This window comes from Choloepus didactylus, chromosome 8, assembly GCF_015220235.1.
Source record: "Choloepus didactylus isolate mChoDid1 chromosome 8, mChoDid1.pri, whole genome shotgun sequence".
Taxonomy (NCBI): Eukaryota; Metazoa; Chordata; class Mammalia; order Pilosa; family Megalonychidae; genus Choloepus; species Choloepus didactylus.
Window position 1 is genome coordinate 127,508,050 of NC_051314.1, and position 124,134 is coordinate 127,632,183.

At 41.4% G+C, this 124,134-nt stretch overlaps 2 protein-coding genes and 1 pseudogene across 2 annotated transcripts; all 3 read right to left on the reverse strand.

Moving 5' to 3' along the window:
• Positions 1-23,772: 23,772 nt before the first annotated feature.
• GALNT8 (polypeptide N-acetylgalactosaminyltransferase 8) lies at positions 23,773-51,467 on the reverse strand. The gene is made up of 11 exons (XM_037847509.1): positions 51,260-51,467; positions 48,687-48,954; positions 42,927-43,093; positions 39,237-39,420; positions 38,330-38,527; positions 37,692-37,806; positions 31,800-31,985; positions 29,977-30,114; positions 29,372-29,467; positions 28,250-28,417; positions 23,773-23,940 (listed from the first exon to the last, which is right to left on the reverse strand). Exons 1-11 carry the CDS (start codon positions 51,465-51,467, stop codon positions 23,773-23,775), a joined length of 1,896 nt encoding a protein of 631 aa, XP_037703437.1.
• A 30,824-nt stretch (positions 51,468-82,291) lies between these two features.
• NDUFA9 (NADH:ubiquinone oxidoreductase subunit A9) lies at positions 82,292-116,447 on the reverse strand. The gene is made up of 11 exons (XM_037847700.1): positions 116,352-116,447; positions 109,609-109,779; positions 109,165-109,262; positions 105,033-105,124; positions 103,829-103,970; positions 100,401-100,503; positions 99,735-99,802; positions 98,479-98,555; positions 88,570-88,665; positions 84,960-85,026; positions 82,292-82,589 (listed from the first exon to the last, which is right to left on the reverse strand). Exons 1-11 carry the CDS (start codon positions 116,398-116,400, stop codon positions 82,419-82,421), a joined length of 1,134 nt encoding a protein of 377 aa, XP_037703628.1. The 5' UTR covers positions 116,401-116,447; the 3' UTR covers positions 82,292-82,418.
• Positions 93,255-94,254, reverse strand: LOC119543068 (annotated as a pseudogene).
• Positions 116,448-124,134: the final 7,687 nt, after the last annotated feature.

Below are 124,134 nucleotides of genomic sequence, written 5' to 3' on the forward strand. Positions count from 1 at the left end.
GAAGACAAGGACCCTGCCTATCATGTCTATTTCCCCTGACCTAACACAACATCCTGTACATAACAGGTGCTCAATAAATGTTGGCTGATGAGCAATAATGAGGAATAGAAGGAGGATAAAGTCACCAAAGAGAGGAGGAGAAATGCAGACAGAGCAATGGTTACAAAGCTTGTGGATGTTCCACAAGGTCCAAAAGGATCTCTCTTCACCTAAGATAACACCATCCTCCTCTCCTACTTGCCCTAAACTCCTATCACCAGGGTGTGATGGAGTAAAAGCAAATTCTGTATGTGTGAATGTGTGTGTGAGAGAGTGAGTGTGTGTGTATGTGTTTAGGAAGGGAGGTTTGAGGTAGTAGAAGCAAGGAAAGGAGGCAAGCGCTGGACACAGAAAGCCACATCTAATTGCAGGTATTGTCCCAAATAGCAGGCGTGATGGGAAGGGGTATCAAAATTCAATACAGTAATGGTAATTACAAAAGAGCCATTACTTTTGAGTTGTGTTCTAGAAAGATGGAGAATATTTTCCTGCCTCCTTCCACCATTGATGGAGGAGGAAAGTGTATGTTCTTTGAATATGATCCCGATGGGATTGATCAGGAAACTTTGACAGTTAAAGAAACTGTCGTTTAGAAGCTTATGTCTATTGTTTATTTTGCTAAATGTGGAGTCTATGGAGTAGAAAGTTCTTTTAGATCTGAAAACAAATAAAAGGACTTTATGGTTAAGAATGATGAAGACTGAGATACAGTTTGTGACAGAGGGCTTAAGACAAAAGAAGCTAAATTGCTTTGCATCAAGTAAAATGATTTTCAGTTTTCCCCCAGGGTCAGGAATTTGGAGAAGCCCATAGTTGTGGAAGAGAAGAGATTAGAGAAGGCACTCAGCTGAGTAAGGACAGATCCCAGAAACAGAGTGGGAAGAGAAGTTCTCAACGATGTTACCTGTAAGGAAATGTTTCTATTGGAGTGTGCAGGTTGGAACAGTGATAACTATTGTCCACTTTTTGTTTCTTTCCTACTCTGGGCTCGATTTTCCTTCGAGCCTTGGGGAATGAAAGGAAGCTGCTTCCAGAGAAGGGGAGAGGGGAGTTAGGGAGGACCCTGACAAAAACAAGAGACTCCACTGGGATCGTCACTCACCTTTCCCCTTGGATGCAAACACGGGGCAAGGAGGCGAGCCTGAGGCAGGCCAGTTGCCTATTTCCATCCAAAGCATTTTTGTTACCCCTATAAGGACACTCCAGGCAAAGAGTCACTGCTCTCTTGCCGAGTCTAAGCTGTATGTAGTTGGGCCTCTAAAATGCTGTCTCCCTTCCCGAGGAGCCAAGGGTGTGATTTTAATGTTCTGGTTCTCCTGCTTTACTGATGTAATGAAATAGCTGGGGCTAAATAATGCAAAACTCCTGATCCACTGACGGTAACTCTCTTTTTTTAACTACAGCCTCTAATTCACTCAAAGGAACAAATTATGTTTTATGGCCTTTTATAAAATATTCATACCCTCCCCCAGTGCTCTCGGCGGTGCAGGAAGCCTGGAAATGGCCTGGTGGAAGGAGGATCTCATTTCCTCCCAGACACAGTCCACGGAGGCCAGCCAGGCTCCCAACGACCCAGAGGGGTGATGTTGCTGGCCCGGGGCTGGGCTTAAGGGTGCCGGTGTCCTGGTCCTAATTCCCTTTGACCTTCAGGACATTGAGAGATGGGGGGCCAGGGAAGGTGCCAGGGAGGGGAGGGCAGGAGAGTTGTGTTGTACTTCTTCTTTGGAGGCCTTTCATTTGGTCCCTTCCTCTGTACCAGAGAGACACCTTTGCCCAAGCACCCTCCACAGCACATCCTTCTCTGCATCCTCTTCACTGACATCCGTGTGCTGTTTTCAGCCACATCTGGGTCCTGGACAAGAGCTTGGAGGACAGAGGCCACAGAAGAGGAGGATGAGTTCGCGGAGGGCAGTGGGGAAGAGCTGCGGGGGAGAGGAGGGCCAGTGGCCATTGTCTGGGGAGAAGGGAGATTCTCAAATGGGCATCCATTTCCTCCCCACTTACATTTGCCATCCAACAAACAAGGCCTGCATGAACATAACATTAATTAACCTTTCTTTTTTGTGTATGGGGTCTTACAACTTACGAAGGACATTCACATCTAGAGCATTGAACACTGAAGTTCGATTCCGGAAGCCTGACTTCCAGGCCTGGCTCAGCCACCAATTAACCCTATGTCACCTCACTTCCCTGGGCCTCGGTTTCCCCATCTACACCATGAAGAGTTTGAACGAGAGGACTCTGGAGTCTAATGTGAATTCTAATCCTAGTTCTATAGCCCTCAACTTCTGCATATGTGCCCCTAATTCTAGGCTATACCAGTGCAAAGGGTTTGGGACATCTGTCCACTGATTGGTAGAAAGGCCATATTTGTCCAAAAAGCAACAGAAGCAGTGATTCTCTGATTGGAGCTTCTTCCCCCAATTCCTATCTGGCCTTATCTGGTGACATCAGGTATCACCAACCAGGCCCTTCCTGCTGGGTGAGGAGTGGGTTTTATGCAGCCTGATGCCCAGCCCAAGTCTCCCAGCAGAGCCCAGGGCCTGATTCTTGGAAGCCCCCTGTGCTTGGCTTTTCTTTCCATCTACATTCTGTAGAATGGATGGGGGTAGGGGCACAGGGAAGGGGACACAGAGGAGTACATATGTTACCAGCTACATTATATACAGCTGCAGACACATAGACAGTGGATTGGAACACACTATAGCCCAGATGCCATATCCCCTCATCTCCCCTCATTCTGGAACAAATATCCCTGTACACTTTATATTGGAAAGTGCCATTTCTAAGGATAAGATGAAAAATGGCAGAAGCTAAAGGATCTTATATTAACAGCTAAAATAGAGAGAGGTGAAAATTACAGTAGAGGACATTTTCACCTGATTTGCCATCTAAAAATCTCATAGTGCTCTGTGTCTCCCGTTTATTCCCAAAACCTATTCATCTGAAAAGCCCATTTTAATACAGGCAGTTTATATTATCCTCAGCAATGGGGTGGCTAAGAATCTGGGAGCCCTGAGCTCCTCAACCTTTATTAGCTGCAAAATGAATAGAATTCCACATCCATGTCAGGGGCTACCTGAGCAATTTTTATGCCTGTATAGAGTCATAAAGCAGGCCCCTGGAGAGAGCTACCTCCCTGACTCTCACTTGTTTTTATTGCCTCTTGTCTTTTGCCCATGCAGACTGGAGACTTGAGAGTTGTTCATTCATTCATTCATTCAGCAAACATTTAGGGAGCATCTTCTGTTTACCCGGTACGTGTGAGGTACTAGGTATGTGGGAGACAGCCCCTGCCCCCAGCCGCTGAGGTCATTGCGCTGAGGCCCCAGACATCACAGAGCAGATGGCCAACATCCCTACCACAACTTGTCTGAATTCCTGAACCATACAATTGTGAAATTTCATAATAACAAGTTGTTTTAAACCACTGGGTGGTGGATACCTTGTCACACAATGATAGATAACTGGAGCTCTCAGAGAAGTCAAAATTTGCAGAAAGTCACTCAGCTAATAAGTTACGGGGTGGAGACTCAAACCCAGTTGAGCCGCTGCAATGAGCTGAGCTGCCTCCTGGGTACTGAGTAAGCTATTAGAGCTCAGGGAGGCCTAGAGCTCAACCCACCCGTCTGCTTTCATGAATGCAGAATGAACCCTCTGCTGCTTCCTTTTCACCCACACACGCATTTTCACACACATGCACACACACATACACGTGCACATAGCATGCCTGGATCTTGTATTGCACTATCACCTCACCAGAAGTGAGTTCTTGCAGGAAAAGAAGATGCATGCAGCCTCTTAATTAGGGAGGAAGCATAAGCTTAGCTAATCAAAAAGTCAGCAGACCTGTGGAATGCCAGATCTGGCTGATGAAGGCCATGTTCTAGCCATGCTCGGCAGCACAGAGAAACCAGACATAAGGTTCCAATTTGAATTCCGTTTCCATGAAAAAAAAATCCAAGCTGATCTTTTCCCAAGCCAGGAAGGGGCCCTGCTTGAGGGAAGTGCCCCAAACTAGAAAGATACTCAGTCCTCATCAGACAGTTCTTGCTCCCTTGTCAAAAATAGGGAGACCAAGAATGAAGATGTGGGGTGCAAGTAAGAGGGCTCACCCAATGTTGTCTAGAAATTCTGCAGCTGGGATTCCCAATTCTGTGAGCCCAGGAATTGGCAAAGGAAAGGAAAAGCCATATTTGAGACATAGGAAAGGGAAGTTACAATTTTTGGCACTGTCCGTCTGCATGTCCAGATTCCATGTCCCACAGTTGCTTTGGGAAAACTCACACCATGTGGTCTTCCTGGGTTTTCTGAGAGCCATGGACAAATTAGGAGGGAGCAACTGGGCCTTGTGCCCCAAAGTTGTAAAAGGGAACATAGAGAGAAACCATGGGTAATTTACAGGGTCAGGAAAATGTCTTATTCACCCTTGCACCCCCTGTACCTAAGACAGTGCCAGGCAGATAGTAGACACTCAATGTTTGCTAGTGAAGGAAGGAATGCCCTCCATACACTGGCTTGATGTTAAGCTTCTAAAATATTTCAGGATGTGACAAGTTTGCTCCCTATCCAGAAATATGTCCATGACTATCTTAAGAAAGATGAACATGCTAGAAGGGTGGGGCTCCTTTGCCCACTGTAGAGCTCAAGCTGTTGAGAGAGAATGTGAAAAGAGCACAGGTCATGGCCCCAGATGCCACTTACCAGCTGTGTGACCCTGGGCATGTTGCTTAACCTCTCTGAGTCTCGGTGTTCTCACCTTTAAAATAAAGCTGGAAGTCCTCATCTCCCCAAATTAATATGAAAATATTAAGAACACTTTACATAAAGGAGATACCTAAAACCTGTTAATTCTCTTCCCTTCCCCTTGGGTTGCCTCGGCCCCAGGGATAAAACTTTGCAGTAAAAATCTATAAACCTAGTTCTCTCCACGTTCTTTCTTTTCCTTTCCACTTCCTTGCCCTTGCAAACTGGCATGCCCAACAGACATACTTTGGGATGTGGGGCTAGACTGGAGTACATTTGAAGAACTGATGAGAAAGAGATTCAAAGAGGCTTTGAGAAAGATTAGCAAAGGCTCTGAGATTGGGTATCCAGGATTTAAATCCCACCTCCTCCACTGAGGCAATTTACTTACCTAATAGGAGCTTCTAATGTCTCCACTAAAACGGGGAACATAATAGTATCTTCCTCGGGTTGCCACAGGGCTGCTGCATTATGAGTGAATGGGTCACCCCCTGAGTGAGGCTGAAATTGAACCAACATGTCATACACTTCACCATTGCATCCTGATGCACACTGCTCAATGCCAGAGGAAGGAGTGCCTCTCTCTAATTTGCACAAAGACACTCTGTGGGCTAACGTTGGCTCTGGGCTCTTAGAGGATTAAATGAGATAGAAGGAGACATCATCATGATAGGAGGAAGCATTCAACATATACCCAAATCTGATTGCTTCCTCTCATTACCTTTCCAACTGCTCTAGAAGTCTCTTGATTGGTCTCCACCACAGTATGCTAGAACTGCCACGTACTTACTGGCTTGAAAAACCTATTGCTAAATTTTCTGGAATTTTATAGGTCGGTTGTTAAACCGTTAGCAGTTTGAAATTGGCCTCGTTAGGAGCATTTACTCCACAGAAATTGGCAACCGTTGCAAACCAGGCCCTTTTTTCCTCCCCAGAGAGCTGGTTTGACAGCATCCACTGACTGACCCACCTGCAGATTCTCCACCCAGCAACCAGAGTGATTATTTTAAAAATGCAAATCCACATGTATTGTTCTCCTGCTTCAAAGCCTCCAACAGCTTCCCATCACACTAGGTATAAAATCCAAACCCCCAACCTTGGCCCATATCACTCTGCATATTGTGGCCTGTGCCTTCCTCCTGGACCTCGTTCCCTAACACTCCTTCTCCCTCACTCAGCCTCAGCAGCACTGACTTTCATTCAGGACACTGGAAGCTCTTGGTAGTTTCAGGACCTTTACACTTGCTGTCCCTGCAGCCTGGAACATATACCCCCCAAAATGTTTGCCTGACCTGCTCCCTCACCCCTTCTTGTCTCCTCTCTTTGGAGAGGCCCTCCCTGACCACTCAGTCCGAATAGCCTGCCCTCCCCCATCCTTTGCTGCTGCTTTATTCTTTCTCGTAGCACACATCACCACCTGATATAATAGATACTTATTTTTTATTGTAGCACTTTTATTGATATGTAATTCACATGCCGTGAATTCACCACTTAAAGGGTACAATTCAATATATTTTAGTATCTTGCACAACAGAGTTGTGCAACTATCACCACCATAGATTTTAGAACATTTTCATCCCCTTCCAAAGAAGTTCTACACACTTTGTATTAAATCTAAATCTTGACGTCCATTTCCAGACAGGATGGAGTAATATCTCCCGGCTTTACTTTTCAATGTGAAACAACTAAAAAACCACACAAAAATATAGGAAATATGTGTTACAATGTTAAAATTGATGGGTCTGGGTACTGGGGCAGGTTAAGTATGTTGTTCTCTATATGGGTTCTGTACTGTTTTTGCAAGGGTCCTGTAAGTTTGAAAGAATGTTAAAATAAAAGTTTTAAATAAAAATATATTAAAAAAAAGAAGTTCTACATCTTTTAACCATCACCCTCCAATCTCGCATCTCTCCCAACCCTAAGCCACTCGCCACTAATCTACTTTCTATCTTTACAGATTTTCCTATTTAAACATTCATATAAATGGAATCATATAATATGTGGTCTTTTGTGACTGGCTTCTTTCACTTAGCATAATGCTTCCAGTTGTTGCACATAGTATTCATGCTTATTTATGGGTGGATAATATTCCATTGCACAAGTGTACCACGTTTTGTGTATCTGTGCATCAATTGATAGGTATTTGGTTTATTTCCACTTTTTGGTTATCATAAATAATGCTGCTATGAACATTCGTGTGCAGGTTTTTGTATGCATATATGTTTTCATTTCTCTTGGGTGGATACCTAGAAGTGGAATTGCTGAGTAAAATGTTAACTATGTGTAACTTTTTGAGGAAATGCAAGACTGTTTTCCAAAGTGGCCTCACCATTTGAAATCCCCGCCAGCAATGTATGAGGATTCCAATTTCTCCACATCTTACCCAACACTTGTTACTGTCCACTTTTTTTTACTACAGCCATCCTAGTAGGTGTAAAGTGGTATTTCATTGTGGTTTTGATTTATGTGCATTTCCTAATGACCAATGAGCATCTCTTCGTGTTCTTATTGGTCATTTGTAGATCTTCCTTGGAGAAGTATCTATTCAGATCCTTTACTTATTTTATAATTGGATTTTTTGTCATTTTATTATCAAGTTGTAAGAGTTCATATATATTCTAGATCTAATGCCTTATCAGATATATAATTTGCAAATATTTTCTCCCATTCTGTGGGTTGTGTTCACTTTCTGGATCATGTTCTTTGAAACACAGAAGTTGTTACTTTTGATGGAGCCCAATTTATCCATATTTTCTATTGTTGCTTGTGCTTTTGGTGCCATATCTAGGAATTCATTGCCAAATCTAACTCACAAAGATTTATGCATATGCTTTCTTCTAAGAGTTTTATAGTCTTGACTCTTACCTTTGTCGTTAATCCATTTTGAGTTAACTTTTGTAAATGGTGTGAGATAAGAGTCCATCCTTATTCTTTTACATGTGGTTATCCAGTTGTCCCAGCATATATATTTATTTTTTAAAAAAACTTTTCTGTTTTCCCCCTTAGATGATAAGCTCCATGAGGGCATGGGTTCTTTTCTCTTTTGTTAACTGATGTATCTATCCCCAGCTCCTAAAACATTGCCTGGCACATAGTGCACTTTCAAATCTTTGTCAAATAAATGAATAGTAATTAAATAAATATATGTGATTTATTATCACTGCCTTATTTTATATTTGCAACCCCCATGGGCTTCAGTCTGTGTAGCTCAAATTTCCAAGGAGTAAACAGTCTCCTGCACCTGGAGTTTGGTTCTTCCTGATTATAACCAGGTTATAACCCTGATTCTAGTCTACACTTGCTGTCTCAGCTTCCATGAGCTTCCTCTCCCTTTCTCTGACCCCTCTCCACTTCCTCTTCTCTTTCCAGAACTTCCCTCCACCCTGAGCCATTCTAGCCTCCGACCTCCAGGGGTCGCTCATGCTGCTCAGTGGAACAGTCACCCACCTAATATTTGTCTAGATTCTTGCCATTCACAAGGTGCTCTCGATTTTAACTTAGGGATCCCCAGGAGACCCTGTAAGGCAAACCAAGCACTTATTATTATGTCTGTTTTTAAAATAAGGACCTGAGTCCTGAAAGGCTTGCTTGAGCTGCCTGCAGGTCCCACAGCTTGTTAGTGGTGACCCTAAGCTAGGACCCAGATCTTCTGACCCCAAAGACCTCCAGATTTTTATTTGCCCAAGGAAAACAGTATCATTCTGTCTGGAATGCCTCCCCAAATTTCCAGTCAGTCATCTCTTTGGTCAAAGGAAGCCTTTTTGCAGTATCAGTTCATTTTTGTCAAATGATTGCTATGTGCCAGACACTGTGCTAACTGTTTTATATACATAATTCTTTTAATCCTCACTTCTTTCTGATGCTCGGAGAGGTTAACAAACTTCCCAAAGGTCATCCTTTCAGCAAACCGTAGAGCTGGAATTCAAGCTCAGTTTGTTAACAGCCTGCATTGCAACCACCTCTCCTAAGGAGAGCCACCACAAGGAGATGCAAAACCAGCCAAAGATAGAGTTCTTCACGCCATCAGTGAAGGAGCTCGGCATTGGTCTCTCCTTTCTGAAATGGGGACCCTGCGGGACTCTATACTGGACCCCTGAGTCCTGGACTCTCTGCCCTCTTCCTCCTGGCTCCTTATCCCACCTATTTCCCCTGGGTTTTCCTCTAGCACCTAAGCCAAGCCTCAGCCTCCCCTTCCTCTCCTCCAACCCCCACCCCCATCCCATGACCAGGCCTCATTCTGAACCAGAGGAAAAACCTACAGCCCTCCCTGTCCCAAGGAGAGCAAGAATAGCTCATGGCTATATAAAAGCTTTGAGCCCTGAGATACAGTCATTATTTCACTTTAACATGTCATGTCCCTTCTTTCAAATGACCCCCAGTCACCACCCTCTGCAGCTGGCCCCGCAGTCCTCAGGCAAACGGCAGTGGTCCTCTTCCGACAACTGGTTCTTGGACATCTTCAGAGAGGGACTTGCCTTCTGCACCACCATTACAGCCCCTCCCCTCCAGCCCCCAGTCCTCCAACAATTGCGTGCTTAATGGAGATGCACCTGTCCCCTGGGATAGCTCTAAAAGCTACAGAACTCATTTAATAATTTCTTCCTGGTGTTTGTTCTGAGGTAAGGCCTGAAGTGATGAAAGGGAGAGGAAATAATCTCCTTTTTATGTCCTTAAAAAACATAAATACTTGTTCTAATAAAATCATCAACCCTGAAACACGCATTTTTCCATTCCTATGTATGATCCCATCACTTAGGTGTAGGTAGAAAACAGGGAACTCGAAGTGGCTTGGGAAGACAAAAAGGCCCTAACGTTTGGGGTAGACAGAGTCTTAGCTGATTACAAAATATTGACATTAGCACTCTCTCTACTCTCTGTTCAAGATATTTGCATACTCAATTGCACAAGCATTGGAATTAGTCTGGACCTTTCTCTCAGGCCAATTCCATTCAATTCTACTTTAGATGAACTATGTTGCCTTATTTTTTTTTCCTCTAAATTGTCTTGTCTGATTGAATCCAACCTCCCCCACCTTTCTGACTTCTGCCTTCGCACCCACTCTAATCCCTGCTGAGATATATTAGTGAGTGTGTCAGTTGGGGCTAGTGGGGCAAGGGAGATGCAATTAGTTGGAAAAGAGCAAAGGAAAATGAGGAAGGCCGAGGACACTGGCAGAGCCTGGAGGCAGCGTTTCCTCCGTCAGACGAGAATTTTCCTAGGGGTGCCAAGGGCTAATGGACTATTTCTCATAAAGTAATTTTTACTAACACTAATGGACTATTTCTTACTGAACGTTTTTTCCTGGTTCGCTCTAAAAGAAAGCATGAAGGAAGACTGCTATCACAACTTCAATTTACATTTCCATCCTGAAGCATTTGTTGTTCTCTGAGGCACTCTTTGCCAGGCAAAAATCACAACTGGAAAAAAACACACTGAACATTAGGCACTGCCGTAAGCACTACCACTTACTTATTAATGTAATTCCGGAAATAACTCTATCCTTATAATTTGATCTTTGGATAGACTGACACACAGCTAGACTACATTTCCCAGCTTCCCTTGCAATGAGGTGCAGCCATGTAACTGAGTTCTGCCCAGTAGAATTTGGGCAAACGGGGCATAGGTCATTTCCCAGCTGGGCCCATAAAACCACATGACCCTTAACACTCTTTCCCCACCGTCTGGCTGTAGGGAAAGACTCTGTGGTCTGCAGAGGGAAGGGTGAGGGGAGGGAAGACACATGACAGAGAGATCCTGAGTCCCCGTGTCACAGTTTGGAGGAGAGCTATGCATACCACCACGATGAACTGTTGTATGAGCAAGACATAAACTCTGATTGTGTTAAACCACTAAGCTTTTGGTTATAGCAGTTAGTCTACCCTGACTCCATATTATGAAATTGAGATTCAAAGAATTTATGTTACTTCCCCAAGGTCAGATGGCTGTTAAATGGCAGAGCTGAGCTTCACAACCAGTTCTTCTAACTAAATTCACTGCTTTTGCCACCCTACCACAGCTGCTTCATAATTACTTCTGCTTCTGCTTTCACAGAAGCAAAAAATCTGCTGAGACAAGCAATTGTTGCATACCAATGCATTTGCAAGGCATTGATGTTGTCCTAATTAGGGCCTTAATGAAGATGGGGAAAAGAGATGGGAAGCAGGGATGTAATCAAGGCTAGGTCCTGGGCATAATAGGGGAAGAGATGCTACAAAACTCTCTTGGAGGATCTCAAAGCAACCTTAGCCAACAGGGGCAATGAAAGGCTAGGGAAGTTGGCACCAGGGGTAGAAAATGACTATACTTAGAAAAAAGTAGGAAAAGGTAGACCAGACATGGCCCCTGGAAGGAAGGAAGCCATAAACATGCAAAGAAGAATCCTTGGAACATCATTATGCACAGCCAGCATGTCAGCCCACCATCACTCCTCCATGTGAAACCCTTCAGTTGCTCCCCAGCAGCTATAGCATCAGTTTTACTCCGTTTCACACAAGGTCCACCATGATCTTCCCATTCTTCTTCGTCCAGACTCAACTCTCTTCCTTAAGGAGGGAACAGGAAGGGTATAGGGAAAGTACCTTATAATTTTGGACTATCTTAGCTCCTGGGCTGCCCAGGGCTTTGCACGTGCTATTCCCTCTGCACGACCTCCCATTCCTAGTCCCAGCCCCCATGAAGCTCAGCTCAGCACCGTCTCTTTCTTCAGCTGGGATTTGATGCTCCTCCTCGGCACTCCCACAACTGCCTCGGCACCCCTACATTGAGTGCTTATCAGACTGCATTGCATTTATTCATGCTTGCCTCCTACCAGACTGTGTATTGTTCATCTTTAACTTCCCAGCACCTAGCATAGCTCATGGAGCATGTGTGTACATCGATGGCTCAATAGACAGCATCCTGAAGAAAAATGTGTTCACACTATAATTGGCAGAATAATGGTCCCCCAAAGCTGTGCACATTCTAATCCCTGAAACCTGTGAGTATCTTATGTCACATGGCAAGATAGAATTAAGATTGCTGATCCAATAACAGTAGATAAGGAGATTATCCTGGATTATCTGAGTGAGCCCAAGGTAATCACATTGGTCCTTCATAGATGAGAAGGAGGAGGCAAAAGAGTTGGTGCCAGAGTGATGCAATGTGAGAAAGATTTGAACAGTCATTTCTGGGTTTGAAGATGGAAGGGGGCCACTAACAAGGAAAGTGGGCAGTTTCTAGAAGCTAGAAAAGACCCCAAAATGGATTCTAGAGACTTCAGAAGGAACTCAGCCCTGTGACACCTTGATTTTAGCCTGGTGAGACCCATTTCAGACTTCTGACCTCCAGCACTGTAAGATAATAAATTTATGTTGCTTTAAGCCACTAAGTTTCCAGTAATTTGTTGCACCAGCAATAGGAAATGAATAGAGGTACTTTGAAACTGCATGCAAAGAAGTTCCAAATATAAAACTGTTATTCATCTGCATTAATTAAGCACCTTCTATGTGCAAAGCATTACCCTAGGACCTAGAGGGATAAAGAGCTGAATCAGAACAAATCTTAACTTTAAAGTCTATGCTTCCAGGGATTGGGGGATTTTTTTTTTTTTTTGGCTTTAAAACTAGCTTATTTCAACCTTTACAAACATATGAGTCTCTGCATATTATGCAAGGCACCACAATTAAATAAAATCTATATTAGAATATATTCATCTTTTAAAAAAAGGAATATATTCATCTTAGACATGATTCAAGATAAAGTTGATTTGCAAAGCAAATAGGTATTGTGCAGGCAGTATTGGCACATGTGCATTAGACAGTTATCCAAAATTAGCATATCCAGGAGAAGTATCGTGCCTCATAGTTTCTTTATCTATATAATAAATGCCAAAAGTACTTCCCTAAAGGACAAAGACTTTACCTTGGTAGTCTTGCTACCAATAACAGAATATGATTATGAAACATATTCAGTGTGGTTTTATTAAAAAAAAAATGTGTTTCACTTAAAAGCTTCATAATATCAAAGACACTAGATAAAGCATTGAAAGAGGGAGGAGGTAAAAGTAGAAAGGAAATAGAACCCGCAATGGTAGCTGAGCAGGTCTCCCTGCCAAACACAAACATGGGGAAACTTACTAACAGGGGCCTCTTGGCTTCCTTCAGAAAGGGGCTTTGGAAGGCAACTGTCCAACATGGGCTCTGGATCAGGCTGCCCATGGAAGCTGGAGCTGCCTGCATGTGGAAAATCAGGCCCTGTGGTGGCAAATCTCCATTGGAGAAGGGAAGGAGAATGATAGGATGCTAAAGCCGGACATCACTCTTGTCCAGTCCCTTCATCTTGCAGATGAAATGATCGAGGCTCAGAAAGATCAAAGCACCTTCACTTTGCAGCCTTCTCTGACCCCTGCCAGGCTCATTTATTCCTCCTCCCACAGCACTTGATTCAGGTCCTTTGCAAGCAGTCCCTACTAGTGGCTGCCTAACCCCGTTATACTGTCTATCTCCCGACGGCAGGGGCTAAATTTTAGCTATTTTTTTTTTCTTTTCTCTTACAGCGTCTAATACATGGTAATGGAAAAATAAATGTTTGTTGAATGTACCAATATATGATCCTGTCAGGGGAAGTCCGTCAAGCAGAGACTGCTCAAGTCCTGTTAACCAGAGAAAAAGGGGGAGATTAGTAGCAAATTTTTCTTCAATACAATATTTCTTGCTTTTATAGTAAAAAAGAAAGTGGTGTTTTAGCAAAAGCAATTTGAATCCATGTTTCTTGTTTATTTCAACCCTATTTTTCTCTTCTGCTACAGTCTTGGAAAACTGAGTTGCTTTTACTTTTGCCAGTTGTGTGGGCTCCGTCTCTAAGAGCCTCAGTGTCCCCAGCTGGACGGTGGGGATAGCCATACCTGTTTTGTCCGATTGGTTAGGGAGTGACATACGGCATTTGTACAGCTCCTGGTGCTCAGCACATAGTAGGGGCTGGATAACTTACTAATGAGAGCGTCCTCTCAGGTTCGGGTACTTCCCTTGGGACTCACTAGCCCCCTCATTACAGAGCAGCCCCTGCCCTCTGGGCTCCCTCCCACCACACCCAGGGAGAAGAGAGCTCTCTTCCTAACCCACCTCCTTCTACCTTCTTCCTTCGAGCAGCCACCCTCGAGGGCGGGTTCCACTCCACTCAAAACCTGCGCCTGAAAGAGACTCCAGCATCGTTGTTCTACTGCGTTGCCTTCTAAAGCCTGTGCTAGCAACTTTTGTCTTTGGGCAGATCACTCCTCTACATCTATAAATAATGAACTTGTGAATACCGTTGGATTTTGATATAAATATTAAATTAAAAAATTAAGCTACCACTTTATATAAAGGATGCTCTTAATTTTATAAGATATATAAATATATTAAGACATAGATTCAAAGAAAAAAGACTAGAAGGAAATAAAAGGAGATGTATTATTACTATCTCAAAATCAGCAAGATATGGATGCTTTTTCTTTTTTTACACCTTTTTGTGTTTTTTAAATTTTTTAAAATGTGCATGTATAACTTTTACCATGAACGATAAAGCAATAGTATTATTTATTCATTTGTTTCTCAATGTATTCTTTAGGGAGAAAGCAATAAGAGAAATGTCAGTTGACTGCTGTGTCTACTTGTAGGTCCAATACCATCTCTCTTCCAGGGCTCACCCCCATCTCTTCTTTGCCCTTTGATGCCATCCAGTCCAAATCAATTTTTTGGCTCTCTTTGCACCCAATCCCACATCTCTGTTCACTTATATCCACATCTTTGGAACATTCTCAGCCTCTGGAGCAGGGAGCACTGGCTTCTCATTCACCTCCTTGAAGTCTCACCTTTCTCCAGAAGCCTTCAAAGCCAGACCTGAGAAATGAGAGCCTTCTCCACGCCCCTGCCAGCCCTTGTAGCCCCATCCTGGGTCCCCAGCCATCCTGCTTCCCTTCCTGCCTCATCCATCTTGACTCTGCCAAGTGTGAGACAGGGAAAAATAAAAATTAGGGCTGTAGGTGGGAAGAGGAAAAGGGGTCAGGGAGAAAACAATAAAATTCAAAAGAAGCACAACTAAGTTTGCATAACTTTAGTACATCTAGGTGTGGATCCAGCAGCCACCAAGCCTCAAGTAACAGCAGAGAGGGACTCAAATGGTCCCTTTTCTCTTTTCTTTGACCTCTGTGGGAGGAGGCAGGAGAGTGAAAGAAGGAAAATAGGGTGTCCCTGACTGAGGACACTCACTGCCCAAAGAAAACACTGTATTACAAGGCTCCCTCCAGACCAGAGAGAGTAAGCTGCCTGTCCCGAGGTAAGCAAGGGCCCCCTTTCCTGTCCCCACAGCCACACCTCGGGACGGTATATTTCCCTTGGCCTTTCATATTCTCTGTCTCATGGCTTTAATTAAACTTTCTCTCCAGCCCTGTGTCTTTCAATACACTGCTTTTTAAAATCCCAATGGTGGCTTTAGAACTTCCTTGCACACCAAGTCCAGAGGCCTATTTATACTCACAAATATCAGGGGTATGATGACAAAGCGAAAGATATCACCTACCAGAATAACATTATAAAAGAATCCTTGATTCTCTAGAAAGTTTACTTTTTTAAAAAATTTGAGTCCCCTCTCCTCTTGTTGCTATTTCAGGGAAAAGAACTGCCAAATGGAGTTTTTCCACATTTGACTTAAAAGTGGGGAAGAGAGGGATAGAAGCTGATTGCTTTTACAAAACTGGTGCCAACAGGAAGCCGGGACTAAGTGCTCACAGCCAGGTTTTCAGGTCCCAGGAGCCAGAAGCCCATAATGAAAAGACTCCTACAAATTTCTCTTTCCCAGGCCTTTCGCTGAGAAGGCTAGGAAACTTTGATCTTGTCTGGAGCCAAAAGGATCTAAGGATGGAAAGGAGACAAGGGCATTGGCAAAGAACCCCACTGGGGGTGCTTATCCAAAACCTGTCTCTTGGATGGGGAGATGAAGTCTCCCCACTGCTGAATTTGCCAGACCACTCCAGCCCGGGGCCAAGGCGAACTGGATTTCAGAACAGTTGCTTGTTTATTGTACCATCACAAGACAGGGCATCACCTGCCAACTGGTCTGTTTGCCCAGAGAAGCTTTCCCTAACCACAGCCACCCTCCCCCAGTCACCTTGGCTGCTCTCTGAGAAGAACCACCTTCCTTGCCTTTTGGATAGAACTGCCCCTGGACTCCGATGCGTGGGCACCCTGGGCTGCTTTTATTTTTCCAAACTCCACTGTGCATAAACAAAATAGTTGGAAAAGCTCAAGGTGGCCAGGGGTCTGCCGTGTTGGCCAGTGGGCCTCACTTGCAGGACACGTTGGGCAAAATCAGTAGAACTGCTTCTGCCCAGGCTCTGGATGTTGCCACGGACAGCTGAATCCTGCCTCTTTCTTTCTTTTTTTTTAAGGAAACATGGGTACAGAGTGGTCAGAGATGGGTAAGGGTGAGGTAGGGAGATGACGGCATGCTTTCATGTTTAAAGGGTGTTTCTTATCAAGGTCCTAAGGTATCCTCCCTGTTCCTGAGAGGTCAAGGAAGAAAGGTGACTTCAATGGGTGGGGACTGTACTCTCTTTACAGAGCTCTTCTCGAGATCCTAAGAGCTGTGGCAGGACCCCAAAGGAGAATCCTCATGGAAAACAGCTTGTCAATGATTAATGGTCCATGAGCAAGGTCTTCTTAAGTAAAGACTCATTGCTGCCTTTTGGTTGGACAGAAAAGTATACAAGACCAGGTTTTTCTGTTGATGAATCAGTAGCCAGGGCCTGCTCTGCTGGAGCTGAGTTGATTCTAGATGCAAAGATCCTAACTTCTAAGGATGGGTAGGGGCCAGGAGACCCCCAGGCACAGGTGAGAGAGTCACTAGGGCCTGAAGAGTAAGAGTAGCAGCAGCCACAGATGAGGGACTTGTCCACTGGCTCTTTCACAACCTCCTGGCCTGTCTGACCCCCAGGCTTAACTGTAAACATTTTTGGGGTAACCCACTGCCTGCCAGGCCCAGCACCACTGGGTCCTGGAGCAGCAGATACTGGAGGTAAGTCCAGTTCCCCTGCCTGCCCACCCCTGCTATCACCCTGCAGGACATGCTTCCCTTCTGACCAGGTCCTAGGGCTTGCAGATACTGTGGTTGACACTACTGGTACCCACGGAGCCACACCTCCAGCCTCACACATCTAGCAATGCCCTCCAACCACCAAACCAGCTTTGCAGCCACCACCCTTGTTGCCCTGGCCCAAGGCTTTTCTGCCCTCTGGCTCTATCTCCCTGTTTTCCAAAGTCATGCTGGAGGACTAAGGAGGTGTGTCGCAGAGCAGGGGAGCAAAGCAAAGACTGCCAGAGAGCCAGTACCCAGGCTAGCAGCAGTAGAAGACTAGAGTGCCCACCCCTCTCCACTGAGTGTGGCCTAGAATCCTGCTCTGACTGGGGCGGAGAAGCCCACGGAGAGTGGGAGGCCCCCAAGCTTATAAGGCAGGGCATCTGTGCCTAGCACTCATGGACCAGAGAATCCGTGGCACCTACCCTACAGGCCTCCACAGGCAGGGAGGAAAGGAATGCCAGAGGAAGGGCTGGGAGTGGGGACCTTGGGAAGAAAGCAGTTCTACAGACAATGATGCTAGAGCCTCGAGTTACTGCTGGATTCCTTTTGTGCACCTCATATTCCCAGATTTACATGCATACACACACACACCCAAACTCCCCATATCAGAAGAAGTTGGGGAAGTGTGTATCACTTCACCCCATCTTCAGTGCTCCAGCAGAACTCTCCTGCCCAGAAATGAGCTCCTAAGAATTAAAAAGTCACCGGGAGCTAATTGTTGAAGATTGTTACAATCAAGAAAGCCACTGGGACCCCAGGTGTCCACTCTGCTGTCCACCCAGCCATGCCTCTCCTGCCAACCACAGCATGTATGCACTTGGACATGAGAAGACCACAAAAGAACTTCCAGGAAAGTAATTAAAAAAAAAAAAAAACATTAAAAAACTTTGGTAAAAAAAAATATATATATGTGTGTGTGTATATATATATATATATATATATATATATATATATATATATATATATGGAAAAAGCATAAAACATTTATAAAGCAAATCTTTTAGCCTGACTGTTTAATGGAGAACCTAGAGCAATAAATTTGGGGAGACCACCCAGTAGGTCTAGGCTAAAGCAACGTCAGGGCAGTGCTCCCAGATTCCTAACAGATACTATCCTTGGAATTCAGGCAGGAAAAATCAGAACTGTTGGGAATTCTAGGTAATTCCCCAAACCTTAGGTTATTCTTTAATTATTTCCAAAATTAATTATACCCTTTTTTCCTTATTATGGATAGCTAAAAAATGTTTAATAAATAAGAAATATTAAGTTGAAAGATATTTACAAAGAAACGTAGCCTATAGCAAATATTCAAACCCTGGGAAATGCCAGAAAACATCATGGGGTAGTATTTGAATAATGTAACATTCAGATCCCCTAGCAAGATTAACTGCACTACTAAGAATCACATGTTGAAATTGCCAGTTTAACAACTTACTATGCTTCCAAAACTTGTTCCTTTTTGAAACGTTCATGCTATTTGTACAAAGTACACTGTACATAAAAACTTATTAATGTTTATTCTATTTTCAACAATTATTCACTATTAGCAGCAGACAGGTCATGAACACACACTTGTAACATGCCTAATGCAATAAGCTGACTGGTTTGACCGTGACTGCTTTTTCCTACGTGCTCCTGTCCCCATTTCCGGAAATATCAACCTTAACTTTGGACCCTCTGCCAGTGTTTTCTGCTCTTGCTTTTCATTTGACTCCAATGGATTCCTTCAAACCAGTTGCACCTCTGTTACTTGCAAAGTTTTCGTCTTTCAATGGGAGAATTATAAAGCTCTTTCCTGTTTTCCCAACTTCTCAACTGATTTTGGGGATTTGGAAAAACAGAAATTTCCTAGGCAATGCTGGGAAGAAATCCCATATGGAAACACTAATCAAGATGTGCTGCAGGCCCTGAGGGGAGGGCCTACCAGTAGGCTTTATGGAAGGGGAAGTAGGGAACTTGACGGTGGGGAGGGGAATAGCTGGGATTTGGGGGCTGCAGCCAGCCACAGATCAAAGTGTCTGTGGAATCACGAAAATATCAGCCCTGTCTTCTTCAATTTTGTCTTGGCTAAAAAATGCATTGGAAGCAGAAACCACCAGCCTCATTTAGTAGTCAATGAAGAAGCTTTAAAGAATGGATGTTGACAAGGTGCTTTGAGAAGACGAGCCCTGGCCTAGCCTTTATGACTTGTTAGAAAGAGAAAAAGTTTTGGTGATGGGTGGTGGTGATGGTAGCACAACATTGTGAGTGTAATTAATGCCACTGAAGTATACAGTTAAAAATGGTTTCAGATTGTATGGCGTGTGAATACATCTCAATACAATTGCATTAAAGATTTTTAAATAGTTTAAATGGAAAATTTAAGTTACTGAAATTTAAAAAAAAAAATTTTTTTTTAATGGCCCACAAGCATAATGCTGAAGTGCTGTCCTTGTGTTTCTTTTATAGAGAAAATACGTGTATTAGATAAGCCTTATTCAGGCATGAGTTATAGTGCATTTGGCTGCGAGCTCAATGTTTATGAATCAATAATTTGTATTAAATAAGGTGCCCTTAAACAGAAACACACATGAAACAAGATTATATTGATCGGTTGATGAAAACATTGTTTCTTGGAGCACACAGGATCCTAACCCTGTATTTCTCCTAGGGGCAATGGTTCAGTATTTGCTAATTCAGTATTCACAGAGACTTACAGGACACAACTACTAAGAATAACAAGAATCAGCTAGATATAACCTCAGAGATAATGGCCCTTTCCCCTAATCCATGCAGACTGCATTTACTAAAATCAAGGACATTCTTTTACATAACCAGAATGCAGTAATCAAAATCAGGAAAATGACATTGATACTATACTATTATCTAATCAACAAACCTTACTCAAATTTCACCAATTGTCCCTTGTTGTACTTTAAAGCCCAAGGAATGAGAAAATCCCCTTGGGCCCAGGAACCAATCTGGGATCATACACAACATCTAGTTTTTATGTCTCCTTACTCCTTTAATCTAGAAGAGTTGCTCAATTTTTGTCTTTCATGATTTTGATCATTTTGAAGCATACAGCCCATTTACAATGTCCCTCAGTTCGGGTTTAATTGATGTCTTCTCAGGATTGGATTCAGGTTCTGCATTTTGCGCAGGCCTGCTATAGAAGCAGTGCTGTGTTCTCAGTCCGTCAGAACAGATGGCACCTGATAGCTGCTTGTCCCGTAACAGGTGATGTTCACCTGGTAGTGCTCCAGTCTCTCCACCAAGAACTTACTGCGTGCCTCTTTGTAGTTAATAAGTATCTTCTGGGGAGTTACTTTGATACTAGGTATATATCCTGTATCTCAGCAAATGGTTCCCCCCTAGTTTTCATGTTCATCGATGATTCCTGCCCGAAACAATTTTACTACAGCAATTGCCAAGTGGTGATTTTCTAATTCTCTAATTCTTTCTACATTTGTTAGTTGGCTTTCTATTATAAGGAAGAGCTTTCCCTTCTTCCCATTTATTTATTTATCTGTTGGTATCACTCATGAATTCTTGTTTTATTCTTTGGTTTATAATCTGACATGTTCATCCATTTATTTTGATGTTCAAATTGTCACAGTTTCGCCCAGTGGGAGGCCTTTCAACTTGGCTGCTGCATTCTTTTGACATGTTCTCATTGTTCCTTGTGTGCCTCCTTTCTTTCTAACAAAGGAAGAAGTCCCCACCCCAGCCCTGATGTCAGCTATTTCTCCAAGGATCCCTCATTCCTTTTCCTGGAGAATGACATTTAGACACCAAGATCCAGACATTGGATGCTGGGTGTGCCCACTGCTCTGTGTGTGTATGTGCGTGTACTCCATTTTGGGTTTTCTCCTCTCCCTGAAGAATTTACGTGTTTGTGTTTTCAGCATGTAAAATATAACATGGTTATACAAGTCAAAACTATAGAAAATTTAGAGAAGTACCCCCCCACACACATTTCTTCTATACCCAACACCTTCCCCCGTCCCCAATCACCATTCCCCATTGGTAATCAATATCATTAATTTCTAGTTACCCTTCTCATGTTTTGCTTTGCAGAAATGAACAAACACATGTGTAGTTTCCCCTTTTTTCTCACATAAAAGGTAGCACACTATGGATGCTATTTTGCTTTTTTCACTTAGCAATATATATTGGAAATCACTTCACATCAGTTCAAAGACATCTTCATTGCTCTGTTTTATAGAGAGCTCCTTTGTATGAACGTATTCAATCAGTCTCCAATATATAGGCATTTATGCTGTTTCCAATATTTTGCAATTACAAACAGTACAGAAAAGAATTACTTAGTGCATCTGTATTTTCTCATTTGGGGAAGTGTATTTCCTGAGTAAATTCCTAGAGGTGGAATTTTTTGGCATGAACAGAAAGTGTATATATATTATTTTTATATATTGACAAATATCCCTTCAAAAAGATTGTACCACTTTGCAACCCCACAATCAATGTATGAGAATGCCTGTTTCCCGCAGCCTTGCCAAAAGAATGTGTTAACTTTTTAATTTTTGCCAATCTAAGTGAAAAATGATATAATTTTAATATAGTTTCAGTATAGTTTTCATTTGTTTTTCTTTGAGTAAGGGGAAATCTTTTGTCTTATGTTTAAGAGTACATATACATATGAATTATCTGTTTGTGTTTAATGGGCACACACTTTTCTAAAACTTTGCTCTAAATTGTATTTACCCTTTAGTTTTCTAGGCAGAATCTAGAAGTTATACATTTGCTTAACATTTATCCTGTTCCTTAATTTTTTTGTAATAACATCTTGGCTCTGGTAATGTTTTTGTTCCTTTTTTATGCAATTTTATTGAGATATAATCCCATAACATCCAATCATTCAAAGTGAACAATCAGTTGTTCACAGTATCATCATATAGTAGTGCACTCATCACCACAATCAAGCTTTGAACATTTTCATTAGCCGAAAAATAAAATAAAGATTAAAATAAAAAAAGAACATTCAAAACATTCCACTCCCCTCCTCCCCCTTCATTGTTCATTTACTTTTTTTTAAATGCAGTTTTATTGCGATATATTCACACACCCTACAGTCATCCACAATGTACAGACAATTATTCACAGCACCATCACACATTTGTATGTTCATCATCAGAATCAATTTTTGAACATTTTCCTTCCTCCAAAATAAAAATAAAAGCAAAAAAGAACTCCTAAATCTTTCCATCCCCTCCATCACTCCTATTCTTCATCTAATTTTTGTCCTCATTTTTCCACTTATCTGTCTGCACACTGGGTAGAGGGAATACGAGCCACAAGGTTTTCACAATCACACAGTCACACTGTGCAAGCTACATAGTTATACAATTATCTTCAAGAATCAAGGTCACTGGGTTGGAGTTTGACAGCTTCAGGGATTTCCCTCTAGCCATTCCAATGCACTAAAAACTAAAAAGTGATATCTCTATAATGCATAGGAATACCCTCCAGAGTGACCTCTCAACTCCATTTGAAATATCTCAGCCACTGGAACCTTATTTTGTTTCATCTCTAATGTTTTTGTTCTTGATAACTTTGCAAAAATATTTATCAAGCTGAACACTTATGATTTATATACTTTGGAAAACTTAGTTTTAAAAATCTCACCTGATTTAATTCTAAGCTAAATGATCAGTGTCTCTTTTGGCTCGTGCCTAAAGGAAGCCTAGTGAGTTTCAGAATCATAACCAGGAATCCCTTTCATGGGCTTGAAAGGAACAAACAGCTCTCTAAGGAAGTGGCCTGGCAAATGCACATATAAAAGGTGAGTCCACAACACAACACACACAGCTCATCCTACCCCCCTCCCACCATGGTACCCTCTAAGATCTTGCCAAAAATTGGCAGCCCTAAATACGTCTTCCCAACTCACCGACTAGGGGGAAGGAGCTATTCAATGGACTGCATTAACAAACCTGGACTTAAGTTTTTGCCTTCAATCCCTTCTTCGTGCCCTAATAGTTGATGCTCTGCTGTTTGTTTTAAGCCTCATTTCCCCCATACTCCTCAGGATACATAGGAAATAAGTAAACAAGTCCATCAAAGGTTATGATCTATGTAGAGAGAGACTCAGATGGGCCTGGATTTTTCCATCATTCTCTGTGCACTGCCCCTTGAACAGTGGTGATTAGTTGAGGAGCTTTCTCTCAACTCCTCAGACTCTGGACTCTTTCTGATGTGGGAGAGATGGTGCAACCCAATTAAAACTGGTGTAAGGGGATGAACGGAGGAAACTCTTAAGTATTCAGGCATTCTAGAACAGAATGACTTCTCTGTTTGCTGGGCCTTTCAGGATAGTCAAGAAAAGAGGGGTAGAAGTGGCTCCATGCCTTCAGAGAAGGTGCTTTCAGGCCTTCAGTTGAACTGGTGTCACCTAAATAGTTCATGTCACTGGCTTGCCAAGGACCCAGCCCCTCGTGTGGAACAGCCCCAAGGCAGACCGAGCAGATGAGCTGGGGGAGGAGGTGTGGGGCAGATGGTGATAGTAGTTGTGGGGAATGAGACTAAACAGCATTGGCAGAAGCCAAAGATAAATTTCCACCCTCCTGTTTCCCTCCCCGTGTTACAGCCAGATGATGCTGGCTATTTCAAGGAGTTCCCAAGAATGGCATTTGAGATATGTCATGAACTCCCAAGGAAGGCTGAAGATGAGGCACCCTAGTTTCCCCTCCCCTCCTGGGCAGAGACACTCAACACGTGCACAGGCTTCATCTCCCACTTCCTGTGCATCCCAGGATGAAGTTGCAGTAAAAACACAGACACAGACACACACAGACACACAGACACAAACACACACACACACCACTTTCTTTCTCTCCCAGTTTGAGCAGCGTTGAGAGTAGAAGCCATTCCAGTTGCAAGAGCTGGTCTCCCAAATCAAAGCTCGCTTAGGATGGTCCCGTTATGGGACTCCCAGTTTCTGAGAGTATGCTGTATTTCCCACACTTGTGTGGTGCAGATCTGCAGCACAAGCACATAGGTCCCTGAAGTGTCCTTTGTGATCTCCAGGCACCTTTTGGTGGCTCTGTTTATGACAGCTCCCCCCTGCATGAGAAGAGAAGCAGAGTCAAGGTATTGAAATGTTCTAGTAGCAGGTCACCTCCCAAACCCTACTCTCCCTGCTGTGTTTAGGCTTGAGGGGTCCCTTCAATGCTCTGCAAGTCATCCGGGGAAAAATGAAGCCAAGTGTAGAATTAGATCCCACAGTGCTTTCTCTATAAATTTGGGGGTCATTGATGCCTGGGGGTGAGGGCTGACAAGGGCTGCTTTCACACAATCTCGTCAGCTTCTCCTGAGATTGAAGCACCAGGTGAATGATGACAGGCATGACACGATGGGGTCAGAGAGCCCTGCGCACCCTTCTCTGCTTGGCCTTCCTTCCACTTTTCACCCGTGAATCCAGGAAGCCCATCAAGATCAGAACCGGAAGCTACATTCAGGAGTCTTCACCCATTTTCTCCATCGCTCTGGGCAGCAACTTCCTTCCTCTTTACATCATGGGGCTCCACCAAAGTTTACTAGAGGGAACACGGTGGGCTTTAGAGCCAGACTCTGGTTTTGAATCTCTGCTTTATCACATACAAACCGTGCGGCCTTGGGCAAATGATTTAACCTCTCTAAATCTCAATTTCCCCATCTATGGAGTGGATTAGGGTTAATATTGTGGTTTAAATGAGGGTTAATCGTTATTAAGCATCTTATGCCTGACACATGAAAGATGGGCAATAAATGTTCATTCATCCCTCCCTCTACCTGTCCTAACAGCAGGGAGAGGGAGGAAGTCTCCTTCTCTTTGCTCCACGTGTCACCTCCAAACCCCTCAGCTCTTCCCTCCTTCTCTCCATGGCTCAGCCACTGAAGATCAGGCCATCTGTCCAATCACACCCTCACCCTTGCACTACCCCCTTTGCAGGAATCACCCCACAGCACGTGTTTCATGCCTGGGTGGAGTTCTTCTGCCTTTACCCAACCTGCTCTCCGTTACCATCCTCGAAGTTAACAGCATCCACTTGGATGCCTAGTTAGAAACCCTGATCTCACTATTTCCCTTCTGATAACCTGCCACCAAGGTTTTAAACAGCAAGCAGGGCTGCAGCTCTTCGATGTCCAATTCTCAATTCCCTCTCTAACCATAACCTTCCTGCCTCTCATCTCTTCCATTCACAAACTGCCCCCAACAACCCAGATTCCCCCAATTCACCTGCTCCTGGTCACCCTGGGCCCCCTCTGTCCCACCATCACCCTCGCCTTCCAGGTTGCTCCCATCTACAGCAACTCTCCAGCATCTTGAACTTCCCCTCCAGGTGCCCCCACCTTTCCACACTCCAGTCCCCACTTCCGGACCATGGGGCGCACCTGGACAGGGCTCACCCCCAGCAGGCCTGGCCCACGAACATGCCGACAGCAGTGTGGCCGCAGAGCTGGGCTTCCTGCCTCGGAGCAAGCCCCATCCCTCGGTCCCCACCCCTGAAGCCTCGCTTTCACTACATTTCTTTATTATCTACTTTGTCAAGACCACAAGCCCAGCCAATCCCCGCCTCACCTGCCTGCCAGGGTCGATCCTCAGACACTGCTCCTGGACCTGGTCAAGGGGCTGCCCCTCTCTGTGCCAGCCACCAGCAGCCCCCTGTGCTCTGAGCCTCGGCCTTCCTCAAAACCCGAGAAACCACACTTCCTGGTGAACATCTTTCTTTCATTTCTCTCCCTGAAGATTCCTTTTCTCCTGCCTTTCAATACATCCAAATATCAAATTATTAGGGGCAGGTGGGAACCTTAACTCTATCATCCTTCTTGACCACTCAGTTTTTTTCGCCCTTTCAGAATTGACCTTCCCAAGCAACAAGGCAACACCACAGTAGCTGAGATTCTGTATTGGAGTCTCGGTCCGACACTTTCTATGCTGTGTGACCTTGGGCAAGTTATTTGACTTCTCTGTGTCTTGGTTACTTTCATATGTAAAACAGAACTAATGATAATATTTTTCTTATTAGATTTATGTAAAAGCTACTTATTAAACAATGTTTAACCCAATGCCCAGCACAGAATACATGCTCAATAAATCTTGACTACTATAATATATTGTGACCTTCTAGCCAGTCAATGTTTTGAAGTTTTCTCTGTTTTCTACTTTGAAGTTTTTTCTATTTTCTCTCAACCTCCCTGAGACATATCCTTTGACAGTATTCCTCACATCCTCTCATTTCCTTTACCGTGTGTTCATCTGGATTTTACATGTTTTTGGTTTTGCTTTTATTCTTGGAGTGTTGCCTGGAAGGTATATTTTTAAAAGTTGGAAGTACCCATAATGTGATAATGTATGCATTGCTTTTATATCCTGATTTTTAATGATCAATCCGAATGGTTAATTTACATATGTGATTTTATGTTGAAATGTTACTGACTTCTTAAACACTTTTGAAACACTTAGAACTAAAGGATCGTTAACTTTAATGTCAAATAACTGACGTCCTTAAGGAAGGAAATTCACTGTATTAACCTTAAAAACTGTTTGTAATGTTTAAGGGAACCTAATGAATTAAATTGTAAAATCCCTTTTGAAAGAGATGGCTAAAACTTTGCTTGACTTATAGATAAAATAATAAGATTTATACACCGAACTTAAACACTTAAATAACGATTAGGGTTCTCTGATTTACAACTTTAATAAATTGAATATGAATTTTTTAAACTAAAGAAAACCTCTAATAGCCTTTTCAGTACACATCAAAAAAGCCATTAAGGACATCAAAAAGCTCATATTTGACACAGTAAGTCTCCCAGATACTCAAACACACTCTGCACTATGACTCCCATTGACAGAGAATCCACCACCTTGCTAGGCAGCCCAGCCTTTTATAGGAAACCTTAAACTCTTAGGCTATTAGAAAGTTCCTCTCCTTTGTGTTAAGTCAAAATCTGCCTCTTTAATTTCCAACCTCTGGAACTCTGGGAGAACTGACTGTGTCCTCCCAAAGACACTGAAAGAGTCTCTTCCCTCCTGTCCATGAAGTCAGCATCATCTTGTCTCTAGGGTCACCTCTCCAAGCTACTCTCTCCAGGTCTGCCAATCTTTCATCTGTTCTGCCACCATTTATCAAGCTCCTACAATGTTCCAGGCACTGTGCTAGATGCTGGAGAGAAAACAAGGAACGAAATCCAGGCCCTGCCCTCCGGTCCACAGCCGAGAGCTAAAAAGCAGCAAATGAGCAGGCAACTACGAGAGGACATGAGACAGGGCTGCAAGGGGACCCTGCGGGCACTTTGAAGAACCCCCTTCCTGATTCTGAAGGAGACAAGGTCCAAGGCCAGAAGAATACTTCATGGTTGGCAGGTGAAGAGGCGGGAGGAGAGAGAGCAACGTGCACAGAAGGTTTGCAGAGACTCGCACAGAATTATGGGTAGTTCTACATCACTGGAGCTTAGCTCAGGAGCACAGGGACTGGGAAGACTTTACCCTCCTCCCCCTTCCAGTTGACGTTGTCTGGTTCAGAAAGACTTGTAAGCAAAATGGCAAGCAAAATTTTCCACGTAGATGCATATGGATATTTTCCTGGAGAGAGAGTCTCCATCTACCGAAGCAGCAGATTCTTAAAGCCTTAAAAAGTTAGGAAATGCTGAGGTCGAGTGTCCACGTCTCTTCAAATGCCGTACTTGGCCCTAAGACGGTACCCAAGTGATCAGACGACCAGCCGAGGGCCACCACCCTCCATCAGGACCTCGCGCCCCTGCCAGCGTGACATAAGAAGGCAGCAGCTTTCAGAGCAACCCTGCCACATGCTGATTCATCAGTTACAGGGAGATTGTCAGCCTTGTCCCGCCTATCACTGTCACGTGAACAAAGCCAGATTTCCTCCACCCCGTTCTTGGTCATTTGATGTCGAAGTTAAAGTCAGAACTTTTACATCAGTCTTTAGCAGACTTCATCTTCACGATTTTAGCCAGTGCTTCTGATTATTGTTAACAATAAAACGAATCACAATGGCTAATATTTATTGATCACTTTCTATATGCCAGGCACTATGCTAAATGCTTTATATGCATTCTTTTTTAATCCTCCCAACAAACCTGTAACCTAGATATTCTATTCTTATCTCCATTTTAAAGAGGAAAGGGGGACTCAGAGAGGGTAAGAAACTTGCCAAAGGCGACTAAAGCTTAATTTTTAAGCTATAACAGACTCCAATATTTCTTCTCTGTAACCAACCCTGCCTTAGTCAAGATATGCAAGGTTTTATAACCGGTTCCATGTGCATTCTTTTTCTACATGCTGCCAATAAAAATTAGTCTTTCTAAAATGCTGAAGCCCTCACACTATATTTGAATATAGCTATTCTTTTAAAAGCATGTGACTCACCTGCCGAAAATTCCAATGTATGTGCAGTCCATTTTTGGCTGCCTTGGAACATGGCTCTAAAGTGGGCTGCTCCCCTATGCCAGGGTCCGTCAAGCAGAAATCATCAGCATCTGTCTGTGCAATCAAGGGTCCCACATAGAATTCCCCAGTTAGGAGGTAGTAGACATTCTAAAAGAGAGTAACGTGCTCTGTCAAGCGCCATGTGGGAGCACTGTCCCTTCCTGGATAACAGGAATCAACTCTGTTTCCTTTCTCCCCAATTTGCAGTTTATTCCAGGGAGAAGACCAGGTGTGGGGAGGGTGCACGAGCCTGCTTCCTTCCCTCCAAGGGCAGAACATCTTGGCTTGTGTGGCACAAAGGAGTACGTCTTTGCAGAAAAAATACTTCAGAAAGCTGACACTGTAAGCCCAGCTGGGCTGGTTGTCAGGCAGCCTTCTTTCAGTTCTGAATCTGACACACCCTTGCTCAATGAGTTTGGACAAATAGGTCATTTTTGTGTCTCCATTTTTCCATTTTTTAAATGGAAATAATATCTAGCATCTATACCCCAAAAGATTTCTGTGAAGGCAATATGCAAAGATGGTAGATGTGAATATTCTCAGGAGAAAGATGTCCCCTAACTGTGCCCTCCACTTGGCACCAGGTCTCTTGCACCCCTTGGAGGGATATCCATTCAGTCTCTCTCTTCCCTAGCCCTTTGCTTCCCTCTCTTTGGAAGAAGCCACATCTTCCAGGGCATATAAGCAGTGTATATTTCTTGCTGTGGGAAGATGGTGGGGCAGAGGAAAGAGGGGAAAAGAAATGAATTGGAGGTCATTGTCAATGTACATGTTACCATGGGAAATGAATGAGCCAGAACATAGCCAAGATGGAACCATCTTGCCATGGCTTTTTGAGTGAACTAGGAAGTGAATTAGGTGGACTAGGAAGTGAACTAGTGAATTCGGAGGGAGGCTTAGTTAAAAGTGCAAGTTTGTGTTTTCCCCCTTATTCTTAACCAAATGAGGCTCAGCTCCTGCCTCCCCATCACTTAACACCGAGTCTAAATCTGGCAAAGGTGGCCAGGGACTAAGCTGCAACACATATCACCCTGTGGAGGCAGGGAAAATTGTAGAACATACCTGCGAACCAAATTCGTGGCAAGAATACATAATGGGGGTGTGGCCTGGAACAGGTCCCCGATCTAGACAAATGGTTCCATCCAGTGAGTTTTTCATCTGGAGGGGCAAAACACAGCACGTCACTGCTGGAAAGAGGCAGAGAAAGACTTCCCAGGCCCCGCCCTTTCCCCGGGGCTCCAAGGGCACCAGAAACCACCAGCCAAAAGGGCACCGAGGGCTGGGGTCCGGCAGCTGATTCCTAAGCACTGAGGAAACAGACAAATGCTGAAGTGAGCTGCTGCTGTGAGGTCCGCTTCCTGGGGACACAAACACAAACACGGGACCAAACACCCTGGTGTTCTGAGAAACTGAGAGTGTCCGAGCAAGGGACACAGTTTGCAAAGCAAGGAATATAGAGGCAGAGGAAAGAAAGAGAGATGGGGATTGGGGAGCAAGAGACAAAACAGAAGGTCCAACAGCAAAGAGCCAAGGAAGGAGGCAAGGTTGGAAGGGAATCTTGGGCATGCCGGGCTTTGCAAAACCTCGGTGAGCATCATGTGATTTGGGTTTCACTGTCTTTGACAGTCAGGCATTTAAAACCAAAAACGCAATTGCGTAATACATACTCTTCCGTAGCCCACCATGTTGTGGATTGGCTTCAGGAGTGGATAAACATTTTTCAGATACCAGTCAAAAGTTTTACATTTCAGTTTCTCCCGGAGCGCCTTTCTGGAGGAAATGTCTCCGTAATTGATTCCAGAGTTCTGTAAACAAAGCACAGAGAGACTTGGTCTATGTAACCTTGGCCCATGTGGGCTCCCCGACTCCACCAAGGAGTCTGGGCCACTTGTGAGAGAAGAGTCTTCTCCTGGTAGCCTGTGAGGTGGCCTTGATATTTTGTAGTTTTCCAGGGAAAGTGGGAAAAGCTTTGAACCCTCGCGGTTTCAAAGCTATTTGCAATGTCTGCATCGTAGGATCACTCAGGTTAATTTTTCATCATTGACAAGCTGCCTCGGACTGCTTCTGTCAGGAGACGACATTTACATCAGCAAAGCATGTGCTTCCCATCAGGACCAGAAGAAGCTTGCAAAAGAAATACTCTGGCAGCAAGATTGAAGGAGATGTTTTGGAAGTGGTATTTTGAGAGAATCAAAGTGAAAGAAGACTATTGAGGCAAAACCAAAAAGGAAACACAGGAATCGCTTGAATCGGTTTTGCATCTGCTCTAGTCTCAAAATCTTCCTCTATGACTCATTTCAGATCCTCCCTTACAGGAGTTTAGGGTTTATGCATTTAGGGGCAATTCCCTTTACAGTGTGGGACATTCACAAATGTGACCCTGTAGAGGTAAAAAAGCAAGAGATCTTCTGGAGGGGAACTAGCTTTCCTAGACACATAGCAAGGAACAAAGAGCAGCTTCAGGCTGTTGCCAGGAGAAAACTCAATGCTCCATCAGTCTGGAAACTTAAAAGGAACTTCATGAGCTTGGAAGCCAATCCTTCCCCAGCATCCTGGGACAGCAGAATAAGTTGCTTCAAATCTCTTCAAACAGTGAGCTAACACCAGGAGACTAATGGCACCTTCAGTTATTAAGGGAAGGATTTTAATGACTTTGAAACAGGAGGAAGGCTCTGGTCTTTTTGCACATTGTAACCTTGTGCAAAAGTCACAGTGTTCCTAGCTATTTAACTGGATTCCTGGCTCCCATCTCGTTGCCCGACTCTTCCTTCTAGATTTGTTCCACAAGTTTCCCCACCGTCCCGACTTCCCTGGTGGCTGCCCCTTATGCCCCCAAACGTGGCTCAACATGCTTGAGACCAAAGCCACAGCTTCAGGAACAGAAGACAGTATGGCACATGGACCTCGGGCGGCTCAAGCAGAGCATGGCACACAGACCTCGGGCGGCTCGGGCAGAGCATGCAGCCTTATTCCAGAAGGTCACCCTCATTCATGTGCACCTAACAGGTGCACCGCACATCCCTGACTGCCGTGCTTATATCATCATGAGACAGCAACTTCCTGTCGTCCAGCCCACCCCTCCCCAAGCAAGGAATATCCAGATACAGCAGAGTGATAAAGGACATGGAATCAAGAAGCCAGACTCCCTGGGTTTGCATCTCGGCTCCACCACTCACTACCTATATTACTTTAAACAAATTCATTTCACCTATTTTTGCCTCATTTTCATCATCTGTAAAATTAAAATAAAAATAATACCTACCCCTTAGGCACATGGTGATAGTTAAATGAGTTGCTGTATAGAACAGGGCCTGGAACATAGCATTGTTCCAAAGACGTTAGGTTGTCATCATCATCCCACCGCGGGCACCTCAGCCTAATTCTTTAGGGCTGGGATGGCACTTTCGCTCCAGCCTTTTCATTCCCTTCCATTACTGCCGCTTCCCTCCCCATTCGCTCTTCCCTGCTCCTCTCCAATTCCACTACGAACCTTGACGGGGATGTTCCAGGCGGCGTAGACCATGTATTTGTACTCATCCATCCAGATTTCGGCCACTCGCAGCGCGTTGCGTTTCATGGCCGGGCTCAGGTCCTGGGCGTAGGGCTTGTGGTGCCTCTCCAGGTGAGCCACCCGTGAGCAGGGCAGGACCTCGATCTTCCCTCCACACTGCCACACCTGCAAGGGAAGGCAGAAGTCCCCCGGGCAGGCCAGGCCTCAAGGCCAACAAGTAGCACAGCAAAAGACCACATGTGGGAAAATTTTAAAGACTGTAAATTCAGCCCTTCCACTCCCACATCAATACTGCCTCCCAGGATTATTTAGATGCGTCTGAAACATCCTTCCTTAGAAGTCTACCAAACTGCTTCTCTCCTCTCATTGAAACAGCTCCTGAAATCCTACCTCCTTTGGGAAGTCCTCCTAAACTGACCCAAGCAGGAGCTGCCTTGGCTCACCTATCCCCAAGGAAAGCACCAAAGTCCTGAGAGCCCCATGCCCTGAGCCAGTCTCCCTGGACTTAGGTTCCCATGACCGCTTTCTGTCCCACCTGCCAGACACAGGGGAATGTGGTGGGCAGACTCTACGGGGCCCCCATGATCCCTACCTCCTGGTATTCTCACCCTTGCAAAATTCCCTCCCACTAAGTATGTGCAGAGCCTGTGACTTGCTTCTAACCAGCAGAGTATGACAAAGGTAGCAGGATGTGTGTGATTGCATTACAAAAGACTCTAACATCCATTTTGCTGGGGGCTCTCTCCCTTGCTGAATTTGAAGAAGGAAGTTGCCATGTTACAAACTACCCTGTGGAGAAGGCCACATGGCAAGGAATGAAATGCAGCTTCAGGCTGTTGTCACTAGAAAACTCAATGCTCCATCAGTCTGGAAACCTACAAGGAACTGCATGAGCTTGGAAGCTGATCCTTCCCCGGTCGGGCCTCAGATGAGAACCTAGCCCTGGCCAACACCTTGACAGCAGCTTTGCAGAGGACCCAGACAAGCTGTGCATGGACTCCCGACCCCCAGAAACTGTGAGATAATAAATGTGTATTATTTTAAGTCACCAACTTTGCGATAATGTTGTTACACAGCAACAGATAATTAATACAGGTAATTTTTGACTGAGAGATGCTATGACTTTTGATCCAATTATAGCTGTTCTTCCTTGCTATCTTTATGGGTATAGGCATGCTTCTCAGACCATGCATTCTGATATTTAGTTTGTAAAATATGATCTTCATCCTAATAGATGATTAGAAATATCTAATTATGTTGCATTGATTCATGTCTCCTGTGTCTTGTCTTCATGTTGCCTAAGGGAGTTGCATTTATCTCTAGATGGAGATAAGTAGCCATCTAGCAGAAGTTAGCAAACTACTGCTCTCATATCAGTGTTGCCCCTGAGATGAGGTCCTGCTGGCTCGCTTAGCACACCAAAAGAGTGCCCCCCTCAGTGAACCCTAATTAAACCGTGGACTTTAATTTATACTACAATTGTGAAAATGTGCGGTCATCAATTGCAGCAGATTTTCCACGCCAGTGCAGGGTGTTGGTGGTGGGGTGATGTAGGGGAGTGCTGTAATTTATGCATGATTGTTTTGTAAACCCACAACTTCTCTAACAATACTAATGGAAAAGAGTGCCCCCCAGAGGTAAGTCCTGTTATCTGACTTGCAATGTTTCTTCATCTCTTCCTCTACTTCTGAACCCACTGTTTCCCCATCTCCCCTGCCCCACTCCCACTGCAATTCAGAACAGCAGACTTTGAAGTAGGACTGGCCTGTGTTTAAATCCTGACCCTATCATGGCACTCCCAGAAATTAGGAGCAAAACACTCACCCTCTCAGAACTTAACTCATCTGCAAAAGGTCAGGAGGATTAAATGACATAACAAGGACTTAGTAAATGGCAGGCCCTATGATGGTTAACTTGAAGCATCTCTTTTCTTTCACTATCTTCCTCTATTTCTCCTGATTAGCCCTCAGAATGTCTCCACATTAGCCCATGTGCAAGTTACACCCAATTTATTTTCAGATTTTGTTACTTTCTCTAGTCAAGAATTTAAAATCTAAATGTAACTTTACTTCAATTGCCCTAGTTGATGCAGGTTTCCAATCCACATGAATTTAGGGGAGGAAAATTAATTACTGGCACAAGAAATCTTACATTAGAGTGAAGAGGTAAAAGTCATTTATGAGGTGATGTTAACTGTTATCTTTGACCAGCAATTTTCACATTTTATCCTCTTAATCTATTTCAACTCGCCAAACACCCCCATCTTTCTCTCCTCCTCTCTTACACACACACACACACAACATGAAGCTTCTGCTTATAATAACAATGACTTATTTGTACCACACACTATCCTAATAATTTTATGAATTTAATCCTCACCATGTAGGTATTATTATTATTATCCCTGTTTACGTAACTTGCCCATGTTTATCCAGCTAGTAAATGATAGGGCTGGCTGCGGGATTCTGAGCCCAAGCAGCCCATATGTTAAGTTCTGACAGATGCTAGGAATGCACAGCCTGACAAATGCTGTCTTTCCTTTCCTACCTATCACCCCCAACCCTCCATTGACCCACATTCGTGAGCACATCACGGCTGTGGCCACCAGATGTCAGAATACAATACTCCATACCCCTCTCAGGTTCTCCAAGATCTGTTGACAGAGAGAGATAGATCCTCCCTCACACGTGCTTGGAGATTTAAAAAGGCATTTACAGCCCCACACGCAAACCAAAGAACCTGGCTATGAGTAGAAATGTTTCACACAAGAAAGAGTGAGAATGACTCTTGCCCTGACACGTACTACATTTTCAGCATAATCTATAGAAAACCACAAAACGCTCAAAGAGAGAGGATTTCTTGTGGAAAGTGAAATGGCAGAGTCCTGCACGTGAAGTGGGAGAAGGGAAACCCAGAGCCAGCTTGGAGGCAGAATGGCAGAGCAGAGCAAAGCGTGAGGAATTTATGACAAAGGGAAATAAATAAAGAGAAATAATGAGAAGGGCTCTGGATCCTAAGTTGGGGGAATTAGAATTCCAGCCAAACTCATCCAAATGAATGGTCGGTAGGAAAACCCCAGCCATAAAGTAACAGGGGTTATCTTCAGGACTTTGCTAAATGCCAAGCACAAGTTAATATTTATGCGGTTACATTTTTGTGCCAGAGATGGCTTGCTCCCCATAATATCTGTTCTCTTCTACATCTTTGGTAACAGAAACAACACCTGGGCACATAACCAACTGAAGTCTACATCTCCCAACTCCCTCTGCCCACAGATGACCCTGTGACTAGGTGGTCTCTGGTGAAATGGGAGAGGGACCCATCCTTGTAATTTGGTAGTTCCACCATCATGCCCCTCCAGAGCTAGGAAAACTACCACACGATCTAAAGTTTTGGCTGGCTGGTAACCTCCAACTGTGGTCTTTATTTCTTGTGATGAAATGATGTGCCTTTCCTTGCCTAAATCCTTTCCTCCTAGGTATCAGCATTATTTAATGTCTTCGAATTCAGTCATTTTAAATAAATATGTATATAAACATTGAACTCTTAATAATCTTATTTATCTGCTCCATTACTGTAGCACTTGACATTTTTTATTGTAATTTAGGAATGTTTTTTTACCATAGCCTAAATCTGTCTTTAAAAAAACAAAAGAGAGAGGGAGAGAAGAGACCCCACCAAAAAAAAATAGGAAAGAGGTTGCTCTATTCTTGCCCCCACTTCTCTTCCTAATGGCTGGAATCTAGACGTGCTGCTGAGTGCAGCAGAACCACAAAGAAGGAGTTGACATATCCACCCAGAATTGCTTATGTTCATGCTGCTATGAGAGAGAGAAATTAACTTCTATCTTGTTGAAGCCTCTGCTATTTTGGCTTTTGTCACAGAAGCCAAACCAGCATCCCAATTAATACACTTACAAATAATCTTCAAATTAATTATTACATTTTAACTGTGCCAGCATCCTTACGCGGTACCTGAAACAAGGATGCTTCTCTTCATTTCACAAATGCAAAAAAAAGTAGTTTTCTTATTAACTTATTAACAAGAAAGTTACTCAAGTGACTTTCTTGTTACTTGTTAACCTACATATGCTGAGTCCTGAGTGGGTTCTGAATGTGAGATCTGACCATAGAGTTATCCGTTTCAATTGGAAAGAAATGGAAGGGAATTGGGCTGAATAAGCTTTAGACAGGAGACACTCTTTTTCCTCCAGACACCACGATAATGAGGGATCATCTGGTCTCAGTTACAGAACTTCAGAGCTAAGAGGGGAAAAGCCATTTTATAGACGCCCAGTCCACACTGAGTTAGCAAAGCCGCAGTTAGAACCCAAGTCAAGCATTTTCTACAACGTCACCCTTGCATCCTTATTATTGCTAGCTTTATCATTAACCATTTATTGAGTGGAAACCACGTGTCACTCACCACACCAGGTGCTTAAAACACTTAAAACAGCAGATATGGTTTGGAGAGTTTACAGGTTGCCCAGGATCACTCAAGCTTTCAAGGAGTACAATGGGAGTTTGACTTAGGTCTGTCTGCTTCCAATACCCGTGTAATCGCCACTATTTTATGTCATCTCTTTTAAGAGTTGGACCTTGGGCTAGAGAATGAGAGGTGAAAAAAGCTAATAAGAACAATCATAAATCCAATGGTCAGGTCCTTCTAATAAGGACATGCATATTATTCAGAAGACATAAAAGGAACAATCTGGGAGAGATTTTTGAATGCACAAGATCTGTTCTAAACTGATTGTGGTGGGTTTATTACCCCAATTCTTTGCCCCGCCCTGCCATGGCCTCATCTCAAACACAGTATACACACTTCTCTGCTCATTGTCTTTGGACTTTGCCATATGACTTGCTTTGGCTAATGGGATGGGGCAGAAGAGATATTGTACTAGCTCCAAGCCCCGGCCTCACATGGTTCCACTTGCCCTCTAGCGTGAATGAGAACAGCTTTTCCTAGATAGCTGCTGTCCCTTCAGCCCAGGCCCCATGATGAACACATGTGCAGCAGAGCCACCCCATCCAAGCCCATCCAAGGACCTACAGATCTGAAATAAATGATTGTTGCTTTAAGCCATTGAATGGAGGGTGGTGGTGGTAGTTATTCTGCAGCATTTTTTGTGGCAATAGCTAACTACTTCATTGATATAATCAATGTACTTGGAATTTGGAACTTGGAATTTCTCCAGGCATCTTGCTCCACACCCTGAACTCCTTTACAGAGCACAAAAATACTGGTTACTCATTTGACCTTAGCAAGTATGGAGTACAACCAGGGACAGAGAAGAGATAGCACTGCTGAAGGTAAAGCCACTGTTGTCCTAGACACACAGGAAGTTGGTCAGAACCAGAACTGGTTTGAGGATTTCAATGCTGTACTGTCCATTCCTATCTGTCCTACACTAGAATAAATATCAGTATAAATTTTCTCATGATGTCAGCTGCTCTAGCTTCAGGTGCCCATGTGTCTACATTCTCAGCTTCCTCTTTCCACTCCAGTTTTCAGTATCTTTGACAAAGCAGCTTGCATCATGGTCTTGTAGAGAATTGCCAAAGTCAACTTATTCCAGGTGATGCTTAGAAAATGCTTGGCATTCTTAGGGGAAATATGGACACTATCCATTCAGTCTTGCTTCTACCGCTTCCCACCATAGCTCCCAGATTACATAGGCCCATACAAGAAAACCACCCTCCAGAAGTCCTATCCCCTATTCCCCCTTGGTCTAATGACCTGGAAGCATGAGAATGTGTCCACCTCTTGATCCAAGGACATTCAGTCTTGCTCCAGGATTCTATAGATCTACTACACTCCAGTTAGCCCCTCTTCTACTTTGTCCCATGAAGAGAAGCCAAAGGTACTGACCCTCAGACTAAGTTCCACGTTCTCTCCTCCATAGACCAGCATTCCACCATCCAGGGACCCAATCTCTCCCAAGAAGAGCCTGTTGGCAGCCAGGATGCCCATGATGGAAGGACTCCTGCAGAGAACATAGCAAAAGGGTTTCCAACCACTCCATGAACAACAGGTCAGGAAGGGGGCGAGGGGTGGAAAGCCCAATGATGCTTTGGCCTTCAAATCTCTCCCCTAAGCCTCTTCTTATTCTGAAGGCCTTCCCTAGCCCCTCAGGGTGGACTAAGCATATGTAGCCCTCCCTTGCCCCCTGTGTCATCATGACCTTTCTCAAATTCATCTTGAAGTTACATCTTTTCACCTTGGTATTACTACTTCATAGACTCATAAACACTTGCAAAATTGATCTGGCCAAAAGGTTTTTTAAAACATTAAATCCTTTGCTTGATTTTGCCTGAAAGGTCCCCAAACAGCCCAAGACATCTGTGATCCCTGGTCTGTAATCATTACAGTGGTTGTCGTTCCCTATTCCCTCCCTCCACTTCTCCCATCCACACATACCCTCAACTACCACCCCAAATACATAAAACCCTGTAGTTCATTCCTGCCTTCCCTTATGCTAATTGAGATCCCTAAGCCATCAGACTTACCTTATTGGAGCCGTGGCATCATGCAGCTCAATCCAGGCCTGTGGCAAGGAATCATAGCGGCACCAGAGTTCCCAGTTAAACCCATCAACTGCCACCTCATACTTCAGCAGCTTGAAAGTGTCAAAACGAATGTTGTCAAACACAGGAGACACAATCACGGTGTTGTCTTCCTGAATCCGAGCCAAGATGGGCTCTGCCCTGGAAAAGGAATGTCTGGGAAGCCCAGCTTGGATATGACAGAAAGCATCAGGAGCAAGTAGACAAAGCCCCTACAGGTGACTTGCCCTGACATGGAGCACCTTCTCCATCTTGGCTATGCTGGGGGATGGGTGGGACTCTCCAGAGTTCAGAGACCTCCCACGGCCTCCAGGAAACCTGGGCCTACTAGCTACTGACCCATGTCAAGAGTAGATTTGAAATTAGGTCAGGATCATCACTATTCTGCCTGAATTTATGTTATCACTTTGATCTTCCTGTTTCCAAAATGATATCTCTTTATTATGGGATTCTTCACATTATCCAAAGAACAGAGTTCTCTTTATAGCTTGCAATTTCAAGGCTGGGAAAAGCCTTAGGACTCACCAAAGGGCAATCTCATCATTTTAGAGATAAGACCACAAATGTCTAGTTAGGCAAAGTGACTTGTTCAAAGTCACAAAATATTTGGCAAAATCAGAACCAGGATCCAGCCTCTTTTTATTTGCAGCCCACTGCTTTTTCTCTAGCACTGGACTACTTTCCTTAAAAATAAAAATCCCTGTGTAAAAGCATTCTTTCTTTTGTGTGTCCTTTTATTTAAGGCCTGGTGTTGACTTTCCCTATTTCCACAATATCTCACTTTGTACTCAGTAAATGTACAATACCTCCTTTCTCCTCTTTCCCAGAGAAGAAACCCACAGAGGCTTACCACCCAATGTTCACTTCAATGTGAGCATCCAAGATGGTAACCACGTCAGCCGTGGCAGCTTCCCAGCCAGTGTGGCGTGCTTGAGCAAGACCTCTTCTCTCGGTATGCCGTATTATCTTCAGCAATCCTGGATGCTTCTGGTTGTGAAGCTTAATCTGCTTATCCAAGTCTTCCTGTAGTTCTCCTGCCAACCAAACATACACCTGTAGAATTTCTGAGTGCAGTAATCAATATGGTGCAGAAATTTCATATTCTTATGTAACAGTAGTTAGACTCTCTACTGCCTAGGCTGAGCAATTCAACAGCCTAGAATGAGAGAATAGGCAGTGTTTCCCCTGTCCTCCAACGTGAGGTTTAATCTTACCATCCAAATCTCCTTTCCCTCACAGCTAGACAATAGCAATAGCTAATCATTAAATCCTGCTTACTCTGTGACAGGCACTGTTCTAAGTGCTTGACATGTATAGAGAAATTCTTATGCAAATGGGTAGGCCAGACCTGGCATAACCAAGAGGTGGTAATGGGTGGGCACTGCACAGAGACAGCCTCGTATGTCTTCTCTGCAGCTAAACTCTCAAGATTTTCTGGAGACCTAACCAACTGAAATTGTTGTGTTTTGTTTTAGATACATGAAACAAAACTAGTTGGCCTACTCAAGGACCAACTGGGACAAAATGCCCAGATTAAACTTTTTGCCAGCTTTGAGCTAAAGAGTTGACCCCCCAAATTATGCAAACAAGGTCCACTATTCCCAAACTATTTATAGGTTTTTTCTTCCCCCTCTCCCCTTTCTTTCATAAATCGTGTCTATGCCTTTGTTCTTTGACTCTGCCTACCAGTTGAACCTCTCATATATTTGCATGTAAATCACTAAACAGCATGCAAAATCACTAAATATTCATTCAGTGAATTCTCAAAGAACCCTATGAGGTAGGCACTACAGTATCCCCATTTTACAGATGAGGAAACTAAGGCCCAAGTCACATATCTAGTCACCTATCTACTCAGTGTCAAGCCCAGGAAATGAGCCCACGCTATCTTTAACCACCATGCCATGCTGCCTCAAGACTTATGTACATACCTGGTTGGATTTATCAAAGCCTCCCTCCCTCTTTTCTCCTCCCCTTTATAACCAAGGGATGAGATTTTTGCTCAATTCTCTCTCAGAAGAATAGACTTGGGAAGTCTGGAGTGGTCAGGACCTGGAATCATTCCCTACATGACTAGGGCTCTAAGAATTGCCCCATCTCAGGCCTTTTCCAGCTGCACTCAAGGTTGACTGACTCAATTACTGAAGGAGTTGAAGAGAGCCAATGGGTCTCAAGGCTTTGCTTCTAGTAGGAGTGAAACAGGGAAAGCCAAGGTGGAAAGACCCTAAACTCATCCTGGAACTACTTTTAAGAAGTAATCAGAGGGTACTGCCATAGGTCCTGGCAGCTAGACTTTAATTCAGGCTCCATCACAACCTAATCCTGTGTCACTTTCCATTCGGGAGTCTCTGTTTCCTGAACTTAGAGAGAAGGACTGGATAACCTGTCAGTACCCTTCCAACTCCAAAATTCCCTGAGCCACAGATGCTGAGTCATGCCCTCAGAAATAAGGCCTACAATCCAATATGAGAATTAAAGACCCTTCCATGGATATTCTAAAGTAAACCAATGCTCCCTTCCTTGTCCTCCCACTGATCCCCTCCCCAACCCCTTTATTCTAGGTTCATGAGCTCAAGGTGCTCCTGACTTCTGCATCTTTTCTCACACCATTCTTCTCTCCACTCCACCCCTACGTGTACCACCACCCACTGAAGTATGTCCTAGTATTCTCTGCCTTTTCCTATCCTACCAATCCTTCAAGTCCCAACTCAAGTCCCCGTCCTCCAGGAAGCCTCCCTAGATCATCTCAGCCCCCTCTCTGGGCTTTCTTATACCCACTAACAACTAACTCAAATTGACACACCATTCTTCATTCATCCTGCCCCAACAACTAAAAGGAACTTCTTCAAATCTCTGACATCCTCTTTCCTGCACAGTGCCAGGCACATGGTAGAAAATAAATAGTTGCTAATTGTGGAATATGCCAAAAATTTTGGAGGAAATATAGGATCCCATAGACATTAATATAATTTCTGAAAAGCTTGGATTAGCTCTTTGCTACTTGAAACTTTGACCTGATTGTAAATGAAACTTCACTTCTAAGGAAAAAAAGGAAAGGGATGCATCTCCAGTACCAGGTTTTGGCATTTCAAGAGAACTACAAATGACACCAAAGCAAGAACAGGTAATAACACTAGCTAATGTTTACTGGGAGCAAGCCCTGTGCAGAGGACTTTCCATGCATTATTTAATCCTTGGAATGTTCCTGTGAGGTATAAACACATTATTTCCCCCATGTTACAGATGAGGAAACTGAGGCATAGTAGTTGAGTGACTTGCCTCCAAAGTCATATGGATAGTAAGTTTCTCTCAGAACATTCACGGTAGTGACTTCCCATTATTTTCCTTCATTTAACGTAAAGCAGATTCTTGAGTTATGCTCAGTGTGGGCCCAATCTGGCTAATGTTTCAATGACAATAAGAGAGGAGCTGATTTCTGTTCCAGTGGCACCAATCAAAGCCTGACTAACAGTTCTCTCTTCTGTGCCCAGTCAAACAAATCTTTCCTAAGAAAAACAAAAATGCGTTCTGGATCCAAGTGAGAGGGATGTATGGATGGACTGTGGCACAGTTTGGAAAAATAGTGAGCTTTGTTTGACACTGTTGGTGATCCTTATCTTTTGACTTTATTGTTTTATAAGAAGAAGTCTTGAAATAACTCTTATCTACCAACCATGGAACATGGAGCCATAGAATCATTGATTTTTTTTCACAGAAATAAAAATATCCTCAGAGGTTTTCCAACTCAACCCTTGCATTTTCCTGATGAAGAAGCTGAAGCCCAGAGAGGTGAGACGACTAGACCTTAGTGGGTGCAGAGCCTACATGAGAATTTCTTTCTAATCAAACTCCTATTTCTTGCTGGCAAAGCCAAATGTGCAACTTGGTATCAGTCTTCAGGCCCAGAAATGAGTGACGTAAGTAATTCTCTTTTCTTTTGTTTCCAGTGGAATTTTGCTCTAGGAATTGTACGTGCTTTATTTTTGTGCAATTACATTGGAAGAACTAGAGAGGAAAGTATCTGAAGGACGAAGAGGAACTTTGCCAGTGTCTGGAAATCCAAAACAGCAAAGCCTTAAGAGGTCATTTTGCCTGTCTCTCTCTCTCTCTCCTCAGGGTCAAACTGCCCCTAACTTGAGGCTGTACTAACCTGCACAGAACTTAAAGATCCCCAGGAAGGTTCTCCTCTGGACTCCGCTCACCCCCTCACGTCTTGCTCCTGGTGCACAGAAAGGGGTGGCTTTGGAGTCACAGAGTCCTGGGTCTGACTCCCAGCTCTGCCACCGACTTGGCCTGTTGACTTGGGCACGCCACAGTATTGCTCCGAGCCATTTCAGTTACACATGAGATCAGGATCCTTTGTCTTGATGTTTGTGGAAATCAAATATGCCCAGAACAAACAGGTCTATAATAAATAATCCTTTCTGTTCCTGACCTGAAAAACCCAAGGTGTCCTAAACTTTGAGCCAAAACCCCTTTCCACCCTAGTGCAGTCGATAAATGGTGCTTTGTGCTATTATTCCTTGATGAAGTTGCTCACCATTTGAGCTGCAGTCATCCACCAAGATGATCTCCTTCAGCAGGCGAGCGGGGGTCCGGTTGATGATGCTGGTGAGGGCCCGCAGTATAATGGACAGAGCTTCATCCATGAATATGAGGATGACACCGAGGGATGGGAGTTGGGAAGAATATGTCTTCTGAAGACACCTATAAGAGGCCATTATTTAGAACTATATTCTTCTTATTATTTTTAATAACTTGAAGATACTGACCCAATCTCCCCCTTCTGTCAATCAATGCACCAACTCCCCAAACACATTAGAGAGGGAAACTCTCCCAGTTGTTTATCACACTAGATTATATTTACTAGTGCATGTAAGGTGCTTAGAACAATCGGTGTTAGCTGCCACTATTATCTCATTTTTCACCAAAGAGATTTAATATTTGCTTATAAAAATTATTCTGACACTGGGAAAAAAAACATTTCTCTTGATTAATCCAGTATATTCCCACCCACCCCCAAATTAACCCCCTTGACAGAGCCCTTCTTTCTGTCATTGCAGTCACTCATTCCGTGTTAGACTTTTAGTCATTTTTGACACACCCCTCTACTTCACCCCTATAGTGACAGGGTAAACTGTCCAGAGAACTGTGCTTGGCACACACTTTTTTTTCCATCAGAGCCAACTTTTATTAAATGCTTACATATCATATGCTAGGCACTGGCTACTCTTTTATTTTTTAGGAGATTCTAATACTCTCTCCCTCTCACATTACTATTTCCCAGCATTGCCCTGAATCCTGCCACTCTCCTGCCCCTGTTGGAGGAAAGGGTTGTCTTACCTCAGTCAGAGAACTCTCTATACCCCACTCAGATTTATCAGAGACTTCCATTGAGAACCCTGACCTAATATTATTTGTTGGTGGCTCTCACACCTCAAAACTGATAACTGGAGGTTATCAAGCAGTAAATGCTGTCACTAATTTAAGCTCTTCTTTAGTCCTCTACTTGAGGTGAAATCAGACCAAATGGCAGAACTTATTGCACATACTAGAGCCGGTCAATTAGTCAAAGTTAGAGAGTAAACCTATATGCAGAGAGCAGAGTAGTACATGATTTAGAGTAGTGCGTGACTTTGTGGTGCTTTGGAAACAAAGGAGGTTTCTCCCCATCTAGGAAGTAGATGACATGTAGAACTGTAACCTATAACATCCTTTGAAATTTGCTCTATAGCTGCTCATTGAATTGTGCTTTGAAAGTCTTCACCTTTCCCTATATATCCTATATTGCATAATAAGGAAAGAACTGAAACTGTGGAACGGTAACCCATAACAGTTTTTGAAATTACTTATATAACTGCTTGCTGAGCTGTACATTGAAAGTTAACAACTTTCTGTATGTATGTTATATTCTACAATAATGGAAATAGCTGAAGTTGTGGAACTGTGACCCATGACATTCTTTGAAGTTTGCTTTCTAACTGCTTGTTGGATCATATTTTGAAAGTTAACACTGTTATGCATATATGTTAAAGTTCCCAATTTAAAAAAAAGCATCTAAAAAGTCAATGATTAGCACGTGATTTTGAAAAGGAAGAATGGAAAAAATACGGTTGTACCCTTCACTCAAATAATCTCTGGAATTCTCAAGACAGCCACTTGTTAGCACCAGATAATTCAAATGGATATTAACTAAATTTCTCCATGAATCTACTTATTGTGGAATAAACAAATTGGTTACTATATTAATTCAACATTGGTGGGGAAACTTTTAAAAAGGCAGCTGAGATTATTTTCAAGTCATGTGTCACTTGACAACACATTCCTGGGAAAACGGTAAAGGTGAGACATGGGCAGAAACCAATGCCTCAAGGGCCCTTTGAACACCTTCAGATGGATTTTATCCAGGTCCCATCCTCCATGGGATTTGAATATTTTTTAGTTATTGCATGTCTATTTTCAAGATGGGTTGGAGCATTTCCTTGCTGAAAAGCTACAGCCCTCACAGTTGCTAACAAGCTACTTGATTTTATTTCCAACCAGGGGCATCCCAACTTTTATACCAAGTGATCAAAGCACACACTTAAAAGAATCATTATAAAAGAACCCTAAGGTGTGACCCCTTACTCAAAATCTACACAGTCATTACCATCTACAATCTTCTGGAAAGGCTGAAAGAACCAGTGGCATCCTTAAATTAAAATTAGCAAACGCTTGAACTCCCTTGGCCAAAGGTAGTCTCACTAGTCCTTATGGCCGTGCAGTCCGCTCCCTCAGAATGGCTATCTCTGTATACCGCAGATACATTGGTTATTTCTCTATAAATTAGAAGATTTTACTGGAAGGCCCATGCATTTAGGGATCTGACCTCTAATACTAGACTTGGACTACATGGCAAAATATTGCAAGGGACTCATTCTATACTCAGTCCTATCACCAACAAGTTGAGGTCACCTTGTTATAACATATTCCTAAACAGCCTCTTCATGATCTTCAACCAGGAGATTTCATCTATTGGAAGAGACATCAGAGAAAAAATGCTCTTGAGAACCTCGTTGGAAGGGTAGTCCTGGGAGTCAAGACTTTGGGTTCATGTTTCACAACTAAAGAAGCAATTCAGAATTGCACACAATTGGAAGGCTACTCCAATAGAGGACCTCAAACTGAGGATTCACAGACATCCTTCACAAACAGACACTCTTTGGAGGCAGTAGCCGACCCGAGACCATCGGAACATGTAGATGACAATGGCTAATGGACAGCTGTGATCCAAGAAATCATAACAAGACACCTATCTTGTTTTTTATCTGCTTGTTTATAATCATTTTCTTCTTATTTCCTGTAGACTCCTTGTTGTTATGCACACATAATGGCCTTTTTTTTTTTTCCTTTTCTTCACCCCTTATTGTAATCAGAACATACTCCTTATAACACCATTCTTAGATTAACCCAAACAGTCACCACTGTCCTCAGTCTTACAGGCAACTGGATATGCTATCATCACCAGACCCCCATTAAAAGAAAAACAAAAAGCAAAAAAACAACTCTGGGCAATTCCAGTTTTATCAAATGAGAACATAGGGAATCAGAGCCAAATGCATTTCCACTTAAACCTGCATGGACAACTGACATTTAACAATTCAAATTGTGACTGTGCTCGTCTCCCTCTTTCCCAGAAAATAAAAAGAACCAATTATTACAATCTATTGATCAGACCCTAGGTAATTCTAAATTTGAATTTAACAACCTTCATAGGGTGATGAGCCAAATATTTGCCACCTAGAAGAGACTATAATAGAGATCTAAGCACGTAATCCAGCTAATGTAAGGCCTTGGTTCAATGTCATGTCATGAACAACTCCCTTTTCCCTGGATCTTCACCGGCCCGTACTGGATACTACTTCCTTCATAACCAGGACACCCAGTCCTGCTTGCCTCAGACCAACAGCTCACACACTTTAGGAATAGCATTCTGAAACTTGTCTGTACACAGAGACAATATGGATCATCAAGGCTGGAAATTCTGACTCTGACATGAGCTCCAAAATGTGGCCACTCTTGATTATTCAGGCATACAACCTGCAGGAATTACTGACATTGTGTATGAGAATAATCAGAGCAGAGTTCCCATTCATGGGACTTATACAAATAGAAAAGACTGTGAGAAACCTATCACCAACTCTAGCAGAAGTTATTAATGATACCACCTCTGCTCTAGAAGGAATACAGATTGTTCTCAACTCACTGGCATGAGTAGTGATGGCCAATTTGCATTGCTCTTGATGTCTTGTTGGCTAGTCGTGATGGTGCCTATGCTGTTACTAATACTTCTTTTGGTATTTGGATTCACGAAACAGGCTATGCATCACCTTAAGTGAAAAGTTATTTGGCTTTCTAAGATTGATCCTCTTGGTCTATGGGATTTTTTCTCTTGTCCTGCATTGGGCAACTGGGGTCCCTGGTTCTGAAGCATCTTATAGGCACTATTCACTGTTCTTGCTTTAGTCCTAGTGGTCATGATGCTCATCTATTGCATTCTGTCTAGGGTCTTAAACACTTCTGTGCAGCCACTTGCTCAGATGAACACCATAATGATACAACAACAAACAAGTTAAGAGACTCTTGCAAAACAAGTTAAGAGACTCTTGCAATACAATTGACTATGAAGATGACTGAAGATCTGGATCTCTAGCTTTTTCTAAGTTGGTCAACCTCTCACAAGCAAAAAAATGACCAAAAAGGGAGTCTCAGAGATGAGTTATGCAAGTGCACAATGACCAGGAAACTCTGACCGACTCAGCAGAACAGTAAAGTCTGGCCCACTACCTGCAACAGTCAGTCCAGGAAACTGACCGTTATCTATAGCAAACACTCCACAAAGTCAAAGCACAATCCCTACAACAATCAATCCAAAATCACCAGAACTTGATTGCTAACTGACAGCTTCCCTAATTTGTCCCCACTTCCAACTCAGTATTAACCAGAAGAAGCCAACTTTGCAAATACGTTTCCCTAACCAATCACATGGGATGTCCCACTTCTAGTTAGCCCTCATTCTGGCTTCCCCACGCCAACAGCCTCTAACAGAACACACCTGAAGCTGTCCCTTTTCTCCACTATGAAGCTTTCCCACTTCTCTGCCTCCCTTTGAGTCTCTGCCAAATGTAAGTGATGATGGCTGACTCCCTGGCTAGCCTTTGTTCTGGGGTGTTCTTTTGTTTATTTCCACACACGGATGTTCACAGCAGAATTATATATAATAGCCAAAAAGTGGAAACATGCTAAATACCCAACAGCTGAGGAATGGATAAACAAAATGTGGTATATTCATACAACAGACTGTTATACATACATAAAAAGAATGAAGTACTTATACATACTATAGCATGAATGAACCTTGAAAACCCTACGCTAAATGAAAGAACCAGTCACTCACATACACACACACACACACACACACAAACACATACTGTATGACTCTATTTATATGAAAAGTCCAAAATAGGCAAATCTGTAAGGACAGAAAATGGATTAATGGTTGCCTAGGGCTGGGGTTGGGGAAAGAGGTGGTAATTGCATCGTGGGGAAATGGGCAGTGAATGCTAACGGCTACAGGGTTTCTTTTTCAAGTGATGAAAATATCCTAAATTGATTGTTGTGATGGTCACACAACTCCATGACTATAGAAAATGCCATCAAATTGTGCACTTTAAATGGGTGAATTGTATGGTATGTGAATTATATCTCAACAAAGCCCTTATTTAAAAAAATACATAAGGGAGAAGGGAGAGCAGAAGAAGAGAAGACAATAGAAGGGGAGAACAGAAGGGGAAAAAGCAGAAGTGCTCATTAAATTAAATTCAATAACAAAGAAAAATGCAAGCAGAGAATTTGAAGAAGACAAGGAAAGACATAAAGCTGCTAACTTTGGTGTGACTCCCACAAGCCCTGTCTTTCTCTGCCTCAGTTTCCTCACCTGTAAAATTATTATGTTAGACCCAGTGGTGTCAGATTTCCCAAGGATCTCTGCTTCTCTGACATCTCTGCTCATGTCTAAGGGGCTGCAAATATTTGGATCAAACAGTTCTCTTCTCTGAGCCACCATTATAAAATGGGTTAGAAATAAGGACTCTGCTCAGTCTGCCTTCCAGAACTTTCTATGTGCTGAACTCCTTTCCCGTCCAGTTTCCCCCTTCCTCAACTCTCTTTCTAACCCTTAACTTTCACTGCTCTTGAAGCTCTTCCCCAAAACAAACAGAGGCCCCCATGAGGTGCGAAGCTCAACCCTGGCCCATCCCACCTGGAATCTCGTGTGTCCAGGATGCTGCGATTGAGGGGTAAGCGGTCACTGAGGTAAACGTTGTAACCAAATTTCTGGAAGAGGTCCTCGGCTTCTTTCTGTTGGGCCTCGGAGAGATCTTCCCCCCACTGCTTGAAGAGCCATGAGTAGGGGAAGAGTTTCTTGTAAGGTCTGTGCTGCTTTGTCTTACTCGCCTTGGCTTCCACTGCTGTCTTTAGAGGGTTGTCAACCTTTTCTTGCTCCATCTTAGCCAATTTCATAGATTCTTCTGCAAACGAAGGGGGGAGGTGGTGAATAAAACATTTCAGCCAATCTTCAGTTACCTGAGCATCACTTTCCATCCTGATTTCTTTGAAATGTGATCCTCTCGAAATTCTAAGATTGCAAACTCTTATCCCAGATGATCTCATCTCTCCCCAAGTCCTTGCCTTTCACCTGGAGGATGAGGACAGTTAGCCCCCCAAGTCTAGTCCTAAAGTCAGGTTGCCTGAGTTTGGATTTTCTTTTTGCCACTTATCAGTTGAATGATCTTAGGAAACTACCCTCTCCGCTTCCCCGTATGTAAAATGGGGACAGCAACAGCACTTACCTCATGGATTTGTTGGGAGAATCAAATGAGTTTACACATGAAAAGCATTTAGAACTATGGCTGGAACTTTTATAAATACATAAAATTTGGTTATTATTATGTATAATATTATTATTATATTATACGTAATATTGGTTAGTAACATTATCAGTTGGTTATTATTATCAGTATAATCCTCATTATCATTATCTCGACTGGCTATTGGAGACATCTCCCATTTCACTAACTCCCCAAATTCCTTAATGACTTAACTCACCACCTCCCTGCCACCCCCCAGATTTCCCAAGATTACTTCCTTATTTCTGCAAATGATACCAACTGGTTTCCCAGCTACCCCGGCTCAAAACACCTCAGATCTCCTTCGACTCCCTTGACTTTGTGTCATGTCGCCTCTTCAGGGTAGAATCCATCCTTTTCTTTCCATTCTCCCCCAGCTGGATTCCTTACTAATCCTCATCTGGATTATTCATTTGCCAAAGATTTACTGGGTTCCTATTCTGTGTTAAGAAATGGCTAGTTGTTAGTTAAGGAAAGGTAAACGAGACACACCCATCCTCCTGAGAGCTTTTATTACTGCAGAGGTGGGTGTGGGCGCTCTAGCCAGTGCCCCAGTTCAGTCCCACTCCTTCTCAACTGTGTGAACAGACTCTCTCTTCTCTGTGTCTTGGATTTACTGTGACCCCCGGAGGGTTGCTGTGATACTAAGTGGATTATAATATCTAAAAAGGACTTAGGGCAGGGTTTAGTACACAATAAAAGCTGGCCATTCTTCTATTGCCTCTGGAATATGGGATGTTTTAGGCTTCCTCCTTCTTCCTTCTTTTCATCTCCTCCCTCCCCATCTCATATCCCCCTTTCTTCTCTTGTCCCCAAATAATCTCTTTCATTCTTTCTCCCCAGGATCTCTCACTTCTTTGCTCCTTCTTTTCTCTTTCCTTCTCTCTTGTCCCCCAGATTCTGTCCCTTCCCCTGATTTCCTCCCTTCCTCTCTCTCCCTGTCTTTCTTTTCATCTGTCCTCTGCCTCGCCTTGACACAATGCTTAGTTCTCCTTTAAAGAGACACCTCCCCACCATAGCACTTTCCACACACACACACAGAGATGCATGCAGTCACATCCAAGCTCCTGCACCCAACACCTCCTTCCAGGAGTTCAAACACTTGATCCCTCACTGGGGAGCAAGGGAAGAAATCCTCTCACTGAAGTCACATGCTGGGGCACATAAAATTCCAAGGAGTTCAAGAGCCACGATAAGCAGAATGAGAAATAGACCATGGAATTCATTGACTCTTATCCTGAACTTTAAATGAAGAGGTTACAATTGGGTACAAAGCATTTATAGATCACTTTCTGCACTGGATCGCACAACCCTGTGAGATCAGGGAGGTGTCATTATCACTATCATTACCATCCTTATTAATCATCCCTCCTTTTACAGAGTGGGAACCTGAGGCCCAGAGAGAAGCAGTTGCTCAAAGTCACACACCCTAAATGGCATTATCAGGATTCGATCTCGGGTCCTCCACTAAAGCCACAGCAAATTGGAGGCCAGTACTCTGCTCTAGAGACTGCTCACCTCAGTTAAAGCCATTGCTACACAGAGGCCCAAGTTCAGGGCCATGCCTAGATATTCCAGAGTCCCTTACTCACCCCTATTCTGAGCCAGCCAGCCTGCCTGCACATATGGAATGTGGTCATGTGTGCGCTTGCACACATACACACACACACACACACACACACACCACTCACATAGACATACCCTTCTCTCCCTCCCCAAACTGCTTGCCCTGAGCCTCTCTGATCCCCTTTCTACCCACCTGATACTCATTTGAAGGCACAGAATTCAATATCAGATGCTTAAATTGAGAGATGACAATATGGCCCTGCACCCATTTTTTTTTCCCTCCAAGCCCCTTCTCTCCACTTCCTTGTGTGTGCCCACCTGCCCCTGACCCCAACACCACCCCTCCAAATTACCAACTTACTCAGAAGCTGCAAATCCATTTCCAAGCGAGAGATTTTCTTTATCATTGACCCATCAGACTCAGACAGAGGCAGAGGGAGCTTCTCATGGAGTTGACCCAGGATCAAGTTTTGTAAAATCCCCTTGGGATAAAATCCCAGAAGGATATTGACAATGACCAGTGTCAGCCCGATGCAGAGGGCTTTGGGGAAGTTTCTCCAGAGCCTCATCTTCTGTCCCCAGCGCCTTGGGCTCCCTGGGGGCCCCGGTATGTCACTGCCCAGCAGCCCAAGGATCAGAACAGACTGGGCTTTGTCTCCACGCAGGCAGCATGGATGACACCCTACCTGTGCAGCCAGATGTTCTCCAGCTGGGAAAGCTGCCACCAGCCGGATGGCTTCTCTGGGAGCAACGTCAGGTATGGGTGGGGACTAGGCCATGGCAGCCACTCAGCAACTGACAGGTCACCATGAACGCTCTCCCTGGCAAAATCACCTGGGAGTCACTCTCACCAGGTATGGGAAATCTCATCATGGGGCTCCAGAAGGGGATACATCAGATGACAAGGGAACTCACAGAATTGGAAGCTTAGGTGCTGTATTCTTTTTTAGAGCAGGGATCAGGTCTTAGAGGTCTAGTTTAACTCTCCAGGTCCTTGACCCAGTAGGTGTGCAATAATAAATGTCTGTCCAACAAACTTGAGGAAAAGACTTTTCTGCTGGTGCCTGGGTCCTCACTGCCTAGAGGCAGCCCCGGGGTGAGCCTCAGGGCATAACCTTGCCTCACTGCTCTCTGTCCTCTGCTTGCCTTTTGCACAACTCCCTACACTGAAGCTTTACCATGCCCCAGCTTTCAGTAACTCCTCTGTCTTGTGAGGGTAAAAATAAATTGAAAAATAAAATATACACATATTAATTTTCCCTGGTGCAAAAAGTGAAAGCCTCTCCCCCACCTGCCTTCTTCTTTGAGCATTCTTCAGAAACTTTCTAGAAGAGATGTTTTTTTTGGTGCAAAATCTATGCTGTCTGTAGCATGCTATATAATTTAACTTGTTGGGTCAGTTTTATTCAAACACTATAATTATATGGAACCTTGAATAGGGGGCAAGATCTGTTTGGTTTGTGCAGGTTAGCGTGAAACCCTGATACAACCCAGAGTAATTTGGGCAGAGAATAAAAAGTATCTGCAAAGGCTCCTTGAGGGCCCAGGGAAAAATGTAGAAATATTAAACTTCCCCACCTGGGGAATTCTTGATATTTTCGCAAGCGTTATAGTAGGCCAAGTCCTCAATCTTGGGGCTTGCCCTTATGAAGTCTGTTACTGCAAAGGAGAGACTAAGCCTACTTATAATTGTGCCCAAGAGTCACCTCCAGAGAACTTCTTTTGTTGCTCAGATGTGGCCCTCCTTCTCTCTAAGCCAACTCAGCAGGTAAACTCACTGTTCTCCCTGCTATGTGGGACATGACTCCCAGAGGTGTAAATCTCCCTGGCAACATGGGATCATCCTGGGGATGAGCCTGGCCCTGGCATCGTGGGATTGAGAAAGCCTTCCTGACCAAAAGGGGAAAGAAAAATGAAGTAAAATAAAGTTGCAGTGGCTGAGAGATTTCAAATGGAGTCAAGAGGTCATTCTGGAGGTTATTCTTATGCATTATATAGATATCCCTTTTTAGTTTTTAGTGTACTAGAATAGCTAGTAGGAAATACCTGAAACTGTTGAGCTGCAATCCAGTATCCTTGGTTCTTGAAGACGATCATATAACCATATAAACTATATAGCTTATACGGTGTGACTGTGTGATTATGAAAACCTGGTGGCTTACACTCCCTTTATCCAGTGTATAGACAAATAAGTAGAAAAAGGGGGACAAAAAGTAAATGAATAATGGGGGGGGGAGGGAGTATGAGATGTTTTGGGTGTTCTTTTTTACTTTTATTTTTATTCTTATTCTTATTTTTTGGAGTAATGAAAATGTTCAAAACATTTCTTGTGGTGATGAATGCGTAACTATGTGATGATACTGTGAACAACTGAGTGTTATATTTTGGATGATTGTAGGGTATATGACTACATCTCAATAAAATTGCATAAAAATATTCACCGAAAAAAAAAAAAATAGAAACCTTTCCCTGCCCCTTTTAGATGCATATAAATCCTTTTTAAAGCTAAATAAGCCTCCTGACAGCTTTGCAACTCAGGAACTTCTTTCTCAAGGACCTGGGAATATCTCTTGAAATGTAAGCATGAGGGAAGTCTAGGAGTCCTTATCTTCCTTGTTCTGGTTTGCTAATGCTGCTGTTAAACAAAATTGCAGAAACGGATTGACTTTCATAAAGGGGGTTTATTTGGTTACAAAGTGACAGTCCTAAGGCCATAAAGGTGTCCAAACTAAGGCATCAACAAGAAGATACCTTCACTAAGCAATGGCTGATGGCATACGGAACACCTCTGTCAGCTGGGAAGGCACGTGGCTGGTGTCTGCTGTTCCCATGTTGCATTTCAAAACGGTGTTCTCCAAAATGTCTCTGGGCTTGTCTCTGAGCCTCTTCAGCTCCTGTGTATCTAACTGTCTGGGGGTCCTCTCTTAGTTTCTCCAGAACAAACTGTGGGCTATCATTTCTTAGCTTTGCATCTCCAAATGTCCTTCCTGTCCACATCTCTTAAGAATCAGCTTTCAACAGCCTTCTCCAAATGTCTCTCTCAGCTACTCTCCAAAATGTCCCTCTCTTATGGGACTCCAGTGATTTAATCAAATGTCAAGCCCACAAATGATTGAGTCACATCTCCATGGAAACACTCAATCAAAAGATCACGCCCTAATCAGAAAGATTAATAAATCTGACCCCACAAGATTGCTTGAAACAATATGGCTTTTTCTGGGGGACATAATATATATACAAACCAGCACATTACTGTTTCCACATTGTAACTAGTTTCCTGTCATAGAGATAAGAAAACATTTACTATTCTTTGGATAGAGACAATGAGCAAACACAAAGACCATCCCAACCAGCAGGTGAATTCAAGATGAACTATGTTCCACAAATGATGCTAAGTCCTTTTACTTGAGGACTAGTTCTCATTTATCTTGAGTGTATGAAATGGTTTTCATCTGCTTGACTATAAAAAAGGAAGAGATTTTTCTTTTGCAAAGAATGCAATCTCTTTGCAGATCACCTGGGATGCCTCACATTCTGGTTTCATGCTTATTCAATAATAAAATGGTTTTTCTTTCTCTTTTACTTTTATTGAGAGGTTTTCTGGGTTGAAAGAAGATTTTGTTTTAAATTTTGTTTCCCCAATAGTCTCCACACCTCACACTATATATTTTGGACAAATCGCCTAATTACCATCACTGTAAATTAGACACATTCCCCAAAGCCAAAAGTTTAAAAGTTCTCAATCCAGTATTCGGTCTCGCCATAATCACATCTCCTACCGACCACTTGGACTACTTACTAGGTCCCCAAATGCAAGTCTGTCGAGGCAGACATGAGGATTAAAACTGGATTTGGGAAAAGCAGGTGGAATGGGATGTGTCTATGTCATTCCTGATATTAGGTGCCCTCTCATGCATCCAGTCTCTGCCAGAGCCCTGGGACAGTGGTTTGCAAACATTAACGTCCATGAAAAGGACCTGGGTAGCCTGGTTAAAATGCATATGCCCAGGTCCCAAGCCTCAAGATCCTAATTCCATAAGTCAACTATGGGACCTGGGCATATGCATTTCAACAAACACCACAGATGACTAAGCTTACATTTCTGCCCCAGGAGAAATTGATTAAAATTTTTAAACTGTTTTTTAAATGGCAAGGCCATTTAAGGTGATTAGAACGCAACAAAGGGCAAGGAACATAAAAGGGTTTGTAATCCTTCTGACTGGGTGGATGGTATCTTGGAAGTTGTGTAATTTTCAGTTCCTCCAGTGTAAGGAGATGTGTTAGGAAGGTTAAAAAAAAAGTGTGAATCATTTTAATGAGAGACAAATAGTTAAGCGTGGTCAGCATGTGGAGGTGGGGCTGGAGTAAGAATATTAAAAGTTGTCCATCTTGTTTTGTTTATAATAAAAGAAGAAGGAAGAAGAGGAGGAGGAGAAGGAGGAGGAGGAGAGGGGGAGGGGGGTGAGGAAGAGGAGGAGGGTGGGGGAGGGGGAGGGAAAGGAGGAGAAGAAGTATCCACCACCACTGCCAACCTAAATATCCAACTACAGGGGCATGGCTAAGTAATTTATGGTACAGCCACACACAGAACATTAGAATATTATAAATGTGAGTTTGGAGTAAGATCCTGATTCTATTACTCACTAGCCAGGTAAACCCAGGCAAGTTATTTCACCTCTCTGAATCTCATTTCCCTTATTTGTAAAAGGAGGCTTTAGAACACTCTCTCCTGCCAAGTTTTTGTGAGCTTTAAATGAGCTAACCTTTGTAAAGTGCCTGGCACGATCAGTAAACATTAGATATTATCCTTGCCATTGCTTTTGTGAGAAAGCTTCGAAGGCCACGTTGCAACATGGAAAACTGCTTTGAATAAAGTGCTAAGAGCAAAAAGAGGCTAGAAAATACTTTAGGTAGCCTGAGCTTCCTAAACAGATCCTAAAGGAGTCCCAAATGGTGTCACAGGGCCACTAACCATCCGTGTTTATTTAATCCTCCCATGTCTGTTTTGATAGAATTCCAGGCCCTTAAAAAGTCTTAAATATTTCTGAAAGTCCCCAGGGGATTCTCATGGGTGATCAGAAATAATCCAGCCAGGCTCAACATAGCATCTTTAGTTGCCGTCCTCCAGCCCTACCAGCTGGGTGGTCTCTCCACCAAACACTGCAGCCCCTTGCAGCCCACCCTGCTACCTTAGTAGAATACTTAAGCCATAACCACGGCAGGCTTCTTAGACATGCCAAAGCCTACCAGACATTTGTGCCAAAGCCAATCCACCTTGCAATCCCTTTTCTTACAAAGTTTGTAAGGCAATGACTTTCAGACAGCCTTCTTTCTCCCTAGGGCCCAAACAAAATGGGCAGTGGGTGGAGTGCTAAATCAGAGATAACACCAGATGTCACCTATCACATGCCGTCAGCCTCACTTCCCCCTCACATGATGAGGACCTTTTGTCCGACCATATTTGTCCACCTACCTCCCTTCCTTAGCATGAATTCTTTCCAAGGAGGCTCTCTGGGCCTCAGTAGACTCCTGGTTGCCCATTCTACCACTCTACCGTATGTGCCCCATTATGACTAAACTCAACCAATAGGCATAGTTTCCCCCTGACACATACACCATCAAAATATATGACCACGGTTATAGCAATGTTTAAAAGAAATCCAACACCCGATGCACGGATCTTGGCATTTCTAAATACCAGTATTGGTATTTCTACATGTCATTCTCTAATAAAAGGAACCAGTGGTCCTTTGAGAAATGGCTTATTCTAGAACCGGGGCAGGGAAAATGCAAGGTGGGCCTGGAGCATCTTCTAGTACCAGAAAGTAAGAAAGTGCTCAAGAAGCAAAAGGATGGATATGTCAAAAGGACATAGACAATTATGACTTCTATGTATATATGTTATATTCTACAATTTAAAAAAATGATTTAAAAAAAAAAAAGGTCACAGGGGCCAAACTGAAAGCGATCCCAATGGTTAAAGCTGGGACACTTTGAACAACAAAATAAATAATGTAGTATTGGCTTATAACTCAGGATAGAAAATAAATGTACATGGGTTCATACTGATATAAATAAACAAACAAACAAACAAATAAATAAATAAATGGGGGAGGAGGGACAAATTTTCCTTTCAGAAGAATGTCAAATAATTTATGTAAATACTTCCCTCTCCAAGAGGTAGAGTTCAATTCCCACTCCCAAGGTGGGCTAGACTTAATAACTTGCTACCAAAGGATAAAGTATAGAAAGGGAAAATAGTCATTTTACAATGGAGCCCCTGGTACATACTACCTTATCCAAGTGACAAAGACTAACATCCCCAGCGATGTCATGTGGAGCTCATGTACCCCCTGATATGATATGGTGAGACGGTACCTCACCCCTCCGGGGTTCTTCCCCAAAACCCATAACTGCAGTCTCATCATGAGAAAATACATCAGATGAACCCAGATTGAGGGATATGCTACAAAATACCTAACCAGTGATCCTCAAAACTGTCAAGGTCAGGAAAGACAAGGCAAGACAGAAGTGACACACACCAAAGGAGAACAGGAGACATGAAACCTAAGTGCAATGTGGAACATTTTGGCTCTTGGAACAGAAATAAAGATGTTAGTAGAAAAATTGGTAAAATCTGAATAAAGTATGGAGTTTAATTACTAGTAAATTAAAAAAGAAAGAGTGAAAGAAAAAGAAAAAAGACACCACATAGAAGTCCCAGAAAAAAGACTGGAAGGAAGTAACCCAAAATAGTAAGAATGGTTATATTAAGGTGGTAGAGGTATGAGCAATTGATTTTCTTTTCTGTATTTTTAAATTTTTTTTTGACGTGGTCTTATCAACTTTATTATAGAAAACATTTATAAATTAATGATACTTTAAAATCGATTCACCAGGACTGGTAGCCATGTGAAAATGGAGGAAATGAAAGGGAAAGAACTATTGACAGAGGATCTGAAGTTTCTAGCATCAGCAATTGAGTCCTTGGTGGTGTCCGCAATGGAGAGAGAGAACAAAAGGGACAAATAACGTTGGGGACTGAATCATGTCCCCCACAAAAGGCATGTTCAAGTCTCAGTCCACATTCCTGTTGGTGTGAACCCATTTGTAAAAGGCCCTTCAAAGAGGCTATTATTAGTTAAGGTGGGGACTCATTTGTAAATTGGATCTTCAAAAGATCCTATTTTGGAAGAGGCCAAATTAAATCAGGGAGGGTCTTAATCTGTGTAACTAGAGGCCATATAAACAGAGGAAATTCAGAGGTACTCAGTAGAAACCAGAAACGGGAAGAAGACAGAAGTCAGAAGAAGCCAGAGAAGAGAGAGAGCACCGTGTGATGGGAGACCACCAGCACCGGAAAACAATCGACTCCAGTAGAAAGCATGGCCTTGCCAACATCTTGGTATTGGACTCCTAGTCCAATTGGCTCACCAAACTGTGAGCCGATACAATCTGGTTTAAGCCAACCCATTGTGTGGTTTTGTCATAGCATCTCTGGTAAACTAAGACAAGTAGAATTGGGAAACAATCAGGTCAACTAAGCATGTGTTCATTTGAAGAGACTCTGGAAGATGAGGTATGTCCAGTGATCAAACAGAAATTTGAATCTGAATCTCTGAGAAGAGATCAAAGACAGGAAATTTTCTCAGAGGCAATAAATAAAGTTTTTGAGAGTAGAAATGCATTGTAATTAAGCATAGCAATGGAGCATTCAACCAAGTGGGAAATATTGTTTGTAGTGTTTTACAGCCTATTGAGGAACAGGTGGTAATTCAACCATTTAATCATGTCTATTGTTTTTCTATCTTAGCATAAAAGTATCTAGCCAGACTAGATATTTTAGAATGAATTGCTTTTGTTGATCACAATGCTGACTTTTTTTTTTTTTTTTTTTTGGAAACTCCTTAACTCCTTCCCCCTTATATTTCGTCACCAAAGTTTCTGCTCATTCTATGCTCATTTAGGAATGGTATGTTCTCAAGAGATTAAAGTGTATACACACATAGTAAATCAGCTATAAATATCCATGTAACTTCAGAAATTCATTGAGTTTATAAGGAATAGGATTGATAATATTGGTTGAGCAAAGTTCATTTGTAGATTATAAGCATGTGCTAGAGGAAAAGAATGAAACAAATATTGTGTAAGCACCTTCTATGGGCCAGCCAGTGTCAGGTATTTTATTCACAACCACCCTGTGAAGCAGGGATTATAACCCCATTTCATAGGTAAGGAAACTGAGGATCAGAAGGTTAAGTAATATTCACTCTAGATCAAATTGCATTCTTTTATTTTCAGCATTTTTATCATGCTTCTTTGGGCTCTCATTTTGGAAGTTAGTATAGATAACCTGCAGGCAGTTTTCCTTTTTCATATATATCCATTTCCTAGTGTCTTTCCAGATCTCCTGGATTTGATACTGATTCAGTTTGCTAAAGCTTCTGGAATGCAATATACCAGAAATGGGTTGGCTTTTACAATGGGGGTTTATTGGTTCACAAATTTACAGTTTTAAGCCATGAAAATGTCCAAATCAAGACATCAAGAGGTAGATACCTTCTCTGAAGGAAGGCCGGTGGCATCTGGGGTTCCTCTGTCACATGGGAAGTCACATGGCTGGTCCTTCTCTCCTGGGTTCTGGTTTCAAAATGGCTTTCTCCAAAATGTCTCTCTTAGCTTCTCTGGGCTCTCACCAAAATGTCTCTGCCTTTTATCCTCTCGTAGAGGACTCCAGTAAGGGGATTAAGACCCACCTTGAATGGGCAGGGTCACATCTCCATGGACACAATCTAATTAAAAGGTCCCACACACAATAGGTGTGCCCCCACAAAATTGGATTAAAAGAATGTGCCAGTTTGAATGTATTATGTCCCCCCCAGATGCCATTATCTTTGATGTAATCTTGTGTGGGTGGACCCATCAGTGTTAATTAGACTGTAAGTCTTTGAGTGTTTCCATGAAGATGCGCCCCACCCAATTGTGGGTGATGACTCTGATTGGATAATTTCCATGGAGGTGTTGGCCTGCCCATTGGGAAGGTCTGAATTAAATTACTGGAGCACTATATAAGATCAGACGGAAGGAGCAAGCTGCTACAGCCAAGAGGGACATTTTGAAGAAAAGCACAGGAGCTGCAGATGAGACAGTTTGAAGATGGCCATTGAAAGCAGACTCTTGCTCCGGAGAAGATAAAGAGAGGACAAATACCCCAAGTGCAGCTAAGAGTGACATTTTTGAGGAACTGCAGCCCAGAGAGGAACATTCTGGGAGAAAGCCATTTTGAAACCAAAACTTTGGAGCAGACGCCAGCCACGTGCCTTCCCAGCTAACAGAGGTTTTCTGGACGCCACTGGCCATCTTCTAGTGAAGGTACCCGATTGCCGATGTGTTACCTTGGACACTTTATGGCCTTAAGACTGTAATTATGTAACCAAATAAACCCCCTTTATAAAAGCCAATCCATCTCTGATGTTTTGCATCCTGGCAGTATTAGCAAACTAGAACAAAGAACATAGGTTTTTCTGGGGTACAGAACAGAGTTAAACCAGCATAGATACCTGTTTAGATAACATTGTGCTGAAGTCTAATATGACAGCTGCAAGTATTAAATAGCAAGGCATCAAGAGAATAGTTTTTGACCACAGCCAGTAGTGGGGGGCAGGAGAATGTGTGACCTCAGAAGAAACCATAAGGTAACTAAGATTACTGAGCAAGAAAACGTTTAGGTAAGACTCAGTCAAAGAGATTATCTTTCCACAAATAATCAATTTTATACAAACCCCTCCCATCATGGCAACAGGGAAAGGAATCATACTCCAGAATTGGGGAGCATCATAATACCATGTAGTCAATCAAAATGATAAAGATTTAACAACTTTGGGAAATGACAGATAAACAGAATTCTTTGCAATTAATTCACGTGCCCTGAGTACCTATAAAAGAAGGGAATTGGCCCAAGGAAAAGGATTGGCCTGGAAAATAGGCCAATAAAAGAACAAGAACCCAAGTGTTGGATTGTTTTGTTTGGGTTTTTTCTTTAACCAAACATAGCTGTGATTTCATCTGTAACCTAGCAAGGAAGGCTTGATCGTTACCACCAGAACTACCCTAGAATAGATTTTTACATGACAATGCCATTTTTATGCAACCCACTCTTGTCCATGAACTATACCTTCATAAGCCTTTAAACACAACCCTTCACACATATGTTATCTGATGGATGATAATTTGAAGCACCACCTTACCTACCAACTGCCACCTGCCAGCCAACAGCTTAGTTTCCATTTCATTTAAGCATTCTAGTGGGACTTTGAATAATTTAAGGTGAAACTATCAGTTTGTGTGAAAATTGGAAGAAGTACTTAGGAAAAAAGTATTCTGGAATTTCAGGCAAGTAAAGGGCTAGCTTCATAAGTTTGAGAGAAGGATATCTTTAGATAATATTACATTGACTGAAGAATCAGATGATACAGATGAAGAAGCAGTGCACTATTTTTTTTTTTAATTCTCAGAAATTGATTTCTAGCCATGATGGAGTAACTGGGATCAGTCTTGCCCTTTTGCCAAAATCAACTATAAAACTGAACAAAATATATGAGACAACCATTTTCAGGCAAGAAACAGCAAAAGATGTGATCCCTGAGAGAAGGGAAATATGAGGTAAGCCCTACATTTACCCAGCTCCCTGTCAAGAAACAATTTTACAACTATGGCATGGGATGGTGAACCCCAAATGGAGCACAGCAGTAACACTGAGATAAAGAGTCCAAGAACAGAGATTGGGAGCTGCTGAGTATCTGGAAATTTCAGTGCAGGGTCCCAAAGATTAAGAAGCTGAGCAGAAAAAGGGGACCCAAAAATCTGTCTGGGGATTCCCTGTGGGTTCCCTGACACAGGGTAGGCTGAACAGACCCAGGGAGAAACCCTATAAGGACTAGCCTAGAGCAACTAGAAGGTTGAGCACATAGCAGAAATGCTAGAGGGCACACAGTCCTGGGAGACACGAGAGCTCCGGCTGAGTCAGCAGGGAGAGACCTTACTAAACATGCTGGGTATTCTACTAAGACACCAGAAGGACCACTGCTTGGGAGGAAGGACCATGCTTTAGTGTAAGGGCCACTCCAACCCTACTCCAACAAAGCCTAAAGGCAAGTGTCAACAGCATCAAAATGAGCTGCCAGCACATTAACAGCCAGGAAACAATCACAAATTATTGGATGTGTTAAGAAGCAGGAAAATGTGAACTATAAACAAGAAAAGAAAAGCAGACAATAGAAACTAACTCCAGGATGATCCAGATGTGGGAATTAAAAGACAAGAACTTTGAAATGCTTATTATAAAAATGTCCAAGGATTTAATGGAAAAGAACGATGTAACAAGCCAACCTATGGAGAAGTCACAAGGAAAAAAACTAGAAATGCTGAAAAAAAACAAGGGGAAATTGAGAACTGAAAATTGCAATATCTGAAATTAAAGACTCGGAGAGATTTAGCAGATTGACAATAAATAAAAGGTCATGAAATTCAAATATTTTATATTTGTGGGCAAATATAAAATATTGTAATTATTCTTCTCTTAATACCCTTAAAAGATAAATGATTGCTTACAGAAGAAATAGTAACATTGTAAGGTGGGTTTATATAGTAGTTAAATATACGGCAATAGCACAAAGCACAGAATGGTAATGGAATTATACTGCTTTGAGGCTCCTGCATTTAAAAATATACAATACAAAATTATATGATATTAATCCTGATTACATTGTGATAAATTAAGGACATATACTATAAACCCTAGAGCAACCATTAGAACATAATAAAAAGGTACAGCTAAAAAGCCAATAGAGAAATTAAAACAAGAAATAAATTTTTTTTAATTAAACCAAAGGAAGCAGGAAAAGGGAGAACAGAGAACAAAAAAGTATATGGGATAAATAGAAAACAACTATCAAGATGTTAGACTTAAATCCAACCTTATCAATAATTAAATTAAATACAGAGCAATTAAACACACCAATTAAAAGGCAGAGATTGTCAGACCAGATCAGGGGTCAGGAAAAAAAAAAATGTCTGCAGGGCAAATCCAGCCTGCTACCTGTTTTTGCAAATAAGATTTCATTGGAACACATGAAAGAATCGCCTCTGGCTGCTTTTGCATTATGACAGCATCACTGAGTAGGTGTAACCGAGACCACATGGACTGCAAAGCCTAAAATATTTACTATCTGCTTCTTTACACTAAAGCTATTTCTTTATCCAGACCATGGACTGGATAAAATGGCAAGACTCAACAATATTCTTCCTACTTAAATTTAAAGACACAAGTTGAAAGTAAAAGGATGGAAAATGAAATGCAATCCAATAGCGAGCATTAAAAAACTGTTATTACTAAATTAATATCAGACAAGGAAGACTTCAAGACAAGGGGTATCACCAGAGATAAAGGAGAAAAAATTATAATAATAAAAGAGTCTATCAATCAGGAAGATGCAACAATGCTAAGTGTATATGTACCATATAACAAAGCATCAAAATACATGAAAAAAAAAACTGAACTGAAGACAAATAGACAAATGTACAGTCATGGTGAGAGTCACTGATGGAACAATTAGAACCAAAAGTTAGTTTACTCTATTACAAATTACCACAAATTTGTTGACTTAAAACAACAGGGTTCTGTAGGTCAAAAGTTTGGGTGGTCTCAACATTCTCTGCTTTCTGGGGGAAACGTGTACAAAAACTCAATGATTTTGTCCTACTTCTAGCTCTCTGGGAATAGACCCCCCTCCATCCCTCTGGGACTAGAATGTGTAAATTTTCTCACATCTTTTCAGGAAACAATAAGAACCAAAGTAGGAAGCAGCGTATAATGCATATTTGTTGGGCAGGGGGAGGTTGTATATGTTTGCATGCCTGATGTCCCAGCTTGATGCTAAATCTAGTTGCTAAATCTAGCAACTAAATCTTGATGCTAAATCTACCCAGGCAGGTAATGGCATGACCTTCAAGCTAGTAGGGTGCTTCTACTAAAGGCTCCATGTTTCAGGACCGAGGCAGATCCAAGGGGAACACTCAACTCTGCTCCCCTGTGCTCATTCTCCCACCGCAGGCTCTGTGGCCCATTCCTCTTGACCCTGTGCAGTTCACCATCATAGCACTCTCCTGCCAGTTGCTAAAGCTAATTCTACCTTTCCAGGGAGCTTGGCTTTTTATCCTGATTGCTCTATGCCAGTGGTTTTTCCAACCATCCTCTAAGAAGCACCAGGGGCTCCACCCAGGTGCATTTGGGGCTGCTGTCAAGGCCCATGGGTAGACATGGAGCTAGCAGAGCTCTGGGATTTCTATTCTCCTACTCTGCCCCCATCTTCCTGCTTCCAGCAGACTATCATGTTTTTATCTGTTTTACATATTAAGCTACTAAAGAAGGAATATTTCAATTGAAGAAAGGGTTAGGCTGCTCAAAAAAAAAATTATACCAATAATTTTCTAATCTATTTTTTGCAGATTGTCTTCCTAGAAACCTTGTGAAGAGGACAGTATTTCCAGAAGCTTCTGTGCTACAGCTTCTCTCTCCAGCTAAAGCTATTTCTTTCCTTATTCAAAGTATCTTTACTCACTCTTCGACATAAACACTCAATTTTTAGCTAAGGTGCAACTTTCAATTAGAGCTGTCATAAAATATGCACAGATGCATATGTGTGTGTGTGTGTGTGTGTGTGTGTGTGTATACATACGTAAAAAATATTTATGATGGGATGCTGAGCCCTCCTATAATTATGCCTAAGAAACACTTCCAGAGAACCTCTTTTGTTGCTCAGATGTGGCCTTTCTCTCTCTAAGCCCAACTTGGCAAATAAATTCAATAACAAACCCCCCCCCCCACCACCACCCAAAGAGGGACATGGCTCCCAGGGGAATGACTCTCCCTGGTGACATACGACACGACTCTCAGGAATGAGCCTGGCCCTGGCAGCGAGGGATTGAAAATGCCTACTTGACCAAAAGGGGGAAAAAAGAAAGGTATCAAGCTGAGGTCACAGTGGCTGAGAGATCCCAGAGTTGAGAGGCTATCCTGGAGGTTTCTCTTATTTCAGCTCTAGCTCGACATCCCAAATGGCAACAGGATGCCATGCCCTTACCAATAGTAGTCCCCAAATACCTAGGTCCCTACCTGAGATTCTATAAAAGATTCACTCACTAAGTTTTCTCTCTCAGAAACTTAAATCCACCAGAGTGTTCCTATGCCAGACAAGTCCTAAACCCAGAGGCAACAGCCTTTGAAGGTCAACAATCAGATGCAGCCCCCTTCTCCATACTGTCAACACCCACTTTCATTATGAACAAGTCTAGTCACTGCCTAGACACCCCTGAAGATGGAGACATTGAGAGGAAGGGATAGCAACAAACAAGATTAGATTTAACAAAGGTCTATGAATAGTGAAACTTTATATAAATATATATTTATATTTAGATGCTGGGGTTTTGGAATAGCTGGAAGGAGACAGATGACATGGTGAAACTGTAATCTATAACATCCTTTGAGATTTGCTCTATAGCTACTTGTTGAATTGTGCTTTGAAAGTCTTCACCTTTCTGTATATACCTTATATCGCATAATAAGGAAAGAACTGAGACTGTGGAACTGTAACCCATAACAATTTTTGAAATTACCTACATAACTGCTTGCTGAGCTGTACATGAAAGTTAACACATTTTTGTATGTATGATGTATTTTACAATAATGGAAATAGCTGAGGCTGTGGAACTATGATCCATGACATTCTTTGAAATTTGCTAACTACTTGTTGAATCGCACATTGAAAGTTATCACTATTATGTATATATGTTAAAGTTCATAATAAAAAAATAAAAAATAAATATTTACGGTTTACTAGGTTGATGGACACCTGTCCTCACACTTCAGGCTAAGATAGCTTGTCCCTCTCATCTCAGTTTACCAGGCCTGCCCACCCTGGCAATGGACTTTTTTTTTTCTTTTAAATTCAGTTTTATTGAAACATATTCACATACCATACAATCATCCATGGTATACAATCAACTGTTCACAGTACGATCATATACGTTCATCATATGCGTTCATCACCACAGCCTATTTCTGAACATTTTCCTTACATCAGAAAGAATCAGAATAAGAATAAAAAATTAAAGAAAAAAACACCCATACCATCCCCCCATCCCACCCTATTTGTCATTTAGTTTTTATCCCCATTTTTCTACTCATCCATACATACACTAGATAAAGGGAGTGTGATCCACAAGGTTTTCACAATCACAGTGTCACCCCTTGTAATCTACATTATTATATAATCAGCTTCAGGAGTCCAGACTACTGGGTTGGAGTTTGGTAGTTTCAGGTATTTACTTCTAGCTATTCCAATACATTAAAACCTAAGAGGTGTTATCTATATAGTGCATAAGAATGTCCACCAGAGTGACCTCTTGACTCCACTTGAAATCTCTCAGCCACTGAAACTATTTCGTCTCATTTTGCATCCCCCTTTTGGTCAAGAAGATATTCTCAATCCCACAATGCCAGGTCCTGATTCATCCCCGGGAGTCATATCCTGCGTTGCCAGGGAGATTTACACCCCTAGTAGTCGGGTCCCGTGTAGGGGGGAGGGCAGTGAGTTCACCTGCCTAGGTGGCTCAGTTAGAGAGAGAGAGGGCCACATCTGAGCAACAAAGAGGGCACTCAGGGGGAGACTCTTAGGCACAATTATATGCAAGTTTAGCCTCTCCTTTGCAGTAACAAGCTTCATAAGGGCAAGTCCCACAATAGAGGGCTCAGCACATCCAACTGCCAGTCCCAATGTTTGTGACAACATCAACACCAGTCCAGGTGAGGAAGTCCAACACTTCTGCACTTTCCCCCAGCTCCTCAGGGCAGGGGGTGGGGGGGGTGGGCTGTAAATATATTTTTTATTTTTTGCCCAAATTACTTTGGGATGTGTCACTATTTCACTCTAACCTATACTAACCTACCATATCTCACTTCCTATTCAAAGATCCATGTAATTGTGGCATTTGAACAAACCAAATGTAGAGTTTACTGTTTAGAAAATATAGATCCTGCACCAAATAGACATCTCTTCCCTTGGTCTCACATGGAAGTTGAAGTTTTAAAACACAGTCAGTTTTGACCTTTACCTTTTGGCCCAGTTTGCCCTAGTCCTAACCAGATCTGCTTCATTCATATCACTAATTGAAGTCTGGGCTCTTTTTCAGCTTTTTCTTTTTAACAGATGCTGTATGTGCTAATACTGACATTCATATCTGTCAAGCTCTAGCTCTGAGTTTCAGGTGTCTCAGAGATATGCATTGTTCCAGAGACCAATCAGGTTATACGCTAGGGGATCAGCATCTCAAAGTTTAGAGATAGGCATTACAATTCAGGAATAGAGTTAACTGCTGTAAGAGCTTACAATCTAGGGACTATTACAATAATTATGTCCACGTTAGGCTATGTTCTAAGATTCAATTCTGAGTTTACACATTGTAGTTAGTCCATATTGGTGGGGCATTAAAGTGTTTGCCTTTATTTCTGGTGTACTTCACTCAAATACTGTGTACAGGATCCACTCACCTCATTGTGTGTCTCACAGCTTCACTCCTTCTCGCAGTTGCTCAGTGTTCCACTATATGCGTACACCACAGTACACCATTCCATTCTTCAGTCTATGTGTGGGAAACCAAGTCTTCCATGTTGCCTGAGCCATATCTAGGGTGGTGGCTTGGAATGCTAAGCCTCAGGCCTGCATGGAACTCCGTGCAGGCACGCCCTGTAAAGATATGTGTCTTGTGACTATGGCGACAATGTTTACTGTTGTCCTAAACCTAGATTGTTCCTTCTGATATGCAACAGGATGTAAACATAGATATCTGGTGGGCTGTCCCGAGCCTGAGGACATTTAGCATATACTCCCTGATCTTCTGAAATAAATAACTGGAGCAAAGGTGCATTATCATCCACTTAGCACGAGATGCAGTGGGCCCCCTGCTCCCTTAATTCTTAACTTTGTGTCCGTGTCTCATTCCTGCACTGCCCTGTCAGCAACAAGTGGTGCCCAACGTGGGGCTCGAAGAACCAGACCTGGTTCCTGACAGAAGAATCGCTTGAACGACTGAGGTGCAGCGGTGCTGGAACTCGGGTGGAGGTAACGGCTGTCTTTTGTATGCGTTCCTTGTAGAACGACCCCGAGCATTATAAGCAGGGTAATGGGTAATGCTGAAGGACACAATAAATATGTTTCCTATATTTCCCTCTTACGGCAGCTGCTGCGGGCCAGCGGTGTCAAGGTGGGGGAGTCACAAATCTTAGAATTGCTACAGGTTATTGAAAAATACTGCTCTTGGTTCCCTACCCTTGGCTCCCTTGAACTGCATGACTGGGAGCGGGTAGGTAAGGAAATGAAACAAAAACATATGCAAGGAGTTCATTTACCTGGTACTATTTGGTCTACATGGTCTTTAATTAAATCTGTTCTTGAGACCTTAAAAACTGGAAGAATATGAGTCTGATGACAATACTGGTCCCAATCCTCTTTCTGATGATATAAGGGTAAAAAAGATCCAGTAAAATCTCAAGTTTTTTATTCTTGTCAATGCCCCAAACCTCCTTCTGTGCCTTGCTGGGAGGAATGGTCCCCGCCGCCTCCGCCGCCCCTTCCTGCACATAGCTGTACCCCGGCAGTTAAACCCACCCGCCTCTCTGGCGTACAGCAGGGTCTGGCAGAAGCCAGGCGGCAAGGAGATTTAGAGGCCATATGTTGTCCTGTTGCCTTCCCTGTTACGGTTCGTGAGGAAGTGCCTCCTGGACAAGAAGCTAATTATCCTGATGGAGTTTATACTTACTTCCATGAGCATGTCCCATTTGCAGTTGTTAAAGAATTGAAAAAAGCTGTACAAACGTATGGGGTTCATTCCCCTTTTTCAGTTGGCATATTGCAAAGTTTAGCTGAAGGTTCTCATCTAATTCCCATAGATTGGACCACATTAGCCCGTACAGTCCTTAGCCCAGGAGAATATCTACAATTTAGGACTTGGTGGACTGAGCATGCAGAATGACAGGCTGCACATAACTGGCAACAGAAAGTAAATATAAATCTAGATCAATTACTGGGCCAAGGAGCTTATTCCACTGTTGAAAATCAGTCTGTTTATAATGATCAGGCAATCAAGCAGACTCGCCATTGTTGTTTGCAAGCGTGGAACAAAATTGAAGCTAAGGGTAAAGCTGCACAATCCTTTCAAAAGGTTTTACAAGGGCCAAAAGAATCGTATCCAGATTTCATTGCCCGGCTCCAAGAGGCAATACACTGGCAGATTACTAGTTCAGAGGCTGCCGATACTATTTTGCAGCTGCTAGCATATGAAAATGCTAATAAAGATTGTCAACGAGCCATTGCCCCATTTAAAGGTAAAGCTGATCTTACTGACTATATTCGTTTATGCCAAGATATTGGGACTGAAGGTTATAAAGCAGAAATGATGGCTCAAGCCATGGCTAATTTGAGAGTTGGCTTTCGTTTCCCAGGAAAATGCTTTTCCTGTGGAAAAGTGGGTCATATTAGAAAAGAATGTGGTCACTTTAAAAATAAATCTCCACAAAAGCAGCCTGGTATGTGCCCAAAATGCCAAAAAGGTCGACACTGGGCTAACCAGTGCCGATCTGCTTTTCATAAGGATGGCACCTCCCTTTCGGGAAATGGCAATCGGGGTGGGCTCCCAGCCCCTCACAGAAAGGGAGCATTCCCAATCCAACATCAAAGTCTGCAGGCTGTCCCTCCACCAACTCCAAGCCCTCCGTCTTGGAGCTTTCCCCAGCTACAGCAGGGAGTGCAGCAGTAGACCTCGCTGCCAGTGCTGAGGTATGTCTTCTCCCTAATAATCCTGTTAAGGTCCCCACCGGCTATTACAGCTCCTTACCTAAAGGGACGGTGGGTCTTTTGCTTGGATGCGGTTCTCTCAATCTTAAGGGTGTTCCTGTACACACTGGAGTCATTGACTCTAACTATACTGGGGAAATTCAGGTGGTCATGTCTTCTTCTATTCCATGGACTGCCCATAAAGGCGAAAGAATTGCTCAACTCTTATTATTACCTTATGTACCTGTTGGTTCCTCCTCTAAAAATTGGGAAAATGGAAGTTTCGGTAGCACAGGAAAGGCAGGAATTTTTCTCACAGAAGCTCTGCAGGAGCCGCACGCTATGTGTACTCTTAGAATTCATGGGCATAGCTTTACTGGGCTTATAGATATGGGCACAGATGTCTCTATTATTAGTCAACAACATTGGCCCCGACATTGGCCTTCGCAAGAGGCACAAATTACTGTTGTGGGCCTAGGCTCCCCTCAGGGACTAATGCAAAGTGTTCATATTTTGCCTTGCCTTGGCCCTGAGGGACAGAAGGCCACTTTACAACCTTATGTGGCTGCTCTGCCTCTTAATCTTTGGGGCAGAGACCTACTTGAACAATGGGGTGCTACTGTACATATCCCTCCTCCTAGTGGAGTGTACAGTATTCAAAGCCACAAAACGATGGCAAATATGGGGTATTTCCCTAGCTGTGGGCTTGGTGTACATACATTTGCAAGGTACCCCTTCACCCACACAAGTCTCACCAAAATGTGACCAATTTGGTTTAGGATATAAACCTTTTTAGTGGTGGCTGCTGTTCATTCGCCTCCCCAACCTGTCCCATTAGTATGGACTACAACAAAACCAGTATGGGTAGAGCAGTGGCCGCTTACAAAAGAAAAATTAGAGGCTTTACATGAATTGGTTCAAAAACAATTGTCCTTGCAGCATATCGAAGAGTCTTTTAGTCCTTGGAATTCTCCTGTGTTCCCAATAAAGAAAAAATCAGGAAAATGGAGAATGTTAACTGACCTAAGAGGTGTTAATGCTGTCATTCAGCCCATGGGACTTTTACAACTGGGCTCCCCAATCCTAGCATGATTCCTGAAAGCTGGGCTTCAGTGGTCATTGATATTAAAGACTGTTTCTTTTCCATCCCTTTAGCTGATCAAGATAAGAAAAAATTTGCTTTTACTATTTTGTCCCTTAACAATAAAACCCCTTCTAAACGATGTCAGTGGAAGGTTTTACCACAAGGTGTGCTAAATAGTCCTACAATATGTCAGTATTATGTCGACTGTGCCTTACAGCCTGTCTATTTAAATTTTCCTAAAGCTTATATACCATTATATGGATGATATTTTGTGCTCTGCACCTCAGGAGACTGAAGTAGAAGCTTTGTTCTATGCTGTTCAAAAAGCTTTACAGGATGTAGGATTGCATATTGCTACTGACAAAGTGCAACGTACTTTGCCTGTACAGTATTTGGGTTCTAGTATCAATAGACTTACAATTCAACCCCAAAAAGTACAACTCCGCAGAGATGCTGTTACCACCTTAAATCATTTACAAAAACTACTAGGGGATATTAATTGGCTTCGCCCCAAAGTAGGTATAGCTAACTATGAGCTCTCCAACCTATTTTCTATCCTTTGTGGGGATTCAAAATTAAACAGCCCTAGATCTTTAACTTCAGCTGCAGAGAAGGAATTACAATTAGTGGAAGCTAAAGTTCAACAAGCTCAGATATCCCGTGTTGATCCTACACAACCTTTATCTCTACTTATCTTTTCCACTCCCAAATTCCCCACAGGCTTGCTTTTGCAAAATGATAAGCTTGTAGAATGGATCTTCTTGCCCAATTCTTCCCTAAAATCCATTTCCCCTTATCTAGATCTCTTAGCTACTTTAGTTGCTCAAGCCAGAAAAAAGGCAAAACAACTCAATGGTTTTGACCTTCGTTTAATTGTGCTCCCTATAACTGCTAAAGAACTCTCAGTTATTTTGCAACAACATCTAGCCTGGCAAATTGCTCTAGCTAACTATGTTGCCCAGCTAAATAATCATTATCCAAAAAATGATCTTTTCCAGTTCATTCAATGTACACAATGGATACTGCCTAAGTATACTTCTTGTGAGCCTTTAATCAATGCTCCCATTGTTTTTACTAATGGGTCATCTAAAGGTCGAGCTGCCTATACTGGCCCTAAGTCCAAAGTTTTAGATCTTCCTCATTTCTCTGCCCAGCAAGCTGAACTGGCTGCTGTAATAGCCATCTTAACAGATTTTTCTGAGGCTGTTAATATTTTATCTGATTCTGCCTATGTTGTTCATGTAGCTAGTAAAATTGAAACAGCATCCATTAAGCAACAGTTGCCTCCTTGTTTATTTAACCTTTTTCTTGAGCTACAATCAGCTATTCACGCTCGTGTATCTCCTTTTAATATTACCCATATTCGTTCCCATACCAACCTCCCAGGCCCTTTAGCAGCTGGCAATGCTGCTGTGGATAAATTATTACTGCCTGTTATTTCAGAAGCTTCTCATTTTTACTCGCTTACTCATCTTAATGTGCAAGGACTCATGGCTCGATTTTCCCTTACTAGAAAACAAGCTAAAGATATTGTTTCTTCTTGCCCTAATTGTCGACTCCTTACTGCTCCACCTCTGCAGGATCCTGGTGTTAACCCTCGTGGTCTAGCCCCCAATGACTTATGGCAAATGGATGTTACTCATATCCCTTCCTTTGGCCGCTTAGCCACTGTTCATGTCAGCATTGACACGTACTCTGGCTTTCTTTGGGCCACAGCACAAACTGGTGAAACATTTTGACATGTTCGTACTCAAATTTTTGCCCGTTTCGCCTCTATGGGCTTGCCCCGTGCTTTAAAAACCGATAATGGCCCAGCCTATACATCTGCAAAATTTCCTACTTTTACTACGACTTGGGGCATTCGTCATACCACTGGTATTCCTTATAATCCCCGAGGACAAGCTATCGTTGAGCGTGCCCATCATACTTTAAAAACTATATTAACAAAACAAAAAGGGGGAGATGATGGAACTCCCCATGAACGATTATCAAAAGCTTTATTTACTTTAAATTTTCTAAATTTTTATGAAACACTGGGTGGCACTGCTGCAGAACGACATTTTCCAGTTGAAAAGACAACACTGAAACATTATTTCCAGAAAGCACCTCCTATATGGTGGAAGGACATGCTAACTAATGAATGGACAATGGGTACTTCATTAACATGGGGAAGAGGTTATGCTTGTGTTTCCCCAGGTGATTGACGAGCACCACTTTGGATACCGGCCCGATGACTGAAGCTGTACCATGAACCCAGCAAAGAAAAGAAAATTCCTATGGGACGTCGAGCCACCAGTGATGCAGTTCCAGGGTCTGACACTGAAGACAACAGTGATCGGGCCAACACCCCGAACTAGGGAAGCCCAACATCCAACTTGGAGGCAGATAAAGAAATTATGTCAGGATGCTGAAAAACAAGTCCAACGAGACAAGCTGCCTATGACAGGTTCTAACCTGACGGCAGCAATGTTGGCTGTTATTGCTATTGCTGTGAGTATATCTCTGGCATGTGCTTGTTCTGGAAATTATACCTATTGGGCTTATATTCCTAACCCCCCATTGCTGCAACAAGATATAAACATTGGCAATGCAAAAGAAAACAGTTCGTTCAGTTTTCCCTCCTTCTTATTTTGGCTGCCTGGGTCCAAACCATTGTTGGGCATGGAGGCCACGGGGCATAGGCTGTCAAGGAGACAAAACTAACCCTCTTGGGGGGCGTTGCCCCTCCCTTACATCACCCTGTATGGCCCCAGAGGATGGCTGGTTAGCCAGAGACGGGTAAGATTCCTCAGGGAAGGAACAATCTAAGACAGGCACAGTCGCAGAGGGGCCATCAGGAGAAAACTTGGGGGCCAACAGAGGTGGGGCACAGAACCTCACCCCCCCAGCGTTGCAAGGGTCTGAACCCTCATCCCTTTTAAGGGAGGTCTCCTGCCCCCGTGGCTACTTTGTTTCCCATGCCCGGCTCAGATCGGAGCCCAAGTGGCAGACAGAGATCTGGCCAGCAGCTAAAATAAAAAGGGGGACATCTGGGAAACTGAGTCTTCCATGTTGCCTGAGGCATATCTAGGGTGGTGGCTTAGAACACTAAGCCTCAGGCCTGCATGGAACGCTGTGCGGGCCCGCCCTGTAAAGATATGTGTCTTGTGACTATGACGACAACGTTTACTATTGTCCTAAACCTAGATTGTTCCTTCTGATATGCAACAGGATGTAAACATAGGTATCTGGTGGGCTCTCCCGAGCCTGAGGACGTTTAGCATATACTCCCTGATCTTCTGAAATAGATAACTGGAGCAAAGGTGCATTATTGTCCACTTAGCATGAGATGCAGTGGGCCCCCTGCTCCCTTAATTCTTAACTTTGTGTCTGTGTCTCATTCCTGCGCCGCCCTGTCAGCAACATCTATGTACCCTTAGGTCACCTCCACCCTTTGCAAATCATGATTACTGTCTCCATGAACACCAGTTTGCAAATGTCCATTCATGTCTCTCTGCCCTCAGATCTTCAATTGACATACCCCATAATGAGGTTGCAGGACCTTATGGTCCCCACATACTTAACTTTTTGTGGAACAACCACACTGACCTTCAGAAAGGCTACACCATTCTACCTGCTCATCAACAGTAGATAAGTACATCCCTCTCACCATGTTTCCTCCAACACTTTTACTCCTATATATATATTTTCCCACAATTTTATAGAGTTATGTTCACATACCATACATTTATCCACAGTGTACAATCAGTTGTTCATGGTATCATCATAAAACTGTACATTTATCACCACAATCAGCACTTAAACATATTGATTACTACAAGAAAAATTGTTTTTTCTTAGCAATAATAAAAAAAAATGATGAAAAATAACATGTCATACAATACAATAGTAAGGACAGCAAATCCACTACCAAGAATCCCATATTCCTCCCCTATATCCCCCTCTCATATACATTTAGCACTGGCATATTGCCTTTGTTACATTTAATGGAGGTATATTACAATGTTACTGTTGACCATAGACTCCAGTTTGCTTTGATTATGTTTTTTCCCAAATACCATCCCTTTTTCAACTCTCTACATGGTTGACATTCATTTGCTTTCCCACATGCAAAAACATTTTTATATTTGTATATTTAGTAACAGTCATTGGCCACTCCAGTTGGCAATGGACTGTTAACATAATCAAATTCCAGCAATGGTCTTTAAAAAAAACTATTACTGCATTTTAAATGTTACATTATTTGCTATTACTTATTAATTTTATTACTATAAAAGTAACGCATGCTCATTAGAAAAATTTCATAAAATAGAGATAAACAGAAACAAAAAACATTTAAAACATTTGTAATCCCCACACCCCACACCTAGGGAGAACCAGGGATGATGATATTTTGATTATGTCCCTTTATGAAAAACTTTTTCACAATTAAAAATATATGTGAATTTTTAACTAGCTTTTTTAAGTTTAACAATATATTTGAACATCTTTCTGTATCATTGAGCACTCTTCTAAACGTCATTTTGAATGGGAGAATGGAATTTATCATCTGACCTCACAATTAGAAAAATTGTTTCCAATTTTTTGATGCAGCAATAAACAACTTTGAAGTGAATTTTAATTCTCTGCCCAAATTCAAGATTACTCACTTAAGATAAAATCCTTGAAGGGTCATTTTCATGCATATTTCCAAATTGCTTTTCATTTCATTTTATTCACTATCACCCTCCCTGAGCAGTATGGAAGATTATCCACGTCACCAATCTTTGTGAACTCTGTTTTATGATTGTCGTAGTTAAGGTTATTTACTAACGTGATAGAAAAATAGCTCATTGTCAATTAACTTTGTATTTCTTGGGTCACAAATTAGGTTGGCCTTTATCATAGGCTTATTAGCCAGTTTGATATGTCCGAAAGTTAATTCATCTTCTTCCCCATGTAAATCTTCTCCTTTTCCTATGTTCCATGCCTTGCTCAATGGTTCCACCAACCAGCCAGGTTCCCAATCCAGAAACCTGGGAAGCATCCTTGATTCCTTTCCAGCATCTTCCACAGTCAGTTCATCACCAAGAATGTGTGTATTAAAATTCTTAAATACTGTTCAGATCCATCCACTTCTCTCTAATCACTCTTCCAAGCTATTATCATGTCTTGCTTGGATTACTTCCCCAGATCCAACTGCTCTCCCTGCCTCCAGTTCTGCCTCTTATGATACACGATCCACAGTGCAGCCAGAGCAATATTTCCAAAATATAAATCTGATATTGCTGTTTTGCTTTGAACCCTTCAATTGCTCTTATTTCTAGCTGGATGAGGTTGAAATCCTTTAATACTTCATACCAGGTCTGCATGACCGACTCCTGATTATTTGCCCAGCTGAATGTCTTCCTAGCACCAGGTCTTGTTCCTCTGCCTGGAGTACCCTTTGCCTTTTCTTTCACTTCATGGTGTGGCAAACTCCTACTCATCCTGCAAAGTCCAGTTTAAACCTCACCTTCCCTGCGACACTTTTCTTAACTCCCCAATCAGTTGTATGCTCCCTGCATTCCTGTGGTGCTTTGCTTGCATCTCTGAAATACCACTACCCAGCTATATTATAATTTATCTGCTTATATACCTATCTTCCCCACTAGACTTTAGCTCCTTAAAGACAGAGAAAATATCTCCTTCATCTCTAATTTACATAATCTAGCATAGAACTGGACACATAAGAGAACTTCACTAAATGATACCCTTTACACTCTATCAAATAGACAGAAATACAAAAACAGGAATATATTAAACATTAGCAAGGACAGGGTATGACTGGTAGGTATGTAAGTTATACAACCTTTCTTGAGGCCAATTTCTCAATGATTATAAAGAGCCTTAAAGACGTTCGCTCCATTTAATCCAGTAATTCCATTTCCTGAGGAAATCATCAGAAGTGTGAGCAAAGTATAAAAGCATGTTCTCTGCAGAATTACTAACAATTTTGAGAAAATTTATGAGAATTGTCACACCGATGCTGGTCCCTCATCTCCAGACTGGGCACATGTAATTTGAAGATTTATATCATGGTCCCTTCCCTGCCTTCTGGAATAATTTTCTCCAGGGATGGGGATAACTCACACTTCAAGTTGTGTTCTTGAGTTTTAACTCTGGGGACCTGGTTGCAATATTTCCTTTCTATGCCCCCCAAGAGCAGAGGAATCATGTGGCCTCATGCAGAAAGGCCTCAGAGTGGCCAGGTTGAGACCCCAGACCTCTATGAATTTCTCTCCTGATTGGTTTCCCAGTATTCTTCTCCCGTCTCCTAATTCTTAGCTCAACACTGATGGCTTCCCAATCTATTCCTTCAGCCCTGCCTTGCGTCAAAATGCCAACCATGAACTTTGAAACCCCCTCCCAAACAATTCTCCACAATCACATCAGAATGCACCTGCCTGAAACTAACATCATCCTCCATCAAACTAATTTCATCTTCTGACTCTCTCACCCTCGTCCTGGCCCTGCTCAGAAGTTTTGACTTTATTATGGGGAGAGCATTTAGCATTTCAAAGCAAGGGAATAAAAATCCAAGCTTTTGTGTTAAGGAGAAAACTCTGACAATGGTGAGATTTGGAATGAGTAGAGATCAAAGGTAGAAATCAATCAACTATCAATTAATTATCAATTAATTATCTTTGTATCGCCCCCACCTAGCACAATGTCTAAATGTCATGAGGGTTCATCTGAATTCAATCTAATAGAAAAGGTTGCAGTCGTCAAGGAAGGCAATTGAACAGCATCATAGAAAGGTTAGCTAAATGAGTCAATAGCACTCTTATAATTATCAGCAGTTAGCATTTAATATTATTCTGCCTTTTTGTTGGTTTTGTAGTTGTTATTGCTTTTAAAATTTTTATTGTGCTAACATATATACAGCACAACATTTCCCATTTTAACCACTTTCAAGTGTACAATTTGGTGCTGTTAATTACATTCACAATGTTGGGCTTTTTAATTTTTATTTCAAAATATCTGGTAATGAACCCCATAAAACAGATACAATCCAAGTTTAGAGCTCTGGATTTAGAATCAGAAGATTATGAGTCAGAATCTGGATTGCCACTTAAAGGCTGTGCAACTTAAGGTAAATCTACCTGACTTGTCCCTGTCTATTAAATGGAGATGTCCACTGAGAAATAACAGACTGAGCTGCAAGACAACAAAAACGTTTATTTGAGGTCTTAAATTTGCAATTCAGGAAGTACAGATTAAGGCAGCAACCCAAACTGTGTCCCATCCTGGGGCTTCTAAGCAAGGGTTTTTAAAGAAGATGATTAGATAAACTGTTTGTAAAAATTTTTGATTGGTGGATATTTGGGGCTTTCCAAATGTCCTTCAAGTTAGACAGCTTACTGATTTCTTGGTTGGTTCACACATCCAGATGTCCTCAGAAACACTGATGCTTTTGGTTTTGTATACCCTGGCAGTTTGTGATCTATCTGAGATGTGCATGAGAGTAACTTCCTGAATGGCCTCCCTACTCCATTTTAACTCTCTTAGCCATATAAACTCCATTTTGCTTTATCTCTTTCTCAGAGATAATACCTACCTCTCAGGATTATTGTGTCAAACTCAGGGTCTTGCTTACCACATTTATAAAAGTGAGTGAAATGAGTAATGGCAGAGATAGTATTATACATATTTGATACCCTAAGTAAACTCTAGCACAATGTCAGGCAAATTTGATCGGTTAGCAATTTTTTTAATGAATGCATAAATGCTTTATTTACTATGACTGTGAAACTTACTAAGGAAACTCAAAAGTGTAGAGGCTTTGCTTTTTATTCAGCCTATGTTCCAGACAATTTTCTTAGTAATTTGTCCATGGTTTTGTTTCCATTTTGATTCACGATCATTAGATTAGGACTGCTTAAACATTAGCCTTAAAGAATCTAGGAACATTTTTTGTTTTCACCAGGAAAAAAAAATCATTTGGAAAAGTCAATGTGTTCTGAAAGCTTCTCTGAAAATCTACCCATCCCACTCTTGTTAGGATCTCCCAACTGATGTTTCTTGTAAACTCAATGATCTCACATTATTCAGGCTTGGATGGACCCCAGGCAAAATTGCAAAGCACTTACACCTTGACCTTCTGTTTCCTCCTCTATTTCCCAGGGCTCCCATGTGAAGGGAAAACAGCACTGGACAAAGACCAGGGTCTGATCCTGCTGCTGTCATTTACTCTCTGACACTTGGCATATTTGCCACTGTCCTGTAAAATGGAGCGATATATACTTCCCAAGGGGTACAGTAAGGATGAGAAAGCATATGAGGAAACACTCAACCAACTTCAGGTATGGCCGTCCTTGAATCCAGGTTTCCTTTGATTTCCTCTTTCTTAGGCACACATGATTTTTTAAATACTTTTAAAATTATCAATATTTTAAAATAAAGGCTTCACACTTATACAAAAACTTAGACTTTGACTTCCCTTGAAAATTTGAAAATCAGGCAACACTGACTCCCATGCCTACATGGACACAATCCCCCAGAGCGAGCGGTCAGGAAGAGTCCCCTTTAGATGGTGGAGTGCCCACCTCCGTTCCCAGGAGTCCCTTTTGTTAAAGGAGAATTTTCAACAACAAAAAGGCAAAAATCGCAACTGCCACAGAGATATAAAAATGAATGTATTAAAGATTCTATTTACCTCATTAATGAGGAAGGTAGTGAGGTGTTATAACCAGCACAGAGGAGAACCCAGAGTTCAGGTATATTGAAATAATTGTGCCTCTAGAAGCAAAACTGGCCTCTTCCACAGAGGGTGAGGGAAGTCAGTTAAAGCTCCCCCAGACAGAATTCACATGTCTATGGACAAGAATTATCTTACTTGCTATCAGTTATCTACACCTTACGGAGCTATGAAATAGCTCCCCTAAGGATGAGAATCAGATAACCAGGAAGGGTGTGTCCTAGTCTAGTGTCTAGTGTCTAGACTCCAGACAATGCATGGTTTTCCAATGAAGCCCACATTTCCCCTATTGTCCATTCTGTTGTACTATTGATGGACTGCCTGGCCCAAGAAGGGATTTGTGTTTGCCCACCCAGATGCTAAGGAGCTGTCTTTTGTTTTTATTAGTTTCTTCAATTATAATATGTGGAGGTTGGATTAATCTCTGAATTCCCTGCCTACTCATTAAGTCAAATTTCTTACTACTGCTCCTATCCAACACAGCCCACCACCTCCATAAAATATTCATCTTTATTCAGCCATACAGGTCCTTATCGGAGAAATGTAGCTACTTTAATTTGTGCTAAGGTGTTAATGGGTGATGTTTTATTAACAGGACACTTGATCCTCTGCAACATCTACTTCTTCAGCTTCAGTTACCAATCCCAAACCATCTTCAGTTTCAAGAAAGCACTCCAGGAGATTCAGCTTTAAACATCTGCTGCCAAAAGAGCCCAAATATCTGTCAGCAAAGGCCCTCACCACATAAGGCTGTTCCCCACCCTGCCCCTACCAATACACTCTCATCCTCAGCTCAGCCTTGGAGAGAGGATAATTTGTTGGAAAAAGAACAGAGGATGAAGAGGAGTGAAAACAGAGAAAAGAAGCTGACCATATGGTCTTCCTGGACCATGGCTGGGGGGTTCAGAGAAGAGATTTAAGGCTAACAATCTGGGGTTTTGATCATTTCATGAGACTGGGCATTCTAATTACCAAATCAAGCCTATTATTACTTGAGATTTTATTACAGAATTGAAACTGTTACTACCTTAACAAGACCAGAACAATTTGGGGTCAGACGGAGTTTTCACTTAAGGGTAAAAAAAGGATCCCTCCATCCCACTCATTCATTCATTCATTCAACATTTATTGAGCACTTAGTAGGTGCCTGGCACTGTTCTAGGTGCTGGCGATATAGCAGTGAATGTGACAGATAAAAATTTCTGCTCTCACGTGGCTAACATTCTAATTTATAGATTTTAAAGGAAAATTGAGAGGCAAAATATAAAAGTTGCATTTGAATACATTACTATTATTATCAACACACACTATCCTAGTGTTTGAGGCTCATCTCCCAACCATTATCTAGATCTCTTCCCTTCCACTTCCCCCAGGACCAGCTGACATAAATTAGACCTTCTCTCTTTGTTGGCGTCATCCCCTCCGCACATCAGAGGATGTGCACTCACTCAACTTTCCAGCCTGCTCTGGCTTTCATGCTCTCAGGTCTTTCCTTCACAGGAAAGATTTCTTCAAATGTTCCCTTCCACCACAGCTGCCATTCGGTCCTTAACCTTCTAGAATGTAAAACTGATCATTTCTCCTGAGCATCCTTACATCCTTCCTGGAATAAGGCATCCCTTTATAGCCAGATAGATCCGAGTGAGAATACTAGCTCAGCTACTTACTAATGGGACAATTAGTACTCCTCTCAGTCTCTATTTCCATTACTTATAGAATAGAACCTCCTACCTCTCAGGAAGAGCAGTTATTAAGTCAGGAAACAAATGTATGCCTACTATTTGCCAGGCTCAGCATTTTGCATGCATTCTCATTTAATTCCTCACCATAATCCTGTAATGTAGGCATTATCATCATGCCCAGTTTTTTTACAAGAGGAAATTGAGGCTGAGAAAGAGGGGTTAGGCGTCTTATACAAGATCTCACTGCTAAGATGTGATGGAGCTCATATGTGATCCCAAATCTGGGCAGAGCTCACCAGGTAAGCTGCTCTGCATCTCCTCCAAGATAAAGTTTAAACTCACCACTCTTCCCCGCCAGCCACGCACTCTACCTCCTACAGATAACTGCCTACTCTTTCATGCCCCAGTGCATTTGTTCATGCTCTTCTCTTTGCTCTAAATGCCTGCCTCATCACCAAAACACACATACATGCTATGCTGCAAGAGTCAGCTTTTAAAAAGTCTGTTTTTTTATGAGTTTGCTGCCCTTTCAGAGCTACCCTCTCAGAGCTCTTCATATGTAACCCTATATATGCCTCCATTATAGAACCTATAGTTGTCATTAGCATAATTTTTGTGCAGTGACCTTAGAGCCAAGGAGATACACAGGAGACACAGGAAGAACATAAAAGGAATTCAGAGTAGACTCAGAAGGTAAACAGATTAATTCGCTTACAGATGGGTAATGATAAAGAAAGGGGAGGGTAGGGAGGGTTTCCAGTCTTGCAGGCTCAAAGCAGCTGTGAGGATCAGGTAATGAGAAATTTAAATCCACTATGGACTACAAGCACACCCCTTGGACGGCATGGTGTGAAGTCCCACAGGAATAGCCTCTTATCCCTCCTTACCATGAAAAGAATCACCCTGGATGTAGCATCCTGGATTGTACGCTCAGGGCACAATCCCTGGTTATGTTCAAGTTCTAAATGAATGACTAGATTTCTCATGTTATAAATCAAGAGAAAAAGTGCTGCTACAGAAATTAATCACAGATGTTTTAATAGAGGGATCTTGTTCACTATGTACAGAATTCTCTGAAGCAAGTAGGCTGGTTGCTAACCAGGTGGCCCGAGGAGTGACACCAAAAGCCAGGGGCTGCTCTTGGGGCACTAAAGGTTGACCGTCTTGGCTGGCTTCACATCCTCAATTTCAGAAGACAGCCAGCGGTAAGTGCGGTGACGGCGCAGCACCTCGATGGCCTTGAGTTCCAGGGGTGTCACCTGAATACCAAGGTCTTCTAAGCCGGGCAGGTGAGGCAATTTCCTATCTGTGATGTGAACCTTTGAATAAATAAAGAACCACAAAGAGCACTGAACAAGAACATCAAGTACTATCCTAGCAAACACTTAAAACACTCAAGCTGGCTTAAGTCACATTACTGCGACTTAATTTTAATTGCCTTCAAGGAGTTTGTGGCAGTTTCTTGATTCCTAACTCACTAGAAGTAGAACACAGAAAGAGGGCTTTAGAAAAAAAAAAAAGCAAGGTCACCAAATATCAGACCAATGGTTCCCAGCACTACCCATGAGCACAGGACATTGTTATTCTAGATGAGAAATCCCTCAGATTTAAACAGAAATAAGCCTAGAGTGGAAACGCACAAGTTATCAATGACATTAACCAGGGGTGGTTTTACAAGGAGGGTTCAGCAATTAGATGGGGACTAAAGCAGACCCAGCCCATTCCTCAATTCTCCCTTGTGCCTGTACTCTGAGCATGGACTTTCTGCCTCAGTTTCTAACTGCTGAATAATGGAGATAATGTAGCATATGTTTGCTCAGTAAGAAATAAAATTTTGGTCCAGCTATGTAAGTATATATACTTAACTTGGTTGACTAATGTTCATTATAGATCTGAAAAATCAAACCCAGCTTGTTTGTAGGAAGGAAAAATGAACTATAAAACCTCCAAAGTGCTCAGAGCATCCAAAACACATCAAAGAATTAATAGGCACACAGAGCAGCATTGGTCACAGTGTAGGATAAACTAAGTGTCTGACAGTCCTCCTGCATGGATCTCTCAGGACCACAGAAGGAACATCTTGAAAATGTCATGGGTGGGGCTGCCTCACACATCTATTTCCTGAGGACTATGTTCTCATCTTCTCTACATTTTAGGTAGCATTCAGGACAATTTGATGTTGGCTTTTTGCCAACATCAGGTCTATACAACTTCACAGGTAAAGACAGTACAGTATTTTTATTTTGTAGCCTCCATTGGAAGACTTCTACCTGCAGAAGGTAAATGATCAATGAGGAAGACTGCATTGGAGGTAGCAAGTAAGATGGGAAGAGCCAGAGGTCTGGAGCTCAACATACTGTAGAGGGACAAGAGCAGGAGACTAGGATACGAAAGGACAGTGGCTGGGACTAGAGTGGGTACAATGGAGACAATAATCACTCTATCTTTCTGTAAGCTGAACATGTGCAATGTTCTTATGAACACAGTTAAATAAAAAGGTGGGAACAGGGAGAAGCTGTAAGATTTGCCACATCATGTATTTAGGGGATTGTACCAATAGTATTTGGTAATGGTCTAGATCTGTGTTGTCCAACACAGCAGCCAGGAGTCAAACGTGGCAATTTAGATCTACATTAAAATTAATTCAAAGTAAATAACATTAAAATTTTATTTCTGCAATTGTATTAGCCTTTCCATCACTGTGGACAGTTCTGTGGAACAGGGCTGGCCTAAATCTAGAATGGTAGGGGAAAGAAGAAATCAAGAGCAATTCCTGAGTTTTTGACTTGAGTAACAGTGAATGGTGAGAGCATCAAAGGAGATGAGAGAAACCAGGAGAGCAGGTTTGCTATTTATGGACATGTTATGTTTCAGATGACTTTAATACATCTATTAGCTGGATATAAAAGTCTGAAGCTCAGCAGGGTGAAGAGGGCTGGAGAGAAAACTGCAGCCATGAGCTTACTGGCAGTAGCTGAAGCACAGGATTGGGGAGGGTCATTTAGAGGAGGAGGAAAGATAATAAAGGGAAGGGCTGAGGATTGAGCCTGTGGGTCCCTCAACATTTAGAGATCAGGAAGAAGAGAGTGAACCAGGAAGAGACTGAAAAGCACTGGCCTGGTGAGAGGAGAGAAAACAAGAGAATGTAGAGGGATCTGGAATCCAGGGGAAGACAGGGTGTCTTGGACAGAAGGGTCCCCTCTGACAAATGTTGCTCACCAATGGCATGAGATGAGGTCACCAGACTGACTGCTGGATTTGGGTGCATGGAGATCATAAGTGAGATGGATGGGATGGGTTAAAGAAAGAATGCAAAGGGGACACAGACAAACAGGGCAATACCTAGAGGGGACACAGGGTGACTAGAGGAAGAGGGACGGCTTTCAAAAAAAAGGGGGGGGGGAGCTATTAAGGCATGATTGTATGCTGGTGGCAATGAGCCAGCAAAGAGAGAGAAATTGATAAAGTAAGAGAGAAGATAATGGAGGAACAACACCCTGGAGTAGATTGAGGGTGGATAAGATTCAGCACACAAGCAGAGGAGTTGACCTTAGAAGGAAATCCAACAGACAAGAACATGAGAATAATCCAAGCAAGCAACCAAGCAAACCAACCCAAATCCTAATTATCCAACTACAACACTCTGCCCAGCCTCTCTGCCCATGCAGGTGTTGATTTCACTCACTTACCCGCTCCACTTTATCCCTTGTTGTCCAGGGCTCAAACGGACTAATTTCAAAGACTCTCCCTACCAATCTGAAAAAAAGAATAAATATGGCACATGTGATAAGTGTGTCTATGCCCAATATTTAAGCTAGCCAATAAGAACCACAGGAAGAGAAGGTGCTATAGAAGCAGGAATTCACTGAATTTATTATTTTTGTTTGTTCGTTTTGTTTTTTTAAAGATAATAACCAACATCCCAGCACCAGCAGCTATGAAGTTATCTCTGCTTTTTAGTTCCTATTTCCATTCTCCATCACAGCTGTAACTGTGCAACTGCTGGTACGCCTTGTTCTCCTCCAAAGAGACAAGTAATCTTAAAAACTAAAAAATAAAACACAACTACTACTAACAACAAAATAAAGAAGATCCAATACTCAATGTGTCTGAGATTACACTCTTAATTCAAGCCTCAAGACATCAAAATATGCTTCTGTGAAGAATGTAGGGTAAACTGAGTGGGTACAAAATACAAAATGTAATTCCTAAGAAAGCAGGGACCCCTAGACAGCAAACATTCGAAAGTAAGGAGACAGCTAAAATCTATGACTCAAATCAGGAAGAGAATGTACAACTCAGGGCAAGAGGGGCTACCTATCTTGATTCATGCCATCTCTTCACTGCTAATGGAAACTGAGGGTTTCCCTGAGTTACTGTCTTAAGTAACCTCAGGGCAGTGGGTTTTAAATTATTGTCTGAGGAACCCTAGGAAGTCCTTGGGGCATTCACAGAAGACTGAGGGGGGCAAGGGAATAAGAATATATGTTCTGAATATCTTCCATCACCACAACTAGACTAGCTCTTTTATCTGATTTACCCAGCAGGCCTTTTTGTAAGAATTCAGTGAGCAAAGTGTTGCAACAGCTTTCTAAAAGCTCAAAATTCACTATTCCAATGGGTTGTACAAATAAATGAAAAAGGAAGCCGACAACTGTCCATAATTTCTCCAGCAACATATTAAAGCTTCAGATTCTAGACAACCTGTCCCAATAGCAGAAAAAGGCAATTTATTAGGCTAACATAACTTAATAGGAAGACCCCTTACAAACCTCCCACTCTCTGTGCTACGTTCTACGTTAACACAACTCTTTGGACTCTACTTTAGGGCCCTCAGTGAGTGATAAGCATACAAATGGCAACTCAATCTGTAACTCTCAGTTATGTACAACCATGAAAGCCCTCACTGCGATCCGGCTTACACTCCCTCCACTGCACTGAAACCGCATCACAAATGACCTCATTCCTATTCCAGTGGGTACTCTTTGGTCCTTTCTCTTCTTTGACTTTTCTGCAGCATTTCCTTCATTTCATGCCACAAATATTAATAGAACCTACTGTGTACCAGACACTCTTCTAGATGCTGGAGATAGAGCTGTGAACAAAAGAGCAACACACTCCTTCTTAAAACAGCCATTCCCTCCGTAAAACACTCCCTTCCCTTTGGTATCTAGGCTTTCAAACCCTCTTCATTTTCCACTTAAATGTCTGATCACTCTTTTCTATCCTCTTTGATAAGTTCCTTACTGTGCTGGTCCCTTAGGTGGAAGTATTCCTCAGAATTCTTTCCCAGCCTTCCTCTTGTATTCACGCTGTCTACTTTCCACACCCATACACATCCATGCCCACGACCATCTGTGTGTTGATGCTGCCCAAATCATTATCTCCTGCCCAGACTTCCCTCCCTGAGCTTCAGACCAATACAGCAGCCCGCTAGATATCTCCAACAAGCCATCGGTACACTAAACCCAACACCCTCAAAATATAACCCAACAGTTCTCCCCAAAGCGGGCTTTCTGTTTGTGTATCTTGAGTCTTTTTATAGAGTATGGCAATTAAGAGCATGGGGAATAAATAGGACAATAAAGGCAAAGAGCCTACAGAAGTGTTGTCACCAAGCAAATGCTCCGTAAATGCTAATTATTCTTACCCTAGCTTAATACAATGTACCTTCAGCAGAAACGTGGGTTTCATCCTCGATTCTGCTCTCTCACCCCTCACATCCTATCAATGGCAAAGTCCTGAACTCACCACCTAAATATCTACCCCCAAATCCACTCTTCTCCACCCCTGGTACTACCACCTTAGTTTAGGGCTGCTTTCCTCTCTTGCTTGGGTTACTAAACATTGTCCCAACTGGTCTCCTTAGATCCAATCCATTTCCCCACATTACTGTAAAAATGATCTATCCAAAGAGTAATTCTGAGGAAGTTACTGCTCTGCTTCAAAATCCATCAAAGGCCCCCCACTATTCTTGCAACAAAACCCAAACTCTCTAACATAACTCATGGGACCCTTTAGAATTTGACCTTTGCAACCTTCCCTGCACCAGCTCTTTTTCACAGTATTTTCTTTCCATGCCAGCCATACTCAACTACCTTCAGTTCTAACATATGGAATTTATGCACTCGCTATTCTCTTTTTCTGGAATGCTGCTTCTGCCTCCATCTCCTTCAGCTTGTTAATTCTTGGTTCAGATCTTGGCTTTGTCTTCCCTGAATCCCCAAGACTGAGCTGAATACCCGGCCAGTAGTCCCCCAAGGCATCCTGGGCCTAACCCCACTGTAGCATTTATTAAGGAGGAAGTTCAGCAGTTGAGAGAGCAAGGTTTGGGGTGAAAAACACCTTGATATAAATCTTGACTTGATCACTAAGTTGCTATGTGACCTTGAAGAAGTGACTAACTCCACCAAGTCTCATTTTTCTGATCTTTTGAAAGTTGTATCAGAGTACCTACTTTATAGTGTCACCATCAGGATTAAATGAGACAAAGTAAATAGCATAAAAAATAGTACACTTTCAATAAATACTATCATCACACTGTACTCTAACAGTCTTTTTCCAATACTCCCATTAGACTATAAGCTTTTGAGGGTTTACTATAAAATCTTGAGTGCCTACTACATTACCTAAGACACCAAAGGCATTCAATAAATATTTGCTGAAAGAATGATTGAATCAATGGCCATGTTGGTTTATAAATCAATCTCTGGCTAAGATGATATGAAAGTCTTTTATCAGACCACTCATGTATGACCCGATAATTCCAAGATTCTGAACCCGTCAAGAGAAGAACTGAACCAAGAAGCAGGTAAAGAAAACAAGGCACCCCACAAGGGCAAGTCTGAATCAGTCTGGCTCCTTTTCCCAACTACATGATCAGACTGATTTTAAAAAGAAGGGTCCTTTTCTCCCTTCCAGGTGAGTGGTAAGAAACAGAGAAACCTGATTGCTCCCTTATATAAGCTGTCAAGCAAGACCCTTCTCCCAAATTAAAATCCAGTGGTTTTTAATTGGAGAATCTGAAGAACTGCGGATTTAACTTCCCAATGCATGTGACTGATTAAATCGCAAACGCACACTGTTTTTCTCATTGACACTAGGATACTTCCCTTGCTTAGATTCCTCTGGTTCTTCCACAGGCTCACTTGATAATGCCAGAAGCTCCTCCTAGTTAGGGAGTCGAGACTGGCCTTCCCATAACTGACATATCCCCTATAACTCATGGGAAGGCATTAGGAACAAGTCTATCGCATTACCTCTTTTCTAGAAGGCGCACAAAAGCAGCACTTTACTTACTGATAGGCAAAATGTGGCAAAGGGTATGGGAGGAAGGGCCTGTGAGCCATAGCAAAGATGTACTGCACCAGGTCAAAGAGGAGATACCGATTTGGCCTGCAAAACAGAAAAGACATAATTCCTCATGTCATTTGCTCCTCACAAATTTTCTCATCAGACAAAATACCATTCTTTTTCTTGAAAACACATGCCCTATAGTAAATAGAAATTAACAAAAAGGAAAATCATCCATAATCCCATTAGCCAATGATAAAGTTAATATATTTAATATAGATCCTTCCCATCCCTGTACATATACAAATATTTTTGTTTTGTAAATGTAAGATTACACCATACATTCTATAATAACTTTCTCAGTTTATGTTACTCTATGGCATGTTTAATGGCTGCACATATTCTACTGTATATAATCATACATTATTTTACCAATTTCCAGTTTGGGGATATTTAAGCTTTTAAAAAGTTTTTTCTTTTATAAAAGAATCCTTAATAAACATTCTTGTTGTAAATATTTGTACTTATCCATGATCACATATTTAGGACACATTTCTAGAAATGGAACTGGGTAGACGTATATTTTGAAATTATAAGGCTTTTGTTGAATACTTACAAACTATCTTCCAAAAAGGCTATAAGAACTTAACACAAAATGCTGGTAGGAATGCCCCCTAACTAAAAATGAGTTTAATCATAAAAATAAACAAAAGTTTGCTACTCTGCTTATATAAAAAAAGGGACCACAATGTTTTAATTAGCATTTCTTTAATACTAGAGTTTACTTTTTCCTTCATATATTCTTGGCCATTTATACTTATTTTTTTTCTTTCCTCCTCCTGGGGTCCCTGTCTCCAACAATGATTCATAAGAATTCTTCATACTTTAATGATATAGTTGAAAATATCTTTTATTGTTCATAGTTTGCCTTTTAATGTTGCTTATAGCATTTTGCGAATATAAAATTTAAGCATTTTATTTAATCAAAACTATCTTTAAAGTTTGGTTTCATATTTAGAAGAGCTCTCTACAGTCGCTAGTGCTACAAACTGCCACATATTTTTGTCTAATCCTTTTAAGTGCATTTGTGTGTGTGTGTTTAACCACAAAATAAGCTGTATATAAGAAAAAGATGTAATTATATCTTCCCCAAGTAGTTAGCCAATTGCTTCAACACCCTTTATCCCACACTATATTTTTACAAATATTTAGGTCTGTTTGTAAACTTTCTATTCTGTTCCACTGATCTAAATAGTTTTGTACTGGTAGAACCTAGCTTTAATTTAATAATTATCAAAGCATTATCATACATTTTAATATCTCTTCATCCATCTTTCTAATCCCTTTTGCTTCGGAAAGCCTGTGATAATTCATAAGTAAATGAATGTAATTCAGAAAAACTTCCTTATCTTGACATCTCACCAAAAGAAACACAAGAAGATGTCAGCTAAGGAAAATATCAGACAAAGCCTTACACAGCTGCCTTCAAATTCCAGAATGATTTGTAAGGATCACTATAAGGCATATACAAACACGCTATGCAAACTTATCTTTGTAATGACAAGCAATACTGACATTGTGGGTAAACTAATTATATATAATACCCTTGCTCTTCGGCTGTTCCAAAGCACTTTGTGTTTCATCAACTATGACTTGAAGAACACTGGTTTAAGTGCCTTTGCTTACAGAGAAAGCACAATGAAGCCTGTGACCTTCCTCTTAGATTTCACAGTTCAGGATTATAACCATTCCTTTGCAAATATCCTTAGGAAAACCTTGTTCCCCACCCCGCTCTCCCACTATACTTGCCCAACAAAAACCCCTACTCTGATTTACCCAAGTAAAGTTCTCTGTGCCTGAACCTCTAGCAAGACAAACTTGTAGAGAAATACAACTGGGCTGACTCTACCTTCTATTTTTGTTCACTAACTTTAAATTGACACTCAATTCTGCTTGGCAATCCTACTACACTCTCCTAGGAAGTGGTCTTTCTTGTTCTTTCAGGGAACACTTCATATCTTCTTCTCTGTTCTCAAATTTTCCATAACCCTTCTGACCCACCCCATCCTGCCCTTTAGCTGATGATCTCCTGGCACTTAACTGAGAAAAGATACTTTCAAATATCTAATCCTAACTGCATCTGCATCTATTTTTGACTTCTTTTCCCTGTTAAAACTGAAGAAATGTTTTGCCTCCTACAGAGGTGAATACCATTGCTTGCACTCTGTAACCAATACCTCTCACTTACTGAAGGACTATGCATCTTTATTTATTTCCTTCTCTCTTGAATCAACTGCTGCCTCTCTCCTGGATCATTCTTATCGATCTACAAACATACTCTAGTGTCTCCCTGCTCTAGGGTGGGACCTCCCTTGACCCACATTCATCTTCAGCTACCACGTTTTGTCTTTTTCCTTTGCTCCTTTTTACAGCAAAACTTCTCTTAAGAGTTGCCTACCTGTTGTCTCTACTTCCTCTCCTGCCCAATCCAATCTGCTCCTTGTCCCCATTACTCCAGTGAAACTGCTCGTTAAGGTCACCACAAATCCTTGGAGGCTCTTTCTTAACAGTCACTTCCCTCTTTGCAACACCCCAGTATCCTGGTTTTCTTGCTAATTCACTGTACTTTCCTTTTCAGTTGTTTATTTTATATTATTTTGCTTGATTGCTACTTGTGTATCTTGGCACTAGTCTATAAGCTCCATTAAGGCAGAAATTTTGCCCATCCCATTCATTACTGTAATATAATTTAGGGACCATTAAATTCACCCATGTAAGTATGTAATTCAGTGATTTTTAGTAAATGTACTGAGTTGTGCAATCATCACCACAATCCCATTTTAGAACATTTTTTATTACCCCAGTGAGATCCTCAAGCCTATTTACAGTTAATCCTGTTCCCAACCCCAGTCTCAGGCAACAACAAATCTACTTTCTGTTCCATTTGCCTTTTATGGACATTTCATATAAGTAGAATCATACAGTATGTTGTCTTTTGTGTCTGACTTCTTTCACTTACACAATGTTTTTGAGGCTTGTCTATGTCGTAATGTGTCAGGATTTCATTTTTTTAAATTGCCAAATAGTTTTCAATTGTGTGGATATAACACATTTTATCTTTTTATCAGATGATGGACATTTGGGTTATTTCCAAGTTTTGGCTATTATGATAATGCTGTTATGAACATTCGTATGCAAGTCCTGTGTGAACATACATTTTCATTTCTCTTAGGTAAATACCTTGTAGTGGTATTTTCATGGTAAATTTATGTTTAACTTTTTAAAAAAGTACCAAACTGTTCTCTAAAGTGGCTGTACAATTTTACAATACCAACCAGCAATGTATGACAATTCTTGTTTCTCCACATCCTCACCAACATTTGGTACTGTTTTGTCTGTGAAGTGTAATCTCATAGTGGTTTTGATTTGCAATTCCCTAATGACTAATGATGTTAAACATCTTCTCATTTGCCACTAGTATATCTTTGGTGAAATGTCTATTCAAATTTCTTGCCCATTTTTAAATTGGGTTGTTTGTTTTCTTATGAATGTATAATGTTCTTTGTATATTCTAGATACAAGTATCTTGGCACTAGTCTATACACTCCATTAAGGCAGAATGGAGCTTATGACATAACTTTCATAAGTTATGTGACTTGCAAATATTTTCTCCCAGTCTGTGGTCTGTCTTTTCATTTTCTTAATGTTATCTTTTAAAGCACAAAAATTTTTAATTTTGATGACACCCAATTTATCAATTTTTAATTTTATGGACTGAGTTTTGTATGTCATAGCTAAAACATCGCTGACTAACCCAGGGCCTAGAAGATTTTCTATTTTTCTTCTAGTTTTAACTCTTACATTTGGGCTCTGATCTACTCTGAGTCAATATTTTTGAGTGTGGTGTGAGGTGAGAGTCTAAGTTCATCTTTTTTGCATGCACTTGTCCCAGAACTATTTGTTGAAAACATTATCCCTTCTCCTTTGGAATTACCTTGGCACCTATGTCAAAAATAAATGACTGTGAACATAAGAGTTTATATCTAGATTCTCAATATTGTTTAATTCATCTATATGCCTATTCTTATGCCAATACCATTCTGTCTTGATAATTGTAGCTTTAAAGTAAGTTTTGTAATTGGGACGCTTAAATCTTCCAACTTTATTCTTTTTCAAAATGATTTTGGTTTTCTGAGTCTTTTGTATTTCCATATAAGTTAAGAATCAATTTGTAAATTTCTGCAAAAAAAAAAGCCTATTGGAATTTTGATCTGATTGCACTGAATCTATAGATAACTTGGGGAGAGGTACCATCTTAACAGTATTGATTCTTCCAATCCATGAACATGGGATGCCATTCCATTTATAGGTCTTTAATTTCCCTGTGCAATGTTGAGTGATTTGCCGGGTACAGGTCTTATACTCCTTTTGTTAAAATTATTCCTAAGTATTTTATTCTTTCTGATGCTATCATGAAGAATATTTTCACAATTTCATTTTCAGACTGTTAATTGATAGTATTAAGAAACTAATTTTTATATATTGATCTTGTATCTTATGACCTTGCTGAACTTGTTTATTAGTTTTGTGGATCAATAGGTACTTGTTTTGTGGATTTTTCTTCTTCTTTAATAACAAACTTTTTTTTTTTTTTAAGATATTTGAAATACAACTTTATTCTGAGTCTAAACAAAAAGGGAATGGGTATGACAGTAATAAACAAGACTTCACCACTGAATATTGTGATGTGACTGTAGCAGTCTTATATTTGAAACTCAAAAAGGAAACAACTGTGTTCCAAAACAGCTAAATACGCAGGCCCAAAAAATGATGGTTTTTTTTTTTTTTAAACTGCCACATTCACTCCGAAGCCCATTCATCTCCTTCAGCATCCCAATGATTAAGCACATGTTCTGCTTAGCTATATAATAAAGTAGCAAACATGCTGCACCACTGACATCACAGCACAGTTGCCTATAAAACTAGACTTCTGACGCTGGGCTCCACCTTCACTTTCTCACAGGTTGTCATCCTCATCTGGCAGAGCAGTTGTCTGAGCAACCTCTAAGTCATGTTCACACTGTGCTGCCAAAGCTGGGCCCATGAAACCTCTGGTGGGGCAAGAGCGGGCATGGCCACAAACTCCAAGTTAGGGTCTCCAATAAGTTTTCCAGCAGCCAAAGGAAGGGCTCTTCAAAGTTGTAGTTACTTTTGGCAGAAATGTCATAGTACTGAAGATTCTTCTTTTGGTGGAACATGATGGATTTTGCCTTAACTTTCCTGTCCTTAATATCCACTTTGTTGCCACACAACATGATGGGGATGTTTTCACACACTCGTACCACATCTCTATGCCAGTTAGGCACATTCTTGTAAGTAACTCTTGATGTTACATCAAACATTATAATGGCACACTGGGCTTGGATGTAATAGCCATCTCTCAGGTCACCGAATTTCTCCTGACTAGCCGTGCCCCACACGTTGAATTTAATAGGCCCTCTGTTGGTATGGAACACAAGGGTATGGACCTCCATGCCCAAGGCGGCTACATACTTCTTCTCAAATTCACCAGTCAAATGATGTTTCACAAATGTAGTTTTTCCAGTACCACCATCACCAACCAATACAAGTTTAAACTGAACTTGGGGTTCTCCTTGGGCAGCCATCGTGGTGGTTATTCCAGAAGCGTCTCTGTCCCCGATCTGACTGAGAGCAACAAACTGCTTTTAGAGCAGTTTTAGGTTCACAGAAAAACTGCCCAGAAATTACAGAGGTTTTTTTACCCTCTTTCCCCCTACACATAGTTTCCTCTGCTACTAACATCTCAATTAATGCATATTTGTTACAATTGATGAATTAAAATTGATATGTTACTAGTGACTTAAGGCCACAGTTTACATTAGGTTTCACTCTTTGTGTATATAGTCCTATGGATTTTGACATGTGTAATGTCATGTATCCATTATTACACATCATACCATATATAGCTTCACTGCCCTAAAAATGTGCTTTGCTCCACCTCTTCATCCTTTCCCCACACCTACTTCCAACCCATGATAACTACTGATCTTTTTACTGTCTACAGTTCTGCATTTCCCACAACGTCATATAATTGGAATCATACAGTGTGGTGGTTTGGAACTTCATGTACCCCAGAAAATCATGTTCTTAAAGCTAATTCATTCCTGTGCATGTAAACCTACTGTAAGTAGGACCTTTGATGAGGTTACTTCAGTCAAGGGGAAGCCCAGGGTGGGTCTTAATCCTCTTACTGGAATCCTTAATAAGAGAATGTAATTTACACAAGGAGAGAGAAAGCCATGGAAGCAAGAAGCTGAAATAAATGAAACCCAGAGGAGAAGGGAGAGACCAACAGATGCTGCCATGTGCCTTGCCAAGTGGCAGAGGAGCCGAGGATAGCAGACACCCAGTCTTTGAGAAGAAAGCATCGCCATGATGATGCCTTGATTTGGACATTTTTCTCAATCTCAAAACTGTAAACCTGTAAGCTAATAAATTCCCATTTTAAAGCCAACACATTTCATGGCATCTGCTTTGAGCAGCCTAGGAAACTAAAACATACAGTATGTAGCTTTTTTCAGACTGGCTTCTTCCACAAAGCAATATGTATTTAAGGTTCCTCCATGATTTTTCATGGCTTGATAGCTATTTTTTTCCATTGCTATGGTAGTTTGGAGCTATAAATCCTGGAAGAAAAATGTTCTTAAATTTAATCCATTCTTATGGCTGTGAACCCACTGTAAGTAGGACCTTTTAATGAAGTTACTTTGGTTAAGGGGTGGCCCAACCCAATCAACATGGGTCTTAATCCTATTACTGGAGTCCTTTATGAGCAGAAAGAAATTCAGACAGAGAGAGAGAAAGCCAGAGGGAGCAGCAAGAAGTTGAACATCAACAGAACCCAGAAGAGAAAGGAGAAGCCAAGAGAGGCTGCCATGTGCATTGGGGCAGAGGAACCCAGGACCAAGGATCAAGGATCACTGGCAGCCAGCTCGAGAACACCAGTCTTCAGGAAGAAAGCATTACCTTGATGACCCCTTGATTTGGATTCTTCTAGACTTAAAACTGTGAGCTAATAAATTCTCGTTGTTTAAGCCAACCCATTACAGGGTATTTGCTTGAGCAGCCAAGGAAATTAAAACAACTGCTAAATAATATTCCATTGTATGGCTATGTCACAGTTTGTTTATCCATTCACCCATGGAAGAGCATCTTGGTTGCTTCCAATTTTTGGTGATTTTGAATGAAGCTGCTGTAAACATTTGTGTACAGGTTTCTGTGTGGACATAAATTTTCAACTCTGTTGGGTAAATACCTACAAACAATTTCTGGATCATACAGTAAGCCTATGTTTAGCTTTATAAGAAACTGCCAAACTGTCTTCCAAAGTGACTGTACCATTTAGCATTCCTAGCAACAGGAATGAGTATTCCTGTTGCTCCACATCCTTACCAGCATTTGGTGGTGGTGGTGTTTTGGATCTTAGCCATTTTACTAGGTGTGTATCTCACTGTTCTTTTAATTTGCAATTCCCAATGATATATGCTTGCAACTTGCCATCTGTTTGTCTCCTTTGGTGAGATGTCTGTTCAACTGTTTTGCTCATTTTTTAATTGCATTGTTTGTTTTCTTACTATTGAGTTTTAAGAGTTCTTTATCTATTTTGGATACAATTCCTTTGCCATATGTGTTTTGCAAGTATTTTCTCCCAGTTTGCGGCTTATGTTTTCATTCTCTTAACAATGTCCTTTACAGAGCAGAGATTTTAAATTTTAATGAAGTCCATCCAGCTTACTGATTTTTTTCTTTCATGGATTGTGCTTTTGGGGTTGTATCTAGGAAGTCACTGCCAAACCCAAGGTCCCCTAGATTTTCTCCTCTGTTATCTTCTGGAAGTTTTATAGTTTTGCATTTTACATTTAGGTCAATGATCCAGGTATTTAATAAATGAATGAACAGATGAGTGACTGGCAGACTGGAGCAACATCATATAATAACTTTAAAAAAAAAAAAAAGGAGGAAAATAAAAATCTTCTGCCCCTGCCTTGGCCTCAAAAGCAAAGCTTTTCCCTGGGGCTACAGAGACAGAAAGGAGAGTATAGAAAAACATCTGCAATCTCATAAGGAAGAATGTCCACACTACCATCTCTAGCATTACTTCCCGGTACTGTGCCACACAAATAAAAATAACAAAGAAATTGTAGTGGCTGGGCAAAAGCATAGAGGAAAATGACCAACTTATCCCAGCGTCATTTCTACCAAGTAGTAAGCAAGCAAAGGTCATAAGGCAATTTCTGCTCATCTGTTTCCTTAGAATCCTTGTTTAAGTACCTCTTAACTAGACCCTTGTGCTGGTTGAAACTGTTATGTACCACAGAAAAGGACATGTTCTTTTAATCCATTCCTGTGGGTGTGAACCTGATGGAGATGGGAGCTTTTGATTACATTGTTTCAATTGAGATGTGATCCATCTAGTTCAAGGTGGGTCTAAATCCTCTACTAGAGTCCTTCATGAGAGGATAAAGACAGAAAAAAGCCAGAGAGCTCAGGGAGAGAAAGAAACACCTAGAGAAACTTAGAGGTAAGACACCAGAGGATCTGAGCAAGTCATGGAAGCCAGGAGCAGAAAGCAACAAAACCTAGGAGAGGACAAGCAGACGCTGGCTATGTGCATTGCTATCTGAAAGAGGAACCCCAGATGCCAGTGGCCTTTCTTCAGAGAAGGTATTATCCTGTTGATGCCTTAATTTGGACATTTTCACGGCCTCAGAACCGTAAATTTGTAAACTAATAAATCCCTGTTGTAAAAGCCAACCCATTTCTGGTATATTGCATTTCGACAGCTTAGCAAACCGAAACAACCGTGACATCTTTTGAGTCTAGTGTTTTATGGAACATTGTGCTGAACACATTTTTTGTGATTAATTTTTCTCAAATATATAACTGATTACTTGCTAATATTCTAAGTTGGGAATTCAAAGAGAGACATGCATCTTGCAACAGTTAATTAACATGGTAAAACAACAGAGTTTTTACACTGAAAAAAATTTACTGAACTAAATTAATGACAATGAAATATAACTGAACAATGTATGAATTCAGAATCCTGGAAATACTTTGTCTCCTGGCTTAGAGAGAAAGGTGTCATTTTCTTTAGAGCATTTTTTAAGAATTAGGCTATTGAGGTGGGGAAGCCCAATACCCCTGCATTCTCCCCCAGCAATGTTCACCTTAGTGGAAGCATGAATATTTCTCTTTTTGTGCCTCGCTTATTTCACTCAGCATTATGTCTTCAAGGCTATCTATCATTTAATTGTCAAATCAGATCCCCACCCATCATAGGGGTTCAGGTGTTATTAGTTTGCTTCACAGAGTGAGAGGGTTCTAAACCAATCATTAGGTGAATTTGGTAATCCCAATTTGGCAATATGCTATCAAACTTAATTTTATTTTGCAACTGTATTCACTCCCTAAAAGAGTTTTGTTTGTTTTTAGAATTCATAGCAATAACCTTTCTTATAATCAAAAACATCACTGTCATACAAAATCACCCTTGATGATCACTGGACTAAGTATGTAATAATCAAGGGCAGTGGTTCTCAGACTATAGTGACAGAAGAATCATTTATTAATGCAGATTCCTAGATTCCTCAAATCCTGATTTAATATAAGCATCTGGGAGATTCTGATACTTGGGGCTTTGGGGAAGCTCTTTGAGACACACTGGCTTCAGGGCTAGGGGAGTTTTTTTGGAATAAATACAGTGAAATAAATATATTGTGAAAATACAACAAATAAACCTGTTAGTGACTTATTTAGAAATTACTGTTGTTGTAAACTATTGTGATTCATTTTAACAGGTAGCACAATTTTACAGTCAAACCTAGCACTTACCCAACAAAGGCAAAAGCTTTTCCTCTGGCATCTGGATCCTTAATTGCGTTAACAATTCCCTTGGATACATCTGCAACCTATAAGAAATCATAACACATGTTTAAGTAATTTTTGAAAGACAAAAAGAAAGGGAGGGAAAGAGAGACAGAGACAGAGAAGGCAGTTGGTGGGGGGGGTTGGAAGGAGGGAGGGAAAGAGGGAGAAGCAGGTCACTCCAATCACACAGAAAAAAAAAATATGATAAAACTAAAATAGTGGCAACATCTATTTTTAGAAAACTTCTTAAAGAATCCATTTGTCAAGAGTCCAAATAATCTTCACATTAGCAGGCTCACCTAAATACTTTCTCTAGTCAGAACATGCTTGCTTTCAGATGGCTGCCAAGGCCTTTCTGATTTTCCCGTCCACCTCCTCTCCAGTCTCATCTATTACCACTCCTCCCAACTCTGTCATTAAGCCATCACAAAATTGTCAATATTCTACATGTTGACTTTCAAAAAATGTTAATTCTATCTGGTTAACTTAGTGGTTCCCAATCGGGGGTGATTTTGCCCCCCAGGGGACAACAGGCAGTGTCCGGAGACATTTTTAGCTGACCCAATCGGGGTGGGGGGTTGGGGGGAGAAGATGGGGATGGCGGTTGCTACTAGCATCTCGTGGGTAGACCCGGATGCTGCCAGACATCCTACAAGAGCTCCGCACAACAAAGAAGTATATGGCCGAAAATGTCAACACTGCCACTGGTGCAAAACCCTGGTTCAACCTGATATGGCACTCTATGTGACCTCTCACCTCTGGGACCCGGCACATTCTGTTCCTTGGCATGGAATACTCTTCTCCAATTCCCTTCATCTGATTTACTGTTAATCATTTTTAAGATCTGACCTTAGATGTCACTTCCTCTGGCAAGCCTTCCCTGACCCTCAAGTCTGGATCTGGTGCCCCTCTGAGGTACTTAGATGAAACCCTCTCCCTATCATAGCAACTTAAGGACAGCAATTTGCATCTATTTAGTTAGTATCTGTGTCTCCAGTGTGTGTACAGTGCCTGGCACATTAAGGGTTCAATATTTTTCTTAAATGCATGAACAAATGTTGACATGGAGAAGACATGTATCTCTTAGGTAAAATAAGACATAACCCATTGAAACAAGTTAACAAAGAAGAAAATGATGAAATCACTGGATTGGCATGAGATCAGGCAACTGATCACCCGAATCTGAATTCAGCTAGTGGCCCTTTGTCCAAGGTACTTACATATACTGGTTGTTTCACTGTCTTCTTGCCCAAGGAAATAAGAGGCATACCACCAAACCAGCGAAAATCTGTCAGAAGAAAGAATGAAAACTATTCTCAGAAGGCCTAAGCTGCTATAGGACCTGGCCAAATTAATTTCTATTCATCTCTAAACCCTTCCTTTATAAATTGCTATTAACCAAGAAGATATATAAAATGTGTCTGATAAAGTGTGGTGTTACTGCTTTGCCAAACCTTCAAAATGAATATCTAAGTGATTCGGCAATCAGATTGAAAGTGAGAAATAAACAGAGGCTCCATGTAAAAAGCATATGCAGCCACATTTAAGCACTTGCCATGTACCATGTACCATTTAAAGAACACACTGCTCTTGAGTTAGACATTTTTATCTTAATTTTAACAGACAAGTAACCTGACATTCAATCTTGCCAAGGTCTCAGAACTAGTTTGCCCCAGAGCCAAGATTTAAACTCAGGTCTCTGACTCCATAGTCCATGCTCTAAGTTGCTTCTTTTGATACTAAGCAGCAAAGATCAAGAGAAGGACCATGCTGATTATGACCATATAACCTTAGTCCCTCAACTCAGGAAACTCTGTTAGCTTGTGTTCACCTTCAAGTTGGGTAACTGGTATCCCTCTCTTCTACTGTTAAGAAAGAATACGCACTTGCAAAATAATTGAGGAATCTATCCTCTCTTCCAAAGATGTCCGATGGCTTTATGATAGTGGCTTCTGGAAAGGTATCTCTCACTTCTTTCTCTCCAACAGCCTAAACAAACCACCAAACACAATGTTCCAAGTTCTGAGATAAGTGAACAATTACCATGTTTTCCACTAACAGGACACTACTTGCATTTCAAAGGTCGTATTTCTTCTTCAGATTAAGGCAATCATGTTATTCATAAAACTCAATTACACCAAATTAAAAAAAAAAAAAAAACAGGAAAATATGCTGCACTTTAAGCTCTTCTTGGGCTTTTTTGCATTTTTATTTTAGGGAAGCTTATACTAAAGAAGAAAGGAGAAAAAGCAGAGTAGAATTTTTCCAGCCTCTAGTTTTCATTCTAATCCCAGATTCTCTGGTTAGTGTCAGCTACCTAGCAGCCTGTCAGAGAAAGGAGGTGGGGTGGCGAGGGCGGGTGAAAAGAACAGAAGAGGCAGCAGTACATACCTATCCAGCGGGAGGTCAGGAATAAGGTCATTGACCTTGCTAATGTCCAATGCTGCAACACTCCTGCTTGTCATCATCTGCTAACCTCCTCAGCAAGCCCTCTCAGTCAATGAAGATATTGGCACTTGATTCACAGTCTTCCTTTCCACCCCAACTTCCTTTCCACCTATAGCCTCATTGTGGATGCCATCAATGTCCAGGTGGACTTGGACGTCTCAGTTCCTTGAGCTCCAATGGCCTCATCTCTACTCCATGTCTGCCAATCTATTTTCAGTCACACCACGGACCATACTGACACTTGACACACTCTTCTGAAACACTAAATGAAGACAACCTCCTCTCATTGAAGACAATCTCCTACATTTCCAGCCTGCTTCCTCTCTGTTCATCTATTCCTGAGATATCCATTCCTCAATCTCAGAACTCTGCTTCCTCACTCTATCAGCTCCTCATGACTTCCCTTTCCTACCTTCTGTATTCCAGATCAGACTCCATGGCCTATCTTTTCAATCACTGTCTTACCAGTATTGCACACTACTTTGCCCCTTTGCCCTTTACTCCACTTGCCAGGGCAAATTCCAACCCTGAAAAAAACCATTAGCCTCTTGCTTCGAGCCATGCATTCCTGCTGCCTTCAGCAGTGAAAGGAAAATAAGTGAAATCACAAATTGGTACCTTTTTATGTCACAATTTCAACTGGACCCTCAACATTTCCCAGTAATACTGTTTTCCTCTAATTAATTTACTCTCCCCTCTAACAATTTTAAATATTTTCTACTCTCAAATTTTAATCCTCCCTTTTTTTTCTCTTTCCTTCAGTTAAAGGCTTTACTTTCTAATTCAAAGAGAAAATGTAAGTCAGCAGGGAGATATTCTGCCCCCACACTTGTACTGCAACTATTCTTGAGAAGGTCAATAATGACCACCATGTCAACAGATATAATGGGGACTCTACAGTTCTCATCTTACTTGACTTCTCAGCAGCATTAAACCTAGGTAACCTCTCCCTCCTCCCTTGGCATCTGTAACATCGTTCTCTGGGTTTCCCTCCTATTTCCACCTCTCTGTCTACTCCTTCTCAGTCTTTTTGTTTTGCAGGGACTTCCTCCTCTACCAGACCACTAACCATTGTTATTCCTCTGGGTCTGGAGCAAAGCCCTCTTCTCACCCTACAATTCCTCACTAGGCCTTCCATTGCTTTGACTTACAACAAATGCTGATGACTCCCAGGCTGTATCTCCAACAGAGACCTCTCTTCTACACACAGGACCATAAAAGCCTTTGACCACCATTGTTACTTGGATGATTTACACACATCTGAAACTGGATCACCATCTTCCATTCTCCATAAAGCAGTGCTTCTCAATCTTTGCTGCACATTGGAATTATCCAGGGAGAGTTAAAAAAATACTGATGGCCAAGTTCTACTCCCAGAGATTATGTTTTTATTGGTCTGGGAAGCAGCCTGGGTATCAGGGTTTTCAAGTTTCCCCAGTGATTCTAATGTGTAGCTAAGGCTAAGAACCACTGCTAAATACTTCTTGTTTCTAATCTTACTAAGTAGTACCACCACCTACCAGTGGCTTAAGACAAAGGGCTAGACATCTTTGATTCTTGGCTCTTTTTCACCACTAATTCCCCTGTTCCAAAGAATTATGAAATTCAGATAATGATGATTCTATGAATACTAGGGCAGAGGCACATGCACACTCTGGCTTGCACACGTATTCTCACTTGCATGTATTGTCACCCCACCCCACCCCTTTCTCTCTCCAGTACTGTATGAAAATATGAGGCCTGGACATGCTGTATACCAGTTTTGTGACATGAGAAACAAAGCTTACACAAAGAGAAAGTCAGAACTGAGAGAATCATAGAGAAATGAAGCTAGCATCAATCTGTGCCTAAGGTTCCTACCACTGGAGTTTTCAGATTCATGGGCCTATAAATTCCCTTTGTATTTAAACCAGTTTGCATTGGATTTTCTGATGCTAGCAATTAAATGCATCCTAGCTGATAGGTGCCCCCTCCCCACACAATATGCTCCTATGGCAGTCTGCAATACTTGGGGCAACTGGAATTATTTGCCTCGATGGATTAGAAACTTGATATGGGTCAGGGTCATGTCTGTCATATTTATACTGTATCCCTAATTCTTAACACAATATCTGGCACATGAGTCAAGGTTTAACAATTTCTTGAAGAAATCAATGCATTGAGTCACAAAGTTGGACTCACAGTCAAGGAACTCTGTTGTCTTTATCACTCTGACCCAAAACAGGCTCCTTACGACAGAAACCAAATGCTAAGGGCAGTCTCAGGGACTGCAGTCCCTTTCTGAGTCTCTGATAATAGACATCTCAAGTTACAGACTGATTCCAAATCAGAGTGGTCAATCCCTGGATATGATTTGGACAACAACAGGGTTTCTGGGAGTACAAGAGGCCTAAACACTAGGTGAATAGTTATTTTTCCTGGCAAATATTTATCTCTGCCATCCTCAGCCTTCATGTCACTCCTTTAAACATGGCATAAATACTATGCAAGGGATTTAAGAAAGGAAGGTGGTTCTTTAACCCTGGCAGGTGGCACAGGTATGCCTCTTTTGACAGGAGTCATATTCTACCTTCTATGATATTTACTATGTAATTCTATTCCAACCCCTGGAAACTTTAAGCATTTGAGGACAGGTACTCTGGTTTATCCATCTTTATAATGTCCCTTAACATATTTCTCTGCAAAAAGAAGACACTCAACCAAAATGTCAAAACACAACACACACACACATCTAATTCTGGACATAGAGAATTAGAACACTTTCAATTCTGGATATATAAATGAGAAACACTTCTTACTTAAATAATGTTTCAAAGAAGTCAAGAAACTCCAGCTCTGTGAACTACTTCCCAGATCAACTTGTTACCTTATTTCTCAGATATCTAGAAGAGCTTTTTATATCAGCATTCAGATGTGAAACATGAATGAATTTTTCAACGCCAACTTCCTTGGATACTTGAGCAATTGCTTGGGGAATTTTTACAAAGACATCCTCATAATCAAAGTTTCTGGAAGAAAGAAAAAAAAAGATCCATTAAGAATACCAGAATGACTCAGGATTTGAAAGATTTCTATGATGAGATGGTTTTCCTAATTGTGCTTGAAATTTGTAACAGTTATAACTTTTAAACAGCACTGATTTAACCCAAAGCCAAAATTAGTGTGTGGTGGTGATATTTTTTGAGGCTTACTATAAGTTAGAAATCCAGCATACAGAATATTGTGTCCTCAAAGAATCCTGAGGTTGAGGCCCTTTAAATAAGTTGGGTGCACTGGCTGGTTGGGGAGTGTATTGGAGAGCTGGAATCACACCCTGCCCCAGGGATTTAGTTTCCTCAGAGGCAGAAAAAAAGAAACTAACAAAATCAGTCATTGACTCAATTCAACAAAATTAACTAAATGCACTGGTACAAAGCACTGTCTGGTCAATATGAATAATAAAAAGTTGAGTAAGACCCTCCCAGTTATCAAAGAACTCATAAAACACTTGATGAGGCAGACATCTGTAAATGAGACTGAGTCAAATTTTAATAAATGTTGTAAGAGGCATGAACAAAGTGTCATGGGACTACAGGACTAAAACATTATTATTTTTTAAACAGTACAAACTAGTATCCATGCCATCTTTGATTAACAATGTGGAGAACACTACGAATAGTGTTTTCATAGGAATAATGAAAACACTATTCATGAAAGAAAAAAACAGGATTCAGCAAAGTACAGTGGACAGGCAAAATCCTACTTCCTAACCCTATCTCAGGTGGATAAACCCAAGCACAGGTCCAACGCCAGTCATTCTGTCAAGGCTATGGCACCAACCTACTCTAACACAACACATACCGGCTTTCTAGGGACAGTACATCACACTGCTGACTCACATCAGACTTACTGCCAACCAAATCCCCTCAAGAGGTCATTGGGTAGGTAAAAGGTTGTCCCATCAACCCTAATTGATGGACTAATTGGCAAAGTCACCACTACAATGTCCGGCATATAGGAAGTGCCCAAGGAAAGTCTGTTGAACCATAAGACAGACTTATTCAAGGAACAACTGAGAGGCAAGGACTTACTTAGTTTCCCATTCTCGCCCAACGAGATTGATGACCACATTGCTGTGCTCCACTGCTCTGCGGATGGAATCTTTGTCTCTTCCATTCCATTCCTGTAACAGCAAGTGGCCAATCAGATAAAAACACAGGGAGAATACCCCGGCACTTGACACTTTCGTAGCTCCCCCAAGCAACTTCAAAATGGGCCCTCTGTTGTAGTCATAATATAGTACCATTTCATAAGGCTCCACTGATTACAACACAATGATTCTAAGGTCTCCAACTCACTTCTGATTTGGACTCCTCTGGAGACAAAGAGGTCAATGTACATTTTACTCAGATAATCAAATGACAGAACTAGAAAAAATGTTCATTTTTAATGGAGCATATCAATTTTTGTCTTCCCATCTGTCCCTATCCCCATGCCAAGTTTGTGGAGGAATACAGTAATCAAGTCTCCTTTCCTGAAATACAGCCTGAAAAACCAAGGATCAATTTGGTAAGTGAACAGCCTTTCCCTTTTTAGCAGTAACCAATTATAGACTACAGATAGGAAGAATATCTCTTAAAGGCTGCTATGAAATTTGGGTAATCTATGACTATCTTCTTATTTCTTTTCAACCCTTTCCTCTTTTATATTCCCAAATCTAGTAATTTCTACTTTTAAAGATATAAAAACAAGACTCAGAAATGACCTGCCTAAAATTTCATGGTGAGCCAATGGCTGATTCTGGTTTAGAACTATGCTTCTAAGCAATCCATAAATCATTCAGGACTTAAATGAGATGGATGACTTTTCTCCAGAATCGTGAATGGGGATTAAAGAACCCCAGTCAAGGGTACAAAATTCTCTATGTTAAAATGGACATTTAATTTTTCTTTTAAGCATTTCATTGGAAGATGAATTTCCTAGAGCCTAAGTTTGTGGATGAGAAAGCATGGTGGGAAGGAGAGAGGGAAGGAGAAGGAAAAGAGAAAGGAAAAGCAAGAGAGAGAACGCATTAAAATGCTTGCACATCACTACCCTCCCCTCTACACGGGACATGACTCCCACGGGTGTAAGTCTCCCTGGCAATGTGGGACATGACTCCTAGGGATGAGCCTGGCTCTGGCAGCATGGAATTGACAATGCCTTCTTCACCAAAAGAGGGAAAAGAAATGAAACAAAGTTTCAGTGGCTTAGAAATTTCAAATAGAGTTAAGACGTCATTCTGGAGGTTACTCTTATGCAAGCTTCAACCAGATACTGCAATTTGTCATATTATGCCAAGCCCCAAACAATAGTACTGGGCTCTATCTAAGACTCTATAAAAGTTTTACCTAGCAAGTTTTTTTCTCAGAAACTTAAAGACCCCAGATATTTCCTTTACCAGATAAGCCCTGAAACCAAGAGGTACCAATCTCTCCAAGAACATCAACCAGTTTCATTTCCCTAGCCCATAATGTTGACACCCCTTTTCAGCATGAAGAAGTTAGAATAAACATTGCCCAGATATCCCTGAAGACTGAAAGATCAAATGAGAGGGAAGAGTTGTAACGGAGAAGTTAGGATTTAACAAATGATATGACTACTGACTCATTATATAGGTATTTCTTTTTAGTGTCTAATGTATTAGAATAGCCAAACAGAAATACCTGAAAATGATGAACAGTAATCTAGTAGCCTTGATCTTTGATAATGATTGTATAACTATACAGCTTTTATCATGTGACCGTGTGATTATAAAAACCCTGGGACTGACAGCCCCTTTATTCAGTATATGAGTAGATGAGTAATAAAACAAAGACATGCAGGGGAAAAAAAAAACACCTGCACAATCTAGAAAAGAGGCAAAAGCTAGAGAAATCAGATGTAAGAACAAACAGATGAAGCCCTCAGCAGACGAAAACAGTAGAAATGATGATGGAGAGTGGGGTACAACACAGTATTGAACAGCGGTTTTGGAGCCAAATAGACAGGAATACAAATTCCAGTTTGCTTTTTACTAACTGCGTACATGTGATCTCTCCAAGTTTCATGTAAAATTAGAAAATGCATCCTACCTCATGGGGTTGCTACGAGGATTAAGTGAGATATACCTAAAATCTGCAGCACAGTAACACAGAGAAAGAACTCAACAAAAAAAAAGCAGCTCTATACATAAAAAGCTTTAAAAAAAAAAAAAAAAAGATGCCAGAGATGGGAGAGGAAAAAACCAATGTGACTCAGAATGGAAGAGCCTAACATTTAACTGCACAAATAGCCCAAGAGTAATGCCTGGAGAGGAGGAAATCAAAAGGAACACAAATTCCTAGCAATAAGGCCTAGGCAGCACAGTCCAGTTAATAATCAAGTGCCTGCTGAGATAGTTTCAAACAGAGACTCAAGTGGGAAAGCAGCACCCCACACCCAAAATGGTCCATTCTTCTCAAAAATAAATGACAATGATATAGAGACTTCCCTGTTATGCCCCTCTCTGTACTTCCCCTTTCATAATAACTTATAATCAAAGTTATGTATATGTTTGGAGTCCATACTCCCTGTAATCTTGTTCATTGAGACATCCTTAGAACTTGGCATTATAGGCACATAGCAGACACTCAACAAACATCTGCGTAAAGAATGGAATAAAAATCATATGGCTCAATTCCAATGATTCCACACTTGCAAGCCAGTAAAAGGTTTCACCTAATCACTTGTGAAATACTTTAATTTGGAAGAGTTGATAAGGTGACTGATAAACTTAAGTCATGAAGAACTAGGAAAATGCTAAGCTCCTGTAACTGCAATATCAAGAAGATATTTGAGAATGAGATGGTGGGGAAAAAAAAATTTAGAAACAATAAATTTCCAAGATAAATATTATGCTTTGCTTGTGAAAATGCAGTAAGGAATAAATGAAAATGTCATTAAAAATAAGTAAAAAAGTAAATGTAGAACAAATAATCTGTACAGAAATAGTATCAGAGATATTAAGGATATTTTCCTTCTTTAAAAGGAGAAAGTAAATGAATGGAAGAGCTCAGTTCCCCATGGGATGTTAAAGCAGGAAAAGTTGGCTAAAAGAACAGTGGACCCAAGCATCAAGGCCCAAGCAAGGTTTCTCAAAAGGATCACTGTAGGCATTATGGGCAGCAAAACTTCTGGTGAAACGGGACTGTCCTATGCACTGTAGGGTATCAGTATCCTTACCCCATAGCCAAGAAACCAGTATGGCTCTCTAATCACTGTGGCAACCAAAAAGGGCCCCATGCATCTTAAATCACTCCCTTGAAGGATTAGAATCCATCCCTCTTCCCTCCACCCCACCCTCCCTGTTTCGCCCCTTGGGGAACTACAGGCCTAAAGGAAGAGCCTGCAGATTAGAGAATAACAGGAAATGCTCAGAAAGAACTGCTCTAAGTTAAGTCTATGCCAAGCAAAGTAAGTTATAAAATATCTTAATTGTATAATAGTGTCCAATGGAAATAATGTGAGGCACATATGTAATTCTGAATTTTCTAGTAGTCATGTTAAAAAGTAAAAAAGAAACAGGTGAAATTCATTTCAATAACATATTCAACCCGATATTTCCAAAATATTATTTCAACATGTAATAAATGAAAAATTGTTAACCATATAGCACACATTATTTTCTTCATATCAAGTCTTTGAAATCCAGTGTATATTTTACACTTGCAGCATAGCTCAGTTCAGACTAGCCACATTTCAAGGGGCCAACAGTCACATGTGTCTAATGGCTGCCGAACTAGACAGCACAGGTCCAGAGCAAGGGTTGGCAACTCATGGCCCACTGGCCAAATCTGGCCTGCAGCCTAATTTCCTAAATAAAGTTTTACTGGAACACAGCCACACCCATTCATTCATGTATCATCTATGGCTGTTTTCAGGCTACGATGGCAGAGGTGAATAATGGTAACAAAGACTCTATGACCCACCAAGCATAAGATATTTTCTATCTGACCCTTCACAGAAAGTGTGCTGACTGCTGGTCTTGAATTTGCCAAAGCATGATATGCAGGAACCTAGCTGAAGGAATGCCATGTGGAGGGAGGATGTCCTTGATCCATTATGGGGTGATATTAATGCTTTATTACATTGCCTTTATTACATTTCTAAAAATGCCCTTAGTTTACATTTGTCAACTCCAACCATGAGTCAAAAGGCTCTTACCAAGAAGATAATCTGACCCAGGTCACCCATGGGACGAAGGTGCATGATGTCATATGTATCACACCGATGAGGTATGATCACCTGTGACCCCATTCGTCCTAAAAAAGGATGAAGTGAAACAAGGATCAACAGCTATGTAATATGGACACATTATATCACAGTGATCTGGCAAATATTTAAATTGCAGTGTGATGTATGTGAATTTATTACATCTAACAAAAAGCTTATTTTGCCATGCTAGAGAAGCCATAACTTTTCAGAGCCCCCCACTGTTGTGGAAAGCATGAGTGTGCTCTTAATGCCACAGCACAGAAAACTTACATGGATCTAAGATAGGAGTAATTCATAACACTGGTAAAATGAAAAGCAACAGCTCATAGCCTCTCATCAGATAATCCTAATAAATGGCAGGGAGGCCCACTAAGCTCAAACAACTTTACTTACCAAGATGGTTGACAACGTATCGGCCCAGGAATCCTGTTGCTCCAAACACAGTGGCCACAATCCCACTGACTGAGCTACGTCCACCTTTCCCATGAGGTATGACAGCATGATGAAGTTGGCGCTGGGGAGGGCCATAAAATGTGGAGGTGGCTAGTGCCGTAAGGCCAGAACCTTAAACAAAACACAGAATTGGCAAATGTTAATAGAAAAGTGACTAGGAATACAAATAACTTCTTTTCCTAGAAACTTGTAACATTATTTGTCACCAGTACTTCAATAACTTGCTAAACGCCAGCAGCAGTAAGAAACAAACTATTTCAAAAAAGAATCCAAAGAACATTGTGCCAGTTTGAATGTACTGTGTCCCCCAAATGCCATTATCTTTGTAGTTTTGTGGGGCAGAAGTTTTTGTGCTGGTTGGATTTGCTTGGAATGTGCCCCACCCAGCTGTGGGTGGTGATTCAGATGGGATGTTCCCATGGAGGTGTGGCCCCACCCATTCAGGGTGGGCCTTGATCGGTGGAGCTATATGAATGAGCTGACTCGGGGGTAGGAAACGGAGTGCAGCTGGGAGTGATGTTTTGAAGAGGAGCAAGCTTGCTAGAGAGGAACGTTCTGGGAGAAAGCCGTTTTGAGGCCGGAGCTTTGGAGCAGACGCCAGCTGCCTTCCCAGCCAACAGAGGTTTTCCGGACGCCATTGGCCATCCTCTGGTGAAGGTACCCAATTGCTGAGGTGTTACCTTGGACACTTTGTGGCCTTAAGACTGTAACTGTGTAGTGAAATAAACCCCCGTTTTACAAAAGCCTATCCATCTCTGGTGTTTTGCATTCTGTAGCATTAGCAAACTAAGACAAACATGAATATAAAAAAATTAGAAAATAAAGTATCTGCCTTCTAGGATACTATTTACCTAGTTAGAATAGTCATATTTTTAAAAAACACATACACAGTTACAAAAAAAAAAGGAGCATAAACCTCTATGGTCAAGGAGATGAGGGAACACAAAGTTAAGGGAGTGATAATAAGTCAGATGGATCTAATCATGAGGAAGGATTCTTCCTGGATAAAGTATTTTAAGAAAAATTTTTAAAGAGGTATAACAGAATAAACAATGTAACACACACCACAATGCAGAAGTGGGAATGAATAAGCCTAGTGCAGGGAACATTAAAAGACTGACCTGGAACAGACTCTAAAACTGATGACTAATGAAAAATAAAGTTGATGATATGGGTTGGAGGCAGAGGATTGTTTATAGAGAACATTAAAAAAAAGGAAGGAAGAAAGAAAAAGACAGCACAGTTCAGCCTTAATACAAAAGAAAACTATAGAAAATTATCCAAAAATGGTAAAAGGAGTGCTTGAGAGAAGATTTTCTGACTTTTAGAAACATAACAAGCCTGTGATTTGTCAAACATTACACTATTTCATTTTCATAGAATCAGTTTCTGGGTACTAGAAGGACCCCTCAAGTTCTACAAATCAGCCCTGATCACCACTTACATCTTCTCTACAGACTGTGTAGAAAGAAATGATCTGGCCTGAGCCTGACACCTCCAGAGTCAGGAAATTCACTACTTCCTGTAGCAGCCCATTCTAACAGTTAGAAGGTTCTACTGCATGGGGAATTAATGGCTCATTCCCAGTAGCTTTTATAACTACTGTTACTCTGGAATAACAAAGAACAAGTCTAATCCCTCTTTCACATTCAAATGCAGCAATTATATTCCCACTAAGTACTCTCTCCTCCAAATTAAACCATCTCTAGTTCCTTCAACTATTCTCCATGTGGCAGAAATGTAAATTTCCTTTCAATACACTCTATTTTTCAGTCCCTTCTAACTTATTAGAGCAGAATTTAAAGCAAGTTAACTTTAATGTAGTAAGTAGAAAACAACTAAAGGGTTTAAAGTGCTGAACTGCTTTTCTGTTTCAATCAACAAAACTTGCAGTTTAGTTTTGGGGCTTTGTAAACTTCAAGAAACCTGAAAGAGACAAATAGGAATTGCTCTAGAAAATGGTGCTTTCTTTTCTGGAGATGACTTTCCAGTGGCACTCTGTCCAGAAGCCGTTCTTTACCTCTATCTCACAGTCTGGAACTGGACAAACAGTCTAGCTCACTGAATAGTGACAAAAATCACAGACCAGTCAGACTAGACACATAATAACAGCTAAAAGCTCTTACCACGTCAGGTGTTGTTCTACATGCTTAATAGATATTATCTTATTTAATACTATCTTTATTCCTACTTTACCGATGAGGGAATTAAGGCTCAGAGAAGTCAGGTAACAGACCCAAAGTCATACAGTTAGTGAGTGGAAGAATCGGATTTCAACTCAGGCCAAGTGATTCTATTCTGCACTCTTATTGATGACACAATATTGCCTCTCATGGACATCTGTGACAAATGGCAAAGTAAATGACCATATGATCAGTGTAATAAGAACAGCTAATGAGAAAAAGATGTGCAATTATTGGCACTTCGTCCTGGTAACCATGGTAAAGGCTTTTTTAAAACTGATTGGCCTAATTATTCACAATAGCCAGAATATGCAAGGAACCCAAGTATCCGTCAACTGAGGAATGGATAAACAAAATGTGGTATATACACACAATGGAATATTATTCAGCCATGAAAAGGAATGAAGTTCTGAGGCATGCTACAACATGAATAAACCTTGAAGACATCTAGTGAAATAGCTAGACACAAAAGGAAAAAATACTGTATGATTTCACTTACATGAAATAACGAGAACATGCACATTCATAGAGATAGAAAGTAGATTATAGGTTACCAGGGAAAGGGGGGGGCAGGAGGTTGGGAATGGGGAGGTACTGTTCAATGGGTAGTTTCTGTTTAGGGTAATGCAAAAGTTTTAGTAATGGATGGTGGTGATAGTAGCACAATTTTGTGAATATATTTAATAACACTGAACTGTATGCTTGAAAATGATTAAAATGGAAAATTTTATGTTGTATATATGTTACCACAATAAAAATTTTTTAAAAACCTGATTGGCCTAATACCTGTCCATAGAAAACTGTTGGCCTAAGTAAAGTATGGAAAGTAACCTAAAAGAAAAGAAATACAAGAACAAAGTGCACTAAAAGAGGCATCGTGAGCACAGTCTTAAAAACAGCAGCATGACATATGATTTGTGTTAGTCATAAGTGAAAGAAAACAGGAAGAGAGCACAGAAACATGGACCCAGAATTAAACTGGAACAACACCTGCATATCCATATGCAATTCGTTGAAAAGTCAAACTAATTGTCTGTAATTGCTCCATCATAATTCTAAATTTATTCAAGATTTCATTCAACAAATAAGTATTTATTGAGCACCTACTAAATGTCAGACACTATTCTCATTACTGGTGATAGAGCAATAAACAAAACAAAATCCCTGGCTTTAGCGGGTGTTTGGGATTGAATCATGTCCCTCACACATGGCGTGTTCAGGTCCCACCTCCCGGTCCTGTGGGTGTGAACCAATTTGTAAATACCACCTCTGAAGATGTTATTAGTGAATAAGTGCCCAAACTGAATGAGGGTGGGTCTTAATCCAACATGGCTGAAGTACTCATAAGCAGAAGAAATTGCAAGGAGAAAGAGAAAGTCATGAGAAGCAAGAAGCTAGAAGTCAGTGGAACCCAGAGAAGAAAGGAAAAGACACTGCCATGTGACAGAAAAGCCAAGGACCAAGGATGGTTGGCAGCCAGCCCCAGAACACCATAGTCTTCGGGGAAAAAGCATCACCTTGCTTACACCTCGATTTTGGACTTCTCTTAGCCTCAATACCACGAGCCAATAAACTCCTGTTGTTCAAACCAACCCACTGTATGGTATTTGACCTGACAGCTGAGAAAATAATACAAAGGGTTTATATTCTATTGGGTAAGAAAACAATGAGTAAACAAATAAGTAAAATAATTTTCGTATGGTGAAAAGGCTATGAAGAAATTAACACAGGGCAAGGGGAGGGAGAGAGACCTGGCAGGATGGCAGGATGCTAGTTTAGATTTAGTGGGCCAGGGGTCAGGGAAGGTCTCACTGAGGTAACATTTGAGAAAATCCCTGAAAACAAAAATGGAGGAACAGCATTCAAATCAGAGGAAACAGCAAGCTCTAAAACTCGAAGATAGGAATCAGCCTGGCATATTTAAGGAAGAAAAAGATCACACTGTCTATTACAGAGGGAGCAGGGGGAAAATGATAGGCAGTAAGTCAGAAAGACAGGCAGAGGCCAGCCCATGTAAGATATTCATAGGCCATGGTATATGATGTGGATTTTACCCCAAGAGTAATGGGAAGCCCCTGGAGAGTTTTAAGCAGAAGAGTGACATGATCTGATTTACATTTTAAAAAACTCATTCTGGTTCCTGGGTGAATAGAGAGCACAGAGGAAAAAAAATATAAGCAGAGTAACCACAAGAGCCTAATTCAAAGTTAATGCATAGAGGCTCAGGCAATGGCGGCAATAGTACAAACCGAGAAAGTGGGAGAGTCTGCATGTATTCTGAAGATAGGCCAATCAGATTCGTTGATATGCTGGATGTAGATGACAAGGAAAAAGAAGGAATTAAGGATACCTAAGAAGTTGGGTAAATGTAATTACATTAACTGAGATGGAACATTTGGGGTGGTGGGGACGGGGGGAGGTGAGGGGACACAACTGGTTTAATAGAGAAAAATAATTTTAAAATTTTGTTAACGGATGGATAGCCCATGTAGTGTGGTGGATGTGAAAATCTCAAACTTAGGAGAAAGGCTGGCTACCCAGCTGTAATGAGAAGATCACTCGAAGAATAAGTGTAGAAAAAGAAGGGAGGAGAGCTGAGGTCACAGCCCTGGGAAGATATCAGTAAGAGAAGAGCCAGTGAATGAGATTGAAAAGGAGTCCAGAGAGGTAGAAGGAAGAAAAAAAAAAGAAAATGGTATGCCAGAAGCCAAATGATGAAGTATTATGAGAATGAAACAGCTAACTCTGTCAAATGTTGCTGACAAGTGAGGTAGGATGAGGGCAGAGGACCCTAGGATCCGATAAAGTGTAGGCTGTAGGTGGCCTTAACAAGAGCAATTTTAGTGGAGTAGTGGTAATGAAAGCCTGACTGGAATAGGCAAGAGTGTGGTGAGGGGAGAAAGTGGTAAGGGAAAGGTAGATTATTCGTTTGAGGAGGTAAGATATTTATATGCTGATGGAAATGACCAAGTACAAGGGATTTATGAGTCATGGGGAGGGTATGAGGAGGTAAGAAAGGATGGGAAATAGTCTTTTCACTTTCAACTATACACAATAATTTTACACAGTTTTGTTCTATAGTGTTTGATTATGTTACATATTAGATTTGGCTCTCTGGAGTTTACATACTAGATTTTCCAAGATGCAATAAAGCAGTGGTTATGAGCAAAGGCTCTGGGATCAGTTAAAAAGAGTTGAATTAAAGGAACGAACCTATGAAATATCTAGAACTATAGTTAGTAGATGCAGGTACTCAGTAAATAGCAATGATTTTTATTCAAAATCTACATTGTGTCTTACCAATGTAATAGTTTACAAAGAACCAGCAAATGCCTTTGTAAAGAAGTCATGGCTACAAAACCAACCACTATAAATAATATGTACCAAGCACCATTCCAGTGATATGTAGGAATTCTATCCAAGATGGAAAACCAAAAAGGAAGGATTCTCTGAATACTTTTGATTTTCACTTCAGGCTGAACATCAGAACTACCTGTGATTTTTTTTAAATTAAGGTGTAAAGAAACAATCTCAAAAAATTTTATTCATTAACTCTGTAATGGGTCCCCATTTGTATTTTTTATAAAGTTCTAAGGATAATTTCAACATGCAGCAGATTTTGAGAGCAAATGATATTCTGAAATGACTAAAATACACTATGGAGAAATACACTTTTAAGAGTTGACTAGGGTTTGTAGGTTTCTAAGAGGGGCAGAAAACAAAGGAATGGCAATGAAGTGTAAATGAATTCCTAATTTCCTTTTTTTCTAGCTTCCTAGTGAGTGGAAGAACTAATACATACATTCAATTTGAGGATCATGAGAGCAGATCCAATCAGGAGAGAAATTAAATGATGTTGACAAATCCTAAAATATCTTTCACCCCTTCTCTTTATTTCTGTCAAGCTCTTGCTTCTTTCTTCCCTCTCTCCCTCAGTCCCCAGTCTCCTCGTAATATACTCTACGTGTGTAGGAATGCTTTGGGTTAACAAGGTGTTTCTATAAAAATTACTTCATTTAATCTCAGAAACTCTGACGTTGAAATATTAGTTTCCACCACGACAGGACGAATTAGAGGTAGAAATCGATTGAGGGTTGAAAAGCCAATCCTTGAAGAATTTTTGACTTCCCTCACTTTCAGAGTCATCCTTCACTTTCCTCTTTACCCCACCCCCCAAAATATTTCTTATAACCCCCAATTCTTGCAGCCCTGTCAAAAACTCTGATTCTCTCGATCCTTTACCTGCCCTCCCCCTTTTCTCCTCTTCGCTTCTCGCTGCTCACGCTCTTTCAAAGCGAACCTCTTGCGAAGAGCACAATTTAAAACTATAGCAGGGGAAGGAGAAAGGATAGGGGAAATTGGACAGAGGCAGCGCCGGACCTAGAAAAACCGGGGTGCCCAGGAAGTCAGCATGACCGCTGCAGCACAGCGCCACTCCCTTAACTTTACATCCCCATCTCGGAATCCCGATCAGGGACCGCCATTCCCGGTGCCACTTACGTGACATTGGCAGAGCCCAGATAACCCGGGGATGAACGGCGGCCGCCATCTTCTCCCACAATTCCCCATGGCCGGCGCTGCAGCCGGCTACGGCTACTAAGCTGGGCCAAAATTCATCTACCATTTCTGTCTGCGCAGGCGCTGCCCGAGAAATGAAGGCGTGGCTGAGACTAGGGTATCGTTAAGAGACTAGGAGAACAGAGGAGATAGAAAGAGAGGAAAAGTGATGGAGCAGGGAAAGAATAGAAATAAAAAAGGATTCTTGAGGTTGGGATCTCAGGCCTGGAGTGGCCGTAAGCATTATCTCATTTTGCCAATGGGGAACCTAAAGTTCAGAGTCTACCAGTGACACTCAAGGTCATACAAAATGGCAAAACCTGAAATGGAGAAGCTCAGTTTTTTCGACTCTCTGCGGTGCACCCTGAAAACTTCAGATAGGGCAGCGTTTGGTGAGACTGGGGGAAGGAGGAGACGTGGCCCCTGCAATCGGGGGCTTCTTTAGGGAGAAAACCCGGGCCCAGAGGAGGGAAAGGTTGTAAAAGAAAGGGTGGAGAAGAGAAATAGAAATGAGGACGTAGAAATAAATGCCCAATGCACGTCAAGCCCCCCAAGCACGTGCCGCCCTCAGAGTCTTTGCTCTTGCTGTTCTCCGGGAATGCTTGCTCAAATGACCGCACCAGCTCATCCCTGTTCAAAGGTGACTTCCTCGGAGAAGATTTTTCTGGCCACCCTATCCCTGGTGGTCATCGTTCCACCTGTAATATAGCTTTTTTTAATTATGTAGTTGTTTATCAAAGCACCATCTGACATCCCATATCCAGGGGCTCTTAACCTGGAGTCTGTGATCCCTGATTGGTGAAGTCTGTGACCCTTCTGAAATGTTTTGCAAAACTGTGTGGCCATGTGTCCCATCTGTACATTTTTCTAGGGAGAATCTCTGGATGTCTCTCTAGAATGGTGGTTCATAATTCTGTTATAAACAATAGACTCCTTTGAGAGTCTGCATTGCTCTAGAAGGAGCCATTTAGAGCCTGAGGAGATTCCAGAAAGATTGAACTGGTATTTAAAAAATACTTTATTCTGGTCATATCTCTCAAGTGTAGGAATGAGCAACCAGTGATCCTGTGAGACATCTGCATTTGGCTTATCAGATGACAAGCTAGTTTGGGGGATCTTTCTAGACTTGGTAATTCTTTCAATATTTTGTTTTCTCAGGAAGAAAGAAAGGAGTATGTGTAGCAGGGATGGATGAAAGACCTGTAGTGTATAGGGTTTGCCTATTACCAGGCTTGTAAGATTGGTGGTTCTACTCCACCATCCACCCCACTGTTTAAACTACTGAAGCCCCATCTTTCAAAATGAATCAGAAGAGGAAAGACACCCTTGAAGAAATTTTATTAGAAAAATTTAGTTATGCTAGACTGTCTCATATTTTTTGGCCTCATTTTATGTTCACTCAGCACTTTTTTGGTAATTGATTCTGAGGTCAATATGAAAATTGACATGTTTTCCTAATTCTTATAAATTGAGAGACCCCACTATCATCAGCAACCTCTTAACTCCTGTGTGACATTGCTAATTATGTTATTTTACTTTTCGCAGTGAAATACTGCCTCATGTTCTCAATACTAGTTTTAGGATGGCATGATATATTTGAAAGAGTACTGACTTAAAGCCTAGAGTACAAGAACACAGTCCCATTTCTACCAGTTACTGCTAGTTGTGACCTGGGCAAGCTTTCATACCTGTCTAACAGGGAAAATTATGCCTGCCCTGCAACTTCAAAAGATTTTGGTGAGGATCAGCTGACTTGATTGATGTGAAAATATTTTGTCAACTGCAAAGTGCTCCATGCACATACATACATTCCATTCAAATATCACGAAAATATAAAACTAATAGAATGTTAGAGCTGGAAAGGATCCTAAGAGATCAACAAACCCCATTCCAATATTTTAAGTGTGAAAAAAAAAACCCTGAGATCTAATATAAAAGATCATCGATAAATAACTTTTGAAGGAGGCTTGTACTAAAATAAACCAGTCAATCTTGAATTCGAGTTAGGATTTTAGTTTTTGTCTCATGGGCTGGATCAGAAATTCTTTTTACTTCATGGAAACTATATATTACTCCTATATTTAATCATTAATTACAGAGTACCTAGAGTAACATTTTCAGAGAGAATGTACTAATGACAAATCCTCCTCAAACCTAGAAGGAGGTGCCAATCAAAAATCTCTTGGTCAATTTATCTCAGTACATTTCCTCAGGTCAAGGTATTGCTAATGATGGATTAGTGCTACTCTACCTCTGCCCTTCTAAGAGGAATTACAACCCACAGATGATTAGACAAAATGTCCCAATATTTATTTTTTACAGCATGTTAGATGCTTATAAATAAAAGTCCAGGCTGTTTCCCACAAAATGAAATTACTCCATGAGCTTTGCTTAAGAAATTTTAGCAGTTAATACATAATACTTACTCTGTTCTTTTAAGCAGAATCCATTGACAAAATTTCCCCCTCCCATATTCCCCACCTAAATTAGACGCTCAAAGGAGAATTAATCTGAATCAAGCCTAGACCTTCCAAACTAAGCAGCAGAACCTTGGAGTGTCTTCATTATCATCCCTCCCCTTGTCCTTTTGACCACTCAATTTCTGGTAGCTTCACCACTGTTGCTATGGGGACAGTGATATCACCAGATGTGATTCTGATGTCACTCTCCAGTCCCAACAAGGGGTAGGTAAGTGGAAGACTGAAGGAGGAAACAAGATCTTGAGCTGAGGAAGAACATCCCAGCATCTTCATTGACTTTAAAAGTATATTCTGGAGTCTTCTGTGATTCACTATTCCAGTGCTACAGAGGTAGGAGTTCTCACTGGATTGATAAAACAGCCCATTCTCTGGTCCTGGTCCTCGGTGGTTAGAATAGAGAATTCACTGACAAGTGATGGGCAACTTTTTGTATTCAAGCCAGCCTCCCTTTTCTGCCCAGTCAATTTTAATTTACATCGGAGTCCTCTAGAAATGAATGAGCCTCTCTAGCAGCAGCGTTACAGCCAAATGTACCATCTTTGCTGCTGGAGTTTTAATTTTGTTGAAGATTTGATCAGAGTTCCTTGGCCATCCTTTTGGATATAAGGGATCTTGCTTCTTGCTTCCTAGTTTGATGATGAGAGGGGGAGCTTGACTACTTTACTGACTATTCCTCTTCATTGTATGGCTATTCCAAAAGTTCTCTGCCCCCCCCCCCCCACACACACAGTACTCTGCTAGCAAAATCAGACTGGTATAGCTCTGAATTCTGATTCTCAACCACTTTCATCCTGTCACTTTATTTCTGAAGCCTTGGCTATACAGCAGAAGTGGGGGAGAACAGGATATGTACTGCATGTGGAGAAAGTATCTGTATTAGTTAATGGGGTTCTACAGGAAGAAGTTATTACTAAGGAAAAGTGGAACTAGAAGAGAGCCAAAGAAAAGTTTAACAATGAATAGAGCCATAGAGAAAAAGATGCGCGTGTGTGTATACACACGCACGCTTCTAATCCTTATTTAAATAAAATTGATTGAAACTGATTTCTGCAACAACCAAATTTATTGAGCTCCTACAATGTGCCAGGCACTTACAGAAAGAGAAGGAAGGAGAAAAAGAGAATGAATATGAAAGAATATGTTCTTCCCTTTTAAAACTAATGATAAAACCTGGTTGAAAGCTTGCAATGGTTATATAAGAAACCCGAATTCTTGATCGGGTATGTCAATCCTGCAAGATTTCCATTTGTGCTGCCTGTAATTTACAATTTTGGATGAGGTTAAGAGCCCTGAGATGGATGCTAGAGAAAAAAGATCTTGATATGGAGGTATGGTCTGGGCTTCAGCAACCATAAGCAAACCCCTGTGTTGTTTATGCCCTGCCAAGCTGGCATTCATGATTTGCATGCCTCCTCAGCTTGAGGTAATAATCATATTGACATTTTCGATCCACATTTTAAAAAGGTAGTCACTCTGTTGGCCACAGGATCCTTCTTTTGGCCATGAGAAAATTCCACAGCTTGCAGGATGTCAAACTGCAGAGTTAGAATTATCTAAGGAATATATCCATTAGTTCTAATATTCCTTTCTGGGCCTCAATTTCCTTATCTGCAAAATGAGGGTGTTGGAGTAAATGGTTTCTAAGGTCCGTTTATCTTTACATCATATAAGTTAGCTTTCTTTCCTCACCAAATGTGATAGATAACACAAAGCATCATTTCCCTCCTACTTTCCACCCAAACTGCAGGATATTATTCATCAAATTTTGAATTTATGTTCAAGAAATTTATTAATCCGTTCATTGACTCCACCAAATTCTTTGGATTTTCCTTCCATCTTTTCCACTTCATTATGGGAAATATATACATTGATTTAGAATTCTGAATATCTTTGTCATTTAAAAGTATTTAAACACCTCTTTATATAGTCTATCATCAAAAAGAATTTAAGAACCTCTGCATATATGCTATCATTCAGAACAATTTAAGGGATTTACGGTGTAAAACAAGCTTCATGGATGCAGACAAACATGCAGGGGAAATAGAAAATAAAGTAAAAACACTAGGAAGTGTTGGCCAGGTAAAAATGATTACTAAGTGCACATTCTGCTTGTGAAAGGAGCCTAAGAGCACTTTGGAATGCTGATTTATTTGTACTATTGGGGTCGGAAGGTCTGTTAGTGTAAAAGTAAACTTATCCCCAAAAGGAATCAAGCCTCAAGAAGGCCTGGATGTAGTAAGCTTGAATGAGCCATTTGTTGTTGTTGTTCTCAGATTCTCCAATTTAAGAAAGGAAAATTGAACTATCTGGAATTAGAAATAGCAGTGTTCATATATTCATTCTTTTAACATTTAAGCACCAACATTTAAGATACTAGCTACTCTGAGGGATACTACGATAAGTAAGAGAATGCCTCTGCCCTCATGATCTAATAAAAGAGATGTAATATGAACAAGCAATTAAAATAGTAGATAGGATGTGAAGGTTGATGGAAACTTGCATGAGGGAGCAATCACAGTTAGGTATTTAGAAAATGTTCCATGGATGGGGTAACCCTTGACTGGGGATACGAAGTAAGGGAGGGATTTGGAGAGACATTGGAGTGGGGAACACAGCTGGGAGGATATTCCAAGGCAAGAGTGCGATTCTCTGTCTCCTTTTGAAATCTTAGTAGTGATAGTATAAGGAAGATAACTGATCTGGAAGGGAGGTTTTGACATTCACTATGAACACCCTTTAAAGATGAGGGTGTGTCTTTCAAGTCCTCAGAAGATGAATGCTTGCCAAGTGTTTTGAGATTCATGAATTCAAGCATTTTTTCTCTGCTCCAGTTACTTTGCTTCTGACTTCCTGATTAAGCAAGACTGAGAGTAGGCTAAAAACTTTTCAGTGTCCTCATCATTAAATAAATCAATATACCAATGAATTGAAAGTGAAGAATAACAATAGTCATTTTAGAAATTTTTGGCTGGAAAGTGGAACCCTTCTCAGAACCAACAGACTACACAAAGAGTAAGCTGTGAACCTCTATGAAATTTGAATGCCATTTCACTTGTATGCTAAATGTGAAAAACCATAAAAAGTCAAAATCATTATTTGTTAAGAGCAACAGGATCCATCTATAAAATTAGTCATTTTTATTTGTGTCTTTCCATTGCAGAATCTTTATATTTCATGGCAGGAGGGGTGGGTAAACTTAGGGATAGTGAAGACAACACCAGGTTGATCAAGAACCTTCCTTATATCTCAGAACCTGTCCTCGGTAAGAGTAAGTCATCACATCATTTCCTTACTTTTTGTACTTAATTTGGATCCTTTTTAATTGTTTTATGTAGCTTACATAAGGCAGTAGATCTGATTGATTTTGTCATTCTCTATTAGAAAAAAATCATCAGGATGAAATATAAACTGGAACATAGGAGGCCTAAATTTATGACTCTTGTACTGTCAACAATCTAGGACAATCTGCTTCCAAGTTGTCTCACTTCTCAAGTCAAATAATAATAATACTGTCCATTTCCTTCGTGATAATGATGCAAGCATAAGAATATTTGTGTATGACAGTGAGCTGCTGAGAGACGATAAAGAGAAGTGAGTTTAAACTTCTTAGACATTAACTTCCGTGGTAGGGTGTTCTAGTTTGCTAATGCTGCAGAATGCATAACACCAGAGATGGACTGGCTTTTATAAAAAGGGGGTTTATTTGGCTACACAGTTACAGTCTTAAGGCCATAAAGTGTCCAAGGTAACACATCAGTAATCGGGTACCTTCACTGGAGGATGGCCAATGGCATCCGGAAAACCTCTGTTAGCTGGGAAGGCATGTGGCTGGCGTCTGCTCCAAAGTTCTGGTTTCAAAATGGCTTTCTCCCAGGACGTTCCTCTCTAGCAAGCTTGCTCCTCTGCAAAACGCCACTCACAGCTGCACTGAGTTTCTTCTCTTTGAGTCAGCTCATTTATGTGGCTCCACTGATCAAGGCCCACCCTGAATGGGTGGGGCCACGCCTCCATGGAAATATCCCATCAGTTATCATCTGCAGTTGGGTGGGGCGCATCTCCATGCAAAAAACCTAATCCAAACGTTCCAACTTAATCCCCACTATTATGTCTGCCCCACAAGATTGCATCAAAGAATATGGCTTTTTCTGGGGGACATAATACATTCAACCCAGCACAGTAGGTTAACAAAAACATTAAAATAAGATACCAAAGAAGATTAGGAAAGTGTTAAAATAGGGTAAATAATTATTTTTCTGGAGCTACCTGGTCTTTTCTCGGAAAGGGTCGCTCCAGATGAGCCCTAGTCCACATTCTCAATTTAGATGTGCATTCTAGAATCATTTAGGAGATTTTAAGAAAGGCGATGCCAAGCCCACTCCACGCCAACCCTCACCTTCAAAAATGGAAATAAGTTTCTCTGGAGATGGGTAACTCAGATTCAGTATTTTTGTAGTTCTCTGGGTGATTCCAAAGCATAATAAAGTTGGAGAATTCACTGCTTACCCAAGGAATCTATTGTACTATGGTTTCAGGAAGAATAAAAGGAACTGTTTCCCTAGCTCAGTAATCTGAGTTAGTGATTGGGGTGTGAAAATGAGCACAAATCCTTGCAAGAGTGAATAATAAATAGCACTTGAAAAAGCATGTTTTCTTTTTAATAATTATCCATAATATTCTGTGTGACAAAAACATGTCCATGTATATATAGTTAAAGTCATATATTTAATCTGTCTGATTTGCATTGGTTTTATTTTGAAGGAGGATGTCCACCTCCATTATAGCCCCAAATTCTTTAAAACAAATATTTCCACATGGCAGATGTTTGACCACCATTAATGCTGTACTTATTTCAAGCAATTCTTTATAAAACACAGTTGCACTATAAAAATTAAGATAAGTTTGTGTACTTTATTGTAACAAAATTTTAAACCAGTATTTTGTTGGAATCAAAATATGGAGTATATGTCTGTTTTACAAAGACTTTCTGGGACACTGAGGAGGGAAAAGTGGCTATCTTACTCTCCCTTGCTTATTAAGAAGTATAAATTTGAGCAAAGTTCATAATGAAAGAAGGGAAATTTCAATGTAGAAACCTGGTAATGGAAATCTGGCATGAAAAAAAAGGGCGAAGAGAATCTTCTCATACTTGTGGTTTATCTGTGGGCAACTAGGTCAGAACCTCCAGTCATCATGGTAGTTGACCAAGTTTCCAGAGACTCCTGAAAAAGACGCAATGCCATGGAAAG

Bases quoted from the DNA above. Each gene is read 5' to 3' on its own strand.
- NDUFA9 (XM_037847700.1), bottom strand. From the start codon at position 116,400: ATGGCGGCCGCCGTTCATCCCCGGGTTATCTGGGCTCTGCCAATGTCA. The intron at 88,666-98,478 runs GTAAGTGCTAGG...TCTGTTTTGCAG, and splicing joins AAAGCTTTTGCCTTTGTTGG to GCCAAATCGGTATCTCCTCT. The intron at 82,590-84,959 runs GTAAGTGAGTGA...ATTTATTCAAAG, and splicing joins CAAGGGATAAAGTGGAGCGG to GTTCACATCACAGATAGGAA.
- GALNT8 (XM_037847509.1), bottom strand. From the start codon at position 51,467: ATGAGGCTCTGGAGAAACTTCCCCAAAGCCCTCTGCATCGGGCTGACA. The intron at 31,986-37,691 runs GTCAGTACCTTT...CTTCCCTTGCAG, and splicing joins ACGTGGAACTTAGTCTGAGG to GTGTGGCAGTGTGGAGGGAA. The intron at 23,941-28,249 runs GTGAGTCACATG...CTTCTCATGCAG, and splicing joins TACATTGGAATTTTCGGCAG to GGGGGAGCTGTCATAAACAG.